General features: G+C 45.6%; 1 protein-coding gene across 6 annotated transcripts; it reads left to right on the top strand.

Moving 5' to 3' along the window:
- The first annotated feature begins 3858 nt into the window (after positions 1–3858).
- PFKP (phosphofructokinase, platelet) lies at positions 3859–76713 on the top strand. 6 transcript variants are annotated; one of them, XM_078609726.1, is made up of 24 exons: positions 3859–3974; positions 5283–5405; positions 16292–16365; positions 22948–23025; positions 30879–31068; positions 31628–31793; positions 33153–33197; positions 36396–36504; positions 38853–38948; positions 43554–43646; positions 44372–44497; positions 46000–46064; positions 46229–46298; positions 46565–46579; positions 52240–52386; positions 53510–53580; positions 53853–53940; positions 57346–57498; positions 60273–60437; positions 64065–64126; positions 67058–67169; positions 68722–68821; positions 73959–74064; positions 75775–76713. In XM_078609726.1, the coding sequence occupies exons 2-24, from the start codon at positions 5315–5317 to the stop codon at positions 75899–75901; spliced, it is 2349 nt and encodes a 782-aa protein (XP_078465852.1). In that variant the 5' UTR covers positions 3859–3974; positions 5283–5314; the 3' UTR covers positions 75902–76713. The 6 variants fall into 6 exon arrangements, with proteins under 6 accessions (XP_078465852.1, XP_078465861.1, XP_078465895.1 ...); XM_078609735.1 differs by lacking the exon at positions 38853–38948 and adding an exon at positions 39563–39658; XM_078609769.1 differs by lacking the exons at positions 38853–38948; positions 46565–46579 and adding exons at positions 39563–39658; positions 54579–54731 and having other exon boundaries at positions 75775–76705.
- The last annotated feature ends 67466 nt before the right edge of the window (positions 76714–144179 follow it).

Raw genomic sequence — 144179 nt, forward strand, 5'->3', positions numbered from 1 at the left:
GACTGCCTCATTACCGCTAATTCATTCGTACTGCACTGTCTCAATGCAGACCACACTATACATGCTGCTGCTGCTATCCACTGCAACGCCGTGGCTATCAATCAACCTCACTCTGGCCCTTTGTAAACGATCTCAGATTTCCTGGTTTTTGTTGCGCCTTGTATAACCCGAGTTGCCAGGACAGATCTGTCAAAAGACCAAGGATCGCGCCTCGAACTGCCGTCCCGTCACTGATCTACTCAGTTGGCAGTCACTGCGCTCCAAGCCCGGAGAGGGCAACTCGTTATACACAACCACTGCTAGATGCACATTGAAATAGCGCCATCCTAAACCGAACACTGAAACCGACTCCAAGCCACTGGCGGGAATTCCGCCACCAAATATCCACGGAGACGTGGGAACTGCCGGACACGTTTTATTGCCCATGGCAACCTAAGCCGTCAACCAAGATCTCAAGTCCTGGGTTACCCCTTCTGGCAGCGTGCTGTCACCATCCTAGAATCTTATTCTTATGTTTTTTCGGTAAAGTCACGTAGTTAAAAAAAATTAATTAATAAAAGTAAAATTAAAATAAAATAAAAAATCACGACGTTTCGGAGGCAACACAAGCTTCCGTCTTCGAAACGTCGTGATTTTTTTTATTTGATTTTTATTTTACTTTTATTAATTTTAATTTTTTACCTACGTGACTTTACCGAAAAAACCTAAGAATATGAATCCTTGCAGTCACGAAAGCTTCAAATCTAGAAATCCTAGAATCTCACCCACTGGAGCAACGTGGACGTCCAGAAATAAACAACCCATTCTAGACTCAAATATCTCAACCTCCTGTCTTTGACGTTCTTCGAAGACACTGAACCTACAAGCGCATCAGAATAATTTCAGCCTCATGCGTAACATCTTCTTTATTGGAAAATTAAAGACAGGCCAGACTGCGACTGTGGTCATGCAACTCCAACTATGAACCATACAGTGAACTACTGTAGTCTGCACTAAGGCTGAACGATTTGGGGAAAATATCTAATTGCGATTTTTCTGACAGATATTGCGATTGCAATTTTGTTTGCAATAAAATTATCTTAAGTTAAGCCTCAGTTCAATATTCACTGTGTAATGAATTTTAAACATGTGATGGAGCATTACCACATGATACCATCAAAATATGAACTGCTCTATATATTCTAATGCAAGGATGAGAACTTAAAATATATTAATTGCTTCCAAGATTTATTTATTTAAAAAAATAATTGAAATAGAACAATCAAGTAAAATAAATAAAGTAATAATAACTAATAATAAAACAATTCCAATAAGTAAGTAATAGGACTTTTCAAATCGCAAAAATCGTAGCCTTTACGATTTGCTAATCGCATTGTTTCAAATTGCGATTTCGATTTCAAATCGATTAATCGTTCAGTCCGAGTCTGCACTCCTTCAACGGGGGTGGAACAGCAAAACTACACAAACTCTCTCCTGAAGCGAAGAGACCTCGCGACATTTGAATTCAGCTTCCGAACATATTGCAATACGGAAAAAGTTGAAGAATATGCCCAAACTCCCATACGATCTAAAATGTGCATATCCAAGGGCCAGCGCTTGCAAAGGGGCCGTCCATAAATGACGTCACGCGATTTTGGACGATTTTTGACCCCCCCCCCTCCTCGTCACACGACGTCACAAAAAGTCAGATCCCCCCTCAAATATGACGTCACAAAGCTCTGCACCCCCCCCAAAAAAATATGTTTCCATTTTGAAAATAAAAAATGCTTCAAATCGCTTAAAACTATTGTCATTGTAGTGTGTATTTAATGTGGCGCTGCACTCTGATGTTATAGGAGTGTTGTTATAACAATTAGTGTTGTTATAACGATTATATATTTATATTCTTGGTTCTTTCGGTAAGGTCACGTAGAAGGGAAACAATAAAAACATAAACAATATTTTTTATAATAAAATAATACAAATATTGCTTTATATTTTTATTATTTTATTGTTTCCCTTCTACGTAACGTTCCCTTCTACGTGACTTTACCGAAAGAACCAAGAATATCCCTGCAGTCACGAAAGCTTGTAATGGGAATTATATATTTATTTAAAGTTGCGCATTTTTATGTGACGTCACATTTCTCAAACCCCCCCCCCCTCGTCACACATCGTCACAAATGTCTCTGACCCCCCCCCCCCCAGGTGCGTGACGTCATTTATAGGTGAGATCGTATTCCTCCAATACGTACAAATAATGATTTCTGAAGTCGAGTTTCGGCGTCGTAAAACGACACAACATCAAACCAAACCGTCGTAAACCGGAGCCCCCGCTCCATCACATAGGGACGACGTTGGCATCGGTTGTGGCGGCTGCCCCGTGGCTGCCGCTCCTCCCACCCACCCACGGCGAGGCAACCGCCCTCCTCGCGCTGCGCAGGGAGCAGGGGGAGGGGGGTGGGGAGGATGGGGGGAGGAGGGTGAGAGAGGGGGGGGAGAAGGATGGGGGGAGGAGGTGGGGGGAGGAGGAAGGGGGGAGGAGGGGGGAGGAGGAAGGGGGGAGGAGGAGGGGGCACGAGGGTGGGAGAGGTGGGGGGAGGAGGATGGGGAAGGAGGAGGGGGGAGGAGGAGGGGGGAGGAGGGGGGAGGAGGAGGGGGGAGGAGGTGGGGGGAGGAGGGGGGAGGAAGGGGGGTGGGGGGAGGAGGGGGGGTGGAGGGTGTAGGAGGAGGGAGGAGGAAGGGGGGAGGAGGAGGGGGAAGGAGGGGGGGAGGAGGGGAGAGGGAGAAGGGGGGAGGGAGGAGGGGGGGGAGGAGGGTGGGAGAGGTGGGGGGAGGAGGGGGAAGGAGGAGGGGGGGGGGGGAGGAGGGGGTAGGAGGAGGGAGGAGGAAGGGGGGAGGGAGGAGGGGGGGGAGGGAGGAGGGGGGGGAGGAGGGTGGGAGAGGTGGGGGGAGGAAGATGGGGGGAGGAGGGGGGGGGGAGGAGGTGGGGAGAGGAGGGGGTAGGAGGGGGGTGGGGGGAGGAGGGGGGTGGAGGGAGGAGGAAGGGGGGAGGAGGAAGGGGGGAGGAGGGAGAAGGGAGGAGGGGGGGGGGGAGGAGGGTGGGAGAGGTGGGGGGAGGAGGAGGGGGAAGGAGGAGGGGGTAGGAGGAGGGAGGAGGAAGGGGGGAGGGAGGAGGGGGGGGAGGAGGGTGGGAGAGGTGGGGGGAGGAGGATGGGGGGAGGAGGAGGGGGGAGGAGGGGGGAGGAGGGGGGGTGGGGGGAAGAGGGGGGTGGAGGGTGTAGGAGGAGGGAGGAGGAAGGGGGGAGGAGGAGGGGGAAGGAGGAGGGGGAAGGAGGAGGAGGGGGGAGGAGAGGACGGGGTAGGAGGAGGGAGGAGGAAGGGGGGAGGAGGAGGGGGGGAGGAGGAGGGGGGGGGAGGAGGGGGGGAGGAGGGGAGGAGGAGGGGGGGGAGGAGGGTGGGAGAGGTGGGGGGAGGAGGAGGGGGCAGGAGGAGGGGGAAGGAGGAGGGGGGGGAGGAGGGTTGGAGAGGTGGGAGAGGTGGGGGGAGGAGGAGGAGAAGGGAGAGGAGGGGGTAGGAGGAAGGTGGAGGAGGTGGGGGGAGGAGGGGGGAGGAGGAGGGGGAAGGAGGGTGGGGGGAGGAGGAGGGGGGAGGAAGGGGGGTGGAGGAGGTGGGGGGAGGAGGGTGGGAGAAGGAGGGGGAAGGTGGGGGAGGGATAGGGGGGTGGAGGAGGATGGGGGGAGGAGGGAGGAGGAAGGAGGGAGGGGCGTGGGAGTGGCACCGCAGAGCGGCAGGGAGGCGGGCAAGGCTGTGACGACGTCTCCCCGCGCGCGTCACGACCACCACGAGCAGGAGGAGGAGACGAGGAGGAGGAGGAAGGGAGGCGGCGTGACCGTTCGAGTGGGCGGGGAGACGTTGGAGAGCCCTGCTGCCGCTACTGCTGCTGCTGACACTGACGCTGCCTCCTCTTCCTGCTGCCTGCCTGCTACGTCTGTGTACGTATCGCCCCCCTCTCTCCATCACTCTCTTCATCACTCTCTACATCTTTACGTAACGCAGCACAACGCGACTTTGTTATCACCATCGCTGGCCGCCTTCCTTCGCTGAGATTATACGTTTCCGTGCGTGCACTGTACGATATATTTGTTGTAAATTAACCAAGTCGGTGTATGTAAGAATCTTATCTCACAGTCGCGCACAAAGACAACGATTGCCCGGATAGCCTTGGGCAGACTGTAGGGGCAAGTGCTGGGTGTGGGTGGCCAGCAACCACGCCCGACCGCCTTTGTCTCCCCTAGTGTCGACGTTTAGCACACGCCGGGACCAGGTTAACTCATTTCAGGCTGAGTCGACCTAGCGGGAGGTCTCAGGACCGGCCGTGAGCGGGAAATCGGAACTGGGGTCGCCAGGTTGGCGCGCTAACCGCTCCACCACCGCTCCCTATGATGGACAGAACACACACACACGTGTGTATATATGTATGTTACACACACTGACACACATGTGTATGTATGTTGCACACACACACACGTGTGTGTGTATGTTACACACACTGACACACATGTGTATGTATGTTGCACACACACACACGTGTGTGTATGTATGTTACACACACTGACACACATATGTGTATGTATGTTGCACACACACACACACACACGTGTGTGTATGTATGTTACACACACGTGTGTCAGTGTGTGTGTGAGTTACACACACACAGACTGCTGTGTGATGACACATGCATAGCGTGTGCACGACCCCCCACCACCACCGTCTTCCTGTCTGGTCGCTGCCTCCAACACGGTGCCTCTCTGAATAATAAATGTTCATGGACCACGACGACGTCTCCCCCCTCCTCCTCTCTCTGTACAACGTACAACGGCGGAGGAGCGGTGGCGCAATGGTTAGCGCGCTGCGTGCGTTCACGAACCCCCCCTCCCTCCCCCCTGTCAGGGTGGCGAATCCCCAAGTCCCATTCCCCACTCACGGCCACCATCAGTGGCGACCACCTCGACCTCTCTCTCTGACACCATTTCTGTGTCTCTCCCCCACCCCCCTTGAGTTGACTACACACCCGTAATCTCTGTGTGTGTGTATAAATATCAGCATTTGGGGAGACAAAGGCGGCCGGGAGTGGTGCTGGCAACCCCCTCTGGTCCGTGCCTGCCTTAATAGGCGCTCGCAAACAGCGCTTGAACCCGCCGGCAGTCGTCGTTTCCTCGTTCTCTGCACGGGGGCAATCGTTCACGATCGTCGCCGTCACATCGTGTTGTTTTTGTGTCATGACATGGAACGTCTAACAGGGAGTGTAAGCTTCTTGGCGCCAGCTGCGACAATGGCAGAGGCGGCGGACAAGCGGGTGTTCGACAGCCTGTCGGGCGCGGGCAAGGCGATCGGCGTGTTGACCAGCGGTGGTGATGCCCAAGGTGAGGGTCGGGCACAGGTGTCGCACCTGTGCACGCCTGTTTATGTGTGTGTGTCTCTGTGTGTGTGTGTCTCTGTGTGTGTGTGTCTCTGTGTAGAGTGATAGTGTAGCGGTTAGCGCGCTGCGCTATGAATCCGGTGACACGAGTTCGATTCCCGCTCACGGCCAACACCAGTGACGATTATCTGAACCGGTCCCGGGCCTCCCCTAGGTCGACTCAGCCTCAAATGAGTACCTGGTGCGGTGTGTAAACATTGCCACTAGGGAGACAAAGGCGGTCGGGCGTGGTGCTAGCCACCCACCCCCTCGTGTACCGTTCCGGCCTTCATAGGTGCTCGCTAACAGCACTTGCCCCTACAGTCTGTTAAGGCTATATGGGGGATCTTTGTGTCTCTGTGTGTGTGTCTGTGTGTGTCTCTGTGTGGGGAGTGGTGGTGCAGCAGTTAGCGCGCTGCTCTGCTAACCTGGTGACCCGAGTTCGATTCCCGCTCACGGTCAACGGTGGTGACGATTATCTGAACCGGTCCTGGGCCTCCCCTAGGTCGACTCTGCCTCAAATGAGTACCTGCTGTGATGTGTCAACATCGCCACTAGGGAGACAAAGGCGGCCGGGCGTGGTGCTGGCCACCCATCCAACTCGTGTGGCGTGTCGCCATTCTATTGGGGCTGCTACTCGCCAATAGCACTTGCCCCAACAGTATGTGAAGGCTGTATGGTGGGGTAGGGGGGGGGGTCGTTGTCTTTGTGTGGTGGGTGCTGTCTGCATCGGATCGGTGATGCTGCTTCTGCTGCTTCTGCTGCTGCTTCTGCTGCTTCTGCTGCTGCTTCTGCTGCTTCTGCTGCTGCTTCTGCTGCTGCTGCTGCTGCATTGGTGCAAAAGCACTAAAACACAAAACTCCCAACACGTTAGTCATTAACACCTTGGTCTTAAAAGAGGGGGGGTACATGTAATACTGATTAGGTGACGTTTCATGCAATGGCCCTTCTTCATTGCACATAGATGAATTTCAAACCATAGAAGGATGCACACGCCAATATGCAGTGCCATGGCAATTCTGTGCCGATATACTCATCACATCAGTTGTCACACACATGTACATCGATACACGCATGTGTGTATGGATACACACGTACGTAAAACAACAACCGCCATTCTCCACTAAGTGGTGGTGATGTCACCACGACCCTTGTGCCAGGCTATGTGCACGTTGAGGCCACATGAAGTGTGGAACGCCCGCTGGCACGAGGTCACGGGACAGACCCAGGTGCCACGGGTTGACCGAGATGACTGGCTGATGCACCAACTATGCCCCCTACTGTACCAACTTGCTGTGCTTTAGCCACCCGGCGCTCCGCTCGTCGTGAGCGTCGCTCCTCCGCCCTCCGTTGTTGTTGGAGGGCGACTGCCTCCAACTGCCCAGTAGCGTCCTTCACGAGCCTCCTCCATAGAGGCCAATCTTGACACTGCTGGTACCAGTCATCAGCAAGTCCACTCAGCTCCACATCCTCCTGTACCACATCACTCCATCTCTTCTCTAGCCCGTGCCGTGCCTGTTTAGCCCCCTCGATCCGTCCAAACAAAAGGTGTTTAGGCATGCGGTGGCTGGGCATGCGGGCTACATGACCCAGCCAATGCATCCTTGCCTGCCGGAGGAGCTCACCGATGGGACTTTGTCCAGATCTTTCAAGGATTTGTGAGCTCCTCACACAATCCAGCCTGGTTAAACCCAGAATGAATCATAGGCAGGCCAGCCTAAATGTTTCGAACCGGCGAAGATGTTCCATTAGGGGAGTCGTCGTTTCGCAAGCATAGAGAAGGGAGGGAATGACTGTGGCTGAGAAGACCTGAAGCTTCGCGCGGAGCGACACACCAAGTAGCTTCCACACAGCGTTATGCAACCGATGAAAAGATAATGCCGCTCGACTGATTTGGAGGGAGACCTCTGCTGTTAAACCGGAGCCGGTCATGAGCACACTGCCCAGGTTTGGGAAACTCCACTCTCTCCATAACTGCCCTATCACGAATTGGGAGTTGTGGGTGTGGAGTGTCTGATGGTACAAAATACCCAGGCAGGTGCTTAGTTTTGGTGGGGCTGATGGTAAGGCCCAACCTCTTAGTGGCAAGCACCAGGTTCAGCAGCAGCACCTCCAACTCCTCTGTGTGAGCAGCAATTACCAGATCATCGGCATACATAACATGATTGAGCAATAGGGAGCCATCCCTTGACCGCACCCAAGCATCGATCAGCCTCCCATTGTATCTGTACCAGATAGAAATTCTTCCAGCACAGCTATTGAAGGCTTCACGAACTACGTGGTCGAAATAGATGTTAAATAATGTGGGAGCCAGAGGACATCCCTGTCGCACCCCAAGGTGTACAGGGAATGGCTCCGACTCCCAGTCACATAGTTTTACCTGGGCCCGCTCACCATCATGAAGGTCCTTAATGATCGTTAGCAGCGGGTCAGGGACTCCGAAAGCATGAAGAACAACCCAGAGCCCAGGCCTACTGATGGTATCATAGGCCTTGACCAAGTCAATAAAGCAGAGATGTAGGTCTTGTTGGAATTTCCTACACCTCTGCTGTAGCAGACGGACAGAAAATATGGTATCTGTGCAGGACCGTCCTTTCCTGAAACCGCATTGGGGTTCCGCAAGCCTCTCCTCAGCGTGCCTGGCAAGGCGATGTTGAATAATCCTTTCCCGGCACACTGAGGAGTGAGATGCCCCTGTAGTTGTTACAGTCTGTGCGGTCCCCCTTCTTAAAGAGGGGGACCACCAGGGCATCCTTCCTATTATGTATTATATATCCATTTAAGGTCACAGTGTTATTGACCAATGTTGAGTTTATGGTTATTGGTGCACCACTGGCAACGCAGCAGCAGCTGCAGAAGCATTACCACATATTTTTCTGTAATCCGTAAGATAGCGAGACATCACTTTGGCAACATTCAAGCAACCATTAGAAAGAAAAGAGGGCCATTCGAAATCAGTATCTACAAATGGATCACCATGTGTACACACATCCCCACACAGTAGGGACGCACTCGTGCACACAGCCACAGACCACAGTTACACGTATATGCATGCCCACACAGTGTAGATACAACTGCTGTATTCATACTCACATATATACTTACATGTATATCGTTGCGTACGGGTCCATACTGGCATACTCTTCTTATTCACACACCTTTGCACGTACAACAACAACCGCCATTCGCCACTAAGTGGCGGTGACGTCACCACGACGCTTGTGACAGGCCATGTGCACCTTTGCACGTACACTACACCTGCCCACAAACACAGTCACTCGTAACACCTGTAGGGATACAGGTGTGGCTACACACCCCCACCTTCACACACACAAGGCCTAAGATCCCTCCTATAACCTAAACAGACAGTTGGGGCAAGTGCTGTTAGCGAGCACCTATGAAGGCTGGCACGGCACACGAGTTTCCAACACCACGCTCGATCGCCTTTGTCTCCCCAGTGGCGATGTTTACACATTACACACAGCCTACCTCCACACACACACACAGCCTACCTCCACAAAAACCACGCAGTCACACATACCCTACCTCTACACTCTCCATAGCCACACACACAACTTTACTTCCATGTACACACACAGACGCAACGTTCACACACTACTTGCAACACACACCTCACCTCCACACATGCCCGACCTCCACACACTCCGTACTTCCACACACCCCACATGCACACGCAAAGATACACACACCCACCTACACACGACCCACCGTCACACACATTTCACCTCCACCCATGCCCTACTTCCACACACTCCGTACTTCCACACACCCCACATGCACACGCAAAGATACACACACGCACATCCACACGACCCACCGTCACACACATTTCACCTCCACACATGCCCTACCTCCATACACCCCACCTCCACACAAACACACACACACATCCCAGCTTCGCATACGTACACTGTGCCACTCCCCGTGTTGTCAGGATCTGTTGCCTTGGGGCAAGTTTCAGATTGACTGCACTTCTACCCGTTAAGAGTAACGTTCTCCCGTGACTGCTGGAGGCGTGGTTAGACATATGGGTGGAGGCCCCCCCCCCCCCGTGTGTTGAATTGCAGTTTCATTTCTTAAAATATTTTACCTGGATTATCATTTCAGATTGAACGTCTCATTTGCAAGGATGTCCAGTGACACGCGCATTGCAAACACGTATTGTACTGGCACGTATATAAACAAATGTACTATCTACAACTCGTATCGGATACATGCATGTATGTTGAACTTATTTCGCTCCGTAGCCAATCATGCTGATCGGAGGTGCGATATACAGAATGAATGAATTAACTTATGCTATAGTGTACAATGTAACGTAACGAAACTTCTCAGAGCGCTGATTCCCAGAGGTGTGGACTCGAGTCATGTGACTTGGACTCGAGTCAGACTCGAGTCATGAATTTGATGACTTGCGACTCGACTTGGACTTGCATAACAATGACTTTGTCCCACCTATGAGATGTGGACTCGAGTCATGTGACTTGGACTCGAGTCAGACTCGAGTCATGAATTTGATGACTTGCGACTCGACTTGGACTTGCATAACAATGACTTTGTCCCACCTCTGCTGATTCCCCTATTGGCAGCTGTCCCTGTACGGTACGAGGTTAACTCAACACGTGGCTAAGCGGTGGGAATTGGTCTGCCAGTAGGGGGCGTTTGATTGCCATGTGAGTAATTTGTGGGTCATTTTTCAAAAGTTTGCAAAGTTGAGCCGAGATTGAAATTGTACGTTTTTTTTTTTACACGGCGGGAGATCGAGAGAACCTGGAAGAAATCCACGCAGTATTAATACAAACTCTACTCGGAAAAGTACCTTCCCCGAGCCAGCAAACGTACCCAAGCTATCCTTCAGTACAATGTCAAATACAATTTGTGTCAAGACCAGAAACGGGGCAGCCAAGGCACGACAGACAACGCTTCCACGTGGCACTCGTTTGCATCATTACACATTCCATCATATGTGGCCGCGTAGGCGCAAATTTTACGAAACTCATTCGCAGACGTGATGTCATTTTCTCGACTTCATGATGTCAGTGGTGGCTCAGACTTTATCACACAGCTGCAAGTGTTTTTTGAGTGCTAGAAAGTCATCCAGGGTTACTCAAAGGTTGTGCAATTGAAACACAATGCAGGTCTATGCACTGTAAGCATATTCCCGAGAGCACTTTCAGCTGTGGGTGTTACCTGATGGCATCCCTTGGATATTCGGAAATTTCCGCTTATTTAGTAAAATACGTGAATTGTGCCCAAGGTGCACGAGACCACAACCACACGATCAAATCGGCTGGAATATGCCCCGCTGTCCTCAGATCTCGGAAGCTCGGCAGGTTTGAGCCTGGATAGCGTTTGGATTTGGCCACAGCCACGCACACACACAGGCGTTACGGGTGGCTACGGCTATGTAGCAGGCAGCGGAGGCCAGTGCAGCAAAATCCATTTAACTTCTCCAAATTTACACTCTCTGCCTTCGCCAAACCGCACTGACTCAACGATCCCCCCATTACATTGGGAGGCCCTAACCCATTAGTGGATTGACATCAGGCTGTACTGTACAACATCATCACGATCTATGGGCAGATTGCCCGTAGGTGTCCGCTGTACATGTACAGTATATTCGTGTGTTTTTAATGTCATGCCTTTGAAGGTTATATACGTGCTGTTTTGTAAATCATCTGATTTATGCCGAGGGTGCATTTGGCCGATATAGTAGAGGTCATTGCCTCTGGGGTCACTGGCATTATCTAGTACCGTTTGTATCAGAGGGTCTAATTGTGGAGGATGAATCAGCATTGCGGTCCAATGAGACATTCATTAATAATGCGGTCTGTAGCGAAAAGTGGAGGGTTAGGTGAGCGTGGCTTTTACCTTCGTGCGTCTGTAAAGTCTGTGAAGGACACTCACTCGCTGCCGTGTTTGTTGAATGTGAAAGAGGCGTGCCGGTTTACAGTGAGATGGAGGTTATGGTAATGTGACCATGAGATGACCTCCATGCCAAAAAAGCAGGTAAAAAAGAAATACCCACTGTATTTGAAAGACTAATTACAATAGTAGTTGCTCTGCACTTGCACCGATGGACCGTACATAAATCATTACTTATTAACACATCTTTAGCTATTTATGGACACCATTAAATAATTACCAGTCTAACCAGTCAATGGTTGCGAGTTTACATTTGCAGTGTGTGAGATAACTGAATTTGGTGATCCAGCACAGTACACAATGTGCACAATAAAGCAGAGTGCATGCTGTATGGTTACCGTGTGTTATTCATGAAGGCAGTAGGGTGGATATTTTTTTCAATGGCACAGGCCTCAGCAGGAAAAAAACCAGTTGTAGGCAGCACACGTCTGTTAAACCATTGTACATTTACAACCACTGTGGAGGGTTGTGTATCTTTGGCTAAACCGATGCAACACACAGCCGTACCTGTCAACCCATACGGTTTACCCCGTATTCTTTTCCAGGGAAATTTAGTTTTCAGGTCCATACGACATACAGCCATTTCAATACGAGCAAAAAAAAATGTTGTCTATTTGTTTGTGTTTCTCCCTTGTGATGGGACTTTGTAGGATGAACGTTTAGATTTATAAAGGCATGGGGTGACCAATAAGGTCTGAATTGGTTCGTAATAAGGTAGGGCACTGATAAGGGGTTGACAGGTATGCACAGTCCATCATCAAAAACTCAACACATTCGACAATAAGAGGTTGGGTGGCAATTCAGCATTGGCGACGTTTTAGACAATGGTCCTTCTTCATAGCCTGCCAGGTGTACAGGTACAGTACATTACAAATGTCATGAGATTATTCACGTGGACCAAATAAATGTTTTGGTGTATTAGGACAGTGTGCACATATGTAATAATTAATTACAGCTCAGATCGCGCTTTTCAGAATGTCATCTCAAGGCGCTTTACAACGATGATAATGGGAGGGGATGGGTAAGAAGTGGCATAGGTTAAAACAATAAATGCTTCTTGAAAGAGGAATGATTTTAATTCGAGACTGGAAGATCCCAACCGTACCCGCTGTGACAGCCTTCGGCAGAGAGAGCTTCGCTGTCCTGGTGCCACGGAATCAAAAACTTGATTGCCGGTGTAGATCTTCTTGGTTCTTTCGGTAAAGTCACGTAGAAGGGAAGTAATAAAATAATAAAAATAAAACATAATAAAATTATTCTCACGACGTTTCGGCCACAACGCAAGCAGCCGTCCTCAGGTGAAAACCAGGTCCGTCGAGGCGACAGAGTCTGAATGAAACAGCACACGAGCTTGGAGCATATATATAAGCTGGGCGCCTTGACAAAGTAATTTGCATATCAAGAGGAATTTAGCATATTTATGGGAAATGCAGGAATGTGAGTGCAGAACTTGTAAATCCACTGCCGGATGAGGGCCTCGCCTCTGCACCTTGTGGGCCGTGGGGATTATTATGTGACCACACTTCCCCCACGCTGGTTGGTGCTGGTCGGTGCCGGTCGGTGAGGGCGGGGGAGCGTAGAAGCTAGGGCTGAACGATTTGGGGAAAATATCTAATTTCGATTTTTCTGACAGATATTGCGAATTGATTTTCGAGAATTTTTTTAAGTCAAGCTTCAGTTCAATATTCGCTGTGTAATAAATTTAAAACATGTGATGGAGCATTACCACATGATTACATCAATATGAACTGCTCTATATATTCTAATGCAAGGATGAGAACTTAAAAGATATTATTGCTTCCAACATGTATTTATTAAAAGTTTCAATTGAAATAGAACAATCAAACATAGAACAATTGTTAAGTTAAATAAATAACGTTATAATAATGAAAACATTCCAATAAGAAAGCACTGTTCAAATCGCAAAAAATCGCAGCCTTTGGGATTTGATAATCGCATTGTTTCAAATTGTGATTTCGATTTGAAATCGATTAATTGTTCAGAAGCGACCTGGCCACAAATGATAGCTCAACGAAGTGGCTTATCACGTGGAAATATATAGCCGCCAAATGCTCTAAAACGCACGTTTCTAAATGTGGAGGGAAAAACCGAAGGACCCGGATAAAATCCACGTGACCACGGGGAGAACATGCAAACTCCAAATGTACAGGCGTCAGGGCCGAACTCACGTCCTCCTGTATACCAGGCGAGGCGGTTAACATCTCGCCACCGTGGTGCCCCCTGGGTTGAGGGAGTTAGATTTGGCGCCGAACGGTGGGCAGTGCTGCTGCTCCAGGAGTTCCTGCTGCACCCGGTCGCGGTGGGGGTTTAGGGTTTACAATCTGACCCTTCGTCCTTGAGCGAGCTAAGGACGATTAGACCCTTGATGAGGCTTTCGCTTAACAGTACGGTCTCATTGGGCTTTGTAGCGGTGAGCTGTGCAGTGCATAAAAACAATTGTCCAGAAAGCTAAAACCACCTTCGCAGTGCATTACATCGTACTGTAAGGCCAGTATTCTATGATTGTGTATGGTGATACTGTTACGGTCAGAAACTAGATGCCAATGTCGAGGTCTGCTCGCCACGGGAGCGCTTCGGGGGTGTTCGTTTCGTGTCGTTTTGCTTTTCCTCCTCCCGTTGAAGGAGTGGTTTACTCGATGGTTCGTAGTTTGGGTTGCGTGGGCACAATCGCAAGGCTGTTGTGGCATTGGCTTTAATTTCCCATTCATGTGGGAGATGTGCGCATCGGCTCATTGATGTTCTGACGCGGTTGATGGTTTCCACCAGTGGCTTTTTGATGAATGTCAAAAGCCAGAAGGTGGGATGTTTGGGTCTCGATTGAGGTGTTTATTACTCTTTGGTTCTTTCGGTAAAGTCACGAAGATGAAAAAAAATCACTAAATTAAATCACGACGTTTCGGAGGCAACACAAGCTTCCATAGCGAGTAATTTTGCTGTGGCTGTTCCACCTGATGACGGAAGCTTGTGTTGCTTCTGAAACGTCGTGATTTTATTTAGTTATTTTCATTTTATTATTATTCTTTTTTTCATCTACGTGACTTTACCGAAAGAACCAAAGAGTATGGATCCTTGCAGTCACCAAAATTAAAATCTAAAGGTGCTTATTCTGAATGCCACATTACTCCAGGATTTCATTGTTAATTTCGCCAAGTTTGTGGGTTGCAGTACGAGCAAAAGGATCTGTTTCACCTGTAACCAGTGCAAAGATGTGGACTCGTGTTTCGGCTGGTTTGAAACTGGTTTAATTGCAGCATATTGCACAAATAGACTTTAAAACGTAATTATATTTTGACGGAACACAAATTCTAAAATGGCATCCACCGCGGAAATGCACAAGAACGAAACGCGAGCTGATACTTAAAGCACAAGGAATGTTTGGGGGGGGGGGGGTGTTTGTTCTCAAGAGGTAATCTAGAGCCTAACGATTATTATATTGTCTCTCCAGTATCACAGAGTTTTGCAATAATGCATTGTGAACTGTGTGACTGGGAAATGTTAAGTAATGCAATTTACCTTCTGGGAAAAATGCGAAGAGTCATTAAGATGCAATTAGAAACGTGGGTGGTGTCTTATGTGAATGAAAGGCGACGTGGAATGTTGGAAAGCTCGCCCTTCCAGATTGTGTAAGATTGATGAATCTGTGTTTTTGCAATGGGGAAACACTCTGCACTGTTTACTAGGCAGTAACGAAAATACTCGGGGAATTCAGAGTGGTGGTGAATCTATCTGTCTTTTACATCATTGTAGCGTCAAAGGGCTACATGGAATGTAGCGGCAGAGCGAAAACTGAGTGCATTCATCTCGCATCTGCTTTGCTGAAGAAAATATTGTGATTGTTCATACAGGGTGGTCCAGATTTTTTGTGAACCCCATTGAACTCTCTAAAACTCCATCTTTCCAACGTGAGGTTTATTTAAAACATAAATTAATATGCAAAGTAGAAAAAAAATGCCTGAGGGGGTCAATTAATTGGGGGGGGGGGGGGTTACAATTCATCTGGACCAGCCTGTAGTCAGAGCGGGCCCATCATGAATGACACAAGCAGGGGTGTAATTGCCGTTCATATTTACCGCTGCATGCACATCTCCACGTGCGTTTACCACACCATTGCATTTTTGGGTGACGTTCGTTTTGCGGTCTCTTCGCGTAACACCATTTTAATGACTTTTTTGTTGGCCAGGCTCAGCTCAATGAGGTGGTATTTACTTTACTGACCCATAAGGGAAAATGGTTCTGCTTTGATAAGTCTAGATACATATTTTGCTGAATTAGACAAAAACATCTGTACTTTTTTTTACTAAAGGGTTTTACAGTTAAATGTTTTTTTTTTAAACAGTTATCTTGACTATTCAGGCGGTTCAAAGGTACAGTGGTGAACGCACTTGCACTATGAACCTAGCTACCCGAGTTGGATTTCCTGTCAAGGCTACAATCAGTGGGCAAGGGATTTCTCAACCAGTCTTGCCCCCCACCAACCACCACCCCCCCCACCCAACGTTATCAAACCATACTCACCAGCACAGTGAAGCATGGTGGTCAAAGGACCCCAGTGATCGAGAGGAGTGGCGAGGCCTTCACATCCAGCAGTGAATTGACACGTGGTCGAAATTCACTATTCATAAAGTGTGCTTGTTCATCTCTGAAGTGTATGTGCAGGTGCTAGGGGGATTATTTACTTTGCATGGTCCTAAGAGTTGGTGGGGGCTTGATGGTGGGGCAAGGTGGGGGGAGCTTCATACAGCAGTGGATAGACCATGTCTGATGATGATGTTGACGATCAGTATTATGTACGGCACTTTTTGTAATTTTCTCATTCGTTTGTTTGTTGTTGTAAATCAAGGCAGTTTTTCTTGACAGACCTTGCTACTGTGCTTTGTTCTGCAGGCATGAATGCAGCCGTCCGTGCAGTGGTGCGCATGGGCATCTATGTTGGGGCCAAGGTCTATTTCGTCCATGAGGTAGGTGGTGCCTTATTGGACGCAGCCGTCAGTCGTATTTTACACTGGGCTAAACGCGTGGCTCAGCCGAGTGAAACTGTGTCAGGTGAGAACTGATGTTGTCAGGTCACTCATTCTTCTTCTTATCTGCTGCCCTCATAAGTCTGGAACATACTTGCTCCAGTCATCTGTGCTGTTGACTCCCTGCCCCTGTTCAGGACCAGCCTCAAGACTATCCTTTTTTCCCCTCTGCCTATGACCGAGCGTAATAGGCAGTCAGTTTCTCTGTAGCGCCTTGAGATGCTGCCTCATTTAGTTAACCTTTGAATCTGCATACTACTACTACTACTATTTTATTTTGCCAGGTAAGGCCCACTGAGCTATATAGCTCTTGAGAAGCGGCCTGGCAACAAATGAGAGCTCTACGAAGTGGCTTATCACGTGGAAATTCATAGCAGGCAAATACTCTTAAACGCATGTTTCTAAATGTGGAGGGAAAAACCGGAGGACCCGGAGAGAAATCCACACGACCACGGGAAGAACATGCAAACCCCCAATATATACAGGCGTAAGGGTTGGGATGGAACCCACAACCTCCTGTGTATACCAGGCCAGGTAGTTAACATCTTGCACCATTGTATGGCTAAGTGAGTCTGTGTCAGGCTCTCACCTGGAACAAAGCCAGATTTTCATCTCTGGCAAGTAGGTCACACTCAGCTCACTTAGCAATGAACATGTAATAATGCAAATAATATAAAAAATATATTTAATTTTTCACTTTTTCGAAAGGCCTAAAATGTAATCGTCCTTAATTGACATTGAAGTCTCAAATGCATTTATGGATGTCCTACCGAGCTTCCTGCATGGGATGTTTTATACATTTATTTTGTAATGTTTTGTTGTGGGTAAAAATGATTTGAGGAATTGAAAAAAGAAATTAATATAAAAATTAACCCAGATTGTGATGCATGCAAAGTTTGTGTTTATAATTTTCTATTTTAATAGTTCTCATGTACAGGTAATAATACATATCCATTTTTCCAAAATAATTAGCCAACATACTTAATATTATTGTAAACGCATATGAGTAGCAACTTACGTTATGCAGGGGTGAATGCAACGTTTACAAGAAATGAATGTAATTGCACATTGTAATAATGTTGCAATAAAAATACACTCCGAGGTCTTTGTATCTGTATATATTTTTTGTTAGCAAATTTATTGAACTAATTTGTAAACATAAAAATTGTTCGTTCTTGGTTAAATGTGACAGATCATAATGTCACAAAAACGTGCACAGTTAAACGTTATTCAACTGAGTTTCACTCAGCATCATCTTGTCATAAGCCTTTTTAATCGTTGCAACGTTTTCAATCTGTCACGGTAATACGCACGAGCTTTCTGAAATAGACCACACCATATAGCCATCGGGTATAATGCACCCATTTAATCGGTGCAGTAACATATTTTTTGAATTCGTTGTTCTTGTGATCTTTAAGTATTGTTGTTTAATAAGTGTATTGCCGGCAAGTGCATTTATTGTCGGCAAATAAATGTATTTAAGAACAAATTTCGATTTAAAGCTTTCGTGACTGCAGGGATTCATCTTCTTGGTTCTTTCAGTAAAGTCACGTAGAATGGAAATAATAAAATAATAAAAATAAAACATAATAAAATAATTCTCACGACGTTTCGGCCACAAAGCAAGCAGCCGTCCTGCTGCTTGCTTATTTTTATTATTTTATTTAAGAACAATTCACCATGATGAGCACAATATGGTGATATTGTGCATAACGGACAATAGGATTATTGTGGATCTCATATCGTTCGACACGTATCGTATTTATCGCCCGATTGCAGCAGCCGTAGAACTAATGTGGAGAGGTGATCTTTATATTTGCTAAAAAATAAATGAGTGGTCCAGGTGGTGAAACAGTTTTGGAAAAGGTGAGGACCAATGGGAGGGCCCAATGGGAGAAGCAAACAGAGGAGGAAGGCAGAGGGCTTATACTAAACTGCACAATTTTTATTTGTATTTTACCAGGTAAGGCCCACCAAGCTAGAGTATTCCCTCGTTATTCGTGAGGGGTACGTTGCGGAGATGCTCATGAATAGCAAATTTCACGGATTACGATATTTGCCAACGAAAACCTATATTTTTAATGAATTACTGTAAAAAAATACGTAAATAACATTAAATACATGAACATTATCATAATCGTATTCTTGGTTCTTTCATTAAAGTCACGTAGAAGGGAAATAATAAAATAATATAATATATATTATTATTTCCCTTCTTCGTGACAAGAATATGAATCCCTGCAGTCACGAAAGCTTTAAATCAAAATGATCATAATCTCTTTACATCTCTTTACGTCTCATCACTTTATCTCTGATAACTTTCTTTCTCTGACTCTCTCTCTCGATGCATTCGTGTTCCAGATGTGATTCGCGGGTAGCCAACATCGCGGATAGCAAGTTCGTGAATAACGACGGTCTAAATTTCGATTTAAAGCTTTCGTGACTGCAGGGATTCATCTTCTTGGTTCTTTCGGTAAAGTCACGTAGAAGGGAAATAATAAAATAATAAAAATAAAACATAATAAAATACTATTCTCACGACGTTTCGGCCACAACGCAAGCAGCCGTCCTCAGGTGAAGAACAGGTCTGTCGGAAAGACAGCGTCTGAATGGCTTCTTCACCTGAGGACGGCTGCTTGCGTTGTGGCCGAAACGTCGTGAGAATTGTATTTTATTATGTTTTATTTTTATTATTGTATTATTTCCCTTCTACGTGACTTTACCGAAAGAACCAAGAAAACGACGGTATGCTGTGTGTATATAGCTCTTTTTTCAGAAGCAACCTGGCCACAAATGATAGCTATGCATGGCCAATAGGATGAGACTGCTGTCTTTCACAGCGTCTCGTGGAGTAATCCTCATTATCCGGGATCCAGCGATGGCTCCTATTGACCAGAGAAATTCGGGGAACGATGACTTTTCAAGAGTGGTCATACACGACCCGCGCCTGACCTTTGTAAAGTCAGGGTTCGGAAACCTTGCGGGTCTTGAGCCGCATTCACGAGCATTACGGCTCTTGAAATGTTGAGTTTTATTTTACCGTAATGGGAAAACAATGGCTTCTCTTGTTCTTTTGGTTGCCGGACCCCCAGTAAATCGATCTTCGCATTGTAGTCACGGCGAGTGGAGCGCCGTCTCTTGGACGCAACGCGCTATTGCACGCACTGACACCCACCACACAGGACGAGAAACAGGCCTGCCAACCAGAGGTCGCAACCGGGTACCCGATACCCGTACCCAACCCGATACCCGGCTATCCGTACCCGGCCAGGTACGGGTACGGGTACCCGTTTGCGACCCTGGTTTAGCCGGGTACGGGTACGGGTAGGCCGTGAGTTACTGGTGAGTCACCGTTTGTCACTCATTTCGGGTAGGGTACGGGTACGGGTACCCGGCCGGGTACGGGTACCCATTTGCGACCCTGGTGCGGCCGGGTACGGGTAAGGAATCAAAACCCGTTTGCGACCTCTGGTGTCTGGTGAGTGTCACGTGATCTCGTGTGTCGGACAGGCTACCCTTCTAGTCTAATCCATAATTGGTGTTGTCTCTCGATAATTGTATAAATATTCCCATTCGCGATGTATGTATAATAATGGAACTTATATCGCACCGTACATAGCCAACCGTGCTTATTGGAGGTGCTTGGAAAGACAACAAACTAAACGTAAAAAGCAGTTCTGAAGAAATTAGTTTTCAGTCTATATTTAAAAGTGCATGGCTCCAGTTTCTTCCTAATATCGGAAGGAAGAGCGTTCCAGATGGCTGCAGAATTGCATCTGAAGATGCGCGATGCAGTGACCATCTTTGTGCGATGGTGAGCCAAAACGGAGTTAGCGTGACGGTTTATGCTGCTTGATGAGAGCGACATTCGTGGCAGGGGTTGTGGGTGGAGGCCCTTACGCCAGCAGTGGCATTGAGAAAATGCTTTTGGGGTGGCACTTTTACCTTTCCCAGTGCAGTCTCTGGGATGGGCATTGGAGCACGGTGGCGAGATGTTAACTAATTTTCCTGGTATACAGGAGGTCGTGAGTTCGATCCCAACCCTGACGCCTGCTGTATATTTGGAGTTTGCATGTTCTCCCCGTGGTCGTGTGGATTTTTCTTCGGGTTCTCTAGTTTTTCCCTCTACATTTATAATAAACATCACACGTTTGGAGTATTTGGCTGCTATAAAATGTCCACGTAATAAGCCGCTTCGTTGAGCTATGCTTTGTGGCCAGGTGGCTTCTGAAAAAGAGATATTTAGCTCAGTGGGCCTTACCTGGTAAAATAAATAAATAGTTTTTAGTTTTAGCAGAAGCACAATTTGAGTCCTGGCATGCAATTTAATTTCCGGAATTATACATTTCTCTTTTTAAACAAACCTCCCACTGCTGTGTGACTCAACATTAGTCACGCATACATGCAATGTGACAAACCACAACTGCTCACGATCTAATCTCCATAAGCCACGTGCTCCACGCAATGCAGGTTCGTTTTTCTGGCAGTCTGCTACCATAAAGCTATGGTGTCTTTAACATTTAAAGATGTTGTCATTCTAGTAGCGACCAAAAAGCCTGGCAGATAAACATAATTTGTCATCTCACAGTGCGTCTGCGTATATGTGCCTTTACTTGGATGCCTATCTGCATATTTTTCCTCCCCCCCCCTTCGTTCCGCATTGGTTTCCCCTGGGTTCTCCGATTTCCTCCCTTAACTGAAATAAAACCCGACCCACAGTGTAACCGAGGTTGGACAAACATCTCAATCTGCTGAAAAGTTGTCTGCAAATCACTCAGTTGGGATCACACACAGTAACATCTCCCCCCCCTACTGCGGAAATTTTGGCAGGACCCTTCCTGAAAAAAAAAAGTCAATCCACTCATCTGAGCAACAAAATAATAAGAAGAATATACGCTTGAAAGGAAAAATGCTGCTGAATATGTGGCGCACGTTGCTTATGGAAATTGGGACCTCCTGACCGTTGATTTGTCACACTGCTGGGATGTGTGACTAACGCTGAATCACGCTGGAGTGGGTGTTTCATAGCAAAAAAGACTGCGCTCCACAGATGATTGTGCATGCAAATTTGAGTACTACTACAACCGCAGATGGTGACAGGCCTTCATCCAGCAGTGGATAAATCATGGCAGATTATGATGATGGTTAAGATGATTATGAATGGCTTTTAGACTACATTGGGTCACTCAATTTGTCATTACCAGCAGTGGATAGGTTATGGCAGATTATGATGATTAAGATGATTATGAATGGCTTTTACACTACATTGGGTCACTCTCCTCCCTACCTGCCATTCACCCATTATGCCTCGTTTCCATTCATGCAGCAAATGTGTGAAATGTGTGTGAAATGTGTGTGGAATCTCCTCTTGGCAATCCAACTCAGAATCTTTCAGATCAGAATCTTTATTTGTCCTCTTGTAATCTGATGAGCTATGGAGCTCTTCTTCACAGATGTCCAGGAGGGGCAGGTCAGAAAGTTACAATAACTAAGAAGACAAAAAAACAACGATCGGAGTGCAAAGTATAGGGAAGCAAAGCAAATCGCAAAAAATAAATACGTGAAATAGATAAAATATATAAGTTCAAATTGCATAAGTAAACCAATTCCCAGGTTTGGGCAAGGCAGGAAGACAATAGCAGAAACAGTCCCAGACCACACCAAGACAATGCACAGTCACGCAATAAAATTGCACATTTCAATTGAACTGTCGATACACGGGCAAGGATGAAAGTTACAAATCGCATTTTTAAATGCAGTTGTATTTAGCATCATCGTTTGTTCGGGTGAGTGCGTGAATATTACAGTGAGGAATACAGGTGCAGTAAAAGCTCTTCGTGTCTGCCACAGAGTGAGAGATCTCGACACAGGTTACGAGCGAATCCGCAATGAAGAACGAGTTTTGACCCTGGTATGCAGAAATAACTCGTCTTCTGGAGTCCCCATGGACTGTTGCTGACCTTCCCAGTCTTCACAGACCCTGCAGAAGTCAGAGATTTTTTTTGTATCTCTGTCTGTGGCTCCCTCTGCCCACTTAGTTGAAAAGCACATCCGCTCCAATTCAGATGAATGATTTAGTGTTTTGCAAGCGCAAGCCAAGAGAGTGTAGTTTTTCTGAAGGACATTAGCTGCTAGCTGTTAGGACTGTACGATTGTGCAAACATCGGCGAGAGTATGGGACACCCACCTACACGGTTTAAAGGTGAGCAGTCTTTTGAAAGTACAGCAAGTATGTTACGGACCTATCCATACAAATATTTGAAGCATTATCACCTCGCATGCATTTATATATGTGTTTTCTCAAGGTACTTCAGGTAAAATAAGGAATGTTATACAAGTCTTCAAGCGAAATCAGAAGCGTCATCATTGTGCTAATGAGTGGTCGTGAGCACACGTGCCAATGAAATGCCGGGCCAAGTCACAGAGGATGAGTGATGTTTTTTGTATTGTTGTGCGTAGGTTTTTTTTTTCACGAGCGTCTTTGCATTGAACGTTTGTGGCTTTTTCCCCTGCATTGTTCAGGGTTACCAAGGGATGGTGGATGGAGGAGACCACATCGAAGAAGCAAACTGGGAGAGTGTCTCAAGCATCCTTCAACTGGTAATTTAATTGATATTTCTAAGTGCGCTTACCAAAGCCGTATTACTGCATCTCACCATTATCGTTTTGAACGCATTCACATTTTGTGGTTTGTCTTGTACCGGTATCTGTCACGTAGCATTGCTTCGTGACTTCATGGTGTATTGGTCAACCTGTAACCTTACCGATTGTAATCTTGTGAAGGGCATTGAGTTGATAGTTGTCACATTGAATATCAATTAAAGTTGAAGTGAATGAAATTATTGGAAGGTCTGTGGGGTTTGATTCAGCTCATCATTCTTGTACGGTCCTTAAAATAAGTACCACTTTGTGGGAAAGCAACTGTGAATCAGGATATATTTATTTATACTGGACGAATCCGATGATCTTTAAAGCTCTTTTCACACCTCCTTGCCTTGGTACCCTCAGAGGCGTAGCTAGGATATTTTGCGCCCGGGGACGAACTATAAACTTGGCGCCCCCCCCCCCCCGTTTAATCACATTTTCCTATTACATCGAATAAGGAATAACAATGTAAATTTTAATGAAACATTGTATTTAAAGAAGCAAATTTATAGAAATTATATTACATGGCTCACTCAGTCACTGTCGTAGACTGGTTGACATGGTCTACAAAAGATTAATTTTTCTTGATTTCACTGTCACAAACTGGTCAATCACGTAATCAAAATCTGTTTTTTCAAATGTTTCTCTTTCAACGCTAAGAAGAGCAAGATCGCTGAGACGATCTTGTCGCATTGAAGCACGCAAATACGACAAAATAAGTTTCAATTTGCTGAACGACCGCTCACAGCTTGCAATTGAAACTGCTATTGTTAATAAAATTTGCAGTGAAATTCGGAAATTTGTCGTCTCCATAAAACACAATAAAACCAAGAAGATCCAAAGAAGTTTCTGGTAGAACTTCATTCCGGTTACTGAGCAGCATTTTGCAATCTCCAATTTCTGTGAAAAGTTCGTGGCCATTGATGTCGGTGTCATAGAAATTTCCAAAATCTGTGCAATTTCGACGAATTGCATCGACATCTGTGTCGGATAGAAGAGTTTTGACGTCCAGCAGAAATCTAAATTTTGTGTTCAGGTCTTTTAGTCGTAAAAACCGTGTTGACATCTCCTGTTGAAGTCGATAAAATACGCTCTTCATAACGCGCACAATTTCTTCTTCTGCTGAAAGTCCTACATCTCTTGCCAGTTCTCCTGGCATCTTCCGACGTCGCCTAATTCTTCTGTCCACATCGATCCCCCAGGCTGTGCATCTTGTTTTGGCGTTTTCTAGAGCAACTTGGCTCAAATCATCACGAAGCTTGACAAATTCATGCTCCAAAAATTCAAGATCAGTTGCTGCTTCCTTGAAATTCATAGTAGGATCCTGTAAGCACTTCTGAACACGATAATTTTTTCCAAGAATGACATTCCAGAAATGTAATAAAACTATGAAGTTAAAATTTAATACGCATGCCTGTAACTGTTCTGCATCACTTCTGGTTTCAAGCGTCATAGTTACGTCCTCCGATAATTTGCCTAGCAGCCCTACTAGGTCATCCAGTCCTTCATAGATAGCTTGAACAGCTTCTGATCGTGCAACTCCAGCGTGTGTCAAGCCGTCGTGGTTTCCGCCGCCAAAAAACAGGCCAGTGACTAAGGCTGAAAGACTGCGCCTGTCTTGTTTGGGACGTTCTTCCATGTAAGTTCTTAATAGGCGCGCGTACCAAAATGTAATTACATGCCATGTAGGCTGTGTGTGGCAGGATATATAAACTTTTAGGTTGAGGTGTAGATTAGTGCAGTAGTTTCAGGCTGCCGCGCCCGCCGCAATAAGTTATAATGTAACGTTGTAAGCCTCATTTTGGCGCCCCTTTACCTTGGCGCCCGGGGACATATGTACCCCCCTGCCCCCCCCTAGTTACGCCTCTGGGTACCCTCCCAGCAGAGATGAGTCCCAGACGATGCTCATTCTCGTATCCGTATACCCACTCATTTAGTATTTGCTCGGGAATTATCTGAGATTGCAATATCCTACTTAAAGCTCTGCCCGCTGGCATTTCGCCTCATCTGAGCAAAACGGAGCCGATCTTTATCGAGGTACCTTATTCATCGCCATGGAGGCAATGTAGGCTGCGTTTTATTGTCATGAAAACAGCAATCGATGACGCTGTCTCTCAGGAACAGAACCGTAAGAGCTTCCATTGCCCTTCTTGCGTGTCGCTCAAGGACACTGTTCGAATAATGAACGTGGCTATTCAAATCGTTACGCCGGGTCTCTTTAAACGCTCGTGAACTCGGCGATAACTGATCACGTTTAATCGCGTACCTATTCTTGCCATATGCAAGAGAGCACATACTTAATGACAAAGAAAAAACAATTATCTATTCACTGAGAGGAGTTTGGTTTACAGTACTTTAATGTCATTCGGCTTAAGTCAAGATGAGGGGAGTTAATTTTGACGAGGGCAATAAAGAGTAGTTGGAATGCAATTCTTGTATGCGCAGTTCGGTGTATATTATAGCGAGTGAAGCGTTCTTGTAAAACATTATTTATGGGTTTAAATTGCATCTCGCACTTTGCATCACAATGTCAGAGAAGAAGTAATGTTCTCGTTTAAATCAATATTTATGCACGTATTGTAATTACCTTTGTATCAATAGTTTCGCACCCATCAACCATGACTGTTTTGAAAAAAATAATGCAAAACTCATGGGTATATCCGTGATGGGCTTATCTTTGCATTTCACAGGGTTTACAGTTCATGGTGGTTGTGTTGCATTTCCCAAAATGCATTACCTTTAGGGGTGTGAATCATTCTTTCCCACTCGGCACATGGGATCTGTTTGAATGCTTTTTTTTTATTACTTCCAAGAAACCGTGTTAGCATCATGGGTACAGGGTGACTGCACATTTATTCTCCAATCAAGTAGTGATCCTTCTAAGCCATGTTGTACATATGTAGCCAGGGAAGAGAAGGCAGTTGGGAACACATCCCCGTCTCACTCGTGTGCATTTGCTGCTGGAAATGTTGCCTATGGTGCTGTTTGTGATCATCGGTAATTGTCACGCGGCCTACGTGCTCATCACGCGAGGGAAAAACATGAATTATCGCATCAGGTTAAACAACTTCTGTATATTTATTTTTTATTGGATTGCCAATTGACAGAATTTGACAAGAACAAACAAAGTTAATACACCAGGTAATTTCCCTAAGATAGATGGCACCACCATAACATTAGGTTACTGGTAATTGTGAATTCTACCAAAATTATGCGATACTGATTTTTGCATAAGTTGACATATGGGACAAGAATTAGGCAGATGCTGTGAGCATATTGTATTTGTTTGGTACTCACAGCTAACAATGTGGTGTCCAAGCAGTGCCCGGTGCATTTAGCGTGCTAATTTACAAAGTAAGTCATAGTTGCTCTAACTGTTCAGAGGGCAGGAGAATATTATTGTTGTTATTATCGGCTGTAACAGTCATACTCTCCTCAGCCTTTCTTTTCCAGAAATTGAAAAGCGCTTTTGGCCGCCAAAAGATAAAATTTGTTCTTGGCGAGGTTTATGCAATTGCCCGTTGTCACACTGCTGCCAAGCGCAGAGTTGGATTGGTTGTGAATCAGCTTCCATTTCCTTCTGTGTTGGGTAAAGCGTGCCCATTGATTATTCTGTTAGCAAACTATGTGCCATTTCCGGGGCTGTGCATGCCACCTGCTGCGGTAATACTTCGTGCAGGGTGCCAGATGCATTGATTTTGCCCCACCTATGCACATGGCTAGATGGCTCATTGCTAATAGCTCTTCTGGCACAAGGTTTTGTTTTATTTCTGTCTGTCTAGACTTTCATTAGCATTGGTGACACAGAGGTTAGCTCAACGAGTTTTGAATCTGGAGACCTGAAATCAATTTCTGGCCTGGGCTAATATAAGTAGGGGAGTGATATCTAATCTTGCCTCTCCTCCACCGTTCCGCCCCACCACCCTTCATCAACCAGCATTGACCAATGTGGTGAACATCATGGGACCTCCTTTGCCAGTACCAAAATATGAGAATAGGTTTTCCCCATTTTTCTAGCAACAAAACAGCTGTGTTAAGTTGTTAAAACACCAAACTGAAACCTTTTACAAGCAATCATGTCTGCATTGCGTGCATTATAAATTGAACTATTATTATTATTAACCACAATGCTTGTTGTCAGAATGCAAACAAAAAACATACTCTGATAGTATATAATGCATTGTCCTTGAAACTGATTGGTCCACACCAGAGACAGCTTTCTTTCGAGCCTCTGGTCTAACACCGTTTGAGACGAGGCTCAAAATAAAGCTGTCTCTCAAAGACAATTCATATATTATCAGTGTTTTTTGTTTGCGTTCTGATCACAAGTACATGTGGTTAATGCAGACATGATTCCTTGTAAAAGGTTTCAGTTTGGTGTTTTAGCATCTTAACACCTGTTTTGTTGCCAGAAAAAAGGGGAAAACCTATTAGAAATGTGGTGAAGTATGGTCAAAACAACCCCCACGACTCACGCGGCACATGCAGGGTTCATAGAACAAGCAGTGAACGCGCGGTAGCACGTTCACTGCTTATTGCAGGGGTTCGCACCTCCGTTTAGCGCGGTTGGCTACGTACGGTGCGAAAGAGCTTCAACATTTACCGTACAACACCACGCACCGTCTGCCTTCATAGTGGATGTTTAAAGATCCCGTGGCTATTGTGTGGCAGCGTCAGGGTCCAAGTTTGGGGAATGACACCGCAAATTACTCGATTTGTATAATCTTGTGCATAGTTTTGTCGCTTCCTACTGCAAAAAAATGGCAGAACCCTCATGAAAAATAGTCATGAATCTCGGTGAGGCTCTCCTGGGTAGAAAAGCATAGGGCGCCACAGTGGCGAGATTTTAAATCCCTCGCTTGATATACAAGAGGTCATGGGTGCAATCCCGACCCCGATGCCTGTATATTTGGAGTTTGCATGTTCTCTCAGTGGGCGTGTGGATTTTTCTCCAGGTGTTCCGGTTTTTCCCGCCACATTTACAATCAACATGTAATGAGAGTATTTGGCTGCTGCTATACATTTCCATATGATCTTATGCCGCTTCGTTGAGCTATGATTTGTGGCCACGTCGCCTCAGAAAACGAGCTGTATCGCTCAGTGGACCTTACCTGGTAAGATATATATTTTTATAGTTGTTGACTTAGTCCCGTGTAGCTATAAACTCGTTTTATTGTTACCCAGTCCCTGGGCAATTTATTTTCAATTTTGCAGATTGTTTCCTGTAAAGTGGCAATATAGGAAAATAAATGTCCACATGACAAGCCACATCGTTGACCTATCATTTGCGGCTGGGTCGCCTCTGAAAAAATAGTTATACAGCTCGGTGGGCTTTACCTGGTAAAATTCTAATAATTTAGTTAATAATAAAATAATTATAAGTTATAATTATATTCTATTTCTTCTCTTGCCCATTTTTGGGATGCTGTTCCCTCCACATTTAGCTTCATTTCAGTGCCCTTTGTTTCAGTGCAGAGTGCAGTGTCTGTGATGCATGCCTGCCATCTGTGCCTCACAGTGGGTTTTTGGGAATAAGTAATATTTTAAAATCCTTTTTTTTAAACACGCTTTAATGAAATGTACCCTATTCTCAATAGCAAAACTCCACGACTCCAGGAAGTGGCTGCAAAGCTTGCCATAACGTAAGTGACCGTGGTGATTTACAGCCAACGTCAGTTGAGCGTGGACAATTAGACCCAAGCCAAAACATATAAAAATGAATGTTTAAAAATACTTTGTATTTTTTTAATAGAATATAGTATTGTCATCAGTATGACATAAGTATACCAAGTTTGCAGTCGATCCCACTTTGGGAAGTGGGTTAAAATTGAGTTACAAGATTTGAGGATATGACAACAACAACAGACAGAGTGAGTTAAATAAAAGCGTGTAAAAAGGAAAAGGCTTTACCCTTTCCGGCGGCAATACGGATGGTGTTAGGATGTTCAAAGCCTATTCTTATTTCGTAATTTTGATAACCGGCAAACAGGGTCTCATGGATACGACTGCTCCACCCTAGATATTGATGCTTTGATATTGGCATTCCCTTTGTGCTGTTCACCTTTTTGGCGTTTTCTGGTGTAACGCAGGTGAGACGAGGCCATACATGAGGCTGTCTCTGGTGTAGGCCAATCGGTTTCGAAGACGGTGCATGCGTTATTACCGAAGCATGCTTATTTGCATGTGTTACACAATCATGTGTGGTCAATGGAGACTTGATGCCTTGCGATAGGTGTCTCTTTGGTGTATAAACATCTTAACACTTGTATTATTACTGGGAAGGGTAAAACCGGTATAGTTTTGATACTGGCAAAAATAGTCCAGTAGAGACAGTGGGGTTAGTGCAGGGGTCGGCAATTGACCAATCATAACAAGAAGAGCCATTTTGTTCGAATTCGGTAACAAATTCAATATTTCAGGAGCCATGCTTATGCGAGACGGTGATCCCTTAATAGACGACATCACGAAGCAGCAGCCACAGGTTCCCGACCCCTGGGTTCGTGGGTTGCGCCGAGACTGTGCGCGTGACGTTCACTTGCACGCTAGAGGGGTGGGGGAGGGGCATGCTGCAGGTAGAGCAGCAGGTGAATTTTGACAATCTTTGGAGAGTCTGTGCAGTTTTTGAGTGGCGAGATGTTATCTCCCTTGCCTGGCATGCAGGAGGTCGTGGGCTCAATCCCGACCTGACGCCTGTATATTTGGAATTTTGCACGTTCTCTTCAAAGTCGCATGGATTTTTTTTCGGGTCAACATGCGTTTAGAGTGTTTGGTTGCGATAAATTTCCACATGATAAGCCCACGTTGTTCAGCTTTGTGGCCAGGTTGCTTCTGAAAAAGAGCTAAATAGCTCGGTAGGCCTTAACTGGCAAAATAAAAATCGTTTAGTAAAGTGTTGGTTTATTGTAATTATGCCTGGAGCTTTTTTCGTAACCATAATATCCTTCCACATACGAACGGTATACATTAGAACCCCTACTTAACAATGGTAATTGGTTGTTAAGCAAGTATAGGAAATACATGTTAAAGGCTTAATTCGTTCTAATAGCATCGAAAAAAAACCGTACGTTAGAATATTAAAACAATGGGTATTAATACAAAAAGATACTGACAATATAATACATGTATAATATTAATAGAAACATGGTGAACGCCACGTGTTAAGTGAGGACTTGCCGTACATGGGCACAGATGGCTGACTAGTCGGCATGCAACGTCACAATCCCATTGACCTGGGTTAAATTCCTGCACACTAGTGATGACTGGTATCTGGTTTGGAACTCTTGTAGCTCAACTCAACCTAAAGTGAGAACTATGCAAGTCCCGTGTGTGTGGACGCAGGGCGGCACCGTGCCGAGTGAATATTGAGCGAGGCTTCCGTGTGTATGTGTGTATGTGTGGACCCAAGGTGGCACCGTGCCAAGTGAATATTGAGCGAGGCTTCCATGTGTATGTGTGGACGCAGGGTGGCACCGTGCCGAGTGAATATTGAGCGAGGCTTCCGTGTATATGTGTGGACCCAAGGTGGCACCGTGCCGAGTGAATATTGAGCGAGGCTTCCGTGTGTGTGGACCCGGGGTGGCACCGTGCCAAGTGAATATTGAGCGAGGCTTCCGTGTGTATGTGTGGACCCGAGGTGGCACCGTGCCGAGTGAATATTGAGCGAGACTTCCGTGTGTGTGTGTGGACTCAAGGTGGCACCGTGCCGAGTGAATATTGAGCGAGGTTTCCGTATGTGTGTGGACGCAGGGCGGCACCGTGCCGAGTGAATATTGAGCGAGGCTTCCGTGTGTGTGTGTGTGTGGACGCAGGGCGGCACCGTGATTGGCAGCGCGCGCTGCAAGGAGTTCCGCACACGCGAGGGCCGGCTCGCGGCGGCGTTCCACCTCGTGCAGCGCGGAATCTCCAACCTGTGCGTGATTGGCGGCGACGGCAGCCTGACGGGCGCCAACATCTTCCGCGAGGAGTGGAGCGGCCTGTTGCAGGAGCTCGTCAAGCAGGGTGAGCCACCTCATCCTCTCACCGGTCCGTTCACTATCATCATCACCACCATCGGCCGTCGTCCACTGCTGGATGAAGGCCTCCAGACCCCGTCGCCAGAGTTCAGTCGTCTGTGCTGCTACCATCCATCTTGTTCCTCCACATGCATGAACTTATCTCGTTGCTCTCAGAATTATTTTTTTCTTATTGCGGAGGATCGTGGTTCGAGCCCGGTGGGCGCCCTGGTTAATGCTGTGGGTGTATTCACCAAAAAATATTCGCCGTCAGCTCCACGGTGGATATTAAAGATCCCGTGACATAAAAAAAAACTGTAGGCCTTGTGTGCCGGCATCACCCCCTACTGGCAGACTCTATACCCGTCCGTGAAACATAGCACCTTAGTGATGGTCTTTTGTGCTGTTAGAATGTATGTATGTTGAACTTATTTCAAACCGTACACAGCCAACCATGATAATTGGAGGTGCGGAATGGGGGAATGACAGCTAACTAAACACAAAAAAGCAGTTCCAAAGAAATATATTTTTTTCCAATCAAGAATAGCATGTTATCGTCGTTGCAGGCAAGATCTCGAACGATGTCGCGGAAAAGTATTCGCATCTCAACATCGTGGGCATGGTGGGCTCCATCGACAATGACTTCTGTGGCACCGACATGACCATCGGCACCGACTCCGCGCTGCACCGCATCATCGAGGTTGTGGACGCCATCATGACCACGGCTCAGAGGTATTGCGCAATGCCCTCTCCCCGTGCGTGCACGTGTCCGTTGGTTCGCGCTTCTCGCGTCTGTCTGGAACGCTCTTCCCTTTCCGATATTAGGAAGCCAACTCGATTGAAATTCATTTCTTTACGTTCAGTTTGTTGTCCTTCGCCCGCACCTCCGATTAGCACGATTGGCTACGTACGGTGCAGAAGAAGTTCAACATTACATACGTACAGGTAACATAGGCTAAAGCAAGTCGTTTTTTTTCTTCCAAAATCTGACATGAATACTCCAAAGGAGATGTTGCATTCTTGGATGTTCTGATTTTGTAGTTTTTGTTATTTTATGCAGTCTCAGTATAGCTCAGGCTCTCTGGGAATCGTATACGTGTTGGATTCAAGTGAACATCACCTGGATTTACCCAGCAAACAATAATGCTCTTGATCCACTCCAGTTAAAGATAAATTCAAATGTATGCTCCAGCATTAAGCCGTAAGGATATAAAACCAGTTATTTATAGCGCTGTTCATAATTATCATCTCATTATGTGGAGCTTTCACTTATCAGCCCAACAGTAATTACCATCGATAGATAGAATTCCACTGTGGAAATTAATATAGAGCGGTACTTGCTTGCGACCCTTTGATATTAGACAGATTGACCGCCAAGCTATCGTTCCACCTACCTTAACATGGCAATACAAATAATCTTTACGTAAAAGTAAATGGAGTAGACTTGTTTGCTTAATTTTTTTTTCTATAGTGCCACTTTACAGGATATAATCTGCAACATTGAATATAAATTGTCCATGGACTGAGTAAAAATAAAATTAGCTTATATCTACACGGGAACTAGTCGAAAACTAGAAACTATTTTTTTTATTTTACCAGGTAAGGCCCACTAGCTCTTTTTCACAAGCGACCTGACCACAAATTGTAGGTCAATGAAGTGGCTTGTCACGTGGAAATTCATAGCAGCCAAATACTCTAAACGCATGTTTGTAAATGTGGAGGGAAAAATCGGAGGACCCGGGGAAAAATCCACACGACCACGGGAAGAGAGACACGCAAACTTCATATATACAGCAGGTGTTAGGGTTGGGATCAAACCTATGACCTCCTGAATACCAGGCCAGGTAGTTTACATTTGTCCACTATGGTGCTCCCTCATCCCGTCGGTTTATGTTACTGGGCACACACATAGGAATGTTAACTGCAAGGGTAGACATTTAAGCAATATTGATGTCTTATATTAGTTATGTGGAAACAGTGGTTCTTTAATTGCACGTGTCAGTCGGTGTTAGCCTATGTGGCCGATTTACACTCTCTGAGTTATTGCTTTGGTGATATTAATGCTTGTGTTGTTTGTTTTTCTCAACCTAGCCATCAGAGGACATTTGTTTTGGAAGTTATGGGACGACATTGCGGGTAAGTAACGCATTGTTTGATCAACGTTACTTTATTTTAATATTGTGAATACCTTTACCTTGACGAAAATAAAATTCCGTATTTTTTTTAGTATACAATAATGTAGACAACGGTAAGTGAAATGATCAACGTATAAAACAATTAATCCGCACACGAGCTGATTGTATCACTCCATCTCCACGTTGCGCGTCAACTTTGGTGTAATCCCTCCTCTGGCTGCCACTGTCCGACGTTGATACATTTCTTATAACGCCCTTCATCCTGGAAAGTCTCACTGCATCCCAGGATTCCTTTACATTAGTTATCCTGTTTGGGATGATCTCCAATGTCTGATGGGTGGTTATCCATGGGGAAGGACATCTGAGCACCTACAGATAACCCATGCATTTAAGGGAATAACTTTCCCAAAATCCGTACGGATGGGTCAGAAACTTACATTGCTCTCAGCTGCCACCTCATGAGCTTGCAAGTTTCAAAATTGTGATGTATTAATGATCCACCAACCCTACCTATGAAGTGAATTCCAGGCAATTGCCACCACTGGCCGTGTTGAAGTCAAAAGGCTGTGAGTGGGGTTGAAGGCCTCGCAGCTTTACCCAACATCTCCCTTCGCCACTTTCAACAATAGCGTTATGCTACCTCTAATACGCCTCACCAAGACAAATTACTTTGTAAAGCTTTAGGTTCCTCAAAATAACACATTCCTGCGGAGGGAGCTGGTAGGAACGTTGGGTTGCTCGGTCAATGGCCAGGGTCAACGGCGGCGTGGTGTATTCTGAAAATATGCCCGACTGTGAGGGCGGGCACAAGCCGGCGTGAGTAGGTTAAACGTTGAGTTTGATAAGGGCACCACAGGGTGACCAGCCCTTCCCCTCCCCACCCAGCCCCACCCCTCCCATCCCCCACCCAGCTCCACCCTACCCACCCAGGCCCTCCCAACCCTCCCCTCCCCACCCAGCCCCACCCAGGCCCTCCCCACCCAGCCCCACCCAGGCCCTCCCCACCCAGCCCCTCCCTGCACGACGGACGCAATGATCCCCTGTGGGCTGGTGTAACCAGGAGGTTCCTACCAGTATAAGTAATAACTATTTTAATTATACAAGTCCGAGGCCAGCCCAGGACATGCTGGCGGGACTATGTCACTCAACTGGCCTGGCAACTCCTGGGAATTCCCCAGGAAAAGCTAGAGCCTGTCGCCAGGGAAAGGGAGGTCTGGACCGCCACTACTCAACACGCTGCCGCCGTTACCCTCGCCAGGACAAGCGGACTGAGAAATGAAAGAACGAAGTTCTATTTTTCACTATTGGGCACGGCAGCAAAAACAACAACAAACACACCAAGATAACACAGTATATTTAACTGCCTTTCAAAAATAATAATAAGCAAAACGTTTCAAGAATTAAATTGTTGCGAGAAAAAAAAATCTACGTGACATTTGTTCAATCAAAATAATAAGAGATCCGTACGTGACAGTTGGCTCTGCAACGCAGCCCCCTCTCCCGTGCTCTGCCTCCCCTCCACACCTGGTTTGTCTTTACAAACCTGCACCTCTCCTGCCCTCCTGGAATATTCTTAACAACAGCCTATGTACACGATGGCCCCTCGGTTAACGCGCTTAATCCGTTCCAAGAAAACTACCATGAACCGAAGTAACTGTTAATCGAATTCACTTTTAAGTTGAAAATGAAGTCCAAATCGCCGAGTCTGCATGAGAGCTTTTTTCCACCGCCAAAACAGAAAACGTAATGTAAACAAAACCAGTCGAGGTGTAAATGCTCATAAATGGGCATCGCTGATTAGCTGAGGACATGGCTCAGCCACACTTTCTTCAAGGGCTCAGATTGGCTGAAATTGGCGCACCGCGTGCATAACGTAAACACGCCGTTAATCAGAAGTTTAGCGTTAGTTGAAACCATGGGGTTCTATGGGAGGCGAAAACTTTAACCTGAAAAACACCGTGAACCAATGTCGCTGTTAACCGAGGGACTACTGCATATATCTGTAAACCGTCGTGGATGTCATTGTTAAGCACATTCACTGTGACGGATCGTTGGCTAAATCCTCCCTAATTCCTTCAGTTTCCGAGGTTAATCCTGCTGTGCAATGGAAAGAGTGATCTCCTTGCCCTACAAAACTCTTCACCTGGCGCAGTGTTTCGTAGCGGCGTTGATTTTAGTAATATTGTGCTCTTAAATTATAAACGGCTACGCGCACAAAATATGCGATACTGCGTCTGCCAAAACGGCACGTAAAGTTTTCATTGGCGTTCATCCCATGGGACAAATCTTACCGTTCTCATTAGTTTTAGCACAGTTATAAGCTGGATTGAAGCTCAGCTGCTTGTTCAGTTGGACTTGCTACGTGATGTAGAAAACCATGAATGTGAGCTTGTGTTTGCTTCAGATAACTTACGTAAAATGTTAACTTGAAAATATTTAAATTACAAACCAAGTGTGCTATGGGCACCAGATTTTGAGATGTAGACCTTTCAATTCACCATGCTCTGAGAGAGCATTGCATCATATCTTGTTGGAGAACACGACGTTACAGGACTGCTTCTGAAGTAATTTAACAGGGCTCTGATCCACCACTAGATGGGGATGGTGGCTACACTTTTTGCCGCTTTATTTTTTTGGCAAGACTTCACCGATTGAGGACACGTAAGAGATGAAATCTAGCACATCAGGGGAAAACAAACATTTTATTCTAAACAATTTTCATGCATGAAATAATGAAAAGCACACTACAGATATTTATTTTAAATCTCAGTTTATTTCCCCTTTGCATGGAACGCAAGATGTTTGTTTGCAAGCTCAGTTCTGAAGCTGTCACGAGATGGCAGTACAACAACAACAACGATCTGCTTTTCCGCTCTGAGCATCACCCCATCTGGAGTGTTATATGCAGAGATTCTAGATTTGAAGCTTTCGTGACTGCAAGGATTCATATTCTTAGGTTTTTTCGGTAAAGTCACAGCTGTCGTGGCTGTGACGGTTCCACCTGAAGACGGAGGCTTGTGTTGCTTCCGAAACGTCATGATTTTAATTTTTTTATTTTACTTTTATTAATTTACATTTTTTACCTACGTGACTTTACCGAAAAAACCTAAGAATATATGCAGAGACTGTGACAAAATAAAAACCAAAATCTGAGTAAATGAAACTGGCCTACCACTTGGTGCAACGCCTGTGTGACCAGCTACCTTGCGCTGGTGAGTGCCCTGGCGTGCGGCGCTGACTGGGTCTTCATCCCGGAGAGTCCCCCGGAGGAGGGCTGGGAAGAGAAGATGTGCACGAAGCTCACCGAGGTATCCCTGCCTGCTCGCTCCTGAGCCTGCGTTCTGTACGCCTCGTCCAACGTGTCCTGTGTTATCCTCTTAAACGTGACGACGCTGCCGTTTAAGCGTACGTGCCGGAGCAAATTCCAGCCGCCAATGAACCCTTTCGCATTCTGAGACGTCTGCAAGTTGCGGGGTGGGTGTCTTGTTCACCGCTCTCGGAATGCGCAAGCGGTTTGGCGTTAATTTTATTTGGAGAGGCGTAGCCCCGTTGTTTTTAAAGACATTGTATTCGCCGCAGAGAACTGTAGCGACATGACCGCACTCTATGATAGCTGATGCCAAACTGTGCCGCACGCCCTCCCGCATTGCCCTAAGCCCCAAGGGAACCTTGGTACTGATAAAATTATTTGAATTAAGTCTTTGTTCCGGTTCCGTTGCGATGATGTAGATTTTCGGATATAGGTGTACATCGGAATGGAATCAAAATAATAACTTATGACGTACACGTACGTACACGTACGTCATCGGAACGGAAAAAGGTTAAGATACACGTGCGCTAGCAGGTAAGGCCCACTGAGCTATAGAGAAGGGACATAGCTCAACTAATTGGCATATCATTTGGAATTCATAGTAGCCAAATACTCTAAACGCATGTTTCTAAATGTGGAGGGAAAAATTGAAGGACCTGGATAAAAATCCACGTGACCACGGGGAGATCATGAAAACTCCAAATATACAGGGATTAGGGATGGGATCGAACCAAATCACCTTATGTATATCAAGCGAGGTAGTTACCATCTTGCCACCGATTTTGTGTTATTCCCACGATATTGCATATTGTTCAAATTGGATTTAGAGACATATTTAGCGAGTTCTCGCTTTAACCTGATGGCATCTTCCAGTTCTGTCGTACCATCTTATTTTACCGCAATGCAGGTTTTAATCTCATGCCACTGGCCATTGCTAGAAAACTTCTGCGCAAATAGAGACATTGATATACCCGCGAGGCTTGTGCCTCGTCCACGTGCCCTCAATCCCAGGTGACAGTGTAGCTGCAACTCGTGTCTTCTTCGCATGAAGCAAGGTGCACGTTTGCCCCCAGAATTGTTTGTTTATAAGCCGATCCATATTTTTATATTTCTCATTTTAAACTGAAAAAAAAATTCCAACGTATGTCAGTATTTAATTGATGTCTTGAATAATTTTTTTTTAAACTGAAGTTTGAATATTTTTGTCAGTTTTTATTTGTACTTGTTGAAATAATGTTGCTGTTTATTTGGAGATGTTTCCTTTTGTAAGTCATCCTGGCTTCACACACTTGTGTCCTCAAATATTGCGGATAAGCTGCTGGTTATTGGCTGTAGTTGGGTAGCCATGAACTCGCCTCTGCTGTATCCCATAAGGCCATGCGCCCAGAACGCTCAGTCCACCGAGTGGGTGTATAATGTTTGTTGAACTTCTTTTGCACCGTACGTAGCCAACCACACTAATCGGAGGTGGGGGGGGGAAGGACAACAAACCAAACACAAAAAGCAGTTCTAAAGAAATCATTTTCAATCTACATTTACAAGTGCCATAGGTCCAGTGGCTTCCTAATATGGGAAGGAAGAGCGTTCCAGACGGCCACAGAAGCGCATCTTAAAACGTGCGGGTGGCTTGTGCACACACACAAACATATCCCTGCTTCAAGCAGAATGGAAAAAAAATCTAAATCGTGAAACTTCTTTTCAAGAGAAGATCTTAATAGCTAGTATAAATGTTGAATGTTTTATTTACACCAAATGACATTTTGGCACTTTTTTCCCCAAAGTGGCACCATTCTGTAGGAGAAAATGTGATTGGGACGGATTATCCAGCGACAGAGATCAGTCCGCCATTGCCGAGGGAATTTGACCAGATGCTTTCTGGTGTAAACAAGCATAATAAATAATAAAAAATGCAATATGTAGACTTGAGAAATGGACCAAGGCAGTGCTTGCTACATGCATATGTCTGGTATAGAACAAGATGATGGGCTGAGCGTTACAATTCTCGCACCTCCAATTAGCATGGTTGGCTACGTATGGTGTGAAAGAAGTTCAACATACATGCTGACTCCTCGTCTGCTATGGGTGTAAAAATCATATCAAGAGACAACCGATGACGTGTGTGTGTGTGTGAAGCCAGATGGACTTGCAAAAATTATTTAATTATCTGGTAAGGAAGAGATTGCCGTTAAAAACGTCAAGCCATGTCTGTCACATTTTTTAAGAACAAATGCCTGATTTATAATACCGTGTGTTTTTGTTCTTTGAAATCGAATTCATGTTGTTGATGACACTCGCGATGTTTGTGTTGATGTTTTTCGAAGTATTTGCCATGTGTATTACGTGTAGAACCGAGCCAGGGGTTCCAGATTGAACATAATCATAGTGTCAGAAGGTGCCATTGATACGACTGGGAAGCCCATAACCAGCGATGCTATCAAGGCGGTAAGTGTATTGAGAAAGGCGCGTGGGCATATCTTCTTCTCTCTAGAAGCTCACTGAATTCATTGCCAGCAACGCTAGCACGTGAGACAGCTGAAATGCTAAGTGCAGCTTTTTAATTGGCCGACTAGGCAGCCCGCACAATTACAATGCATTCTATCACATGCTTGTGCACCTGAAAGAAACGCACAATTTGGATTGATAAAGCTTCTAACTACGACCGTGCGTCAGTTTGCTAAAATGCGATGGCAAGAGTAAATCTTTGCAGTGTGTGCATCGCATCAATAATGCGTGTTTGGGGGGGGGGGGGCGCTTTAAGTGAAATAAAATGGGTGCACGGGAGGCCCAATTACGACACGAGATGTAATTTCAGACGCTTTCGCTTGTCATTTTGGTAAGTTCGCGCAATTCCTTTGTCGCCTCAAGTTAACGTTTTATTCGTGGAATATGAACTAGAGATGTGTGAATGCGTACAACGTGCAAGCACTGCTGGGAATGAAAACAGCGGCAGGCCTCACCAAGCCTCTGATTTTCCTCTTCTTGATGATCACCGTATTTGCGCCGTTTCCTTTCTCGTTTTTTTTTCCTCCTGTTTTTTGTTCTGTTCGAATTTTCAGAATCGTCTGCGCAAGAAAAGACTTAATGTAATGATTGTGTCGGAGGGTGCCATTGATTCTTTCAACAAACCAATAAGCTCGCAAAAAATTAAAGATGTGAGTACAGCGTGCGCTGCTGACCGTGCCTGCTTGCTGTGGCTTTCCGCTTCAAAGAGCACACGTAATTCGCTCCCCCATCGCTCCGCTCGCTATCCCACCGATTTATTTTACGCTGGCCGCAATACCGAATTTCTTCTAATGAACATGAGACAAAACATGTTTTAAACATGAGCTTTGTCAGCTTTAGTAGGAAAACATGCGCGCTCACTTGGACATCATCATGATTTTTCTTTTGACTGGTACTTTAAAAGACTGGTTTCTCTGTATTGTTGATTCAATAGAGGACCATTCGTGTTGTTGTAGCTTCTAAGTGAAAACGCGCGTCAAGGCACTGTGTCGTACAGTGAGCTTTCTTATTTTATCGGGGCAGTCGTTCATAGACAGAGGCAAAAGGGAAGGTCTTGAGACTGGACTTGAACAGTGGCAGGGAGTCGAGGGCACAGACGGCTGGGGCCAGGGAGTTCCAGACGATGGGGGTAGCAGAGAGGAAAGCGAGTGACATGCCACCGTGCGAAGTCGTCAAATTGCAACCATAAGGATGCAAACACTGGCCAATTAAATCAAAACCGATTAACTTTGTTAAGATTACATATTTTTATGTAGTACGTAGGTTATGGTAGGAATGCTCTATCAGCTTTTTACCATGATGTGAAAATGACAGACTTCATTGCGTGCCAGAAGGGGCATTGTGTAAGCCGCGAAACATTTCCATTACATATAGGCAACACCAATACTGCGTCTTCTATTTTTTAGTCTTCATCTAAAACTAAACCTTATTGCATGAATGCAATAACAGTGTAGATATATTTGAAATACAACTGAGAAGGCAAAGGGTCCGCACGGTGGGACAAGTGTTGAGCGGTGCTCGGTTCCACTGGCAGTCCGGAGCCAAGAATAGAACTTCCATATCCCATGGCAGATTCAAGTATTTCCACAGGACAATTTGACTTTACATTAGTTGTCCATTTAGAAAATGTGGCATCAATCTAGAATAGTGTACTGGAAAGGTGTTCCTGTTAAATTTGACACTGAGATAGAACCGTCCTTAATATGAGAAATTGAATACACTTACGATGCTGTATTACATTTTGTACCAATTAGGGTATTGTCCACAAATTAATGTAATTATACAATATGAACATTTTAATAGTAAGGCTTTGCAAAGTAATGCAGTTGAAAGACGTAGCTGGAATGGATGCACTCCTGATCGTCTCGTAATTTAGATGCGGCAAAATTAATAAATGTGAATACTTATTCATGTTGGGGTACGGCGAGTGGCTTGAGTTGTAGCTCTGGAGGCCGCAACGTGGCTTGCCAAACCCACGACCTCCTGTGTACCAGGCGAGGTAGTTAATATCTCACCATCATGGCACCCCTATTTCTAGCACATGCATGTATGTTGAACTTCTTTCGCACCGTATGAAGCCACCCTTGCTCATCGGAGGTGCCGGGGAAGCTCAACAAACTAAACACGAAAGGCAGATCTCAATAAATTAGTTATCGTATTTATTTATTGTTAGAAAGGCATCTCGCAATGTTCACACTGTCAAGAAATCTATTCCCTGCAGTTATGTTTTTTTTTACAAGTTAAATAGAATGTCACTAATAGTTACTTTAAAACACTTCTTGGTAAATCCTGGCAGCGCTGAGCAACACTATATGTACAATAATTATTTGTTTAAATGTAAATTTATTCCACCTGTTAACCCCGAGTACGTCATTACATTTACATGTGACCCTGACATTTTTCCTCTAATTGCTCTAGCAGTTTATGCTGTTAACGAATCTCTACCAGACGAATGCACGATAGTTGTTTGGACAGTTCAACGACTCTGTTGTTATTTTTCTAATTGCCGGTGCAGCATATAATTAATTACACTGGTCAACACACTTTTTCTGGCATAAGGTATTCTAACAGTTTTAAGGTAATTTTGGGGTGCTGATTCCAAAGCTGGCATCAGTTTTTGTCTATCACATCAGGTTTTTGAGAGATCAAATATTGAATTTTCAATAAAAACTGCAGAAGAAAAATATTAAATAAATGTGGATATCTACATACAATGATATTATAAACACACTATCCTAAAAATACAGCACCATATTTTAACACTAAAGCAGTTACTGACTCACAAAAACTTGCAATCATAAGTGACAGAGTTAATTTCGGGTAAAATCAATGAAAATGGAGTATGCCGATAGAATGAAAATGAGATGTGATAGAGCAAATCTGAGATCAGATTTGGAATAAGCACCCTGAAATTAGTCTAAAACAGCTGCAAAAGTCCAGGCCAGAATGTTTTTTTTTTACCAGTGTTATCAAACGTTTGTTTTGACAAAGTGGTGTGCAGTGAGACAAAGAAGAGGTCTTTACTTGCCAATGCTTTGCAGTGATTGAATGAGAGCAGAGTTTTCCTTTTTCAGTTTAAACTTCAGTTAATATTCAAGAAAATTCCCTGGAAGCTACTTGAAGATTTACACCATTGGAACCTCATTTGCCAGTAAAAAATATGATAATTGTTTTTTTACCCTTCTATCTGGCAACAAAACTGACACCTTTTTTACAAGGAGTCATGTTTGCATTGACCACAATACCTGCAGTCATAATGCAAACAAAAAACACAACTCTGATAATGATATGCACTGTCATTGAAGTTGATTGGTCCACACCCGAGACAGCTTTTCTTAGAGCCTAGTCTCACATGGTGTTGGACCAGATGACGCCAAATGGCGCACAACTCAAAGACAATGCACCATCAGAGTATGAGAGCTCGGGCTAAGCATTTACACCATTGGAACCTCAAGGACAGTGCATATATTATCAGAGTTATGTTTTTTGTTGAAATTATGACTGCAGGTATTGTGGTCTATGCAATCATGACTCCTTGTAAAAAAAGGTGTCAGTTTTGTTGCCAGATAAAAGGGTAAAAAAACAATTATCCTACTTGAAGATGTTGCTCTTTCTGAGCGTTGCCAGAATTTGAGAAATTATTATTTTAAAGCATTATTTCTCAAATCCTTTGCCAGTTTATTTGGGCTTCACATTTTTAAGAAAGGCCCATTTCAAGCCTGGAAATTAAATTGGGTCATGTGGAAGACATTACCATGACATCTAATAAAAAATAGTACATTTATAATTCCATCACAGTTATCTTGCTGTACGCACAAATCTGTGCTAAAACATTTGTGCAGTGGCACTTAAAAGTAAGTCTTGATTTTTTATTCTAACCTGCCCCTCTGTTTGATTTGTAGTACCCTTCATAATTGAAATTGTCCCCTCTATATTTACCCAATGAAAGAAATACCTTAATAGTTATGAATGTTCTTTAATTGAACACTGAAAAAGCAAAACTATATATGAAATGCTGTCATCATACACATTCAAAAATAGGCATATTTTGTATTTCCCATTTTCATTACCATGCTTCAATGTTGCAGTGATATTTATCTTGTACATTATTTAAGAAAATACATTCAAAGATGGCAATAATCGGTGCAGCAATGTTCATAAAAAGCGCTGTCCTATAGTCTTTAAACATTAATAATGCACCTCTGATTTCTATGCTGAAATGTTGAGCATACTTGTGTATGGGCTCATATATTTTATTGTTTGTGTTTTCACCCTGCTTTGCTTGACTTGTGGCTACTTTGGCTTCCTTGGCTTCCTTGACTTGTTTCTTTTGGCAATTTGAAATCGAATAACTCTTTGAATGTTCTTAACATGTCATTGAATCTGCGTAAATGATGACGCTGCTACCTGCTGCAATTTCTTGCAATACGCAAAATGATAAAAAAAAGAAAAAGTAAAATTACCGTGCAAAACTGTTGTTGTCTTAATCAGCTGTGTTAAATGCAATTGGAATAACACTGAGCGTGTGTGGCATCGCATCGCAAGCTGGTGACCAAGTCCTTGGGGCTGGACACACGAGTCACCATCTTGGGGCACGTGCAGAGGGGCGGGACCCCATCTGCCTTCGACCGCATCCTGGTAGGCACAGTCTCCTGTACTCTTTGTTTTTTTCGGTAAAGTCACGTAGGTAAAAAAATTAAATAAATTAAATCACGACGTTTCGGAGGCAACAAAAGCTTCCGTCTTCAGGTGGAACCGTCGCAGCGACATTTTGCTGTGATTATATTTTTTACCTACGTGACTTTACCGAAAATAACAAAGAGTATGAACCCTTGCAGTCACGAAAACTTCAAATCTAGAACAGTCTGTGTGTGCTTGTGTGTAAGTGTGTGCCGGTGTGTATGCGTGAGGAGCGGTAGTGCAACGGTTGGCACGCGCTGCACTACGAAACCCCGCGACCTAAGCTCGTCCCGCTCACGGCCAACACCAGTGACGATGATCTGAATCGGTTCTGGGCCTCCCCTAGGTCGACTCAGCCTCAAATGAGTACCTGGTGTGTTGTATAAACATCGCCACTGGGGAGACAAAAGGCGGCCGGGCGTGGTGCTGGTCACCCACCTGCTCGCGTGCCGTACCGGCCTTCATAGGTGCTCGCGAACAGCACTTGCCCCAACTGCCTCTTCAGGCAACATGGGTGATCTTTATCTTTGTGCCGAATAGCAACACAGCTTTACACCATAGTTTCATTCATATTGGATTATTTTTATGACATTTAGAGAGTTTTTTCTCCCCCCCCCCCCACTGCTCCCCCATGGTGGCTGAACGGACAGGCCTAAGGCATGAATGTGTGTGTGGGGGTGCAGGCAAGTCGCATGGGAGTAGAGGCGGTGCTGGCTCTGCTCGAGGCGACCCCGGAGACCCCTGCCTGCGTCGTGTCGCTGTCGGGCAACCAGTCCATCCGCCTGCCGCTCATGGAGTGTGTGCAATTGGTGAGGGGGGGGGGGTGATGGGCGGTGCCTCCACTGGAAGTAGATGAGAATGATATAATATGGATACAGAAGCCTTTGTGAAGTACCTTGTGTACGGCAAAAGGTCTGTTAATCCGGTGTAACAGGCCGTAGTATACCCACAGGCTGTAGTATACCCGGGGTTAAAACGGCCTAGGCTAGATTATACCCGGGTATATTATGGCCCAGGACAATTAATACTCTGGGGTATATTATGGCCTAGGCCAAATTATGCCCCTATAGGCCAAATTATACCCCCATGATAGTAATAGTGTTGAGCGATATACACATGAATTACTAAATTTTTCCAACATTTTATTCAAAACTGTAAACACATAGACTTTGATTGCTTCAACCATAAAAACTTCAATAAATACCCTAACCCTGAAAATGCTTGAATTGATCACATTGAGATTCTTACTTCCATTTATACGCTTTTTAGATATCGATTGAAGTTCGTTTGAACTTTCACATGGGGCATATTCTGGCCTGGAGCGGTATGGTCTGGCCCAGTCTAGTTTAAACCCCCGCGGGGTATAGTTTAGCCAAGGACACTTCATCCCCCCGGGTATACTCTGGCCTGGGCCGGGTTTAATCGGGGCAGGTGGTTATTTTAGCCTGTTACACCGGCACTTTGCCATCCGGAGTGCTCTGTTAAGCAGGCATCTGTCATGGACGGCAATAGAAATCTTCCTGGAAGTATCCGTAAAAAATCCCGACAGCCATCCGGCATCTTGGCCTTGCGCTTCAGGATGCTGTCGAGTCATGGCGCTAGCGGAGCCTCAATTGCAAACATTCGTCGTCGTGATTTAAACGGGCTCCCTTACTTCTCCATGATCAACTTAGAATACTCTACCAGTGACGGGTGAGTACCTCTGCAAAAGAGTGTGTTATTGCTAATATCATTGTTTTATGTACTTGGGAAAATTTGGCGCGCCATAAGTATAACTCTCAGATAACCGACAGATTTGATTAAACAGCACCTTCACTCCCTCCATTACTGAATTTCAAAATAAATGCATTCGTAATTTTTTATTTTATCTACCAGGTCAAGCCTACTGAGCTATTGGCTCTTTTTTCAGAGGTGACCTGGCCACAAATGACAGGTCAACGAAGTGGCTTATCACGTGGAAATTTATAGCAGTCAAATACTCTAAACGCATGCTTCTAAATGTGGAGTGAAAAACCAGAGAACCCGGAGAAGAATCCACCCGCCCATGGGGAGACCACGAAAACTCCAAATATACAAGCATCGTCAGGGTCGGGATCGAACCCATGTCCTCCTTACACTAGGCGTGGTAGTTATCTCAGTGGGCCTTATCCGATCAAATTTAAATAGTAAATAATCTAGTTTCTTGTTATGCGATTAACCGTGCAACGGAACCGATAGTCGGTTGAGTAAATCGATGACTCGGATAGGAGCCCAGCTTTGGGACAATTGTGCGGCGGAGAATAAAGCGCAGGGTTGTCTTTGTGCTCCTCAGACGCAGGAGGTTCAGAAGGCCATGGATGAGCGGCGGTTTGCGGACGCGGTAAAACTCCGCGGACGGTAAGCGACCAGCTTCTGCATCGGCCTGCCGTTTGCTTGTGCAACTTCCTCTCGCCTGTGTTGAGATGTTTTTACTGATGCTCGCTAATGACATGCACTGCCTGGAATCGTCTGTTGAATGCAATGATGTTTTCCATTTTTATTTTTTTGACAACTGCCTGCAGGAGTTTTGAAAATAACTTGAACACTTACAAACTTCTGGCCAATAAAAAGGTCGATTCTGCGTACCCAAAGGTCAGTCGATTAAACTGCGCTGGATTGTTTCTCAGTTGTAAATTCCAGTTCTGTTTTTACCCTCATGTTGCTTAATTATCTGAATCGCATCATATGCTTAACCCGAATCATATTATAATTTAGTATTTTTTTTATTACATACAAAATCAACTGTTTACAATGATGTGTTCATTTCCAAAACTTTGATCATTATTATTATGATTGTCGTGATTTTTGTCATTTTACTTTCTCCTACCCGTTGTGATTGTGGCCTGGGACTCCAACAGGATGGCAGTAATGGAGTATGTACCTTGGCTTGTGTGTCGTTTTTATGGCGTGCACTAGCGCTTAACGATGTGCGTGCTTTTGAAGTATTGCTGAATGGTCTTGCTCCAAACACTTCCCTTAAAACAAATAATGTTGGTCTTCATTTTAAGAGCAAAACTGAATCGAACAATCAAAAAGTTCATAATTTCCACAAATGCTCAATTTCAGCGTCAATTTCACACCGCTTCTTTGCGTGCGGCTTTTGTTCGAACCTGCAGCGCTGTGAGTTTATAAATACGGTGGAGACAGAGTTTGGATTGCTTGGAAAGTACCACATTATGAATGCAAATTTAATGCTCATTTAAATCTATCGGTTTTCCACATGAATGTTGAAATGCCCAATTTGACATAATGGTATGCTGTTGAAAGCAGCTTGTTTCTCTTAGCTGTAAATTGAAAATTTTCAGGATGGATGTTTTAAAAGACTGAGGCAAGCTTCAAGTGTACGCACTGAAATGGTGCTGCGCCGTGGGATATTGTGCTTTGGGAATTCTACAGCTGATGTGCCAAGGCCTCTTGCCCATGACTCTCATTAAGCTCTTGTTAAAGCGGGCAGACTGAGTTTTGCTATTTCCTCCGGTTTCTAACTGCCACTAACTGCTTTCGGCATGAATGTGCTTGCCGTGCTTTTATGACCCTTTAATTTACGTGTTAGAAAAAAATACACTGCAGTTAATTGCTTGATATAATAATATTGAACCTCTTAGTGATTAATTTGTACACATTACTGCTTTTTGTCTCGTTCTTATATCCTGTTTTTTTTTTAATGGAACAATTAATCATTGTTTAGCATTAACAATGCGAAGAGCATACCGTGGGGGTAATTAAACAGTTAAGAAGCCAAATGCAGTCCACCGGACTTCTCCTCTGCTTGCACCGCTGGCAGTGCTGCGTTCAGAGCAAGCGCTGTTCGGTGCAGATTTATGCCGAAAGCTTTTTCCCGAGGGGACACACAATAACGCCGCCAACCGACTTCAGCGCATGCTGGCGCCCGTGTGCCCGGGTAGACTGTGTGGCGGATAACGTTGGCACTTGGCAGGCTAGCATGCACGGCTCACTTAGCATTATCTCGGCTGCGTCTGTGCTTGGTGCCGCACTGCAGTTAACTTGTGTTGCTAATGATTTCTTCTAACGCGACTGGGAATTCTGCTGTAGTTCGGCTGCTAAGTCGGTGCACGTGTGAGGCAGGTGGTGGTGGAGTTGGGAGCGGTGGGGATATGGTGCTTTTGTCCTGTAGTTCCCGTGAGTGGATATAACTGCAGTGGATTTGTCCAGAAAAATCGGCTAAAGCAATGGCAGTATTTGATCTCTTTACTGAATGTAAGAGGCACTAACCTCTTTCCAGCAACGTGAACTTTTGGCATGTCATTTACAAGGTCGCGTGTCAATTCTGTTAAAGCGCCGATTTAAAGCTTTCGTGACTGCAGGGATTCATCTTCTTGGTTCTTTCGGTAAAGTCACGTAGAAGGGAAATATTAAAATAATAAAAATAAAACATAATAAAATACAATTCTCATGACGTTTTGGCCACAACGCAAGCAGCCGTCCTCAGGTGAAGAACAGGGCTGTCTTTCCGATAATTTGATTTTATTATGTTTTATTTTATTATTTCCCTTCTACGTGACTTTACCAAAAGAACCAAGAAGATCTGTTAAAGCTGTTAGCCGTCAGCCACGAGGCAAACAAATAATAACACGTGGTACAATAATAGAGGTTTTTGGGTTAGATCGCGTAAATATATAAATGTGTCATTAAAACCCGCCACCACCCGACATAGCCAACTAGTAAGGGTTGTCACGTAAACAGAACGTGCCAATTCGTCACTAGTACAGCACACCGGTGTGTTAGAGAGCCAAGCCACAACATTTACAAACTGAGTATGACGTTTCGCCAGTAATTACAACTAGCTTCATCAGGCGACGGCCAGATTTGTGGAGAAGTCTCTTACTGTTTCTTTCCTTATATAGAGGTGTAGATGTGTTGACCACCCTTCTGCGCTCTTGCACAATGTGTGGGGGGGGGGGGATTACTGAGGCAACGTACATTATGCATGTGCATTATGCGAGCCCTTTGAACTTGTCCTTCCTGTCTATTGTGTTTATTAAAATAGCCCTACCAAAGGTAATCCCTATTGAAGTACGCTGCCATTTGTAGGCATGCATTTAAATAATGTATTATTTTATGATTTGCTTCCACGCAGCACTAAGATGGTAGCTATCCGAACGGTTAGAGTTATTTTGATTTCTTTAAATTTCGACAGATTATCTAATCAATCTTGGCCAGTAGTAGCTAGTTTTGCACAAAACTTCAAACATTATCTAAATCAATTGAGTGTCCTTGTTGGCACGCGTGTTCTGCTACTGCTGACAGTTGCATTTGGGAGAATTTAATATTTCTCTGATGTTCTTTTCGTCTCGTGCTGATCATTCGTCCAGTTTTCCAAACAAAACATTTACCACACGTGCAGTTAATCCTGTACATACCTTCTTTTGATAGCTTCGGATATACATCTTTTGTACCAGATATTAAATTCTGTATTGTATGTACCGTGCCAAATCTGACTCGGGTTTTTCCAAACATCTGGCTAGTTTTTCAGTTACTTCCGCAATGTACGGTATTTTGATCGTTTTAATTACTTGGGCAGCTTCAATGCTCTTGTTATTTGATTTGGTTTTGGTATTCAATGTCCTGTTGATTTGTGCATCATTGGAACCGTTCATTTGCAGCACTTCTTTAACATGTTCAAATTTTAGTAATAAAAAATGAAGTGAATAAAAATACTAAAAATAAAATAAAAAATATAAAACAAAACAACGCTAATCTAGACTGTAGCCTGTAGCCTGGTTCTTAATCGGAGACTGCCAGTACACTCACCAATCTTAATAACCAGGCTACAGTCTATATTATAGATTGCCAGCACACTCACTCCGAATAAGAACCAGGCTACAGTCTACATTGTTTTTTTAAATATTATTTTATATTTTATTTTAATTCTTTTTATTCACTTCATTTTGTATTGTTATTTTTCTATCTACGTGACTTTACCGAAAGAACAAAAGAATATCCTGTAACATGTTGCAAAGCCTGGAGCACCATAATTTGCCAATATAGGCCGCTGTGCACTTGTCTTAGTCCATATCCATCCCCTAACCATCGTTTTATATTTCTAGGCACAGTCTTCCATGCATAGATATAATGGATCTCAATGGTCTATTACCTGGATAAATAAGAAATCAATCAATGCGGGCAATAGCACTGTTATAAATGATTACGTGCCGGTATCAATGAAGGTATCCATTGCTCCTTGTCTGCAAATTTCTCAGAGTTAGGCAAGATGAATGGTATCTTGAGGAGCAAATGGCCAAATCCTCATTACTCTGCCATTAGCTGGCACCCGTGACCCATCTTCTCACACACCTGAAGGAAAATATACCGAGCATTTACAGTTTCATACACTTTTCGACTCCCAGTTTGGCAAATGGATGATTGCACCGTGAGGAGATGCACTGCATTCCCAGAGTTGTTTATCCGTGAGCTTTTACACTATGAGACCTCCTTTACCAGTGGCAAAATATAGTAATAGGTGTTTACCCTTTCAACTGGTACAAAAACTGACACCTTTATACAAGGCATCATGTTTGCAATAACCACAACACAAGCAGTCAAAATGCAAACAAAAAGAAACAACTATGATGATGATAATGATATTCACTGTCCTTGAAGTTGATTGGTCCACACCCGACACAGCTTTTCTTAGAGCCTAGTCTCCATTGGTGTTGGACCAGATGACACCAAAAGGCATATCATTATCATCATCAGAGTTGTTTCTTTTTGTTTGCATTTTGACTGCTTGTGTTGTGGTTATTGCAAACATGATGCCTTGTATAAAGGTGTCAGTTTTTGTACCAGTTGAAAGGGTAAAAACCTATTACTATCCGTGAGCCGTTTAGCCCTGTGAAAGTGCTGCAGTGGGGGGTGGCTGCCCCTATACAACTCACACGGTGTCAATGTCATACTTGCTGGCTTTGAGACTCACAAGTGAAGGATCCCTGCATAGACGACGACATTGCCTTTTACCGATGGTGTTCGTTTGGGGCAGTGCCACATTCTAAATTGACTCCACTGCCAAAGTAGCCTGCCAATCAATCAGAAGAGCAAATGGAAGAGGGTATCGGCGAGTAAAGAATTAATTTCCGTGCAACTCCAGAACATAACGTAGAGACTAAAATACAATGGAAGGGAAAATAAGTGGTTGCCTTCTTTTGTTTAGGTATAGCATTCTTTTTGCTTGATATGGTTTTATGAAATGCTTGTTGGTGTCACTCACAGTTTACTCAATGTGTAGAAAGGTGTTTCCTCCTGTGGGATCTAAGGGATGGGTTTATTTCTTGTCTCTGGGTGGCCTCTCTTCTGTTTTGCTCCGTTTTTGCCGTTTTTAAAACCTCGGTGGCTCTTATATTAATGGACCAGACCAAAACTAAATACTTTAAAGTGGGTGTGCAAACTAAATCTCGACAGCGTCTTATTACCATGCGTATTACACGGTCTGTTATAAGCGATGGACTCTATATGTCAGTTTTGTGTTATCGTGAAAATCCCATATTAATTACTCACCATTCACAAAACTGGTCTTGACATGCAACCTGAAGTTGTAAATCGATTAAACCATATTGGTAAAGGGTGCAAGTTCAGGTGTCCAATCACGTTGGGTTAAATGAAACCCTAAATGTGGCTCGGAGCCAATTGGATGTGATCCCAGATTTATCAAAGGCTAAGCGCCAAAATCTGAGACCTGTAAGCCGATCAGGATCTTTTTTAAATTATTTTAGTAATTATCTTTTATGTGATATGACCTCAATAGTAATGCTCCAGTGAGAGTCAACACTGCTGGAGTGTTCGCGGGGATTATTTTCTTGGGTTATTTTTTTATGGGTTATATTTCTATGGGTTGTTTTTTTTTACATACTCTTTGGTTCTTTCGATAAAGTGACGTAGGTGAAAAAATGAAAATAAAATAAATAAATAAATAAGAAATAAATAACAATAAGCTCACGACGTTTCGGACCATTCAGTAAACGTCAATTTTTTTTCTTTTCACCTACGTGATTTTACCGCAAGAACCAAAGAGTATGGATTCTTGCAGTCACGAAAACTTCAAATCTAGAATTATTTTTTTACACTTCAAAAAGTAGTGTATATATATTTTTTCAAAAATACTTTTTTCTGCCATAAAAATTAATTGACCACTAATATTAAATGGCTATACAATCTGCCCAATCATCTTTGACGCGGAGTATTGATTAATATCCTTATATACATGAACGTGAATATTTGTCTTGTCACCCCAAAAAAGTTAAACCGTTCAGTAAACATCAACATTAATTTTTAATGTGTACAATCACGTGACAACAATCTGCTCAGACACTGCACACTAATATTTACAAGAACAGAAAATCCCTGCGTGCATTACATTGTGGTCTGCTGCTTCGGCTACCGGTAATTGGGATTGTATTTCTTTTGGTCTGGTCCAGAAGTCGGGAAACTGTAAAGCTCACATTGTGGACGTTGCTTGGGCAGTGCCCTCCTGCTCTTAACTGCTGAGTGTTGTTGCGTCTGTGGTGCTGGTGGGGAGTAGACCCAGTTCACGATCGCGGTGCTCAACGTGGGCGCCCCAGCGGCTGGGATGAACGCAGCCGTGCGCTCGGCCGTGCGTGTGGGCATCACGGAGGGGCACAACATTCTGGCCGTGAACGACGGCTTCGAGGGCTTTGCCAAGGGCCAGGTAACAACCCGCTCCTCCAAAAGTGACACGCCATATCATCATCGTCATCACGATCCATGGGCAGTAGATGTCCACTTCATATTTCCTAATTTGTTTCCACTTTCCTCTGTCTTGTGCCAATGTGCTCAAGTAGTGGCCACATCTTTCTGGCACCAATCTCTCGTGATGTCATCGTTAAGCCATTCTCTATAAGGTCTTCCTCTCTTTCTCGGTTCCTTACATTTTATCCGAACAACAACCCACTTTTAATTTTCCTGTTGTTCATCCTACATATTTGTCCGGTTTTTTTCTTCATGGCCCGAAGTATCAGCACCCTTTTGCCTGACCATCCTTTTTATCCAGGCTCAAATATACTCTTGATTGTAGACCCCCGAGACGTGCCGTCTATTTATATGTATGTTTTATTGCACTTCTTTACCCAGAAATCTTTGCGGCGTCCGATGACTGTTTTTTGTTTGTTCCGGAGGGTCCTGCCACGTTTTCGCAGTAGTGCAGTGATCAATGCTGTGTGTAATCCCAATTGAGTGATTTTCGCGGGGTAAATTTTCAGGCACACAATGGCCTACCCTTGTGAATAAACTCACACGATCTTTAATGTCCACTGTGAATCAGATGTCGCGCAATATTTTTGTGGTTAACACGGGCTGCGATTTAAACCACGGTGGCTGCTGAATTCGAACCGTGTGAACGTTTGCAATAGGCGGCGAGCGTGCTACGACTAGGCCAAGCCACCGCCCCTATGCACGTGATGAAACTACTCCCTGCTAATCCCTCTGCGTAGGTTTTTGCAGTTGCGCTCTGCAGCCCTGAGATTTGCTGTCGGGTCGTACTGCGTGTTGTTTGGCATGGTTGTCCGTCGTTTCGCTCCACGTATTGGCAGCAGGTTCTTCAGGAACTAGTGCAGTGTGCTAGCTACCATGCCACTGCACCAACCCTCGCCCTATATAGTTACATGTTAATTATATTATTTGAGTTCCGAATATCTTAACACAAGTAACTCGTATAGATTTGTTTGGGTGCAGTTTAAACATTTCCGGTCTGGAATGGAAATCTAATCATACAATCATTTCTACTTCCAAAAAAATGCTCGACAAAGTGTTTCTGCTATTTTGTTGTTCTTCAGATAAAAGAAATTAAGTGGAGAGATGTTGGAGGCTGGACGGGCCAGGGTGGATCCTTACTCGGAACAAAGCGGTACGTTGCCGTGTGTATTGTATACAGTGATGGATTTTTCTCCACTGCCTTCTGTTATAACAAAGTAGCTCCACAGAAGCAGGAGCCCTATAATACCTGTTATGCATGGTGGTCACCCATCCATGAACTTTCCAGGCTTCTGAGATTTGATGAGATCAGGTTTATTCCAGATAATTTAGCCCAAGGCATATGATAATGTATTAGATACAGGATTTGGCCAAATAATGATGCTCTTGTATTGATTTTAGTATATTTCTGGCTTCTGTGCGCAGGACTCTCCCAAGCAAGTATTTTGATCAAATCGCTGAAAAGATCCGTGAACACAATGTTAACGCATTGCTCATTATTGGTGGGTTTGAGGTGAGTTTTCCCAAAAATACTGCCATTTGCAAATATGCTTGGTTTTGATCATGTGAGTGGATTGTCATCATGCATAATTATCGTCGCAATTGTATATTATAGTATAATAAGTTAATCGCATTCCTCTCTGAATTTGTGCTTTGGTTTTATAGCAAGGCCAATCTCTTAACCCTTTTCTTAGATGTCTTGTTTATGCTTCTTTTGCACAATTCTTTCTCTTGAAACTTGAAAACTAACACTGTTGCTAACCCATTAAAATGGGATCGCACTGACGCAGGCTTTGCTCGATGACTCACTCCACCCGCTGGAGTCATCTGCTGCGTAGGAAAATTTGGATTTGATTATTTTTCAACAACATCTCTCAATTTGTCATGTAATGGTAAATTGTGAATGGTAAATTAATTGAAACTGCCAGGGGCTCCCGAGGGTTGCAGCACTGCACACAATCATCACCGTTACGAAACAGTCGACAAAAAAAAATCACCAAGTGTGCCCCTTTGCGTCTGCGTGTCAGTGCCAGGCCCTTCTGCTCCACTACCTCTTGTTCTGCATTCTCGCTCTGCCGCGCTTCCTCTCTCTGTCTCTCGGGCCGTGTGCGCCCTGCCCTTTTCCGCCGCCGCCTGCCGTCGCGGCATCAGGCTTTCCTCAGCGGCCTGGAGCTGGTGGAGGCGCGCGACTCACACCCGGCGTTCTGCATCCCCATGGTGGTGGTGCCCGCCACCGTGTCTAACAATGTGCCCGGCAGCGACTTTAGCGTGGGGGCCGACACGGCGCTCAATACCATCACGGACGTGAGTGCCACACCGCCGTTCGTTGGGAAGCATCGCGGTTGCTCTTTGGACCTCGCCCGTGGAGGCCTACCGCTCATTAAGGTCGCGCTCATTGCACACAAAGCTCTTGCTGCAAATAGACCACAAGGAGCATAAGCCATCACACGAACTCCGGTCATCCTCGCAGCGGCTATTGACTAACCATCGAACAAAGGCGGGAGCCCGCATCGCTACTTTGAGATGCGCTTTTGCGGCCGTCTGGAACACTCTTCAAATATTAGGAAGCCACTGGAGCTAAATACTTTTAAATCCAAATTAAAAACAAATTTCTTTAGAACTCATTTTTGTGTTTCGTTTGTTGTCCTTCCCTCGCCCCTGCATTTAATGCGGTTGGCTACACATACGGTGCGAAAGAAGTTCAACAAACGTACGTCTATTTGGCATGCATTGCAGGCGCATTAGTGCAAGCAGTAGCGTGGCCAATGAGCACGCACTTAAATGCGACTATGATGCCATTAAAGCATACGAGCCAGCGCAAATTCCAACCGCCAATTAACCTTTTCCCGTTCCGAGACGTCTGCAAGTTGCAGGCTGGGTGTCTTGTTCACCGTTGAATCTCGAAACGCGCAAGCGGTTTGGCGTTAATTTGATTTAGAGCGGCGTAGCGTTGTTGTTTTTAAAGACTTTGTACTCGCCACAGAGTACTGTAGCAACACTACCGCACACTCTATGATCGTTGATGCGAAACTGTGCCACACGCCCTCCCGCATGGCCCTAAGGGAGCCTTGGTACCGATTAAGTTATTTTATTTTTTCTTCCGATTCAGTTGCAGTGATGTACATCATCGGATATACGTGTGCATCACCGGGTTCATAGAGTGCTCTGCGCGCCAACCGCTACACTACCGCAAAGACACACACACATACGCACAACGCCGACGTTCACTCGTTTCATTGCATTCGGCTGAAGACGATCAACACTGGGTTCCGTTCAACAATAATCTCGGTAAGTGACCTGAGACCAAGGCTATCCGTTCCTCTGCGAAAGCAAATCCTGCGACCAGCCTCGCCTCGTGAGTATTGGCCTGTGAACCTTCTTCTCACCTCCTGCGCCTCCCCCCGTCTTGCTCTGGTCTTTTTTTCCTCCCGCCTTCATTGGCAAATGCAATCCACCACGCTGTGTTTGGTTTTTTTTTACTGTTATTTTATTATTGAATATTAACAAGAATATCTTTGCGGACTCTCATTATCCTCTCACTAATTGGGAAAGAAGCCAAAATGTTGAATATGATTTAATGTGTAATGAAAACTGCAGCGGTGCACAGCTGTAATCTGATGAGGGTGAAAGTTGTGTCACAGGTCCCATAGTGTAACGAGACACATTAGTAATATTATTAACCTGAATGATCACACAAATACAGTACAACGGTATCATGACCCCTTTAGCGCTGATTCGATTAGCGCTCGCTTCTCCAGGAACGCATCTTGAGCGCTAAGCCAGGTCTAAGTGCGTTTCATGAATAGAATGTGCAATACCAAGCTTTCAAGACTGCTACGCCAATAAACTAATGAAAGCGTGATTTGCTGAGTTTGAGTGTTAACGCCCATATCCTTCGCCATGGGCTTGTAAATTAATGCAAGATTTTATATTGCTTTACAAGAAAGCAGCTTAAGATTAAACAGCGCAGTTGCATCGTCGTGTGGATCACGCTCGGAATTTCATGGCAGTAAAGTGCAAGTAACTTGGAGGTTTAGAATAGAATGTGGCAACAGGGTTTTGTTTGTAGACATTGTGAAGAAGAGGAGGTTGGGATGGATGGGGCACTTGTACAGGATGGAGGAGCCATGTAGGTTATTGGCAACGTGTTGGACAATATCATTTGTTTGGGGAAATGCACCCATCGCTTGTCCATGACAAATACTTTCTCTGTGCGCAAACACACACTGTCATTAAAATCCGCAGATTCTACGTCCAAAGAGATTATATTACTAAACATCCATTTTTATCCTATCCAACCACTTGTCTTCCCTTCACTTCTGCAGTGGACTATCCTAGTTAAAGGTTTTTTATTCAGATGGATGGTGGATTGCATTTGTACTATTTCCCTGCTTCTCCATTACGCTTTTTCTAGTTGTGTGACGGTGACGCAGCCCATTGATTTTTTATTGCACAGTGACGGGTCTTAGCCAGACCAAAACCTTGCGTTTAAACGCGCGCGCGTGTGTGTGTGTCATGTTCCAATAACTGTACGAATAGAATTTTAGGGCAAGAAGTTATTGTCATGTCATTTTTAAGCACAAAATCAAGTTAGTAAATGACAAATCGATAACATAATCCAAGCCAGTGTCTCCTTGCTCAGACGAGTGTGGCTTGGTATACGCTACCCATCTTCCTGAGTGGCCGAAGTAAGCCAGTGGCGGAGATTCCCGTGCGCAGGTCAACCACTATTGTTGTCCCATGAAGTAGAATTAATTGTATTCATCCTGCACGTATACGTCACATTTTTATTAATGCTAATCACAGTTTTGCTTTGTAATAAAAAAAACACATGACCTCCAACGTGTTGATATCTGGCTAAGAGCTGTGATTACTTGGCACACTGAAGCCATTAGTGTGTGCATGTGCCACGCTGTAGGCATTTGAAGGGGCCATTCAGCTCCAAGAGGCGAGAGGTAAATATGAAGAGTTTTGCATTCCCATCTGCATGCTGCCCGCCACCATCAGCAACAACGTGCCAGGTTCCGACCTCAGCCTGGGTACAGACACAGGCCTCAACGCCATTGTGCAGGTACTCCCCGCGACCGCCGTGCGCTGCCTCCAAGCGCTCCCCCCCCCCCTCCCCCTTCGTTTCTTCAGGGGCCGGGTTTTCCCAGCGGGCCTCGAGAAAAAACCTCGAACAGGACCATTGTGCTCGTTGTCCCATTGCGAGCGCACCGTGCCTGTCCGCCATCATGCTGTTGCTGGAGACGAGTCGTGTGCATCTGCGGTATCGCGCGAGTTACTAAATAAAAATTGAAGATGTGATTCATCATGGAAATCCTCTCCGAATGCAATTCAAATGTGGCTGATGGGATATGAGAAAAAAAAATAAGCGAAGGGATGGATATATGGAGATGAATTGGCTGCTGTATTTATTTTGCTTTATATTCTCCACAATTACGCGGGTGAATATTTTTTGTTACGTTTTTAAGTAAAATTTCATGACTGCGTTTCAGGCAACTTGTTTTGCATACTGTAATTGTGAGGCCTACAAAACTGGGCGTGTCTTTCTGCACACTCTTATAGTTGAAGCACAAGTAAATTCTGATTGAACATTAGAGTATTGAAAAGATTTCTGTACTCAATTTGCTATAATATAAAAGTAATTTTAGTTTAATCCAAAGTAATTTTTTTCAGACGTCCATCGCAGGATGCGTTTTGGACCGTGAAACACATCTGAGTGCATGTAGCCATGCATTACATAATTGCTTATGTGTCACAAAGTTTCGTATTCGGTTGAACTCGCAATTTACCACTCTAGGACTAAATTGCATTCATAAACCTTTAAATGGAGTGGGCATAAAATAAATGATCACTCACTCTCATCTGGGGAAAAAGCATAAATGGAATAAGTATAATGAAATGCTAAGTGCCCATTTGTTTTGGTCATTTATAGCGGCACTGCATTAGTGCAATTTATCCTCTATGAGTTCAATTTCACCATGAAGTTGGATATTGAATGCCAAGGTAAGATTTATTCTTGTTGTTAAATGGGTTCATTTATAAATGTAGTTAATGCACACGGGTTTGGAACTGCAATCATGGCTAACAATGTCCCTTGATGTGGGATTCGTTTTTGTTTTATAATCCATGTTAAAGATTGTACACTTAAAGTGGTTTACATTGGTTTGTTACTTGAAATGCTTTTAAACATTATACACTGAAAAAAAAGTCGTTTTAGAAGTTGGTCTTTGTCGACGGGTGGTGTTGGCTGCGGTGGACGATTGCTCAATGTCAGGACAGCGAGCCCCCCCTCCTCCCGTCCCGCTGAGGGTCTGGCTTCAATCCTGGCAAGGGCCACCACGCGTCCGTGATTAAACCGGGCGATCGAGTGAATAGCGCTTCGATCGTCTCGGCCTGGTCACCCGCGAGTGTTTGCGCAATAACGTCGATCGCAGCGAGGTTGTTTTTATTTCCTTTCTCTTTTTTTTCAATTCGGCCAAACACAAAGATTGAGAATTAATAATTTCCGTTAGATTGCTATGCAATGAACACTGCCGTAGCTGTGCTGTAACAAGATGCATGACAAGAGTGGTTAAGGGGTGGTTAAAGGGAATTTAGAAGTAGTAGTTCTGTGATGTAATGTTCCACAGGATGGTCTCCAGATATTGGTGCTTCTCTGAGTGTTTAAAATTAAAACTTGCTTGTTTCATGACCCAATGTTAATGCCACAATTTTGATATAATTAGGATTTAAAATAAAAAAAAATTGCCATATTATTTGGGTCTTTCGGTAAAGTCACGTAGATAGGTTCAAAGAAAATAACAAAAAACTACGACGTTTCGATGGCAACACAAGCGGTCGTCATCAGGAAAAGGGGGTTAGCTTCTAAAGGCAAACTGTTTATAAAGGTTTAAAATGGGCATAGCCCAAATGTCAGCAGCATGGGCGGAGCAGCTAATGTAAGTGATGGGCAGTGACCGCGATGGTGGTGGGTTTCCACCAAATAAAGGGCTGCCAGGTAAAAATTTGCATGTTTATGTAAGATCGGTGAGCGGCCTCCACGGCGAGCGCACTGAGGTGGCTATGTTAATGTGAGAGATTAGCATGTTAATGTGAGAGATTAGCAGGTTAACGTGAGATGGCAGAGCCACCGCCACGCCGAGGTGGGCACGCAAAGGTGGCTGTGTCGGTGTGAGGAATTTAACCTGTTAATGTAAAATCGGAGAGCCGAAAATTAACAACTAACATCGGAAGGTGGCAGGATGGGAACATCACAGCCAGTTATTCCTCAAACTGGTTGATAACGACCTTCCAACGATTGCTAAGTTTGTACCCATCTTCTCAGTTGAAACTGTGTCTGTTTGGTTGATGTGTAATATCGGAAATGTAAAAATGTTTTATGTGATGCACTTTTAAAAGTGTGGTAACCTTTTGAGTGTATATGTCTATAATATAATTTTAACAGATCTGTACATTACCCATTGGTGGATTAACTTTTGAAATACTGACCCAAGCAATATAAAATGTATGCATAGGGACTGGTGGAAAAAAAATGTCAGGATATATTTTGCATTATGTACTGAACGAAGGCAAAACTGTACAGTCCTAAAATGTAACGAACAATGTTAATGTAGAATGTAAAAGGACGTTTGTGTACAAACATAAATAACAACATAATCTATGGTGCATTATAAGTAACATAGTAGGTGAACATTCTTGGCAATGGCCTTTCCAGAGAAAAGCTTTTGAAGGGAAGACTCTTGCTTCGTGAAATCAATGCACTCGGGGGGGGGGGGGGCTGAAGCTCCAACAATCGTCGCAAAGCCGCTGAGCGTTTCAACCCCCTCCCGTTCCCGCCAGACGTGCGATCGCATCAAACAGTCGGCCAGCGGCACCAAGCGTCGCGTGTTCATCATCGAGACGATGGGCGGCTACTGTGGATATCTGGCCAACATGGGAGGTCTGGCGGCCGGAGCTGACGCCGCTTACATCTATGAGGAGCCCTTCGACATCCGGGATCTGGAGGTAGCAGCGCTCCGTATCCCGAGGCAGGGAGAGGGGGGTGCCGCTCCAATGGCTCTTATCGGAGGGCAGCCAAACACGCTTCGGGTTCAGGCCCACCGAGGTCGCGTGCCACTCTGTGGACCAATCGCAGTCGTCTATTAATCGCACTTTTTTAACGAACGATAGTGGTCGCGCTTCCTCTGCACGAGTGGTAGGAGTGTGCCGCGTGAGAAGTGGCGGCGTGCAAAAGAAGAATGATTCATGGGAAATGCCGAGTGGCTTCTTGCATTTTGTAATCAATCCCGTTATTTATTTTTTCTTACTTTAAGCTACGATTTCGGGGTTGATTTGAAAAAATTATACGTGGAGTCTAGCCTTGGCGGGGAGGGTATGCAGACCAAGCAATTGTGCGTCGTGTTAAATTCTGACCAATAGCGTGAGACAAAAATGTATTCCACTGTATTTAACCGTTGATTTGTGGTTAGGATCAGGGTAAATGACATGCAGGGATTAAATGTAAAAATGCCGACATTGCCTTTTATTTAATCAAGTGGGTTGAAAGTTTTGGTGTAAAAAAAAACTCCAATCTTTCATGAAAAAACATGGGTTTATTCATGAAACCAATCACGGATTCCTGCCAAAAAAGGAAATGTGCCCAATCAGGCCTAGGTTTTTGCATTATGGAAATGATTGGAATCAACTGAGGGACTTGATCTTGGAATGTGGGAAAGCAATGATCATATCTTATTACTGCACTGCACATCACCGCACGTTCCCACTGAATCTAGCAGTGCCACTTTCATGTATGTGAAGGTAAGTTTTAGTGACAAGTCCTGTCACGCATATTGCATGTTAGCCAAGCTATTGTGCTAAACAAACACAAACATCCATTGTATGCCTGTTTAATGCTCAACAGAAACCAGCATCAATGGCAATCTGTCAATTAAAAAAAAACATTTAGCTACTTATAATTGCTGGGGCTATGTTTTGTTCAGAAAACTGGCCTTGGTTTTTATGTACCTTGAATAGGACATACTCCACCGTAGTTACGTTTCATATTTTCTTATATTCACGGTGGGTGAGGGTTATGTGCCCATACTTCACCACTCCGGTCAATGCGGATCGAGGGGTGGAGTGCAAAACAGAAATGGATTTGTCTGCACTGCCCTCTACTTCCCACAGCGCCCACTGCGATCATGCAATGGCATCTTCTTGGTTCTTTCGGTAAAGTCACGTAGAAGGAAAATAATAAAATAATAAAAATAAAACATAATAAAATAATTCTCACGACGTTTCGGCCACAACGCAAGCAGCCGTCTTCAGGTGGAGAACAGGTCTGTCAAGTAGACAGAGTCTGAATGTTCTCCACCTGAAGACGGCTGCTTGCGTTGTGGCCGAAACGTCGTGAGAATTATTTTATTATGTTTTATTTTTATTATTTTCCTTCTACGTGACTTTCCTGAAAGAACCAAGAAGATGAATCCCTGCATTCACAAAAGCTTTAAATCGTGCGATGGCAGTCGCTCATCCATCGTGCACCATCCACTCGCGTCCCCCGGGTGGTTACTCAAGCTGGGTCCACCGGGAATTTTGTAGCTTCTGTCACCTGTGGGCCAACAACAATTTGACTGCATTCACCTTGTGTGGACATTTTGTTTCAAAGAGAAGATGAAATTGTGTTCAATTTGACTCCTGGTCAAAGCCGGCCGCTTTTGTGTGCAGCAAAATGTAACGCAATGGCCTGCTTGCAGTCAGATATATTTAAGTGTATCAGATATATTTAAGTGTACGAGACTTTTTCAGACGTAGAAGTAAAACTCTTCCTCGAGGATTCTAGATTTGAAGCTTTCGTGACTGCAAGGATTCATATTCTTAGGTTTTTTCGGTAGAGTCATGTAGGTAAATTAATTTTAATTTTTTACCTATGTGACTTTACCGAAAAAACCTAAGAATATCTTCCTCGAGGATCATTGATGTAATGTTCACAGCTATAGCCAACATCATTGAAACCCATAAGGTTAAGAAAAGGTTTTTCAGCCTGTCTTGCTATGAAATGGCCAGCATCCTCCACTTTGCACCCATATTCACAGGCCATAAATATATTCTCGAGTTGTTTTGTTAAATTATTTTCTGCCCTATCGAGTGACAAATTAAGTCTGCCTCAAACTGCCATTTTGACGACATCACAAAGTGGTTCATGCATTTTATAAAAAAAAATCCATCTTGTAATGCAATATATTACATATGAACTTAGCGCCATCATTTACCATATAGATTCCATATATATATTATATATTGACCTCTTTATCACAACCCCCTGCATTATACATATTACTTACATTTAAAGAGACACATTCCTAACCACTTCTGTCAACGTTTTTTAAGCTCGTGTTGAGGCCTAAATGTAGAATCTAAATAATTAAAAGGTCCATAATCGGCTGCTGACCCGGTATCTACAAATGTAGTGTTTATAGAAAAATCAGGTAACATAACTCATTGCTACAACCCATCCCATCTCTAAAACCACAGTGGGGTTTCTTTAAGTGTTTGTATATCTGTGTGTTTATCCGATTCGGCAAAGCTCGAGGAAAAGCACCTCCCCTGCACCTTCCTGGAACGCTCAGTGAATGTATCCCGCGAGAATTAACACACTCTGTTACTTCCCCTCTCTTTACGTTTACGTAACGTTATGATTATGGCCTTTTATCAAACCCTGTGGGCTTCTGCTGTCTGCCTCCGCGCTGCCTTGATTGTATTAGGCAGCAGCTACCTCAGCATCTGTCAGCCACCTTCTATCAACATATCTGCAGGAATACCAAACACACTCCTGCTGACTCGCCAGTTTTCAGCTGTTTCACTGCTGCTTCGACGTGGAAGGTTATCACTTCTCTCTCCAGCTCTTTAGTCTTTGCCACGTTTTGCAAATCCACTGCTCGGGTTGGCCCGCTGTTGTTTGTTGCTTTCTTATTAGGGCCATCATTTGCCGTGTGGATTCATCTATTCTGCACCAGTTTGAGGACTATTGATTTTGGATACAGTTGCATGTAAAGAGGCCACTCGAGTCCAACAGTGGTTTTTCTAATGTCCCGTCGCAGCTGAACACAAAAACTGCAGCCAGCCATTAAAGTAATTAACTGAACGAGCCAAATACATCTCGCATCATTGACACAGTGAACAATGCGTTTACACAGGGAACATTTGTTACATGTCTTCGAGCGGAAGTTAAGACACAGTAGCATTCATTCTGCTCTGCCACTTTTGCTAAAACGTTATGAATTTTCTGGGCAATGGGCCTTCCAGAGAAAAAAAGCAGAATACGGGTCTGTTAAAATATTACAGCCGTGTCCGTACGAAGCACCGAAACATCAGCCAAATCTGTGCAATTACTTTGTTATCTTTCCTCCCATATCCAAAAGCCATCACATAACTCGTGTCATGTGAAGGTTGTCTTCAATAAAGGTACATGCCACTGTTTCTGTAATGTAAAGGATGCAAGTAACATAAAATCAATAGGTAAAGATGTAAATGCTGCAAACCAACGAATTTGTAAGCAATTTGTTTTGTGCCACATTATTTATTTGTTACCCACCGTAACCGACCGAGCAAAATCCTTCCCACGATATTCATGCCCTTGCTTGTCTGCGTCAGGCCAACGTTGAGCATTTGGCGGAGAAGATGAAGACGGGCATTCAGCGGGGGCTTGTTCTGAGGTGAGATGTCAGCTTCTCCTTTAAACGTGATTATGCTGGTGAGGTTTACTTTCGGTCGTATTATGTATGCATGTAATTATCTCTGTGTGTGCCGCGTCCTTTCTCAAAGACGTTCGTGATCACGACGCGATTATGGTTATTGTCATATCTGTTGATGGCAATTAGAGCTGGCTTATATGATTACGTGAGCAATCGATCACTGTACGGGTTATTGGTACGAGTGATCGACTTATCGCACGAGACGAAAATACTTTGGAGGAAATGTCTCAAGTCTGCCACATGTGCCGCTGGATGGGAAGTGATGGGCGGGGCTTGGTGACATCATCAGGCATGTTGCTTTGAGCTTGGCTTGTATGGGCTCTGTCGAATGTTAGGACAATCACCATTTTTAAAAGGGCCCAAGTAATCAACTCCAAAAATTTGAAAAGTTTAGAATCGATAGATGATTGATGTAATTTAATAATCGTCGCAGCTCTAAGTGGAATGCAATTACTGAAGTCCAAATAAAGCAAACCTGCATTTTGTGTTTGCTATAGGTACTGGTAATGATGTTTCTGACTAAAATGTTGCATGGCATAGGCAAATACTAGTGGGGCTCGTGTCTTATGTAATTATGGCTTGTTGTTTTCTGGGCATTATGAAAATTGGTCGGCAAAAACATAAATCTTAGTGGCGCTACTAAGATTAGCTCTGCAGTTGTATAATAACTTCCAGCAACACGGGACTGTGAGTGCTGCGTATACTTCAATAGCGGCCACAAGCTAGTTATTAATTGAATGCCGGTACTCCATCAAATGTTTTACATGTGGAGCCGCTGATTTTGGGTGATTGCTCCGTCAATGTGAATGATGTTGCAGTAGCAATGGCAGTCAATGTGGGAAGAGACAAATAATAGTTTACAGATTCTGAACTTGCATTCACGTGATGGCATTCTTTGTACAATATGCAGCGGTTGTCATCCGGGAATATTGAAAACATTTTGGGAAATTACCATACTCTGGGCGCAGTGGTGGCGAGATGTTAGCTCCCTCGCCTGGTATGCAGGAGCTCGTGTGTTTGATCCCAACCCTGACGCCTGCTGCAGTATATTTGGTGGTCTGCATGTTTTCTCTACCCTTGGTCATGTGGTTTTTCTATGGGTCCTCTGAGTTTTCCCTGCACATTTAGAAGTGTGCGTTTACAGTATTTGGCTGCTATACATTTCTATATGATCAGCCACTTGGTTGAGCTATCATTTGTGGCCAGGTTGCTTCTGAAATAGAGTTATACAGCTCAGTGGCCCTTACCTGGTCAAATAAAAATCGTTAACTCTTTGAGGAGGTTCCGTGTTTATATGCTACACCATTCTTCTTGGGTATTTGGTAACCCAGTGATGCGCAAGCGCAAATAAAAAAAAACCGAACACATACATCGATACCACTGTGTGTGGCCTTTAAGGAAGAGTTTTTTTGGAGGTCATGTTTTGGACAATTGCCCTCCTTTCTCAGAGGAAATGGATGGATGTGGTGAGTTGTTACAATTCTTGCTGGGCGTCTTTGCATTCGCTTTCTACAGGGAATCTAAAAGTAGCCTTGCAGGTGAACGGTCCTGTGTATCGCAGTGATATCGGTGTGTTCTGGTGTGTCCTGCCGTCCGTGCTGCGAACTTTCCCGCTTGCTATGCTTGAGTGGAACTGTGAAAAACAGCACGTGTCTTTCTTTTTTTACATATAATGCCTCACGAAATAATTTATCCAGGTTAACAAATTACTGGTCATGTAATGGTTCAGCTTGTTAATGCATTGGCTGATTTTTTTTTTTACTGGATTTTCCCTAGTCTTTATGTATTATGAATGGGTTTCTGTTGAGTAATCTATAATGTGTGATTGACTGTGCCACAGCAGAAGAGTCTAATTATGTGTTGTTTTTATCTCGGGGCAATTATTAACTTATTCACCTGCAGCAGCAGCAGCATGAAATTGATTCAATGCCTTGTAGACAAAACAACTTTAATTGTGTAAACATTCTTGGCACATATACACGCTAGTTTTTTTTCTTCAATCCTTTCGAAAATACTTTATTCAACTGGAACTAATTTATATCTGCCTCCGGGAAGGAGGGTTTTGCATTGGGAATCGCTCCAGAATTAGGAGTGCAGAGCTTGAATCATCGAATGACTCTGGGACCCTCCTAATGATGGTTTAAATGAAAGGAAAAAAATGCACACAACAATTTTTCAAACCAGTGGGGTTTTTAATTATATATATATTTTTTTAATCTAAGGAAATGTTTAATTGTTGTACTTCTAAACGGATTTCATTAAAACGTAACGTGGGTTTGTTTTTAGCTCCCCTTAAATGCAATTGTCGATATTGTTTGTGAAAATTGCCTCGACATTAATTTAATTTTAAGATTATTACATTTTGGGAAGCGTCATCGATGTGGTTTAATGTCTTTTGTTTGTCATGATATATCAAGTTTCTTCCTTCGATGACAAAAAAACCACCCCTACGATTCGTTTTCAGTTGTAATCCAGTGTACGCCAGTGTCATGGCCACAGTAGCCTGTTTTTTAATGAGTAACGGTATATTCCTTGAAAAAAAAGCTATCTACACGGAGCTTAAAGCTTCCATTTGGTGTAAATAAACACATTTACTCATAATTAGTTAGGTGCATGTTGTGTTCCGATACCCAGTATAATATCCCCTTTTATCGTGAACATTTCCCCACAGTGTTTACATTTTGGATATAAAGGCAGAGCCCCATTAAACACTTGCTTTATGGAGATGATTGAACAGCCATCATGAAACACCATCGTCCTTTGTATGTACGTATGTTGAAGTTCATACGAGCAGTTCTAAATAAATTCGTTTTTTTTCATCTACGCTTAAAAGTGCAGCGCTCCGTCGACACATTTCACCGATAACGAGGTGACGTCTTCCTCGCCTTGCAGAAACGAGCTGTCTAACCCCAACTACACGACGGACTTCATCTACAACCTCTACTCGGAGGAGGGAAAAGGGGTGTTCGACTGCCGCAAGAACGTCTTGGGTCACATGCAGCAGGTGAGAGCATTGGCGCGTCGCTGCGGCAAAACGGTGACGCGCTCGGGGCAGAGAATAAAGAAATAAATAAAAAAATGTAATAATCTTAAAATTAAATTAATGTCGAGGCAATTTTGTTTGGGTGAAAAGGTAAACGCAGTTTCATATTCTTGGGTTTTTTCGGTAAAGTCACGTAGGTAAAAAATTTAAATTAATAAAAGTAAAATAATAAAATAAAAATCACGACGTTTCGGAGGCAACACAAGCTTCCGTCTTCAGGTGGAACCGTCACAGCATGCTTGCTGTATCACGAAAGCTTCAAATCTAGAAGTAAACGCAGTTATTGTTTCGTTTTACAGCTTTCGTGACTGCAGGGATTCATATTAATAATATTATTTCCCTTCTACGTGACGTTACCGAAAGAACCAAGAATATGCAGTTATTGTTGTTATTTCGTAAATCAACCTTGAGTTAAAGTCTGCCGTGGCTGCGACATTTTACCCCGTGGGTGTTATCGTACAAGATGACCGGGTTTGCATTTCTGTGTGAAGTGGAGTTCTCTGGTTTGCAGTCCAATCATCTTGATTCGTACTTTTTGTTCGGTGGATGAGGTTCCCCCACCCCCCCCCCCTATTATAACCAGATGGTATGTTAATTAGTAAAAGCGGCACACTGAAAGATGCTTCCTCATTTTTTTGGAGAACTTAATTTATCTTAAACATTGGACACGTAACAAGCGGGGTGAGTATTCCTTGCATGGTTTTTCATGTACGTGGTAGATGTAGAGTCAAAAATTAAATCGCATTTAATCGAGTGATCACATGCTTGACAGTGAAGGCTCATGGTTTGCCTTGTTTACTTTTAATCTTGTATTTGGGAAACGGATTACGTGCCATTTTGCCGACCAAAGGTTTGTACACGAAGCCATACAAATATACAAACACAGACATAATTTCAACCGTGATGATGGTTACAAACTGAGTAATCATTGGAAAGATGTGATTAACCATGCAAAAAAGATTTAACTACACTTATTTGGACCATCTTATTTGACAGACAACTATTACAGGTTATTGATAGACAGCCAGGCTTGTTTTACCATGTTTAGTTGTTTCTTTTTTCACACTATTGTTATGTAGGCCAGGCTTAGTCACAAACCGTACCTCTCCATGACAAAGGGTCAGCCTCTTAATATGAATAAAAAGTGTGCCGTACTTGGCCCTTCCCCCCTCTCCAACCATCATATATACGGAGTGGTAGCTCTTGTAATCTCTCATTTACTTGATACAGCTGTCGTGGCTGTGACGGTTCCACCTGAAGACGGAAGCTTGTGTTGCCTCCGAAACGTCGTGATTTTTATTTTATTTTACTTGTATTAATTTTAATGTTTTACCTACGTGACTTTACCGAAAAAACCTAAGAATATGAATCCTTGCAGTCACGCAAGCTTCAAATCTAGAACCTTCGTCTATTGTGTTTTTTAATTTCCTTATTACCTTTAATTGTCTGGGGCAGGGCATTAATCCATACTGGTAATAATGTTTCTGGTTTTTTCTCCCCACGTGCATTTAAGGGTGGCGCTCCATCCCCGTTCGACAGGAACTTTGGGACAAAGATCGCTGCCAAGGCCATCCAGTGGCTCACGAAGAAGCTCACAGAATGCTACCGCCACGGTACGTTGCTAATGAGACTTTCAGACAAATTAGGAGGCCATTTCTAAACCATAACTATTTTTTTTACTTTACCAGGTAAGGCCCACTGAGCTATGTGGCTCTTTCAGAAGCGACCTGGCCACAAATAAAAGCTCAACGAAGTGGCTTATCACGAGGACATTTATAGCAGCCAAATACTCTAAACGCATGTTTCTAAATGTGGAGGGAATAACCGGAGGACCAGGAGAAAAATGCACACGATCACGGGGAGAGAGAACATGCAAACTCCAAATATATAGGCATCAGGGTTGGGATCAATGACCTCCTGTATACTAGATGAGGGAGTAAACGTATCGCCACCGCAGGGTACGAGAGAGACATTCTGATAAACAGGAAGCCACCAGGGTGAAAGAGTTTTCAGCACTATCGCTGCTTTCTTGCCGAAGATAGAATGCCAATGATATAACCATAAAAGTCATCCTAATTCTTAGGACTCTCTTTCAGAAGGGTCCTGGACTGGAATTTTTGGCCAATATTATTTTTAAATGTGCATGTGTCAGGCAAACAGAATGACTGGGGTCAAGCCACACACGAGTGAGTGGACAACACTTAAAGCCTTGCAAAGATGCAGTCAATTAAAAAGACAGATGGGATCCAGTGAGTGGACTAATCCCATCTACATCTGTTGCTGTTACTCCCTTCCCCTGGCACCTTGCAGCCCTCAGCATATGCAATGCTTTACAAAGCCGTGGGAATGGATTGCCTTTGGAAATAACCTTTCACGTGTCATCTTGATTGAATGTGCATGTAATCGTTTACATTTACGGGGGTGTGCTATTTGAAATGGACACACTTATAATATTTAAATTCGTAGGCAATGAGGAGGGCACTGTTGTTCCATTGGAACATTTTGTAGGAACTATTCTTTGATGAGCATTGCATTGTCTCCTTTGTTAAAACTTGTCAAGTGTTATTTACGTATTTATTTTTGATGTTTTACCGCTTAGCTTGAACATATTTTCCAGGGGTTCTAATTTTTTTTAACATAAAATGAAAACAACATGTAAGAATGACTTTGTCACACTAATATGGCATTGGTGATACTAGTTCCATAAGAGATATTTTGTGTTATTGTTTCTTTGCAAGGCGGTTTTGCAAAGCAGTCGTATTAACGAGGGGTTATTAACGTATGACAATGTTGACATGTTTAAATTATACTCTTGAAATTTGCATTCATACTAACACTCTTCTTCTCTCCCTTTCTAACCATTCACGGAGACAGATAAAGGTAAATTGAATTAATTTTGTTCAACCTACTTACATCTTAAATCTGTGTTGGGTAACACAGATTGATCGGTCATGACCTGCATAATTGCCGCAGCTCGGTTCGGGTACAGTGTCGCATAGAACAAGCCGCATTGTTGCCCCATTATACACACACACACACACAGGGTACACACACACATAGGTACACACACACACACCGGTACACACACACACAGGTACACACACACAGGGTACACACACACACAGGTACACACACACAGGTACACACACACAGGGTACACACACACAGGGTAGACACACACAGATACACACACACAGGGTACACACACACAGGGTACACACACACACAGGTACACACACACAGGGTACACACACACAGGTACACACACACAGGTACACACACACACGGGTACACACACACACAGGTACACACACACACAGGGTACACACACACACAGGGTACACACACACACACACACGGTACACACACACGGTACACACACACGGTACACACACACACGGTACACACACACACAGGGTACACACATAGGGTACACACACACACAGGGTACACACACACACAGGTACACACACACAGGGTACACACACACACAGGGTAGACACACACACAGGTACACACACACACGGGTACACACACACACGGGTACACACACAGGTACACACACACACAGGTACACACACACACAGGTACACACACACACACACAGGGTACACACACACACGGGTACACACACACACGGGTACACACACACACAGGGTACACACACACACGGGTACACACACACACAGGTACACACACACAGGTACACACACACAGGGTACACACACACGCGGGTACACACACACAGGTACACACACACACGGGTACACACACACACAGGTACACACACACACACAGGTACACACACAACAACAACAACAACAACCGCCATTCGCCACTAAGTGGCGGCGACGTCACCACGACGCCCGTGCCAGGCCATGTGCACCCCGAGGCCACGTGAAGCGTCGAACGCCCGCTGGCAGGAGGCCACGCATCCTACGGCATTCTGGAACACACACACACACAGGTACACACACACACGGGTACACACAGGTACACACACACACAGGTACACACACACACGGGTACACACACACACGGGTACACACACACACACAGGTACACACACACAGGGTACACACACACGCAGGTACACACACACAGGGTACACACACACATTGCACACGACCAAGCAATTCGTGAACCTGAACTTTACCAGTCGGGTCAAAGCGTCTCAGTTACGCAACATGGTCTTGTGGCTCCTCCCCCCCTGGCCGGGTCCTCACTCGCGCCGCTGCGAGATTCCAGCGAGCAAAAGAGGAACCGAGCTCAGGGGCCGTGTGCGCCGACTGCACCGCGTTCACTACGAACATCGCGTTGTTCGTCCTTCCAGCGGCCCACGGTGCCTCGGTGGTGCATTCTGTTCTCCTGTTACAACGCGTGGTTTTCGTAACGTTAATTGGGTATAACGCGATTAATGTATTGGGGAATTAATTTTTTCTAAAACGTGGATGCGGATTAAATATAGCGCGATCGAGTGAACGGAACCACGTCGCACGAGTGGCGATGAGCAGTCGTGTACGGCTGCCTCGGCGTAGCACAAAGGCGGGATGCTGCTGGATGCTCCTAGATGCTGCCCACGTCTTTGTTCAGTGTGCATACGCATCTCGCGTGTTAACAACGCGATTTTTCCATCACGTGGTGTCCTTCAGGAAGGCAACTACTACTGCGTTGTAGGAGAACAGACTGTATTGGCGACCGGCCATTGATCTGCCAGAGAATGCCCCCCCAGCCCCCAGCCCCCCAGCCTCTTTGAACTTTGCAACGGCATTCTGGAATAGCTGCTGCAGTTTGACTTTCAGCAATTTGCTTGGCACCTATTCCTGCACGCTGTGCACCACGAGTGTACAACCATTGTCAGTCCTGAGCCAACGGTGGAGATTCCACATTCCCGTGTGAGTGGACCAGTTTCTCTGGAGAACAACCACTCAAAGCGGTACTCGCTTTATTGTCAACCATTGGGGAATGATGATGAGCCGAGTTGACCCCTCACATCTTCCAAGTGGCCGTGGTGCTTTCGAAGGCTCGCATTTAAATCCTGCTACATGTTGGTGGAGAAAAAAAAAATCGTAAATGTGCCTTAGGACTTTATCAGACCAATATGCTGCACAGCAGCAAGCCTGCATGTAATAAGAATAAAAATCTTTATTTTTAGAGTGTCTTTCATACTGCAACGTTCAAGGCGCTCGACACAAGTTAAGATAAAACAAACGTGTACAAAGACGAATGTAAAAACACTCGTGAAGTAATGAATATACATAGCGAGAAAAAACAATGCATTAAGCGTTAATATAATCATAATGTGCCAGAATAAAATCAGAAGGCGAAATTATAAAAACACAGGTGTGTCCCGGCTTTCATATGCATCAGTAGATACATTCATCTGTTGGCTACTTTCATAAACGGCTGCACACACACACACACCAGGCAAGCATTTAGCCATTGTGTACTCAAGTTCAACGCTTGAGAATCGGCAAGGTTTTTGGTTTAATGCTCTGACAATGAAACAAGAACTCAGCCGTGGTGCTATCGCAAACTGATGCAGAATAAATTGATTGCTAGATTAAAGTAATGTTTTTTTTTTCTCCGAAGGCAACGTAGCCATCGCGTGTGTGGTTTTTATTTTATCTTAAACTCATTTCTCACATCAAACTGTAATTAGCCCGGTGGGGCTCGTGTCCACCATTCCATCCAGATGTTATGCTAATGAATATGCCTCCCACACCACCTCTCCTACGTTACCCACAGCATGTTGGGACCCTTTGGGATTTCCCGCGGCTTAACCTCTCAAATCTGGCGCGCCGTTACACGTAGTTTTATATTGTTTCCGCCCGTACGCTGCGTGGGGCGTGAGCAACTTTGCGCGAGGCAACTTTTGATATTTGCGTTGATCAAAAACACACCACGGTTTGACTTGCCGAAAATGTGCAATGTTAATATTTACAAAGTCCCGAGTATAAGTTTCGCGCTGAAAATTTACGACCATTCGGAATAAAAACGGGAGGAGGAGGAGGAGCATTGGGTGCAGTGGTTAGCACACTTGGGTTAATTCCTTGGACATAGCAAACATCGGTGGCGAGTGGTATCTGAACTAGCCCTTGCACTGACCAGTGTGGTGAAGTATGGTCAAACAACCATGACGTGACATTTTAATACAACAGTAGATTGATAAGGGACTTGCAGGCTTGTTTGGTTTTTTTGAATCGACGTTCAGGTGCCGCGTTGATGCGCCGTACGTGATTTCACTGAAGTTGCACTTTCGGAAATGTAAGCTGATGATAAATCACAAAGCTCTTCACATTTGCTTCGATGGAGCCTGTAAGATGGTGCTATGAATTCGTGCTGTGTATATTTATCTATAACAAGCATTATGTGGCTTACCGCCAGGTATGTTTCGGAAATGTAAGCTTTTACAGCTTTTACTTAATGGAATTCAAATCGGTCAATGAAAAATGGTAAGAAACGGCATTGTAATGGGAGGGCTGTACTTGTACCCTTGCCGCATGCTCGCAGTGGTTGTCTATCGTGCTGTGTATGCGGTGTGTGTGTGTATCCCACACGACTCAGCCTCAAACGAGTACCCTGTGCAGTGTATAAACATCGCCACTCAGGAGACAGCGTGGTGCTGGCCACCCACGCCTCTCGTGTGCCGTGCCGGCCTTCATAGGTGCTCGCTAACGTCACTTGTCCCAAGAGGCTGTTGCAGGATAGATATATACGGAGGATCTTTGTCTTTGTACTTTTTCCCAGGACATGTGTTCGCGAATTCCGATGAGTCGGCCTGCCTGCTCGGGATGCGCCGGCGTGCCCTTGAGTTCCAACCACTGGTGACGCTCAAGTCCGAGACCGACTTCGAGTGAGAGATTTTCACACATTCATTCAGTCATCATCACCTCCAACATTGGGGCTCATCGAGGTTCCGTGCCTGCACGTTTACATTTTTCCATGAGCAAAAATGTAATGCACGTTTTAGTGTTTCCCACGGCTATTTTTTGGAAACTCTGGATGGAATTCTCTTGGGGCGAATTGTATAGTTACATTCATGCACGTGCCAATGTCTTCACAGTCACTTGATTTCATGCGTCGGTGTCAGTAGACATTAGATTGAGATGGCCAAAGCTCTAAACCAAATACCAACAATGGAAATGCCTCAATGTCCAGAAGCATCTGTACATCTGCCTCATTGGATTTGACATGCCGTACGAAAGAAGAAGATTGAATGACAATTTGCCAAATTGATTTCCGTGCTCTTAATGAGCATTCAGTCGGTGCTTACATCCTGTTGACAGCCCTGAGCCTCTGGTGGAAATTCCACATTCCTACGATGGAAACAAGTCTCCGGTAGGACCACCACTGTTAACTTTCCCCGCAAAGTCAACAGAGGGATAATGAGCTAAATCAATCCCCAAAATTGGACTTGAACACGCAGCCTTCTGATTGCGAGCACCTCTTTCTAATGCTGAGCAATCTGGCTGGATTTGGACGTAAATTATAAATATCATTATCATAGACAATGAAAATGTCCCACTTATATCACGCGTTATTTTGTATTCGGCAATGTATTCATCAACGGTGTACATAACAAGGTAAGACTGTTTTAAGAACGTAAAACGTTTTGTCAGTTCTACGGCAAACCGAGATCCTTAATGTGTCAACGCGGAATCCGCATTGACACGTTCAGGGCTTCGTTTAATTTCTCGACGTCAGTTTGCTGGCCTAACCTTAAAATTGCAACCGTAGAATCGAAAGATTAATGCAAGGTATTGAAAAGGGTGTAAAAAATTGTCCGTTTTAAACTGCAGCAGATGAATGCTAAGATGCTAGATTCTGCTCGTGATTTATGTCCCTTTCAGTTACTTTACGTTCGGCATTTAATGTAATTATGCAGAATTATAAAGTTGCGTGGTTAGCATTTGCACTGCTCTTTCCGCACTTTTATATCACGCGGTGGAATCCAGGGCGGTAAATCTAGCACCACCGTGGGTCACCAAGTACAAGATTTAGCGGCATTGCGCTTGACTTATTGATCAAACCTTCTCATCTGCCGTTCGTTAAGGTGAGACTCTCATTAATCGAGAATCAAATCAATTGAAATCCAAGAGCTGAAATAACGGAAATGTTTTTTATTCGTGATGAATCAAATATTGGACTGCCAATGCCTTCTGAGATTGGTCACTCGAGTTCTGTACTTAGGTTAGATATGCTTGGGGGTGGGGGGGGCTATTGTTGTTGTTTTTTGGGAGCTCGGGGCATTTCCGTGCATTTGGAGCAGGCGAATGCAGACACGTGTGTATGGGAATATTAGTGGTGAGGAATTGTGCCAAGGCAAGGACTGTCCATCCGTGCACAAAAAAGGCAGTTAGCGCGCCGTAGCGATTCATGCAGAAAATTAAAGCAGAAACACTCCATCATGTAGCACAGCCCTGGGAACCTGCGTTCATTGTTGGTGCCTAATGGAAGTAACATGTTAAGTGCAATTGGGCCTCTCTTGCTGCTCTTGCTGCTGCTGCTTCTTAACCAGACGCTGAGTAATATTAATGGCGCGGCGCAATGTGCATTCTGTCAGGCACCGCATTCCAAAGGAGCAGTGGTGGCTGAAGATGCGTGCGGTGCTCAAGATCCTGGCCAAGTACAAGGCGAGCTACGACATCTCTGACGTGGGGCAGCTGGAGCACCTGGCCATCCGGCGCTAGGTGTCTCACCCGACGTTCACCTTGCCACCGCTCACCCCGACAGCACCCGAGGACACAAACCTCCAGCCACCACCACCATCACCACCACCATCACCACCATCACCACCACCACCACCATCACCACCATCACCACCACCATCACCACCATCACCACGTACAACTGGCCAGAGGCACAGCGCCCCGTTCCCTCCGTGTCCGTCTCGTGTGCGGTCGCTGCTTGATCGTGCGGTCCCTTATATCATTCCTCCACTCTTTGTGTTCACTCCAGAACGTGTTCCACCTCTCAACGGTCACGGTGTGTGCCGGTGATATATGCCTTGTCTGTGTTCTACTGCATTACTGTAATGTCTTGTGTGTGACGTGCGGGGGGTGTTGCTGCTGCTGCGGCGTTGAGGAAGTGCATGCACGAGAGATTGAGGTGACCCGTTAAGTCGAGGATGGCAGATTTGATCAATGATGAAAGAAGCTTTCAGTGTTTGTTTTAGGAGGTGATGTATTGCAGCTTTCCCTCCAGTGGTTACGTCACTAAGCAAGAAATGTGACTTGAAAAAAAAGGAAATAATAAAAGAATGTTTTAAAGTAATGTTGATCAGCTTTTTAAACCAAATTTGAGTGTTTATGATAGAATACAAAACAATATAGTGAGACTGACAAGTCCTGATGGCTAAATAAAAAAAACGAATATAAAGCCGTGATAATACGGGAGAAAAATTGTGAGCTTGTTGTATGTGTCTCTTAGTTTAAAGTCTAATTTCCTGTACCGTTTCTGAACGCTTGTCAATCAAAATAAATGTATGCATTTAATGAAAGTGTACACTGTTTGAAATTTATTTTTCTTCACGGCTAAGATCTGTTTGGGGGAGAGTGGTGGCTAAAACACGTAGATATTTTATTGAAATTGGTTGGTATTTTTTAAAAATTGTTTTCCTCCCCCTGAATGTACTGGACACACTCTTTTACGAAACATTCTATCAGCAGAAATGTCCCCTATTATAAATAACTTGACCATCCTGCCAGTTACATTTAAAATAAAAAAAACGAGAGTGTTTACCCACGCAAGAGTGTAGGGCAGGGATTAGTATGTTTTTCAGTACCATATATAACGTAAAGAGTGGTAAACTTCACATTTGTACATGTTTCCCATAATTGCTTTATTTTTCAAGTTAATTCACCCATTATGTTTAAGCTGCAGGTGTTGAAACAAAAAACACATTGTTTATGTGCACGACAAAATTAAAAGCCGCAGAAGCAAATAACGCTTAAGTGCATTGCAAAATCAAATGTTCCTTTACTGGCCACGAGAACCAACAACCGTCGGCCTAGCAACAGGCATCCCCAGCAATGGCTGCTCCACACAGCCATAGAAGGGCATCGGGGAGCATGGCGATTGAATGAGATAATCACGATAAACACGTTCCTTCGGAGTGGGCAGGTAGGAACTTGGTTGGACAGCGTATTCGTGCACGACAAACAAATATGCACGACAGAGACAAATAATCCCTGGTGGGCAGTGTGGAACCTGTTGTTCCTCTACCTGTATACAAGATAACTTGACTTGAGGGAGCCAGGCAGCCAGCCAGGTAGCCAGCCCCCTTCACTATCGGCTCCTCCCCCTCACTTAGGCACCTCCCTTTACCCCCCCCCCCTCCCTTAGGCCCCTCCCCTGACCCCCCCCCCTCCCTTAGGCCCCTCCCCTGACCCCCCTCCCTCAGGCCCCTCTGCTGACCCCCCCTCCCTTAGGCTCCTCCCCTGACCATCCCCCCCATATCCTTAGGTCCCTCCCCTGACCCCCCCTTCCCTTAGGCCCCTCCCCTCTCCGTACCCGGCAGTAGGTCTCCACCAATCAAAGAGCTGTTTATATTATATATATGTATGCACGACAGACAGACAAAAAATCCCTGGTGGGCAGTGTGGAACATTGTTCCTCCCTGTATAATTGATTGAATGAGAGATTAGGTGACTGAGTGTCAGCAGAGTATTGTCTGTCGAGTGGTGGAGTGGTGTCTGGATGAGGGTCCGATGTCGGGTGAGTGGTGGGTGACTGGCCGTGGTCTCTGTGAGTGTTTGACGACAGTGGTGCGTAGTGTTGTTGAGAGTGGCCGACAGGGAGGAGCAGTGTCAATGGTAAAGGGGAGAATAGTTGCTAAGAGACTGAGCCGATGGGTAATAATATAATAACATTATAATATAATAACCTCGTAGGATTGGGCTAGTTTTTAAGGGGCAATTTTCACAGTAATTTTTTCGATTAATATTTTTTTCTGATGAAAAATGTTTACAATTTCCGGGATTTATTTTTCAATAAAAGTGAATGACTTAATTGTGTTTAGTCTTAGAATGCTACATATCTAATGAATAGTGGGACATTTTCACCAAAACTTTCTGATGAACAGCAAATGAACATTCTACCCTATGTCGTTTTTAGTCAAAATTGCTTTTTATTTTTCAATATAAAGTGAATGACTACATTGTGTTAAGGCTCATTAGTACAATAATAAGTGGGGAAATTGCGCCCGAAACGTCGTGATTTAGTTTATTTTAATTTATTTTATATTTTATGGATCCTTGCAGTCACGAAAACTTCAAATCTAGAATGAGGTTATGTTCCTGGTAAATTTACTATCACACTTGAGAACATAATACACTTTCTAGACGTACATATTCAATAGGAAAAAAATATTAATAACACTGGCGATAAGTAGAGAAAAGGTTAGCTTTGGTTAACACTCACCAGTGTGTGCTATTAAGCAGGGCTATTGCCTGAAACGTGGCTCATTATATACTTTTATTTTCAGGCCACACAGATTGAGATCCCCCTGTAGCCTTTAACGGACTGTTGGGGCAAGTTCCGTTCGCGAGTAGCACCTATGAAGGCCGGCACAGCACACGCGGGCATGGGTAGCCAGCACCATGCACGTGGTGACGGTTAATACACACTGCACCAGGTATTTATTTGGGATTGAGTCGACCTAGGGGAGGCCAAGGACCCAGTTCAGATAATCGCTGCCACTGATGTTGGTAGTGGTGGCTGTGAGCAGGAATCTCTGCCACGTTTGTAGCGCAGTGCACTAACTACTGCGCCACCACTCCCCACTCTCACAATATCAAAAAGTAGTGAGTCTAACTGAGTCACAGACGTTGTCTTGGGAGTAGCACTATTTCATCAACTCAACACAACATAACGTAACCTACATTCGGGTGTTGAACGCCCATCTAACCACGCTACGGCAGAACTAGACACGGTCCCGCTATCACGAGCTGGGTCCCGGACCGCGTGGCTAGAGGCTTCTTCAACCCGACGTGGATCTTCTTCACCAACAACCCAAAGAACCCTGAGCCCCTCACGGGGCCCCCGTTATATCGGCCCAGGCTGGGGCTGGCTCCGCCCCTCGCCCCGCCCACCTTCTAGATCTCTCGAGCTCCTTCTCGAAGGCTCCCGAGAGCTTCTCTATACCACGTGACCACCCAGCGGCCCCCGTCCACCGGTGGCCCCCCTCCAATATCATCCGGTCACGTGTCGGCAGGTCAACCAGTGTATCATGCCCCAACGTAACCCTGGCTGACTGACACTCCCGCACACTACACGTGGTGCCTCCGTGCTGACCTGCGCTCACTCAGGCCCCGCTAGGGCTGGGACTACGCCCAGTAACCAGGCTGCACGTAATGTCAGCACATTATCCGCCGTCGCCTCGCAAGCCCGGCACCACACAGTGACATTCACAGTCACGACAAAAACATACACAGTCCCCGACTTACGAACGCACGACTTACGAACATCCGCACTTACGAACAAGCTTCCATAAGACGTAAAATGTTTAACCATCCGACTTGCGAACGCGAACTCGCACTTGCCAACTGAACCGCGGAACTATTTTGATCAGCAGAGTGATTCTCCGCGAGATGTAATGAGTCGCAGCATCCCGTCGGACAGGGGATAGGCGGTGTAGTGGTTAGCGCCCTTCGCTACGAAACCGGCGACCCAAGTTCGATTCCTGCTCAACACCAGTGACGATGATGTGAACCGGTACTGGGCCTCCCCTAGGTCGACGCAGACTCATATATGTGAGTACCTAGTGTGGTGCGTTAAAAACATCACCACCGGAGAAACAAAGGCGGTCAGGCGTGGTGCTTGCCACCCACCCCTTCGTCTGCCGTGCCGGCTTTCATAGGTGCTCGCTTACAGCACTTGCCCCAACAGTCTGTGAAGGCTACACGGGTGATCTTTGTCTTTGTTGTCGTGTGTCTGCTCGTGGCCCCACGTGTGTGAAATTGTGAGGACTCATTACGCCCCTTCCGACAAGCAAGCCAACATCAGGACTAAGTGAAAATAAAACTGAAACATTTTTGTTCGATTTACGTAACTTTAATTTTGTTTTATTTTTTACTATAGGGTTGATTACAGTATTACATGCAAATCAGCAATATTTATTATTTATGAATTTACCAGTATTTCCCTTTTTTGTTGAACCGTAACACGTTTTTATAAAACTGACCGCACATGCATTTAAATCCAGTCCTGTATGTGATTGCGTTCCGACTTACGAACCCGTTCGACTTACCAACGGGTCTCGGGAATGGAACCCTTTCGAAAGTCGAGGTCTGCCCATATTGAATTGTGGCAATCAGCTTCATAGCTGTTTTGTTCGCTACGTTGTTGGATGCGGTGTGTGGTGAAAAATACTTCTCGGTTTAATAAAATATTTTAAAATACTTTTTAAAAAAAACACGCTTTAATGAAATGTACTGTCCGAGCTGCCCCTCCCCCTTCCCCCATCGCCCCTCCCCTCCTTCCACATCCCCCGCCCCTCGGCGTGGCTCCCCGAGGCTTGCCGTAACGTAAGGGACCGTGGTGATTTACAGCCAACGCTAGTTGAGCGTCGACAATTTCTGATGAAAAATGTTTACAATTTCCGGGATTTATTTTTCAATAAAAAGTGAATGACTTCATTGTGTAAACGTGGGCAATTAGAGCCGTAAACATATTGTTTAAAATTTTCATCGATAGAATATAGTATTGTCATCAGCAGAGGTGTGGACTCGAGTCATGTGACTTGGACTCGAGTCAGACTCGAGTCATGAATTTGATGACTTGCGACTCGACTTGGACTTGCATAACAATGACTTTGTCCCACCTATGAGATGTGGACTCGAGTCATGTGACTTGGACTCGAGTCAGACTCGAGTCATGAATTTGATGACTTGCGACTCGACTTGGACTTGCATAACAATGACTTTGTCCCACCTCTGGTCATCAGTATGACACATATACCAAGTTTGCAGTCGATACGACATTGGGAATACGGTTGAAATTGAGTTACACGATTTTAGGATACGACACACAGTAAGTTAAATAAAAGCGTGTAAAATGTAAAAAAAAAAGTTTTGGATTTTTTATGATAGAATATCGTGTTGTCATCAGTATGACGTAGGTATTTCAAGTTAGCAGTCGATAGCACATTGGGAAGTGGGTAAAACTTGAGTTACAAGATTTCTCTTTTTTTTGAGGATACAACAGACGGAGTGAGTTAAATAAAAGCGTGTAATAATAATAAAAATACATTTCGTCCAAATAAATGACATTAAATGCTTGGGATAATTAATAATGGGACCTCCTTTGCCAGTACCAAAATATACTAATAGGGGTTTTCCCCTTTTTTCTGGCAACAAAACTGACACCTTTTGCAAGGAATCATGCATACATTAACCACAATACTTGCAGTCAAATGCAAACAAAAAACAACACTCTGATAATTTATGCATTGTCCTTGAAACTGATTGGTCCACACAAGAGACAGCTTTCTTTAGAGCCTAGTCTCATATGGTGTTCGACCAGATGACGCCAAAAGGCGCACACTTCAAAGACAATGAACTACCAGAGTAATGAGAGCTCGGGTTGAGCAGCTACATCATGGGACCTCCTTTGCCAGTACCAAAATATATTTTCCGGCAACAAAACTGACACCTTTTGCAAGGAATCATGTTTACATTAACCACAATACTTGCAGTCAAATGCAAACAAACAAAAACAATACTCTTGGGATAAGCCGATCGGGGCTTTGAGATGTATATCCAGTAGAGAGCACTCGAGGGTCACGCTTTTGGCCTTGAACATCGTTGTCCTCGCTTCACGTCCATCATGCAAAACTGACATTTTGACTTAAAACTTTCGCGACTGCGGGAAATAATATTCTTTGGTTCTTTCGGAAAGTCACGTAGATATAAAAATAAAGTGAATCAAAATTAAAATATTTTGAATAAAAATATTTTGTATTTACTTTATTTTTATTATAAAGTTTCGCCTTACGTGACTTTACCGAAATAACCTAAGAACATGTACTTGTGGTTTATTCTTTCAACCAGGGCTGGACATGGGAATAAATTATTGGGGGAACGAGAATACATGATTCCCCTCACCCCCTACTGTCTGTATCTGTCTGTGTCTGTGGGTCTCTGTGCGTCTCTGTGGGTCTCTGTGCGTGTCTGTGGGTCTCTGTGCGTCTCTGTGGGTCTCTGTGCGTGTCTGTGGGTCTCTGTGCGTGTCTATGGGTCTCTGTGCGTGTCTGGTGGTGCGCTACGAACCCGGCGACCCGAGTTCGATTCCCGCTCACGGCCAACAGCAGTGACGATTATCTGAACCGGTCCTGGGCCTCCCTTAGATCGACTCAACCTCAAATTAGTAGAGCTATCGGGGATCCTTGTCTTGTCTGTAGGTCTGTTAGGTAATCCTCTGGAAATGTTGTTCATGCAGTTGTATGCGCCTTATGTTGACATTGAACACCGTACCGTTGCCTAACTGTTCATTACTGTTCTGCAATTGTGAACATTCCCAGCTCTCATCGGCTTCTGCTGAGCGAACTCGATGCTTCTCCTCTTGTTCTATCTTGTGCTGCCCTTTGAATTGTTGCTGCTCACACGATGCAGGTGTCCCTGGACCAACATCATCAATGCAACGTCACTCTCAGGGCGTTGTACCCAAACTCCCTTCGAACATTCTAGATTTGAAGCTTTCGTGACTGCAAGGATTCATATTCTTAGCTTTTTTCGGTAAAGTCACGTAGGTAAAAAATAAAAAATAAAATTAATAAAAGTAAAATAAAAAATAGAATAAAAATCACGATGTTTCGGAGGCAACACAAGCTTCCGTCTTCAGGTGGAACCGTCACAGCACGCTCGCTGTATCAAGTGGGTGATACAGCAATCGTGCTGTGACGGTTCCACCTGAAGACGGAAGCTTGTGTTCCCTTAGACCATGTTGGTGGTAAGGCTCTTCGGGTGTCGGTCTTGGTGTGAACGCTTTATTACAACATCGCCACACCTGAAATTACATTGCCTATCCGAAGGGCAGAAAATGTCAAACACTACATGAACATTATGGTGGGACCCAGGGTCCCATAAGCCTCCGGCTCTCGCATAAACTGCGTTGCGACGTCGTTTTATGTCTGTTGAAGGTGAACGACACGGCAATCTATTCCTCTCGACGAGCTCTGCACGATGCGCTAATCAAAGTTTTGTTTCTTCTGCGCATTCGTCCTCGCCGCTGCGCTTGGACACGACATGACAACAGAATGATCCGCGCCAGGTGGGTCGTGGCATTCATGTGCGCGGTGGGACGGAGTCGCCAAAAATTAATTAATTCATTACGATTTTGACTGCCGTTTATCCTGGACCCCGGGGTCCCGCCATATGATACATACAGTATGGATATAATGCTATTGACATTGTCTAAAATCTTATTCTGCACATCACACCTGCTGCCCATTAAAACTTTTTATTTTTATATGGAGATGAACGAAGTGAACATAATCCCTGCTGGAATGAAGGCCTCCCACGTCATTGTGTGCCTATTCTTGACCACCTTGGCCAGTACTTGGTTAAGACACCACTCGGCACTTATATTAATCACAAGGCTGAGACTCAAACTCAGGTGACCAGGTTTATAGTTCAGTACCGTTGTGTTAAGCACTGCGCTGGTAAAGCGACAAAACTAGTTTGTGAGTGATACATGATGATACGATAGAGAGTTGTATCGTGGTCAAATAAGGATGCTGCTGGGTGTGTGCTTGGAGCAAGAATCGAGAGCTCGAGTGATTGCTTGCACAAAAGTGATTCCAATTGAAACCAAAGTACAATAGAACCGATACTCGGCTCTACCGAATAATGCAAGACCCCATCCTAAAACCCATAATGAACCCCATGCTAAACCCATAATGAACCCCATCCTAAAACCTATAATGAACCCCATGCTAAACCCATAATGAACCCCATGCTAAACCTATAATGAACTCCATGCTAAACCCACAATGCCTCATACCCATACTGTGCTCAAACCGACAACGTCGTGAACCCAAACTCAGTCACATGCCCAAGGTTGGGTGTCGCAGTCAAACCTGACGACGTGATTTGGGACGAGTTGGGGTTAAATTGTAAATACATAAATAAAAGATGGTGAAATCTTCATCACTTTGATAGCCTAAAGACGTTGTGATAAGAGAGATATTTTTTTTTATCAATGTCGCCATGGGGTTGGTTGGTCAGTGCAGTGCACTGTTAAATGTCTCATCAGCAATGTTGGATGGTGTTTTGAGATCCCTGAAATATTGCGACCATCTCCTAAGAATTTAGTGAAAAATAAAAACCATCGTAATAATACAGAAATAAATCTGACTCAGATATCACTCACCGCTGATGTAATCTGTGGCCAGGAACGCATTCAGGTCATTGGCTATACAGGACAGAGCGCTAAGCACTTTAGCACAGTTACACCCCAATCAATAATAACGATACAAATAAAAGCGAAATCTTTTGTTTTATATTTCAACACGCACACGTTCCTTAAAAAAAAAAAACTGTCAACCCATTTTGTGAGTAATAATACAGACTCGCCATTGCATTTTTGACACGCAAAAAAGAAAGCAAAGTCACTTGATGGCATGACTCACGTTATGCTTCTTTCGCGTTACATAAATTACCTTTGAGGGGCGAAAAATATGAAAAACAAGACAAACACCCCCGCTACGAGCAACGTTGAGACAATGCATAAATATGTAACAAGGACACCGCGGGCTGTCATCGCGCTTGCCGGGCGGTCTGGCCCTTCTAGGAGTCCAGTGGGAGCTGTTGTAGAGGCTCAGTGGAACTGAACAGCAGGGATCGCGGGCTGGTTACTGCCGACCTTGCCAGCAGAGACGCAATGGTAGCTTTGATACAACGGAGCTCAGAGGTGTTGTTGGTGGTGGTGGGGGGGGGAATGATCGCGTTTCCTCGAAATGACACGGCTGAACATTTTTTTTTTGTATCCGCGCGAATAAAAGGTGGTACATTAATACCCAGATCTGCGTCTCTCTCTCCCCCTTTTACGCCGTTCCGCTAATACGTCGTCACGTTATCAACACCGCCACCCACACTTAACGTCGCTGACAGCATCGTCCGCCACTTCCTCAGATCCGTCGCCTCTCAGCCGTTCGCCTACGACCCTGTAAATCGCTTTGATTGGACGTCGCTTCGATAATATTTGTCGTCGCACCTTTCAGGAACGCATCCCCCCCTCCCCGACGTAGACCGAGGCATTACCGTAAAATGTCAAAGTTGCAGCCACTGTTGGCGGAAGGTCCTCTCCGCTAGAGGGGGCTCAAGATCCCCCCTTTGGATCGACGTTCGGCCTACTCGTACACGTCCTCCAGAGGGGTCAACTCATTGCCGCGTGGGCAGGGGCTGAGGGAGTTAAGGATCGCACTCTGTTGTTTCCGCCTTAAGGTGAAATACGGCAATCCTCGACCACGAATACACAACTTGGCTCCTGTGTTATTAAACATTTCTTGAATTTTCCATTTTGTTAATTTCTTAGCCATAAACCAAGACATTATTTTCCCATTTTTTTTTGCCCAGCTTGGCCATCTCCATGGGAAACTAATGACTCGTTCTATACATATACGGTATATATATGTTACATTTTTTTTTATTTTCCTAAATTATCTATCATTAACACAGCTATGTTGAAACTAATTTGCCAAAGAAACCTGTGACACTTGTCACACAATAGGGTGCACCCGTGAACGATGCACCACATTGTTTGCTGTCCTCTCCATCTTCCATCTCATCGCAAACTTCGGGCTTTACTAAAAACTACGAACTCACCAGTATTGACAACTAAATCTTCCACCCATCCGTGCAAACCTGGCTCAGTCAGGGAGCATGCTGAGCACTGAAGCGTGCCAGGAGGTGGTGCATACCACACTGATGCTAACGTTTCACAACAGGTGGACGGCAAGCGGTGGATTTCACGTAAGACGATCGATTCAGGTGATTGAATTTGTTATACAATGCTGCCTGGTAAGTCCCCGCTTAATGCGTGGTGTCCACACTACACTTTTCGCGATAGTGCGGTTCTTCCATTCGGGAACACTTTTCGCACAACTCGTAACGGCGCCCGTTATAAATGCAGAACGTGCACCGTTATAACGCAGAACGTGCACCGTTATAACGCAGAACGGGAACCGTTATAACGCAGAACGTGCACCGTTATAACGCAGAACGTGCACCGTTATAACGCAGAACGGGAACCGTTATAATGCAGAACGTGCACCGTTATAACGCAGAACGTGCACCGTTATAACGCAGAACGGGAACCATTATAACGCAGAACGGGAACCGTTATAACGCGGAATTGCCACCGTTATAACGCGCAATGTGCAGTGTTATAACGCGGAATGGGTACTGTTATAAAGCGGTTCCTGAGCGGTCGACGACACGCTACTTTCTTGAGCCGTGCGGTTGATCGGAATGATGCAATAATTCGCGGAAAAATACGGTACGCGGCGGCGTAACCCTCGTCTCACTGTTTTGTCCCGCGACAGGATGACTGCAGGCTGATCTTTTTTATACTGCAAATGTGATTCAGTAAGCGGTAATTCCTCGCCGAACCGTGCTTTTCGCCTAACGCGGCACGCATCCACCTCGTTAAACGAGGAATTGCCGTCTATATTTAACCAGTCAAATTCCTGGTCGCAGAGTTTTCATCTTGAAAGTAAATGTTTGTAAAACAATGGTAATTTAAGGCCCCTTGTCAAACCAACTCATGGAAGGTCACTCCACACTGGCGGTTGTTTGACCATACTTCACCATGCTGCATCGATTCAGATATAATTCGCAACTCACGTGAGCCAGGCGTCAAACTCATGTGGCCACCTGCGCCGCTGCTCCACAACAAACACGTGTTCAGATGGTGCAGCGGCTCCACCTTTTTTGAATGCCAGCAGGCTGCGAAAAGCATTCCCTACGGCAGGGGTCCCCAACTCCCGGGCCGCGGACCGGTACCGATCCGTGGCCTGTTAGGAACCAGGCCGCACAGCAGCAGGGGGTGAGAGCGGTGAGTCCGCGCGTGGCCCGCCCCATTGTTTTATTATTTCCCACTTCCATCCGCGCCTCTTGTCTCAGTCACAGTTTTGGTAAGCCCACAAACTCTAACCCCTAGTAGCCACAATGAGTAAAAAAACTAACGTCGCCGGAGAGCTTCTTTGAAAAGGGGGAAAGACCCAATGATGAACTCCCCCCCCCCTCCGGTCCGTGAAAAAATTGTCTTCCACGAAACCTGTCCCTGGTGCCAAAAAGGTTGGGGACCGCTGCCCTGCGGGATACATCGCCGAAACACAGGGCACGGCAGTCTCCTGCAGACAGACATCCGTGCGTATGCAGCCAGCGATGCTGTTGTACGTTATGTAATTTCTAGATTTTTTTTTAAAATCCTAATTTGAAGACATTTAAGAGTGGAGCTGGGGGAGGGAGGCAAAACAATGTTGAGAACCACTGAAACGGTGACTTCTAAATCGGAGTGTAGTTGAACGTTTCTCGTCCGCCCCCAATGAGGGCGAGGAAAGTGGTCACAGTTGATTTTTAGGCATTTCGCTTCCCTTCATATCACAACCCGCCAATGTCAGAGGAGGAGAGGAATCGGCTGACCCATGAAAAACAATTGCAATGAGTGAGTGGGAGTTGAACGAGCAGTGAATTCAAGAGCAGTCACCCGGACCCGGGGCCAATAGCTGCACCCCCCCCCCCCACTTATCCAGTGAATGTGACAAATAGATAATGACTGATCAAGTATAGGCATGGACACGCTGCTGGCCGGACGATGTCGCTCGGCTGGCCTGGGAACGCCTGGGAATTCCCCCCAGGAAGAGCTACTCGAGTATGTGTATAGTAGTGTAGTGTATAGTGTATTATAGTATATAGAGTATATTAGTGTATCGTGTAGTGTATAGTGTAGTAGTGTACAGTAGTGCAGTCTATAACAGTGTATAGAGTATATTAGTGTATATTGGTGTATATTAATGTGTAGTGTAGTGTATAGTGTGTATAGTAGTGTAGTGTATAGTTGTGTAGTAGTGTATAGTGTAGTGTATAGTAGTGTATAGTGTCGTGTATAAAAGTGTATAGTGTAGTGTATAGTAGTGTAGTGTATAGTGTCTTGTATATTAGTGTATAGTGTAGTATAGTGTATAGTGTAGTAGTGTATAGTAATGTAGAGCTAGAGTCTGTCGCAAGGGAACGGGTGGTCTGGACCGCCACTTAACACGCTGCTACCGCCGTGACCCCCACCAGGACAAGCGGACTGAGAAACGAACGGACGAACAAAGTATGGGCGTGTGTCATAGTCCTCTACACATTCTCACAGGGTAACACTTTCAAAGTGTAAACCTACTGGTGTGACTACGTACGGTGCGAAAGAAGTTCAACACACACAGGTACATCTTTCATGCGGACTGTGGTTATTTGCAGTCACTAAATCACTTGCAAGTGAAATGCACTTGGAAAGTAATCTGGAGGCGGGCGATTTCCACTATGAGAGCTGCATCCTTGCAAGCCCATCGATGTTAAAAAAAGTGAATTTGTAAAACATGACATTTTAATATGAATGAGATAAAGGAAGTAGCACACACGGCGGTTTCACGCGCGTTGTGTGCGACGGCGTCACAATTCATCGCACCTGACAATTCTGAGATTGCACGCTCCCAGGTAAGTGCCCTGTAATGTTTCCCTGCTGCTGACGGGAAGGCGCCGAACTTATGGAAAGTTCGCCCTGATTCATCCAACTCGGCGGACTTCTGATACAGCCGCAACTTTTTAATGAAAAGTATTTTTTTAATTTCATTTTACAATGATGGATTTTTCTCGTGCAAGACCAACCGCTTGATTTGGTGACGTCCAAGTGGAATTGTGTGGTTTGTGTGAAGCCATCTGTCACTGCAGTGTAGTCCAATTACATTGTATTAATTGACACAGGAAACGTTATTCTGATTTGTAACTTATAGGCATGAGTTACATGAGTTACACATTGCTATTTGAGCTATGAAATCGGTACGCAATTGTCTACATTTGCGAACAGTGATAGGTGCTCGATAACAGCACTTTTCCCAACAGTCTGTTAAGGCTATATGGGGTATCTTTGTCTTTGCACAGCAGCAGGGACCCGGGGTTCGATTTCCAACTACCTGCACGCACGCACACGTGTGGCAAATGCTGCGTTCATTCCAAACGTTCTAAAGGAAACGGTTTCTGGATCCTGACCTTTGAAACCGGTAATCCATAACGCCGATTGTTGTTTAACACCGGCCACATTAGTGTTAGAACGCACGTGGGTTGGGTGGGTGCTGTGAGCCTGCACGTCCAATCGCGTGTATTCATTACATGCCAGCGCACGCACATTAACTTAGTGAAGTGGGGGTTCAAGGCGCAGTCCTGCAGCATCTCGCTCACGGCACTGCTGGCCAGGGAGTCCCTGGAGAGAGCGAAATTGGACCGTGTCTTCCCACGGCAGTGCCCACACTTTTACCCCACCACACGTGACCTGACTACACTGTGCTCATTTCTGATGCTGGGTGGAGAGAGATGTCTGTGGGGGGGGGGGTAAGAAACCTGTAGCGTTTATATTTTAAAACTATTTGATGTTTTACGAGGTATACACTGAGCTATACAGCTCTTTTTCAGAAGTGGCCTGGCCCCAAATGATAGCTCAACGAAGTCCACTTGCTTCCATGTGGAAATTCATAGCAGCAAAATACTCTAAGCGCATGTTTTTTAAATGTGGAGGGAAAAACTGGACGAAACATCGACGCAACTATGAGTGAGAACAAGCAAACTCCAAATATGCAGGCGTCCTGGTTAGGACCGAACCCACGACCTCCTGTATACCAGGCGAGGTAGTTAACATCTCCTAGCTACCACGGCGTTCTTTCAACCGCCACGCGGGTAGATTTAACGGGTGAGAAGTGTGCCAACTGTAAAACCACAGCAGCATGATCTCTTGTCGAGAAAAACCCACAAACGATATTGAGGCTTCCTTCATGGACTGCCTTGCCAACTTGTTTTGGCACTGAGTGGAGAACAACAAACTGCTTATTTGCATTTCTTATTTGACTCTACGTGCCCTCCCGTATGACCTTTTAGTAGGAGCACACACAAACAGAACGTTTCACCAGCCACGTATCTTCTTATTCACGAAAGTATAATTTCATGGGACACCCATTTCATGTTACGGTGCTCAAAGATGGTTACAGATCTCCATTCATACATCTGCCATGACAAGAGAGCCTGCATGCGGTGTGAGGGGACTAGTGGCCACGGGAGGTAATGATGGGGAAGTCAGCCCGCAGTGTGAATGCGCTAGTGGCCACGAGAGGTAATGACAGCAGGGGTATCAGCTGTGAGTGCGAAGCGACTGGTGGCTACGGGAATGATCGAGAAGGGAGACGGAAGAGGATGGTGGAGGACGGTGGAGTCTGCCGTGGAGCCTGCCGGTGGAGCGAGCGTCCAGAGTCAGCGAGAAGATTCTGGAAGGGGGGCGTGGCCTTGGCCGGTATATAAAAGGGGGAGATGCGCAAGAGACTCGGGGCTGTTGCAGTGGGGGTCTCCGCCTGATGTCAAGCGTCAACAACGTGTCTTCAATGAAGTGCCATCTCAACAGAAGTGTGCCAAGTCGTCGTTAGACATCCGTGCGTGAAACTTTGCATCAGGTGAGGGATAACTGAGTGCAGAAGAAAATGTGCACAGTGCAATAAGTCGTAAAACATACTCTTAGGTTTTTTCGGTAAATTCACGTATTATTTTATAAATCACTGATTTATTATTTTATTCTATTATAACTTTTAGTAATTTTATTTTTTACCTACGTGACTTTACCGAAAATACCTAAGAGTATGAATCCTTGCAGTCACGAAGGCTTCAAATCTAGAATTAAGTCGTAAAACAACAACAACAAGGGTATTGCAAGAGTAATAATTACAATTAAAAGCTCTTCGTATTTATTTTTCCACACGATGCAATTGCAACAGGTTCGTGGCTGATGTAGACCTTCTTTCTCCCTTAGCCACAGAGCCACCAACAATGACGTTGCTACCCAACCCAAACAAGGTCCTAACACGAGCAGCGTGATGCAAAATGCACGGCCACAGGGCGGGGAAGGAGGCCTGTGCATAAACAAACATATATAAAAAAAACTGTTAGAATTTTAACAGGTGCGTTAAACGGTTTACGTATTAAATTTCGATTGTAAAGCTTTCGTGACTGCAGGGATTCATCTTCTACGTGACTTTACCGAAAGAACAAAAAAAAGGGTTTACGTATTACCAACATTGACCTGTTACTGATCAAGTCACATTTATGGCGTCTTAAAATACTCTTGAAAAGTAACAAAAGAAAACGGTGCTGGTCCATGCAGTGGCCAAAGGGATAGGCATGTGATCCGAGAAAGAGATCTCTTCTTTTTGATTTAAAGCTTTCGTGACTGCAGGGATTCATATTATTGGTTCTTTCGGTAAAGTCACGTAGAAGGGAAATAATAAAGTAATATAAACAAAAAAATTATTATTTTATTATTTCCCTTCTACGTGACTTTACCGAAAAACCAAGAATATAATTCTCTTCTTCTTTCGTATGGCCGCTGATATAGTTGCAGATCAACGACTATATTTTTTTCTACATTCAGATGCTCAAGTCAGACAACCGCGTCAGGAGCAGTAGCGAAGTAGTGCATCGCTGTGATGAAGTCTCCTTCCTCGTTATTTGTGGATCGACCTTTGCATCGTTCAACGTTCTACGGTCCGTTCTGGGTGACCACGGTCGCGCGCTACTACTGGAGAGTTTTTAATTTTCCATTTTTCCATAAGGAATCTGCCATGGTTTGTGCAGATGCGATTCAGGGTGGCCCATGAGTTTCGTGGAAGCTCAAACCCAGGGGTCTTCTGTGTTCGGTCTTTCACAGGGGTAACAAATCCACGCCGTTCACGTGCCAAACGACGTGGAGCCTTGTCCGATTTTCTCGTGTATAGAGTGCTTCTGCATCGTTGATGCTAGGGATGAGTTTCGAATTTAAAGCTATTGGTTTTGCAAATATTCTGAGGCCCATTCATACTGAATCTTTTTCAGATTGGCAGGTTAAAACATTTAATTGTATTTGTTTTCACTATTAGGCCATTAACTTGTAATAACACTAAATTATATATTTTATTCAAACCACGTGTCATATTCCACTTTAAAAAAACATCGGTAATTCGTTCTATTCCATTCATTTGAATTATTGTTATTTATAACCGGTAAACTTTTATAGAAACAAAAAAAATAATTGGGAAATGCAAACAAAAATACAATGGATATGCACTGCAACACCATCCCCTGCAGGATCTGCTGCTGCTTAATCGTTCGCGGACTGCACTTGCGATCCTGATGCCGCCGTTTTGATCTCCCAGCGTGGCAGCTCAAACAATGAAAGCGAATCTTTAAAAACAAAATCCTACCTCCACCTCTGTCCACCCAGGTCGCGTGTGGTGGAGTAAATTATGGTTACTCCCACCAGGACGCCTGTTCTGTGTGAACCAATTACTCTCTAAAGGGGCTTTACGTAGCAGTACTCCCAAGCAAATCATTTGCATTGCTGTACATTAAATTCGTATATTATTAACACAATCCGTGTAGTTTTTATCCAAAAGCAAAATAATACCGTACTGTACTTACAGCTGTGATGCCAGAGCACGTGACACATTTTATTGCAAATGCAAAGCTGTGCATGCACTGCCATTCATTATTCAGTGCCACGCGGCACAAATCAATCCCACACAATGCCTGAAAAATGCGATCCTTGCAATTGTAATATATTGCATTAAAAATAATGCAACATTCGCGCTTATAATCCCCCCCTTACCCCCCCCCTCCCCAAGGATGAATACACTCATTCATAATCCCTTTTCCAGAAAAGCCTCGCTGAGCCACAACAATTTTTTTTCTTTATTTTTTTTTCTCCTCCGGAGTCTTGCAATGGGAAAGTTTGGCCGATCCCTTCAACGAGAAATTTGCATTTGGGAGCACTGATGGAAAACGTGTGGAGGGAGAGCGTGTGGAGGGAAATAAAAAAACGGACTTTAATATCGTCCCATGTGACCATGGATATGTCACATCAATCCTCACATTCTGAAGTGCAAAACCCTCACTTGCTGTTGCTTTCATGCTCCCATTTTCTTTGCGATGACATATTTAATCGTCTAGCATCGTGGGACCGTGAGGAATGGCGACGTTTCGAGCGAGGCCTTCATCGAGCAGTGGATTGCTCATGGCTGTTGATGATGATGATGAATGTGTAGAAACTATCATCGACTTTGTCCAGAGGGCAACCTACACATGACAAACTGCTCCAAGTTGGTCGTTGCCTTTTGTATACAAGAAACGCACGTGTGAAGCAAATTGAATAGATTAGGCGCGGGAGTGGGTTGTTGATGGGCCGCGGTAGGCCATTTCAACAGAGCAGAAGTGTCAACAATCGGTCTTCTGGCAATGTGTGTTTTGGGACGAGGAATGTCCGTGTTACTGGATGGATCGGCGAATTCTTCAAAAACAAAATACAGAACCTGTTGCAGCACACGTGTCGATGTAAGAGTGGATTTACCGCAGAGGCACGCCGAATTGAAAGCTGCTGTGGTCCAGGTGAACTCGCCACGAATGAGTTCGAGGTACTTATAACTTTGGTGATTTTTGTTACAATAATTCCATATCAGACAATTTCAATATCAGATGGCAGCGTGAGTGGTCCCTTTCGTGAGAAACCAGAAAAAAAACACAAAGCGGATTTGTCCACTGCTCAATGTGGATACGAAGCCTTTGGCCTTTGAATGCAGGAGTGTAGTGGAAGGATAGGATACACAACTTGGCAGTTCAGAATAGGACCATGGCAAAGTGACATCACTTGGGTGGGACGTGTGTACGATGGAGGAGGGAAGTGGACTCGCATTGCTGTGTATAATCGCCATTGAGTAGTATGCGGCAATAATACTTTGAACTTAATAGGGATGGGACCGTGAATGGAAAGGACAAAGATAAGAAAGAAAGAACCGGGTGGCAGAGAGGAATATAACACGAGTAAAAGATGTGCATTTACAGCAATCACTCAGAGTTGTAAACAACAGAGAAAGGAGCAATTACTCTTAGGTTTTTTCGGTAGTCACGTAGGTAAAATAATAATAATAAAATAAAATTATAATAAATGAAAATAACTCAATTAAATCACGACGTTTCGAAGGCAACACAAGTCTCCGTCTTCAGGTGGGACCGTAACAGCTAAATGTACTGTATCAGTAAATTACAGTTTATTATTATTTTATCATGATGTCATTTATTATTATTTTATTTTATTATTATTATTATTTATTTTTACCTACGTGACTTTACCGAAAAAAACCTAAGAGTATGAATCCTTGCAGTCACGAAAGCTTCAATTCTAGAAAGGAACAATTAATTCTCATTCGAGCTAAAAAAAACATCTTATAAAAAAAACCCCAGAAATGATTCTCTGAGTCTGAACACATTTTCAGGAGAGTTCAAATTGGGTTATGTGCGGTGGAGGATATTAAGATGCCCGTGTGTAAAAACACACACACACGGGTGCAATGGAAGGACATTAAACAGGTCTACACAGGCAGGCTAATCAACCAAGCTCACTCTATTTCCTCCTGCCCCTGCAGACAGGAGGCTCGGAAACATATTCACAGCGTGATCCACCAACCCCCCGCTGCTTCCCACGGATTACAGGCGCGCGCAACCATGCCTGGCATGGTAAGCAGCCCACATGTGCGGCAGGTGCTACACGGGAAGGGATGAGATGTCCCAGCAGAGCAGGATAAATGAGGTCACGCTGGTCTATGGGGAATGAGATTAGGTAGCACTGAAGAGCTGTGGCCGTGGAGATCGTGGTGGCATGAGTGATGACCATTAATGGTTACTGGGGAGTGCACTGTGGCTCTCAGTGCCTCATCACCAACGAGGCATTTGGATGTAGACAGAATCGGAACAAGCTTTGCAAGGGCACTCCACGGGGGTCAACGTCGACAAACCTCCCAGGGACACCTCCCGGATTCGGTATAAGCACTCCAGCATGGATGGGACGGGTTCACCCACCTGGCGATCTGATGAATTGTCACGATTTGGTGTCACCGTTCAAATTCAAACATCGATTGATTTTTGGCAAGTGGAATCGGCTCTGTTTTTATGGTGAGACTCAGATGATTTGTCTGTTTTAGCGTTTCACTTGTATTACATTATCCTAACTGTAAAGTAGCATATGATTTGCATGAATAACAAATGATATTTTTTTAAAATAACTAAACTATTTAACGTTTATTTTATTTTACCAGGTAAGGCCCACTGAGCTATATAGCTCTTTTTCAGAAGCGACTGGCCACAAATGATAGCTCAACGAAGTGGCTTATCATGTGGAAATGTATAGCAACCAAATACTTGAAAAGCCTGCAAGTGATACTTGATACAGTATACAGTTGATACAGTAAATCTAGCTGTGACGGTCCCACCTGATGACGGAGACTTGTGTTGCCTCCGAAACTGCGTGATTTATAATTTTATTTCTATTATTATGTCTATTATTTTTATTTTATTATTTCGTTTTTCCTACGTGACTTTACCGACAAAACCTAAGAGTATGGATCCTTGCAGTCACGAAAGCTTCAAATTTAAAACAAAAACTCGCGTTACTCGCAGGATCAATGGACAACAGGTCATCTATATTGTATGCCGAAGGTAATTATTAATGGTGGACTGGGATTTGGATCAAAACCATAAATACCATTTTTTTTTAATCAACGAATTCGTTTGTAAAACTGAATTTCAGCATTCAAAGCTCCATATCAGTGTGCCTGAAGAAGGGTCTGTTTTTTAATTGCAGTGCCCAATAACCACTATGACCTACGGATCAGAGACACGAACGCTGCCAAGGAAGATGTAACACACTCTTGGCAATCGCCTCATGATGCTGCTGGATAGAACCAGCAGCGAAACGTTGGACCGAATTGTTAAGCGACATCGATCGCTCCCCAACACACCGAGGCAATCGGCAATGCGCGTTCACGTTCGTTCACGTGACAAATCTATTCATTCGGCTGGGTCGGGTGGAGGAGGGGGGTGTACAACGCACAATGGCAGTGATCTGATCTCAAAACAATACAGTATGAATCACTGTTGTCCAAACCTTTAAAGTGCAAGTAAAACAAGGAAAATATTTTTCTTCCACGCGTTTGTCCCACTCACGTGCGTTCCGCTATCCTTGCCAACCTTCACCACCACGCTGCCCCGTCCAGCGCCACAAATTTCCCACCAAGAATTGTTTGGCAGTGCATGACAATTGAGAACTCAAGCCAATGTTGTGTGTTGCACTCGTTTTAAATAAGTAAAACAACCAGGCATGTTTTGACTTTTGTCTGAGGTGTAAAGTTTCACATTTGAAGACGTTCGGCAACTCTCGAGTATTTCTATTATTGTTTTTTTCGGTAAAGTCACGTAGAAGGGAAATAATAAGATAATATAAATATAAAACAATAAAAATTATCACGACGTTTCGACTGCAACACAAGCAATCATCATCAGGTGTGAAATCCACAGCAAAATTTTTAATATTATTTCATTATTTCCCTTCTACGTGACTTTACCGAAAGAACCAAGAATATGAATCCCTGCAGTCACGAAAGCTTTAAATCAAAAACATTTCTCGAGTATTTGTTCCTCCCTTGGCCCTCAGATCTTGGAGCGCTCTCTGCCTGAAGAAGCTGCGTTGACCGCTGGGATTCTCCCATTTAGAAAAGAAACGAAAGACCACCTACTTAAATTTTGATTTAAAGCTTTCGTGACTGCAGGGATTCATATTCTTGGTTCTTTCGGTAAAGTCACGTAGAAGGGAAATAATAAAATAATATAAATATAGAAAACAATAAAAATTCTCATGACGTTTCGACTGCAACACAAGCAATCATCATCAGGTGTGAAATCCACACCAAGAAAATTTGAAAAAAAGTTTTTGTTGTTTTATATTTATATTATTTTATTATTTCCCTTCTACGTGACTTTGCCGAAAGAACCAAGGATATGAACCCTCTACCTCCTGCGTTATATTCGATCAACTCAAGGTGCATTTTTTATTTTCTGCACGGCGCTCCGAATCCCTTTGTTGGGTCTTGCTGCGCCTTATAAAAACGTAAACTAACAACAACAACAATAAGCCACGTGTCTACGTACTCACGGCTAAGATGAAGTGTCCGTACCTGTTTCATCCGTCATTTTCCAGGGCTGTCAAGTCTCACGCATCGCACGTCTGGGTGACACCACTCGATCGGATCGCGGTCACGGTCTTCGGTTACGTTGAACAATTTACGCCCGCTGATATTTACCCCCTTCTCACGCACACTCTCTGCACAGAAGCCAGTAATTGGGTACATGCTGCTGCGGTGCTCTCTTATTAAGTGGGGGTAGTGACATCGTTAGAGGGAGGGTGTTGTAATATCAACGCGGCAGCAGGACGGGACTTATTCAATTCCAGCGCGGCTAATGTTACCCGCGCCCCGTTAGAAAGCGATGATCACCATCGATACGACGTGGGGTGTTTTCTTTCGCTACCATTTGGACGAAAAACATTTAGCGTGCGGCATGGTAATTGGAGCTCCCAGGGAATTTTTGTTATTGCTTCCGAACAAAAATACAATATTTGCTCTTATTGATTAGAAACAACGCGAAACTGCAACGTGTCGTCAAAGCGAACAATTTGGGACAATTTGGTGTGTTCGCGTGTGGGAGAGGGGAATGGTTATTGTATCCTGAACCTGTCTTAAGACACCCTCGGTTCACTTAGCCTCAAAGGAACATCTGGTGTGTTGCGTGTGCATTAGTACTGGTGAGCTAGCAGTGGTGCTCGCCACAGAGCATATGCGTGAGTGTGCGGGGAGCGGTGGTGTAGCGATTAGCGCTGCGCTACGAACTCGGCGACACGGGTTCGACTGCCGCTCACGGCCAACACCAGTGACGAATACTTGAATTGGTCCTGGGCCTCCCCGAGGTCGACCCAGCCTCAAATGAGTAGCTGGTGTGGTGTGTAAACATCGCCACTGGGGAAACAAAGGCGGTCAGGTGTGGCGCTGGCTACCCAACGCCTTGTGTATCGTTCTGGCTACTCGCTAACAGCACTTTCCCCAACAGTCTTTTAAGGCGATAGGGGGATCTTTGTATTCGTGTGATGTGTTCCGTGACTTGCCGGAAAGCATTCGACGCTTAATTTGGCCTCAAAGTGCACCTAGCAATGCACGAGCACCGTAGTGATGTCGCCACCACTTAGCGGTGACCGACGGTTGTTGGTGTTGTTGTTGTTGCTGTGCTAGCCCCAAAGTATGTCCACAAAGACCACAGGTCCCAAAGATCTTTACGGCTAAACAAGGGAATCTGTCCGTGGGTGGAAATGAAAGTTATTTTCAAATATGCACCGTAATTAAAATACAATAAAATCCTATTACCTGAGGCCTCATTATCCAATCCTCCTATTTACCCGTGCCCACTTTCAATCTGTGAAAAAGCCTACCTAGTGCATCTGAAAACTGCAGTTGTCCTATTATCCATGGCTACGGATACTGCCATGGTGTAATGGTTACACTATGTAACACACTTTTTGTTCCTGGGTAGTAAGTGTTATTTCGTAATTGCTTATGCCTAAAAAGTATAGTAAATGGCTATTATTTGATCATTATCACCCCCGGATGAGCAAATCCAGGGGTTGTCCGTTCAATCTCCCGGTGTGGCATTTGAAACAATGTGCAGATTTGTAAAGGGCCAGGTCCCTCCGTCTCTGCCGATCCAGCAGTATAAACGGGGGGTTCACCAAATCCAATCGGTGGAGCACATGCGGTGGGATATAGTGTGGGTACGCCTACCTTCTTTGCCATGTCTTCAAAGACGTCCAGTCAGCAAGGAAGAGGAGGCCAAATTCCCTCTGTGTCTATGTATGTATGTTGACATTCTTTCGCACCAACCGTGCTCATCGGAGATGCTGGGAAAGGGCAACAAACTAAACACAAAAGCAGTTAAAAAAAATTCGTTTTCAATTTACATCTAAAAGTGCAAAGCTCCAGTGGCTTCCTAATATCGGGCGGAAGAGCGTTCGAGACGGCCGCAAAAGCGGATCTGAAAGCGTCCGATGCGTTGGTCAGCTTTTGGCTAACCGTCTTCGTTTGAGGGTGAGCCAAAATCCGCTGGTCAGCAAAGAAGAGTTGGCCAAAATACCTTCTAAGGTTCTCCAGTGCTCTCTCTAGTCGAGGCCCTTCCGCCAGCAGAGTCAGACCTGCACCTTTACCCTTCATTGTCCACGCTTATCTTCCGAAAAGAGGTATCGCCCAGAAGTGGTGGCCAATTGATCCTTCCAAATCCACGCTGTAATGCAGACGATTCACCCAGATGTAGGTTTCCTGGAAGCAATGGATTCCTCCTATTGCTTTGGTTTCATGTATGTGGATAAGAGAGTGGGCCTAAAATATGCAGAGACTTCATCCTCTTCATAGATTAGATTCACCTGTAAGTGGTTTCTCGCAAGTGCTAAAATCATTATATTAAGCCGATCCTTTACATGGATCAGAGGAGTGACCCAGGCGTGGTGCCGAAAAATTATTCTATTATCCGCGTTTATCTGCGGACATCTGCGCAGATACTCGGAGCAATTTGTGGAAAACAAATAGGGGCAATGGGCTCCACCGATAACACACCAAAGCAGAGGCGTTTACACTGTAAGATACAGTAAAGCAAGGAGCAAGTCATTGTTGTAAGAAGTCACAGCAATAACTCACAAACGAACCCACTTGACAAACTGTATTGCCATCCAAAAAAAACCCCTCACATATTTTACACATTACAAGTTTTAATCCCAAGATCAATGCCCGTGTGACACTCTGCTGGCTGTATGCAGCATACCGTGACACACAAAAAAAACCCAATATCAGCTGGCTCTAAGTGACTCATCTGACAGATCTAGGATATCTTACTTTTGCCGTTCACCTTAGCCAAATCCATAAAATCCCGGCAGAAGGGTATGAACGAAACATAATAATGGCCCACATTTATATGCAAATGATAATGTTTGAATGACTGTGGTGTCTGTGCGTGAGATCACCGATTAATCAAGAAAACCTGCAGAGCCGCTATTAAAACAAAGTCACGTCCTACTGAAGCAGTTACAAATAAATGGGGAATTAAATATCCTGCGCAAGGTAGCGTGACTCGAATGAAGCATTTAAAAAATTGATTTCTTTTTCACGTGCAGTCAGCACAAAGTAGTGAAAACGCAATTATCTGTCTCGCTGCGACGCATTAAATTCTGCAAGTTGGTGTCTGGAATATTTTGCTGTGTGGTCACCACAGCCAGCGCTCTCCTTTCAGAATATCCCACGGATTCGGGTTTGGAACTTGTCAAACGTTTTCAAAACGGGTAATCGTTTATATCCATGGCATTCGCCTTCATCAAGTAAAGCCGTTTTGCCCCAAAAAAACGTCTATTTTACGCGCCTTTGTCTCGGGGGTGACACAAACACCTATGCTTGCCAAACGACGTCTATTCCAACCAGCCCTGCTGCATTATACATGCTGAAAGGAATTGCATCCCCACACAGTATTTCCTCAATGACGAACTGTATCTCATTTAACAGTATTTGTCCCAAGGGTTGGAATAGATACGTGTCATTCCGGTGGTATTTGGTGAAAGATAGAAATTGAATTCTGTCCACAAAAATTACCGCCGTGCTGGCAGAACGCAATATCTGTCATTTACAAAATACCGCTCACCGGCTATTACGTCCGGCGCGCCTTCCTGCTGTAAATCTGTCCCTTCATCTGGTGCCACCGCCGGGTGCAGACCATCAGGACCATGATGAATATTTCATGTGCCGGCCACCTTATGATGAATAATAATCAATCTCCCAGTTACTTTGCCCGCCTAATCACGGGGACCATTTTTAATCGTGGCCGCCGCGCAACACGTTTCCGTCAATTTATCCGGGGCGGTTGTGCGCGACATTTGGGCGGGGTGGGGGGCAGGGACAGCCGGGAGGGCAGAGCCCGAGGTAACGGGAGCGACAGTTTGAATGTCTCAGTTTCCAATGTCTCGATCGCAGCTGTCGGCCGCTGGATGGAGCAGCTGACGAGTGGCGCTTGCGCCGCATGGAATTCGCTGCTGGACGGAAAAGCCTCTCTGTGAAATTGGAATATTTTTTCTCCCTTCTTTCTTTCTCTCTCTCTCTCTTGCCAGAGCTCATGACGTGGAGGCGGTGAATGTAAAAGGCTACACTTCATTACAATGCTATTACACTGCCAGCATACATCAAGAGTCCCACTTTATTTTAATGGGCAAGTTTTGACATTGCAGTATTGCTGCGCAATAAACGAGATTTGTATTATCATTATTATTATTATTGTTTAAAACATTAACATACTTCATATCCTTTATGGATCCCACTTTACATGACTGGCCACATTTTACTCGTGATTTGCTCCGCGAGATGAGCATTTAATCCTGTACTAACAACCGCCTCCTTTCCAGCACCAGAATGCTATACAGCTCCGCGTTCACTCTGCAGCAACTTTGGCAAATAGTAATGGACCCATAAATAAATTCAGAGCATATTAAATGTGCATCCACATTCATGCATCCACATCACAGACATGCGCTCTGGGAGCCTATAGTGTGTTGTACGGGAGGAACAATAATAACCCAAGCGAATGTGTGAAATATTTTGACAATTCCTTACACTAAAAGTAACCTCCAGCGATTTGGATAAAAGCCGTGACTCTCGCGCGAGTGGCTGTACCCAATCAGACCGCGTGCGGTTTTTGCTGGAACGCAGTTGCCTGCCTCTGCACGGTGAATCTTCCAGAAGAGTGCTAAAAGGGTCATGGCCTCATGGGCAGCCCTTGTCCTAACCGTTTCCCCTTGCATAGCTCAACGTGAGCGTTACGGACCGTCCACACACATCTTCAGAGCGTCTGATGGCGAACAGCCACGACTTCTTCATGATAATCAGTCACGCTCTTTCCACCGCTGGAAGGAGCCGTCCCATATTGTTGTCATCCCTCATGGGCTCGAGGCGACACCAAGCCAATCACGCTCGTGCACGTGAGCAAATCTCATCGCTACATCTGCACGGTGGGCCCCCTCTACCTCCTTCGGCTGCCACTCTGCCGTCATCATCCCTGTCCACTGGCCATCCAACCTTCCAGTTATGTGTCCTGCCTAAGCCCATTTACTCTTCTTAGCGGTCAACGTCTCTATTTTGTGTTTGTTCCTTATCCATATAGTCTGTTTGCTGTCGCTGTGTAATTCCAAGAATGCCGCTCTTCACGCTTCTTGTATGCACCTATTTAGCTTTAGTTATATATACGTTCCCTTCACCAGTGTCCACGTGTGCAATCCGTGCAAGCGCAGCAGATCCCGTGCGCCGACTGGCACTTCCTCTTTTGGCACATTGGTGTGTTGCTTCTCCACGATGAAGTTAAGTTGTTCACGAAGGCCACTGCGAACAGAACGAAGAACAAATCAGAGGCCAACCGACGGCGAGAGCCAACTGTTGGGAAAGGTCCCTCTGACTATCGACCGCGTAAAATATATCATTTGATTCTTGAAACGAACAATGAATATCAGTTCACGCGATGCCTCGTCTTGCAGGCTTTGAAAAGAGCATTCGACTCGACGGTAGAATCAGAATATGGATTTATACCGGAGTAATCCGATGAGCTGTGAAGTTCTTTTTCACAGATGTCCAGAAATTGATGCACAGTCATCCAAGCTTTCATACACACAAACCAGGGCCTAAAAGAAAGTACTGTATTTAGAAATGTCAAAATCGATTTATAAAAAAAAAATGGAACAGCCGCACTCGGATCACAGAGATCACCGAAAAATGGAAGTCAGATTATGTGTCGCGATTTCGCCAAAATGCACTCACAGCGACGGAATATCTTTCCAAAAGTTGTTTTGGAGAAACAGAGATACTGTACAAACATAAACGGTTCAAATAATAGCCCGACCGTAACGTATATCACATTCGGGAGTTACACTAATTGTATGCTGTCCATTTGTAGCGAGTCATTCAGAGACAATATTTAGGAGGCAACAACGTTGAATCTACCATTTATGCAACACCGTTACAGACGGGACTAAATACACCTATTCTCACTCTTGTTATGCATAGGACCACAATACACCTATTTCTCTCGCATACGGGTCAGAGCAGCCACGTGCTGCCTGACCCACGATGTCGGAGGGGCTCCACTTCACCTGCAGACAGCCCCGATCTGTGTGGCTCCACCCTCGGCCGCGCCCGACGTGCAGAATATTCCCGACGGTTCCAGGCGACACCGCACCTGTTCCCTCTCTGGCTCCGCCCTTAACCACGCCTCTTTTGGGAACTCTCCAGACGTTCTCAGCCACTCTCCCCCGTGCCCCCTCGTTCACCTTTGCCCCACATTACTCACCCCGGCCCATCACGTGCTTAACCCGGTGCCGGGGTGACTCGTCCTCACATGGCAGAGGTCACAACCGGGTACCCGATACCCGTGCCCTACCCGATACCCGGCTACCCGTACCCGGCCGGGTACGGGTACCCGTTTGCGACCCTGGTGCGGCCGGGTACGGGTAGGCCGTGAGTCACTGGTGAGTAACCGTTTGTCACTCATTTCGGGTAGGGTGCGGGTACGGGTAGGGAACGGGTACCACCCCATTTGCGACCCTGGTGCGGCCGGGTACGGGTAAGGAATCAAAACCCGTTTGCGACCTCTGTCACATGGCCCCTACCACCAGCCGCCCCCCACCGCACTCTCCCAGTGGCGCCCTCTTTGGTGATTCCCTGCGGCGCTGGTGGAGGGTGCAATCCCCGACTCTGTCGCTAGGACTCGTCTGGCTTCCTCCTGCTCGCACCCAGTGCCACGCCCCTAGTGGCCCACTGAGTGGTACTGCACGGTGTGTTCGCCTCTGCGCCTGTTTCAACGGCACTTGGCGCTACGCTCCGTAGTGATCCATTTAACATCGCTACACATGTTTAAAAACATTGTTTAAAGCACGAACAAATATATATTAAAACAAAAATGATCTCTTCTTTTAAACTCCTTTGGCTTGGCCCACAGATTTCACATTTTTGGCACCACCATTGGATCTCTTTCAGTGAACATGCCGCATTCATAGATGACACTGAATCAGCTTAATTCACATATGTATTTCTCAGGATTGCATATCTGTGGATAAAAGGTATTCGCTGGGAAGCCAAGACGGTGGGTGTCTTTAAGAGAGGCAAAATGCTTTAAACACGCAAGGAAATTAAGCAGCATCCAGTTTTGGTCTAACTCCCGTAGACTTGCAATTGAGATGAAAATAATCACAAAAGTGGGATTTCAACTTGTAACCGCACGCTGCATTTGCTCACTCTCGATGATGGCTTCTTGATTTTGCGTGAGGATGGATGGATCTGACTGTACCATAGCTGTGGCAGAACTCAGGATGTGCCCCACTGTGGGTAGTGTAGTGCACAAAGCATAACTGGCTGTGATGTTTCCATCCTACCTGACGATGCTAGTGGTTATTTCTGTCTCTCTGAGTTACATACACGCTAAAGGTCTCGCTAACACAGCCACCGTTGCTCCTTTTCCTCGATGTGATGTTGTCCCTCGTTTCTTTTAACGAGCTAAATGTCTCACTAGTACAGCCACCGTTGCGTTGGTTCGTTCATTGACATGCTAATCTCTCACAATACAATGACCACCTCCACAGCTGCGACGTCGTCATGGAGGTGCATCACCGATCTTACATTTTACATTTACATGCTAATGTCTCGCAATACAATGGCCACCTCCACAGCTGCGTGGTCGTCGTGAAAGGTACATCACCGATCTTACATTTTACATTGACATGCTAAATATCTCACATTAAAATGGCCACCTCCATAGCTGCGTCGTCGTCGTGGAGGTACATCACCGATCTTACATTGACATGCAAATTCCACCTCTAGCCCCGCCCACTTACCCTTGGACTGAGCCCATCTCCAGCCTATATAACTTCGTGTTTCAGCAGCTCTCCCGCTGTATTTTCTCCTGCCTCGGCAGCTCTCTCGCTATTTTCACCTGATGACGATTGCTTGTGTTGCGATCGAAACGTCATGATAATTGTATTATTTTTTTTTTATCTACGTGGCTTTACCGAAAGACCCAAAGAATATGAATACAAAGATCCCCTGTATAGCCTTAACAAAAAGTTTGGGCCAAGTGCTGTTCGCGAGCACCTATGAAGGCTGGCACGACACACGAGTGGGCGGGTGGCCAACATCACGACCGGCCAGATTTGTCCCCCTCGTGACGATGTTTTCACACCGCACCAGGCACTCATTTGAGGCTGAGTCGACCTAGGGGAGGCCCAGGAACCTTTAAGATAATCGTCACTGGTGTTGATTATGAGCGGGATCAAACTCGGGTCGCCGAATTCGTTGTGCAGCACGCTCTAACCATTACGCCACCGCTCCCCACACACCCCACACACACTCACACACGAATGCACACGACATGTGCTCTTTAAATGCCAGTTATTCCTAACTGCCTAATAATTAAAAAAATAAACTCTTGAGATTTTTTTTATAGTAAGGCTTGTGCACTTACAAAACACAGCAATCTGACGTTGAAAGCCAGTGTCCCTGGGGCAATATTAATATGAATGTGACCAATACACTTCCCACCAATTACCCCCTGCCCACATTCTGCTTTTCACAGGCTGTAACCCTCTCCATGGGCCTGAAGTGTGTATAACATTTTAACCATGCAGGGTGTAAAAGTGGCCCTGCGACATTTAATATCACCACATGTGGTTCGCGCGCACCGCCCCCCCCCCAAAACGACATGCTGGGAAATGCAATACATGCTGGATGGGAATAGGGTATGGGGCACCAGTGCCCACATAACTATGAGCACGGCAGCATTGACCTCACTATTGTGTTCTATCCACCGCTGGTCTCACGCGATTGTCATTCCTGATGGTCTTGCGATGAACCAATCCATTGCGCAAACCTGGGCAAGTTTATCTTATTGAGCTGATCTGAATGAATGAGCTGATCTGAGTGAAACCTGGGCACGAGCTGATATGAACAAAATATCCATCTCTACGATGGCCATCCCCTTGGGCGCGTTATCTTCTTGGGCTGCCGTTATGCCACCAGTCTCATCGGCCTTCATCCCTGTTAGCGATGAGCACTGCCCAAAAAAGCTGATGAATTTTCCTAGCAGTCAAAATTATGTTTTGAATGTGTTTCTGTCTGACCCATGTGTTCTTTTTTTACCAGTGCAATCTCAGGCATGCATCTCGCCAAGCTTCCTCCTAGTCTTAATCATCATAATTGCCATCACCATCAGCAGTATCCGAGGGTGGTGCTGTGGAAAGATTAGCCCCCACCATAGCACTCTACCTTGCTCTCGTTCTCTGGACAAATGATTAAAACGTTGAGAGACTCCTTTCCTGTGGTTATCGAGGTTGCAATACCCTGACTCGCCAGCAGAATTCAGTGTAGCCAAGCGTGGACTGATATCATCTGTCCCTTCTGTATGGGGTAGAGAGTTGCGCCCTCGCATTCGTGGGTTTACTTCGGGTGTTCCGGTTTCTTCCCACGTGTGTAGTGTCAGCAGAGCGGGAGACAAGGTTTTTCAGAAGCACCTTCATTATTCAACACCTTCAGGTTCACAGGTCCGTCCTCGCGATCTCCTTAGTCGTCTAGCCTAGCCTTAACCCAACCCTAACCATGTAGCACCGACGGTGCTGACCGAGACAGCCAACAATTACCCGGCCGCGCAATATCTAGTGAAGACAACAGCGACGACGAGACGAGTCCACTTCCCAGAACCGCCAGCCACGAGCTCTTGCTCTCCGCTGCTTTTATGACCCTTGCCCCAGTTTCTCTGTCCTGCCAACACACCCGCGTATATACTCACCGGCGTGTGTACTGCTCGTCCACCGCAAGTTGCTGGACAACAGATGGCACTATACTACACATGTATAAACGCTCACTAATTGGCTGAAAACATCTTAACATGTATAGGATGGCAGATCTCATTGTTGCCAGTGGTTCACGTCGAATATATGTAATAAACATATTCCAACTCCGGTGACTTTGTCCTTAAACATATTGCGGTTTCATTTCATAACTCCAAGAAACCAATGCTAGTCTTGTAAACTCATGACTGCTATTCGTGGCTTATCGCTAACCTCCCATTACTCAGTAAGGCCTTCAGGAGGAACTCTTCCACAAACTGCTCACGCCATTGCCTTCATGATCTTGTGCCACCTGGTTTCTGGACCTAACATTTCATATTTAAAAAAAAATTCCAACCTCTATTATCACTGCATCGGCTTTGTCCGTGACTTGCACGTATGCGTAACGACGCCCTGACACACGCTCTTCGCTTTACTAAGAGCCTTTACTGTGGACACCAACACTCCTCGTTAGGCCCGACCTTCGTCTTCTCTCCAACCGCCCCTTCCCCTTGTGGGATCCTCCTGTTATATCCCTCGAGCCCCCCTTTCTCGAAGGTTCGCTCACCCCCTATTTCCTCAGCCAATCCCCGTCCTCCTTCTCCAACGGTTGTCAACCATTCCCCCGTCAGTCAAACCCTCGTTTCCCGCCTTCTGCGGTTTGTATTTCTCCTCCAATCCCTTCAATTATTTGCCTCCAGCCAATCCTCTTTCAGGCTTTGCCGCACCAATCAGAGGCCTTGATTCGCTTCTGGACTGAACCCTGTTTGCACCCACACCATGTCAGGTAAGTGGTCTGTTTTTTCGGTCTTTTGTAAGTCATCCTGGCTTCACACACTTGTCTCCTCAAATATTGCTGACAAGCTGCTGGTTATTGGCTGGAGTTGGGTAGCCATGAACTCGCCTCTGCTGTATCCCATAAGGCCATGCACCCAGAACTCTCAGTCCACCGAGTGGGCGTATAATGTATGTTGAACTTCTTTCTCACCGTACGGAGTCAACCGTGATAATCGTAGGTGCAAGGGAAGGACAACAAACTAAACGCAAAAAGGCGTTCTCAAGAAAAGAGTTTTCAATCTAGATTTAAAAGTGCATAGCTTCAGTGGCTTCCTAATATCGGAAGAAAGAGCATTCCAGATGACCGCAGAAGCGCAACTGAAAGCGCGCAATGCAGTGACCACCGTCTTTGTTCAATGGCAAGCCAAAAGCTGCTGCAAAAATTAATTCGTGTGATGGTTTATGCTCCTTGACGAGATTAGCAAGGTAATGATGTAGGCATTGGCAGACCATATTACTGGTCTCCCAGTTATTTCAGATAGTCAGGTCCTCCACCAAATCGTTCCGTTCATGGTGATCTTCCTTCGTGCTAAAACGATACAGATGTCAGACTTTTTAACAATTTAATGAATCAATATAACGTACAACAATATGGTCAGTGGTGCGTTACTTGATATAGGAAGGGCACATGTGCTAAGGCGAGAGGGAGCACACTCGTCTGCAGAGAAAAGATGTCGCAAGTCAGGTGACGATGGTGTGATTGAGTTTCAGTGTTGAGTTTATTGATACACTCACTGTTGAACTATTGGGCTCAACGAAGTAGCTTATCATGTGGACGTTTATAGCAGCCAAACACTCTAAATGTGGAGGGAAAAACCGGAGAAAAATCCACGTGACCACGGGGAGAACGTGCAAAGTCCAAATATACAGGCGTCAGGGTCGATATCTAACCCACAACCTCCTGCATACCAGCAAGGAAGATAACATCTTGCCACCGCGGTGCCCCTGATATGTTACACGGATGGTGGTTGCATTTAGCCAATAACCCAGCTACTTTACATGGGAGATCCGTAGTCTGGGAGCACAGCAGTAACAACTAAAAACAAAAGACAAACATATCAATATTGCAGAGAGCGGGTACAAGGCCCTTCATGAATATTGTACAACTAACAAACGAGGTGTTGGACGGTGGTAAACGAAACACACGCGCAATAAAAACAAAACATTGCAAATATAATGAGAACAAGAGGCGCAAGAAAAAGTTAGGCGCAAGTATAAGCTCTGTGTTTTTCTCTAATCGGGGAATAACGAGTGAAGGGGGGAGGGAACTTAGCGATAAATGGGGAGAGGTTTATGGGGGAATTTAAATTGTGTAGAGTAGAGGTTACGATTGTGTATATAGGAGCGAGGAATATGTGCTTGTGGGAGTCAATTTTGTCAGGTCGGGAGAGGAAAAGGGATCCGATTTGGTGGAAAGTGTGAAATTCATTACGTATGAGCGGGCCTAGATGTTCAAGAGAGAGTACGATGGGTTGTTTCCCCATTGTACTCGACGTAAAGCTACCATATGTTCTGATTTGGCTGGGACAATCGTGTTTTCAGAAAGTCTGTCCCGGTATCTCAAAGCATCTCTACAAAATCGGAACTTTTGTCCCGGTTAAAAGAGTAAATGTCTGGTCTCGTGGTCTCGACTCATGGACACTGGCCATGGGGCCGGGCTACCTGAGTCACCGGGTGGGGTATACAGATGAGTTGGCAGGGCCAACATCACGATGAAGTAGCTCGCTGGTTAGGCGGGGCTTGTCACTACATTGGAGGGGCTAGTCACCGAGTGCGCGTGGCTATGTGAGAGTGGGCGTGGTAGTGTAAGAGTGGCGTGCCTGATAGAGGGTCCGCCTGCTCACTGCGTGTCACGGTTGAACCTTCGTGACATTTGGCAGCTTTAAATTGGAGCAAGATATGTTAGAGTTTCGTAAGTTCAACGCATATGTGCATGTCTGTTGAACGTATTTTGCATCGTACGTAGCCAACCTGCGGGGGAAGGACAACAAACTAAACAAAAAAACACCTAGGACTTGAAATGCAGGTTTCAGAAGAGGTATCACAGTGTTGGAGGATGGTGGCATAGAGTTCTTGTACACTCGGGCATGTGCAAAATGCATGCTTGTATGCATGTGAAGTGGGGACACCTATGGGAAAGGGATGGGTGCTGGAGGTCTATTTGACCAGGTGAAAATAAGCGTGGTAGACGATGAGCCTTTTAGTGAGTGTCTCATTGTAGATAAGTGGCATTATACTATTTTCTACTTTAATGATTTTTCCCTCCACAGAGACTCTTTAAGGAACGATGTTTATTACTATTGAGAGTGAATGTTACAGCAATGCCATTGCCACAAAAATTACAATTATTAAATATTCATTTACCCAGCAAAGCCTCACTGAGCATCAATGCCTTTTCATGAGAATCCTGATTAGAATGTTCAGCTCCTCCATGAGTAATGTAATAGGTAGAAGGAAACTCAAGACGCCAAACAATAACCAAAGAGGAAATAGCAATAACACTCTTAAAAAACACACACACACACAGGCCGTGCAATTGTCAGCATCATCCAGCAGCATTTAAGAACATGTCTCGTAGGATTGCCGCTGGATGGCTCACGAACAATACTGCAAGATCCGACCGTGTCCGTCCAGTGCTCGCTGAGCCGCATTGGTTTCCGGTTGTTGAACGAATACGTTATGAGGTCGCACTCATGACGCACAAAGTGCTTGCCACAAATGAATCACGATACCTTGCTGATCTCGTCAAGGAGCATACATGATCATGTAAAATCCGGTCATCGTTGCAGTGGCTTTTGGCTAACCATCGAACAAAGATGGCCACTGCATCACGCGCTTCTGCAGCCATCTGAAACACCTCTTCCTTCCGATGTTAGGAAGCCATTGAAGCGATACAATTTCAAATCATCTAGATTGAAAACTCATTTCTTTAGAACTGCTTTTTCACGTTTAGTTTGTTGTCCTCCCACACGGTTGGCTACGTGCGGTGTGAAAGAAGTTCAACATACATACGTACGTAGTGAGCGACTTCCGAGACACAACGTGTAGAGGGCTTCTTATTTATTTCTCACACTTCAGGCACAATCACTGGGCGCCAATATATACACGGCTACGCATAGCTGACCCATCTACACAACCCCATCGTCGGCGTCTAACTATATAGCTGGCTGACTAATATAGCGACGACGATGGGAGCCGTGCAGAGGATCGGCCATGCGGCTGGATGAAGAAGAAGAAGAAGAGATTACTGCGAAGACAGCGATGGCAGCCAGGACCTGGACCCCACGACAGCCCCGAACTTTCGGTCACGTCCCCCTTATATACTTCCCGGCGTGGCCAGGCCCCGCCTCCGGCCACGCCCCCTTCTAGATCCGTCGAGCAGGTTCCCGGAGCTTCCCGACTGACCCCGCCTTTAACCTTTAATCCAGTTACGCCCATCTTCTAGTTGGTTATTATATAACGCACCCATACTCGTGATTACCCCTCTTGGTCAACAGATGGCACCCTGTCATTACACATATGTACATACGTACATTGCTGGTGGATGTCTCACGCATGTCTCCATGATCTAGCAATTCCGCCTCCAAAGCGCAGAATTACAGGCGTAAATCTTTCAACATGTTACATGAATATAGATCACATCTTCAACTTCAGCTGTATCCTCAGCTCACTGGTCCGTGGGCTCTCTATAGCAATTCTCTGACCACCTGTTACTTCCTCCTACTTCGAGTGATGAGCTGGAACCCAGTGAAATTTCCAGCATCTACCAGTCACTAACTTGACGAGCGTAAGTGCGCTCTGCTTTGCGATCTTGTGAGTCAAGGTTGCAGACAACCGATGAGTCCTTGCTTAGTTTGCGTCGATGACAAATTTAATGTACTTTATCGGACGCGTAATGGTAGTCGTCCCCCCCCCCCCCCCCCCCGGCTGTCCATCGAAAACGATAATGACGTTCCTCCTCTTGTGGATGGGGGTAGGGACGGATCAGCGCTTTTGCCACTCGTGCCACTTCACGTGGCTGTGGATGCCGATGCGAGATCCGCATCCTCTGCTGCCGCTGGGACACGCGGTGTGTCTTGGGTTGTCGGATGGCGTTATTCCAGCTCTGCGTTTGGTGTCTCTGGGCGCGTTTCTCACATGGCCCCATCCACACGACAACTCTCATTTTTGGTTTCTTCCTTACCATTCCTGCTCTTTATCACACCTACTCCATCTCAGAATCAGAATCTTGATTTATCCTGGAGAAATCCGAAGCTCTTTTTTTAATAGGGGCAGCTCAGAAAGTTACAACAACAAACAAATACAAACAACGATAGCAGTGGAAAGTATTGGGAAGGCAGCTTTATTTATTCATTGAAAATAAATGTAATAAGCTGCCTTCCCTATGTAATTTATTTATTGAAATAAATGAATACAACCAAATACAGTATATAAGTTAAAATTGCGTAGGGTACATCAATTCCCAAGCCAGGGCAAGGCAGCAGAACAACAGCAAAAACACAGTCCCTCAATTAAATCGCACATCAAAATGTAACGATCGACACACGGGTAAGGATCAGCGTTACAAATCACATTGGCAAATGTGGTTGTATCTGGCACTAATCTTCTGCTTCGGGATATATGTTTAAGGAAGATTTAAGATGTTAAGGGAGGAAACAAGGTTGTTCCATTACGCACAGATTCCTCGATCCCATGTCCCTTTCTCTATCAACGCCGTCCACCTACCGAACAGTTTCATCCAGCCCAGTTTCACATTCTGGAGCAGCCGCACTGCAGGTGGACATGTTAAGTTTAGCCTTGTGGGGGACATCAAAGTGATGAGGATCGGCTGCAAGGAGAGGCCAAAGAGAGATTGAAGGTTGAGCAACAACGGTGGAAGGGTTAGGCTACTTGATTCGAGACGAAGGGATGGTCAGGCATGGCTGCATCAATGCTTTTGGTTATGTACAAGAACAGCTGTTCAGATTAATGCCGTTCTTTTTCAACGATTTTATTCAACGGTTTTACTTAACTTCACCTGTGTTTGTCGTGGTCAAATCTTGTAATCAAAAGTTTGTCTACTTTCTGTTGTACAATCAATTCCACATTTTGCACACGTACTCAGATCCGTGACAATGCATGCCTGTGTGAAAATCGGCACAAATTCATCAATGAATTGCCTCATTTCAAGCAATTGCAATTTTTGTATGGACGGTTGATTAATTATATATTGTTGTGTAGGTCAAAAACGCCGCAGTCCCTAAACTGTGGAATCGGCTCGCACAAACCGCAGGTGCCACGTGTCTCAGGCGCCATTGACGTTCTTCTCAAAGACCGCGAGTTAAACCAAGTTGTTAATAAAACCGTTAAATTTCGATTTAAAGCTTTCGTGACTGCAGGGATTCATCTTATTGGTTCTTTCGGTAAAGTCACGTAGAAGGGAAATAATAAAATAATAAAAATAAAACATAATAAAATAAAAATTCTCACGACGTTTCGGCCACAACGCAAGGCTGCTTGCAAGGCTGCTTGCGTTGTGGCCGAAACGTCGTGATAATTTTTATTGAATGTTTTATTTTTATTATTTTATTATTTCCCTTCTACGTGACTTTACCGAAAGAACCAAGAAGAATAAAACCGTTGTTTATTTTTTTGTTAAGGAGTTTATTTTTAGCGTAATACATCGCAGCCAAAGTTGCCATTGTAGCTGCCAGATTGCGCGTTGCGCTCGGCGTTGCTGTAGCGCATTGCGACGGCCCATTTGGTGCGCTTAATGTCATACACCCAGAAGATAAGTAATTGAGTGGTAATGATAATTTACCGGCCCGTAAAAATTTTTTAACAAGATAAAAATACATTAAAAAAAATTCGTATAGAAATATACAATGGACCCTCATACATATGTACATTTTAGCCAAAGGTGTAAGCTTTTCAGACAATTTCGTCAAACTTTCACAATTTGTTTTTTTACTAAACCCAATGTTTCCATGCAAACGGAGCTCTTACGTAAGCCACATCTACCCACTGCGATATAATTGTTTGAGATAGTTTTTAACGTGCATTTGAATGTTACATTGCTGCGCTGACTCTCTGTGTGTTGTGTTCAACATTCTGCGCGTTGGATTACAAGTCTGGTCGTCTCCGGCTTGTATTTTATTTTCTCCAGTGATTTGCACATTGGGTACATTTTTAATTTCATCATAAAAAGAGCGGCGGAAAAACGCGTTGCCTTTTCGGTCCATTCCAACAGGAATTAATGCACGCGGCGCAGTGTTTGGAAAGCGGCGCGTGATTTTGTTCAATTAAACCCTCTCGAGATGTCGGCGGCAGGCTCGGGGAAAATGTTTCAAGGCAATAATAAAAAAAACCCCGACACAACAAAAGCGATTAAGCCGCAGACATTTTTCCCGCACTCACACATCCAAAGTAACTCTCCGCCATGCAAAGTGTTCGGTGCCCTGATCTCTCGACTCGTTCGTCTGATCGTCTGGCCGTGGGCCCTGCATCGTCAAACTTCCATCGGAATCTTTGATCAGAATCTTGATTTGGACTGGAGGAATCCGATGAGCGAGCTCTGAGGCTCTGTGGATGGGTACCTGAAGGGGACCCCACCCAAGCTCACTGTCACGATAGCCACCCACACGACAGCGAACTGCTCCCCCCACCCCCCCCCATCGAGAGGACCTGACACCAAACCTGATTGAACATCCAGTCTTTTTTAAAAAATTTAATCTGGCATCTTAGTGACTAAAGCATCACGCCACAGTACTGCCCTGTGTTGTATAATGTTATTGCCTTTTAGAAGCCACGATTATTGCATTATGCAACATCCACATTATATAGCAGCCAGCCAGTAAACCATGCACTCTCTCCAAATTGTGCAGTGCGTAGAGATAAACGCTCACTGCTCTTTGGCTGCCCTGGACTCACGGTGTGCCCCCCCCACCCACTCCATCTCCGGATGAATAATTCATAGTTCCCATAAGCACACGGCCATTGCTTCACAAAAGAGACCCGAATGAACTGTAAAGTCAGCTAAGATAGCCAAGCTTGCTGACAGAATGCTATATTAGCAGTGACTAATAGCAGAAACAAATGATTTTCCGGGGGGCCTGAGTACCGGGCATAATAGATATGCACCTAATGCACATTCGGTTCAGTATTGCTCAAGGAAAGCGCGTCGTAATGGATGCGTTTTCCACTAGGGGGTGTAGAGTCCTAGCCAGCAATCGTACGGAGCTCGGCTGCTGGGAATCAAACACGTCTCCACATCGCAAATGTGCTCCGAGTTCACAATCGCGCAAAACTACAGGAAATCAAACATCTTAATACAGTTGGCATTCGCTCCGTTGTAAAGAGCGCAAGGCCAAACACGAAAGTGATGTGTTTCACAGACGTACGCTGGCTTTTTTTTTCTTTCTTTAACTCAATTCAGCAATGAACTGATGATGTGTTTCAAGTGTGCACCACGAAGCCACCATCCACTGTGAAGCCGGAATTCATCCCGCCGCGGGTGACAAGATGTTGACTACCTCGCCTGGTTATACGCAAAGGTCGTGGGTTCGATCCCGACCCTGACGCCTGCTGCACATGTGGAGTTTGTGTGTCTCTATCTCTCCCCGTGGTTGTGTGCATTCTTCTCCGGGTCCTCCGGTTTTCCCCTTCCACATTTAGAATCAACATCACGCGTTCAGAGCATTTCGCTGCTATACATTTCCACGCGATAAGCCACTTCGTTGAGCTATCATTTGTGGCCAGGTCGCTTCTGAAAAAAGAGCTCTGCAGCTCAGTGGGCCCTTACCTGGTAAACAAAAAATAATAGGAATACACCCGTGGTAGAAACCAGCGGCCGTGGCACCGATCTTCGATGCTCCACAACAAACGTGAATCGTGCGCTGCCACGTGGCCACGTCAGCCCGCCAGTGCGAGCTTCGGGGCTGCTCCGAGTTGAGTGCACGTGGGGTCACCACCGGCTGCACGAGCCGCGCAACAGCCTCGAGTGTGACAGCCAGAGCCAGGCCCGCAGAGACAAACATCTCCCCCCCAACCACCACCACCATCCCGTAGCCTTAACAAACCGTTGGGGGAAAGTTATTTTAGCATGTACCTATGAATGCCTTGCATGGTACACGAGGGAGTTGGGTGGCCAGCACTACGCCCGACCGCCTTTGTCTCCCCACACCGCAACCAGGTACTCATTTGAGGCTGAGTCGACCTTGGGGAGAGAGGCCCAGGATCGGTTCAGATAATTGCCACTGGTGTTGCCCGCGAGCGGGAGAGTAACTCGGGTCACCGGGCTTTGTAGCGCAGCGCGCTAACCGCTGCCCCACCGCTCCCCCACACAAAACACACACGCACAGGCGTGCAATGTGACCAGGCTGACTGCAGAAGGCTGCGTTGCGGGAATAGAGAGAGATAGGCGGGGGTGGGGGATACCGAGGACAAGAAAGAGCCGAGCGACCAGACAGACAGACAGAGCGAGAGAGTGGCAAGGACGGATGGCCTTTGTTCCCTGGCAGCCGTGACGGAGCAACAACATGAATGTCGTGAAGAAAAAAAACCCAACCACTCTCTTTCTCTCTCTCTCGTGCCACGCTCGTCGCTGTGATCTCCTCTTGCTCGGCGGCTCAACTGCCTGAACGGGGTGTGAGCGCTTGAGCAGGAGGACTTCTTTACCTGGTGTGTAGCGCAAGCCTCGTGCCCGCCTTCTGCAACGTGACCGTGCCGGATAACACATTCCTCCTGCGGAGGAGGGAGCTGGTAGGAACGTTGTTGGGTTGCTCGGTCAATGGCCAGGGTCAACGGCGGCGTGGTGTATTCCGCAAATATGCCCGACTGTGAGGGCGGGCACAAGCCTGCGTGAGTAGGTTAAACGTTGAGTTTTATAAGGGCACCACGGGGTGACCAGCCCCTCCCCACCCAGCCCCACCCCTCCCACCCCCCACCCAGCCCCACCCTCCCCACCCAGCCCCTCCCCACCCAGTCCCTCCCCAACCTTCCCTCCCCAACCTCCCCTCCCATTTTTGGATGCACGACGGACGGACGGACACAATAATCCCCTGTGGGCTGGTGTTACCAGGAGGTTCCTACCAGTATAAACTCTTTGGTTCGTTCGGTAAAGTCACGTAGGTAGAGAAATCAAATAAAACGAAAAATTAATAGATCACGACGTTTCGATCGCAACTCAAAGCGTCCTCTGCTGGATTATTTTTTTCCGCCTGAGGACGGCCGCTTGTGTTGCGACCGAAACGTCGTGATGTATTAATTTTCGTTTTATTTTATTTTGTCTACCTAAGTGACTTTACCAAAAGAACCAAAGAGTATGGATTCCTGCAGTCACGAAAGCTTCAAATCAAGATCGTACCGGATATATTGTAATTTATAAGAATAATATATTGATTGGTATGCTTTCAACTCTTGTTGAGGACATGACACGCAAAAAAAATGTGCACGTAATATTTACTATTATGTAAGCTCTGCGATTTTAACAATCTTACGCATTTCAACTAAGAATTGCATCATGTGCAGAACTCCTTAAATCACTGGAAGAATGCTATGAGGTAACTGGTAATCAAATCTGCAGCTGTGGATGATTAAACCTACACCGGTCACATAATTCCACGGTGATTAATATTTATACACGTACAGGGCTCATGCAGGAGGAGCTCACTGAACACTTGCAGCCTTTACGTTAATAGGTGCGGCTTGCGTATTTTAAAAAGGGCCTTCGCCATTAACACGCGGGGGGGGGGGGGAGCCCCTCTTTATAAAGCGCAAAAAAACACTCGTTGGTGCTGGTGCGGGAGTGAGCACCGCCTTGCCTAGGCCAGCTGTCCACCTCATCGATCAGGCATGAATGTTTGCCATTCTACTCAAGCCACCTGTACGCCCTAAATCACGATGTATTGTGTCAACTGTCACTAGTTTTACTTTTTTTACCTACCAGGTAAGGTCCACTGAGCTGCTGCATATGTATATATGGGTGTGGACCAATCAACTTCAAGGACAGTGCATATCATTATCATCATCATAGTTGTTTCTTTTTGTTTGCATTTTGACTGCTTGTGTTGTGGTTATTGCAAACATGATGCCTCGTATAAAGGTGTCAGTTTTTGTACCAGTTGAAAGGGTAAAAACCTATTACTGCATATGTATATTTTAAAGAAGCTACCTGGTCGGGGTTCATTCGTAAACCTTGGACCAGTCTTCAATGCCTGAGCCCAGAACGGCAATGACCTGGCCAAACCTCACCGCCTCTCCCACAGAAAATCCCTTCCGCCCCCTGACTGCTCTGATGAGTCTCGTGTGCCTGGTACCGTCGATGCCGTCCAGAACGTCAGGATGTTGTAATGTATGATGTGAGGGAGGATGTGGAATAAAATATTCTACGTATAAAAAAGAAGCAACCTGGCCATGAATGAGAGCTCAACGAAGTCGCTTCTCACGTGGCAATTTATCGCAGCCAAATGCTATAAACGGGTGTCGTTACATCATGATGTTTGTCCCGCCCGCAGACGGAATCAATCAGAAACTGGTCTGTCTGACGAACACACATCGGCAAATGCACGCCAGGGGCCCCTCTCCAATTTAATATCAAACTGAACTATTAAACTATTTTAGTTGTATTTTACGAGGTAAAGCCCACTGAGCTAGTATCTATTCTTCAGAGGCGACGTGGCCACAAATGACAGCTCATGGAAGAGGCTTATGACGTGGAAATGTACATCGCAGCCAAATACTCTGAACGAAATTATTCTCAATGTGGAGGGGAAGAACCGGAGGACCCAAAGAAAAATCCACGCAAACTCCAAACATACAAGCGTCAGGGTCGGGATCGAACTCAGGACTTCGTGTATACCGGGCGAGCCAGCTAACATCTCGCCACCGCGGTGCCCTATTCCGTCGACGTAACCCAAGAGATGGGTGCAGCAAGCACAACTTTCCGTTTTTTGGATGAGAGAATGACCCAAAAGAAACCGCATGGAAATCGTATGAGGAACAGGGGGAGTGGTGTTATCAATGTGAGCCTGACACTCTGGGTGCGATTCCTGGCCATGGCCAACAATATTGGTGAGATGCATTGGGGATGCTTGGCAGGTTCGATCTATCTGAGTGTTTGGAGTATGGGAGCACCAAGATCCACGACCCAATTGCAATCTACCCGGCCACTGGGAAGGCCAGCGGGTTTTGTAAGTTTCACACAGATCTGTGTGATCCACCAACCTTTGCGTTAAGAGACGCTGGATCACAGGTGTGCCCACCTAGGCTGGCTAAGTAGGAGGGTGGGCAGGGGGGGGGTCTCAAGGGGCTATAGACCCACACCACCCGCGTGTTGGTACAATATGTAACACCAATGATAAATAAGGGGCATTGCAGCAGCCTTTCATCAGGGGGTAACAGCTAGAGAAGACTGCCCGATAGACAAATGCAGATCTTATATTACTCATTCTGTTTAGCGCAGGCCATTTTCTTAAAGTTTGTTGAACACAGACTGTCGTGCCCCCCCTCCCCCTCTGTGTTTTTCTACCCCCCCCCCCACCTCTGTATAGAAGGCTGCGCTACAGGGTTGGCTTATACTTAATGCTTCTGAAGCCAAACCTGTGCAAGAACACAGCTGGCAGAACTTCACACCTCACGTCACCCACAGCGCTCAAGCGATAGGGCGCTGTTTCTCCCCGAGGCTGTTTCAATTCCCACGGTCGGACTTAATAACAGAGTTCGGTCAAATTGATTCGCCGCTCGAAGAGTCTGGGACAGTTGGTCATCTGCACCGGTGCCCGTGAATTTGTTATGGAAACTCCACATTCACGCGTACTTCTTTCGCACCTTAAGTAGCCAGCCCGTGCTAATCGGAGGTGCGGGGGAAGGACAACAAACGAAACATAACAAGATGACAACAGGCCTCTGTATAGTACAAGCCACTGTTTACATTCAACAATGTGGTGGCGTTTTATCGACCCCAAAATAATGATGAACTCGTGACCTTCCGTTTGCGAGCCTAATACCGTGACCGCAACTGCCGTTGGCTTCGCAGGTGATGCTAGCACTGCAGGAGTAATGACGTTGGACATGACCAAAGCATGCCTCTTTAAAGTGGACGTCAAAGATCTTGTGACGTCAATCATAAAAAAGTCCATTGTTGTACACTAATATTGTGCACCAAATGTCCCTTTATCCTCCTCATCATCACCATCAGCCATTGTGAATCCACTGCTGGATGAACGCCTCTCCAAGCTGGCATAGTTTTAAAGCAGCAGACTCTATCCTGTAGTTAGAAACTCTCCCCAGCCATCCATGCCATTTATTCCTTGCTCCTATTCAAGCCCAGGCTACACTAAATACTTTTTACTCCTCTGCCTACGTCTGATGGTCAGTTTTTCGTTATGTAATAAATAAGTAAATAAAGTAGCATCCTTTCCCCAGGATGCCCATGTCCCACTGTTTTACACAGCATCTTGAGATGGGGTTGCATTCAGATGCTGCACGAATCCAATTCGTGATTGTAATATTCCGTACCTCCGATTAGCATGGTGGGCCACGTACATATATGGACTGGTCCTGGGGCCGCCTGCCCCACCATCAACACACACTGACCAGCGTGGTGAAGTATGGTCAAAACAACTCCCGTAATTGACGCAGCGTTGGGGAGGCCTTCATTTACAAAGGGTTATATAAAACAATTGTAAATGAGGATAATAAAAACATGATTTATTTTTAACAGAAAAATAAACTTTTCTGCAAACTGTTTGCTGAACGGGGTAATTGTAAACGTATACATCACCCACAGAGCGTGTTTACTAAATTGTTTCCGTGGCTCCATAACCATTCCAGCGAGTCTGCCATGGATTCAGTGGGTGAATTGTCAGAAAAACATTCTCTTAGCCCACGTGTCGGAGCAATGTTGGGTTACATCTTGGGGGGAATCATCCTCAAGGTTCCAGCGATAGCAGCTCAGGAAGTCGACCGTTATATTCAGAGACACCCAGCCACACTGGGGCACCGGCAGTCATAAAGTAAGTGGCATGTCTGTGCTGCAATGAGACAAAAAATGCGAGCTGGCGTCTCAATTTGCCCCACTCACCATGTGTCATGCATTGCGCTTCAAGACCACACGCAACACATTTGCAATCCAATTCGTATTCTGCATAATACCGTACTTGTGTGAAGCTGCATTCACCGTGACAAATAGGCCAAGACGTTGGCAATGTTGGGACCGGGATGTTTTCTTTGTAACGTGGTGTCTTTAACCAGAAAACAGATTTGCTATTGATCAGCTACATTAAAAAAAATCAATAACCATTAACCGTGGGCAGAAAAAACAAATAGTTTCAATACTTAAATGTGGCTAAATTTATCTCAATCATGTCACTGGCATGTCTGCGGAGTCTGCAGGAATGGCCAAACTGTAGCTGCATCCTTAGCTCAACAATCCGCGGCGCAAGCGTCATAAAAAGATGTCTTTGCTATGCAATGGTACAATTGTCATGCATTGGTAAAACAATGCATTTGTATGACAAAAGATACCATTGTTACGCACTGGTATAACAAAATACGCCGTTGTTATGCATTGCATGGACGTGTGAGCTTAGATGTGGAACGCAGTGTACAGTATTGAAATTCCGCACCATCTCAATTAGCTGACCCCACAGGGTTACTTCATTTGGGCTCAGATAATGAGGGCCGTGTTAGGAAAAATGAGAAGAAACCATTATATGAATGTTCCTGTGAGGCTCCTTTGGGAAAAGCTGAAACATTTGCATATCAGCTCAGTGTATGTGCCAAAATTGATTAGCATGCACTATTTGGTCTACGGCGAACATATGCATAAAGAGGCAGGGTATGCCGTCTTAGAATTACGCAGTTAACCAAAGCCAATGACCTTTAGATTTTGTTCCATATTTGATGTGCATTCGATCAATTTTTTTTGCCAAACAAAGTAAAAGCGTTACTATGCAGTAGTTTTGGCATTTAGTCAAGTCCCGTGCGTGTGGAAATGCGACGCGTGTGCGGAGGTGGTGTTGGTTTCATCGGCTACACTTCTGTAATCGGGAAATTCTTTGACAAGCTACAATTTTATGCCGATTGTGTTATTGGCATCGCGTGATGAGATAGAGTCTGCTCCGATCTCTTGCACGGCAGTGCAACCCTTTGCGTGAAAGGTCAAGGAGCAATTTTAAAATATGTTATATCAATATTATGAATGCAAAAAAAACCCCAACAAAAATACAGTTATGAGGATAGTAGAATGGACGAATATATTATATGTTTATATTTTATAAAATATTTGATAAAATATACATACCTAAATATAAATCCATATATGGTGGCGAGATGTTAAATACCTCACAGGAGGTCGTGCGTTCGATCCCGATCCTGACGACGCCTGCTGTATATTTGGAGTTTGCGTGCCTCTCTCCCTGCGGGCGCATGGATTTTTCTCCGGGTCCCTCCGGTTTTTCCCCTCCACATTGAGAATCAACGCGCTATCATTTGTGGCCAGGTCACCTCTGAAAACTAGCTATGTAGCTCAGTGGGCTTTACTTGGTAAAATGAAACAAAAAATAGTTTAATAGTTTAGTTTAATACGAAGAGGGAGGAAATTGGACATGGGCCGCTGACGTGCATTTGCCGTTGTATGCTAGTCAGGCAGGTCAGAGTCCGATTGGCTCCATCTGCGGGCCGGGCCAACATCGTGAAGTAATGATACCCATGGCTGAGCCCCCTTACACATCCCCTCGAGTATGTTCTATAGTTTATTATTGGCTGCCAAGTTTGGTGGAGCCTTATGTGACGCCCATTACTTCCAGCAAATTGGCGGCCAGACTGCTTCAGGAATTGGGCGAAATAGTTTTCTTATCTGAAAAATTATTGCCCCAGGAATTTCTTGAAAAATCCAAATCATATAATGTTCATGAATTGTGCCCATGATCTCCATACCTGTCTATGCATCAGCACCATTGTGGAACCAAGACTAGCAATCCACCTTGGTCAATTTATCCATCAACACCACGTAAACGATGTTCAAACGGCATCCTGTACAGCGGTGTCATTTTGAAAATGTTGCCTGAGACCATCCTTCACAGGGCCAAATATACGGAAATATGACGATTGCCAGATCCGCACTGAACAGCCCAGTCTATACTCTTTGGTTATTTCGGTAAAGTCACGTAGATAGAAATACAATAAAAGTCTAACCCAACAATGAAATGTTCTCTGGAGTTCTTCGGCTCATCTGCCATGTGGCATCGTGTTGGACGGAGATGAACTTCTGCCATTCCACTGTCTGGACGCATTGGCCAAATAAGACTTCCATTGCCTCCACTGTTTCACAGACGTACTTCGGATTTAATTACATTATCAAATGTATTCGTCAATTTTTTTGCTTACAGATTTCTAAATTATTTCCACGTGACCAGGAAAATTTTTCGATGTCGACTTAAAACTACAATGGAAATCCTCGATCAGCCTATCACCAGCCTCTATCACCAGCGGGTATCACCAGCAAACAGTGGTGTAGTAGCTACATTATCAGCTCAGGAGGTGCCGCAGTCGTTCAAGTGGGACCCTAATATTTGATGTCTCGCACGGTCGCACCTCGGCTACGTATCGCTGCTCCTCTTGCCTAGTCACAGCGTTACGCTCACGGTGTCGAACATTTAACGCTGCAGGGGCGCTCCGTCGTCGCAAAGTGTAGCCACTACAGCTCCGTCGTAGCTATTTGCAATATAATTACATTTCTTTCGGGTAAAAAAAAGGGCATTGCTTCCGATACTAAATATCTAAATAGCTACGTAAGAGTTACACTAACATATACAGTGGCACGTTCGTGAATAACAGTAATAGCCTTTTCACAATTTTTTTTCTCAAAATAAACAAGATGCCTATCCTTTACGAAGACATAATTTTTTGTAATGATCACAGCATGGCTCCGGCAATCGCTTTCAACAGAAACGCTCGTCTCGAAAATTTAACTTTAACACGGCTACGCCTGTTTGGAATTATCAACGGAAGTATATCTGAAAAATATAATGACACTACATTGTTAACTCATCACAAAGACGACTCATCTCTAATTACGTCACGGCTCCGTTATTCTCGCTTTAGCGTTGGCAAACTTGGAGGTGACTTTTCTCCAAAGCGACGGCTTCAATTGTTCCGCTCTCCGCATACAACAACGGCGCTGGAGAGCCGATCCTCTCGCTAGGCTAACCGCAGAGGGTTCTTTGTCAATCGAAGGCAACTCGAAGCTTCTCTCGGCCTTCGCGCTGCTAATTGGGATGGTCAGATGTATCCGTGAGTCGATGCTCAGGTTTGGGAATGCACGGTCCAAACGTTGCGCTATTTGCTGACGCCAGATGTCAACGCCGAAATTAAATTAAAAGGTGACCACTGGCCACCCACCCCCTCGTGTACCGTTCCGGCCTTCATAAGCGCTACTCGCTAACAGCACTTGCCCCAACAGTCTGTGAAGGCTATACGGGGGATCTTTGTCTTTGTGACTGAATGAAAGCGTTTTCATGAAAATTTATTTAAACCGCGTTTAAAATATTTTTTTAGGTTTTTTCGGTAAAGTCACGTAGGTAAATGTTTAATAATAATAAAATAATAATAAATTACAAATAACTAAATTAAATCACGACGTTTTGGAGGCAACACAAGCCTCGGTCTTCAGGTGGGACCGTCACAGCTAAATTTACTGTATCAAGTGAAGAGAAATCCAAGAGACAAGCTCTTAAATACTGGTTAAGGGGAGGGGGGAGGAGCTTATGTAAATGTGTCAGTCAGGGACTGACGCCCCCCCTCCCAGTCCCTCACTGACACATTTAGAGAAGCTCCTCCCCCCTCCCCTTAACCAGTATTAAAGATCTTGTCTCTTGGATTTCTCTTCACTTGATACAGTAAATCTAGCTGTGACGGTCCCACCTGAAGACGGAGACATGTGTTGCCTCCGAAACGTCGTGATTTAATGTAGTTATTTTTCATTGATCATTATTTTATTATTATTATTTTTTTTACCGACGTGACTTTACCGAAAAAACCCAAGAGTATGAATCCTTGCAGTCACGAAAGCTTCAAATCTAGAATTTTACATATCTCGTGGTGGCTGTCAAGGGGGCCCAAACTCATTGCTAATTTGGATGGTCAGATGTATCCGGGAGTCGATGCAAGTCACCCCTCTACCCGCCCCACGCTCGTTACGCGACTGCCAGCAATTATCACTGGCCTCCATCACCAGCAATCCTCTCTCACCAGCAAATCTCCACCGCACCTAATATTCGCACGGCTGGCGACGTGCGGTGCGAAAGAAGCTCACAACGTACACGCATCGCCAGCCTAAGCGACCACAAGCAACAAACACACACCGCAGCCAAGCAAGAATAAGGCGAGAGGGGGACACTTTTCACGTGCACACACGCAGCAGCCTACGTGACGCAGCCTACTTATAGGACACGGGGCTAAGGAGTTGTCACAGCGGAGCGGTATGGCGCTCAGTGAATTCCATTTAGCGCCGGGGGCAGTTGGGCCCACGCTGTGCGGCGAGTGCCGGGGACGAGTGGCTTGTTTGGCGCCAGGGCAAAACAGTGCCACGACACGATGCGCTCTGCCAAGGTGGCGTGGCCCAGAAGAGTGCCAGAGAGAGAGAGAGAGGGGCCCACTCTGGCGTGTCAGCCACCGTGGCGTAATGAAAAATGGCCACTATCGCGTTCCGCATGGGAGCCTGGAATTAGCAGACTAATTATGTTATCCATCCCACTAATGAAATTTGTTCTGCTCGTTTTACTGTCAAAATGCACAGGATTTAATTTCCCGGGCCGTCGGGCCAGAGCTGGGCCCTCCCGATGATTCATCACTTTCTGGCTGGCTTAACCCCTGCTCATCATTCCACTGCTACACGCGCACGTACGCGCGCGTGTGTGTGTGTGTGACTGGGGAGCGGTAGCGTAGTGGATGGCGCACTGCGCTACGAACCCGGCGCGTCCCGAGGTTGATTCCAGCCCACGGGCAACACCATTGACGATTGTCTGAACCGGTCCCGGGCTTTCCCTAGGTCGACTCAGCCTGAAATGAGCACCCAGTGCGGTGTGTGAACATCGCAACTGGGGAGACAAAGGCGGTCGGGAGTGGTGCTGGCCACCCACCCCCTCTTGTACCTTTCCGGCCTTCATAAGTGCTTGTCGCTAACAGCACTTGCCCCAACAGTCTGTGAAGGCTATACAGGGGATCTTTGTCTTTGTGACTGCATGAGTTGGACGTGTGTGCGCACGATGTGCTTTTCAATGTGGGTGTCTTTCCAAAACGTAGGCATATGGCTTATTGAACACTTAAGGCATAATTAAATTTAATATATAAAAAAAACGTAATGTAAACAATATTACGATTGTTTCATTCCTGTAACAGTGCATGTGTCCCCACGGTGTTTGTACATGTGTGTGCGTGTGTGTGCATGAGCGCAGATCATCACCAGCACGTGTCCTTGCATGGCACTTACATTCGTGTGCAGATGGTGGCATGCGGATAGGCCCTTTCATGCACGTATAGATGCGTGTTTGTCTTTGTCTATCTTGTGGGGAGCGGCAGTGCAGTGGATCGGGCACTGCGCTACGATCCCGGCGACCCGGGTTCGATTCTCGCTCAAGATCAACACCGGTGACAATTATCTGAACAGGTCCTGGGCCTCCCCTAGGTCCACTCAGCCTCAAATTAGTACCTGGTGCAGGTCACCCACCGCTCTCGTGTGCTACTCGCTAACAATGCCTGTTAAAGGGGCTACACGGGCGACCTTTGTCTGTTGTGTGCCTGTGCATTTGCGTGCATCCAAGTCACCATCCTCATTCACCCCCCCCCGCCTCATCCCCACTCCTACCCAATACCTCTGCCATGGGCTGCATGCATTAGCACTATCGACCGGGGGATTAGCTGCCTTTAACCTCCCCATTCCCTCCCCCCCACAACATCCCTCGCTGTCAGCTGCCCCGTGGCGCGAGCGACTTAACCCATTCCCCCGCCCGCCTGCAGCCTTGCCCTCAGCTCACCCCCCGATGGCCCACGTGGATTCACGTGGCGTGCCCCCCCCCCGGCGGAACGGTCTGGCGAACCAACAAACACAACAAAAGTCACCCCCGCAGAGGAGCGCGTGGGTAGCGCTTCTTCCACGAAACCTGCCCGCGTCTCTCGCCTGGCACCACAGCGGCGCGCGACGCTAACGAAGTCGTAATTAATTGGTGCGCGATAATAGGACTCGATATTAGTTTATAGCGGCACGTCCGTTTCATTGCCGTCCGCCCTTTGGTATTGTAAGCACACTAAATGCGCGCGCGCGCGTGTGCTTATTTTGCATGGGAGATGAGACGGCGACGATTAGCGCACAATCAAGAGGGATATTAGCGCAGCGATGCGGCTAAGTGTTAAGAACAGCGCGATCAATAGACAGTGAGGCGTGCCGACAGGGATCATTCTTCACAGCCTGGTCAAATGCCACAGACAGGGCAGGCGCCCAATTTCCCAAACTAGTTTCTCCGGGGCGAAAGAATAATCATTCGTGGATGATGAGAATTGGGAATTTGCAATGCTGCCCAGTTAAAGGAAATAACGCAGCACTCTAATTATAATCGGCCTGCACGTGCTCGCCATAGCAATGTTTTTGGCATTTGTCTACAGATGTCCACAAAATGAAGACGTCAAATTGATGTATAGCCCGAATAGGGCATTGCAATCGGGATTAGGCTGTCAAAATGAAGGCGGCAAATGTGTTTGTCCACGCAGTGGTGCCAGGGCATATCCAAGCCCCACATTCCCCTCAACTGCTAAACGCACACACAGTGCGACGTCCCGAGATAAACCTCATTCACAGAGGCTGCGCCCACCGCAAATCACGCACTTCACGGGGATGGCATGCCCAGTCACGTTCGCGTTTGAGCTTTGAGGGTCTTTTGCCAAAGCTCCATGCAATTATATACATTATAGAATTGCGGAAACCACCTCGCGTGCACGTGTCAAAATCAACCCAAGGCTATTTAATATCCCCAATGATCTGAAATAATGAATATCTGAAACTGAAAGATTTTCATTGGAGAATAAAACAAAATTGGAGGTTTTATGTGTTTTACTCTGCGCTATAAGTGTACTGTAATGTGGAATGGAAAGCTTTGTGATTTGAATGTGTGTACTGATAATCATACTGCAGGCATGATGATTAAAAATACTGAGGCAGACAGTGAAGATGCGAGATACATGAAGAAAATAGACAGTCTTAGCATATCATTTGTTTAGTTATGACTCAGAATTGCACTCCAATGGCTCATTGTAACGACTCATAAATGTATTATTTCACGTTTTGATGGAGTGGAATTTTCTACCTTTCTTTAAACGTGTTTCGTATAACAAAAAACATGTTCGTGGCAATTGCATGAACTGCCAAATTCAGCTTTGCTGGTTAAGAATAGTTTTTTAACGATAGTTTTATTAATAAGGACTGTAGACAGTCGAAAAAAATTAGTAAAGCATGTTTTGAAAACAAAAACATTAAATGTCGTCAATTTCAATAACGCAATTCAGCGTTTCTTTACGATGCATCTCCGGTTACGCTTAATCGCCAAGTATTTATCGTGCATGGGAAAGCTGTTACCACGCATACTGATGCCGGCTCATATACCCTCAACTTATAAAATTATCTTCCATTACAACAACAGCATTTTGTCAGAGCTTGATGGGCGAGCTACATTCGAAGTTTATTGCATTTTTTTCCCGCCACCTCAACTATTCAGCTTACGCTCAACATTCAGCCAAACGATGCCGGCCCCGCTTATTTTATTCATGAAATTTCTCGAACTCCGCCCACCACCCCAGACATCGGCCACCTTTCCAGCATTTACTGTATGTTTGTCCAGAGATTGCACTTGATAGCCCTTTAAGGGATCCGTCTAGTATATAAAGAACACATGGGATGCATAAAACACACGGTAAAAATGTAGAGTTGCAGGTAAATTTGATTTTGAAATTATTTACGGCAGCTCGGATGTTTGAGCGCCGATGGAGCGCCTGGGAAGGTCGCTGGTTTGCGTGGCAGTGGCCCATCACTCACGGCACGGACATGCTGATCCGGGCTGCCATAGCTCGCTCGCCAGCTGCGCCCAAGGCTCTTTACCCCCAACACAATAAATCTAACGTCCATTAAATGCTGCGCGGAAGCAAATGACTGAAAGAGATGTCCCAACGCCGCAGCGATCTCTCCATTGTGACCTCTCGTCCCGTCCGCCCACCTCCCTTCTCTGGGGCTCTCTGTCAACCAAACCCCTGCGTCCCATTTACCCCACCTCCTCACACCCGCCACAACAAACTCCACCACCACCACCACCCCCTCCCCCATCTCGTCTGCAGCTCAACCCTCTCCCTCCCTCTCTTTCTCAGTGTAGCCGGGAGCCACAAATCAATATGCATCGGCTGGGATTTGGCCAATAGAGGAATGCTATTGGGTTAGCGGGGCTAATGAAAGCGTGCGGAGGGAGGCGAGTGCTGGCGTGGTACACTGGGGGCTTTTTAAATGTCCCAAACAAATCCACAATTTCAAAAGCGGTGGCACGTTCGTTGGAAATTATGTTGTGCCACCATGCCATCCTCTATATGCCCCTGAAATCCACTCGTGATATATCCCTTGTGGCTTGTGGCGAACGGTTGTTGTCCTTCCCCCGCACCTCCGATTAGCGCGGTTGGCTACGTCCGGTGCGAAAGAAGTTCAACATGCGTTCGTGCCTACACCGTGACGTGCTGGGTGACTCAAGTCCCGTGCAAAGCGCCACATCAGAATCCGTGGCACAGGAGCTACGTTTAAACAGGGGAACCAAATCACGCCTGGATTAGCATCTCAAACCAAGTGTGGCTGTATTCTTTGGGTATTTCGGTAAAGTCACGTAGATCGGTTCAAAGAAAATAACAGAATATGAATTCCAGCTTTAAGTCAAGATTTAAGTGTGTCTATGTGAGCATCCAGCTGGTAGTCAAGCAGACGAGCGGGGAGTGCATCTTCGCAAGACGTATCACTCACCTTTGCAAGAGTGCACTTTCGAAGTTTTCATTTCGTTAAATTACAGGAAAGTTCGACGCTGCGTGCGTCGCAACAGGACGACCGAGAAAGTAGCGCTCGTGCAGTCTAAGCACGTTCTACACAGCCACGAAATAAAAATAAAAAGTCTGCTTAACTCCATACCTGAATATCAATGGGATGAGGGTGCCTTCACTTTTCCATTTGAATCTGGCGGCTACCTCTGGCAAGGGGAATAAGTTAAGCGCGCAAGGTGAATCATTTTTTGTGCATTGAATAGAGCCTACCGGAGGGTCCCAAGTTTGAGCACAATTGGATGCACTTACACAAGATTACATTTTGTATGCACTCCAGTTTGAAAAGTCGGAGTCAAAATTAAAACTACTTGGTGTCTTTGTCCTCGTGCATGGCAATGCAGTTGTTAAACAGACATGTATTCCAATTGTGCACGAGACATTTGAGGAGTCCGAAAGATCCACCCAGAAACCTCAGAGTGGTGACATCTTCCCGCGTTGTGGAGAGCGGTTGTGGAAGATATTTTCACAAGGTTCCTCCAGGAAAAAAAATCAAAGTTGCTTCTTTGTCCTTTACACAGCAAGGAATGGTAACTTGCCACACACACACTCTGCTACGATATTATTTGTCGCATGGCAGTCAAACCAAAATGGCATTCAGAAACACGTGTTTTTGTGCAATCATTGGTCACCAGGCTGTCATTAGCGACTGGGCAGAAACCATGAAGTCACTCCATAGTCATGGGTGGATATTTCATTCCATTATAAAATTGGTCACGTGAAACCTTTCATGAATCATCGCAAACTCCTCTACACAAAAATAGGCTTTCTATATATACGTATGCTGAACAGTCTTTCGCACCGTACGTAACTAACCATAAAAAGGAGATAAATGCTTGGTTCTTTCGGTAAAGTCACGTAGAAGGGAAATAATACAATAATATTGAAATAAAACAATAAAAATTCTCACGATGTTTCGACTGCAACACAAGCAATCATCATCAGGTGTAAAATCCATAGCAAGAAAATTTGAAAAAAGTGGCGTTTTTATATTATTTTATTATTTCCCTTCTACGTGACTTTACCGAAAGAACCAAGAATATGAATCCCTGCAGTCACGAAAGCTTTAAATCAAAAAATAAAAAGGAGATGTTTATGAAACAATTGGAAGCAGCTCAACTCCGTCAGTGGACTCGAGAACCAAGAAATCAAGAACGATTTGAGACTTCTTGGAACAACGTGGCATGAAGCAGCTCAGCTGACAGAAGACGGGGAGCTGTATAGCAGCTGGGTTTGCCCAGTGTGTCGCTGTTTAGCACGGGAAGGAATGCGTAACTACGTAACTATCGATGGATGTTGCACGAACCCACATAGTGTCCAATTCAGAGCTACATGCCCTTCGGAGACAGTTTGTCTAATATTTTTCCCAACCCGCTTCAGCAAACACAACAATGGCTGTCAAGAAGTTTGTCTGCTGGGCCATCCACCTTCAGTTCCTCTTACGAAACACCAGAGACTACTTCTTTAGATTTGCCGTGCCATGGTCAGGCAAAGGAACAGAATAGACCAGAGTTTAGTGCTTGGCAGCAGAAAAAATTAAGCTGGCAATCCTCTCGGGAAACAAACTACTTCAAGCATCTATACAAATGATTAGGTGATGCTGCTTTGGCAGTGATGCGCACGCACAAATAACAGGCAAAACAAACGCAACACATTCGTCATTAATACCGTGTGGCTTTAAAGGTAAATCGTGGAAAATGGCAATGGTGCTTCTGTATAGCTATGAAGAGCCAACCATTGTGCTGTGAAAACGTTGCCTATTAATTTTGTATGTTTTTTTTTTCCTTTTAAGGCCACAGGGTTATTGAAACGTGTTGAGTTTTTATTTACATCGATATTTTTTGTAATTTATTGGAATACATTACCCCCCCCCCATCTCCACTGGTCTTCGCACCTAATTGGCTCACAAGTGACGACATCACATGCATCGCTTTATTTAAGACCGTAACAGGAGGAGGTTGTCTCCAAAACTCTGTCTGTCGCCTGATGAGGCCGGTTGTAATTACCGGCGAAACGTCACGGCACTCAAACTGTGAATGTTGTTTGTGGGTTGACTATCCAGCAGACCCGTGTGCTGTACTCGTAACGAATCGGCATGTTTCGTTTACGTGGCAAACCTCACTAATTTACTGTGTCGGGTGGTGGCGGGTTAAACGACGCATTTGTATTAACGTAATCTCACCCCCAAAAAAGCCCTCTATAATGAAATTAAAGCAAACAATAATTATATTATTATTAAATTTTCTTTCCTGTGACTTTACCGAAAAAAACAAATAGTATACTTTGATAATATATGCATTGCTTTTGAAACTGATTGGTAGTGAATGATGTAACTGTTCTAATTTTTATGACTTATTCTATCTACGTGGCTTTATCGAAAGACCCAAAGAATATGAAAAGTTAATAATACTGCGACTGAGGCACATCCACACATACAAACGCAAATGTGCATCCTTGTCGCTAATAGCCTTGCATGTGTGAACTAGATCTTACAATATACAGCTGCTGGGAGGTTTTTTTTTATCCTCTTAACTGATAAAAACACAGGAAGCGGATCCACGTGGTTACTATATTGCATTCTGGTACTTAAAAATAATAACTGAGCCTAGATGTGTTGCTAAATGCGTCGTTGTGAGTTGGTCGGCTGTGGACAACATTAGTCCATGAGCCCAGGCCGGATATTTCACTTCTCCGTTACCACTTCAGGCGGCGTAACTTCCACACGGCTGTAGCTGAATTTCGTGATAACCGTTTTAAATTATTGGCCGAATAAATACATCGGTACGACCACAGTTTTGCTACCTTCGTTGGTACCAATTACTGTTCTGGCGGCGTAAACTGCACGGAAGCAGTCTTAGTCATGAGATTTTTTCAACAGATAAGGTAGGCCTCACATAATTTATAACTCCCTCATTCTTTTCGCAGTGATATATTTTCGCGCAATTGAAATCATTAAAACCGTTGAAGGGCATTTGAAAAATTGATAGCAGGCAGAAAAATGCGTACGGTATTGACAATTCTTGAAATGAATCAACTTTAACTCGATGCGTACATCGAAACGTAGTATATTTCTTCTTCTCAAACTCGATAAAGTAGAAAATCATCGTGCCCGTGTAAACATCTGCATGTTAATGTATTTTACACTCCGAATAATAATATCACGCTGATGTAGGAGCAATTTTTTTTATTCACGAATTTTGGTTTGGTTAACATCCACACTCACTGCAGTTGTTTGCCAGAACACGGTCGCAGAAATATCGTAAATCATCCTTTATCGACAATATATATTCAACTTGTAACGAGCATTTGCTCGCTTTCGTAGAGAAAGAATGACTCAAAGGCGCAAGGAGGAACCACAGACAGGCAGAAAGGCAGCCGCGTAATAAGCCAGCGCTAACAATTACCCAAACTCTGCGGTCCTTTAAATATATTAAAGGCATTATCAGTCAATGAATAATGTTGATTTATGGAATTTCAACATATTCATTTTTCCAAAAGGCTATCCTAGTTCTGAAAGTCAGCTTTCCTAAATCGGTACCTGAAGAGAAGATGCATGCTGTGAGTTCCTAACAGAATAAGCTATCATAAACGCATGTTTAAACCTTTCTTTGAATCCAGTCGTTAGCAAATATATATCTGCAAGAAACTCATCACGAACATTGGGTGTAAAAGGAGCAAATTCCATTTTATTCTCTGTTTTTACAACTTCCCTTTGGATTAAACATCAGTTACGGAAGTGAATTAGCTATCTATTAAAGCAACAACATAGCTTTTAGGGATCAGATCCAAATTTCAAAATAAATCTTTATGGAGTTGATTCACCAAGGCAGGGCGGTCCACAAGTTTGTGGATGCCCAGGGCTGGAGGCCCGAGTAATATGCCATGTGGGGGAGCCCCTTATTCATTGGTAACAAAAATAAAACAAGAACCAGGCCTGTTATGGAACCTTCTTTTGCGTGAGGCCAAGGGGGAATTGCCCCTTTTGCCCCCCTCCCCCCCTTCTCGGCAATGGATCATTTGAGATGAGTGAATGACAAAAGTGCATTACAGGACAGGTTTTTTCTTTCAATTTATATGACTTTCAGCCCATGCAAAAGATCGTTTAAAAAAATGCTGTTGTTGGAGTCAAACTCCACCTTAGGCATGGACATTTATTTGATATAAGTAATGCTGTATATCTACTCCTTTCTAGAAACTGTAGCCTAAATAAACTTAAGTGGCTTGTAATCCATTTACAAGGCACATCTCGACATACGATTCATCACGTAACATGAGCTTAATGCACATCTGCTTTAAAAAACGATGTAATGGCAAACACGGCAATTTGTAGTTGCTACTCAAACACAGCAGTGGAAGTCTACGGCTCATTTTGCGGTGGCACCCACCACTTCAGACCAAGAAACCCATAATATACGAGTTTGTTATAAATGGCCAGCCTTTGCTATCGTACATGGCTTCAATGGGAATTCACCCTAACACGCATGTAAGGCAAGCATACGCATGCTAATGACATGAGACCGTTCAGAAAGTGAGAGGAAGCCGCGCCGGCGAGATGTTATCTCCCTCGCCTGGTACACAGGAGGTCGTGGGTTCGAGCCCGTCCACGACGCCTGCTGTACATTTGGAGTTTGCGTGTCTCTCTCCCCGTGGTCGCGTGGATTTTTCTCCAGATCTCTCTGGGTTTCCCTCCACATCTACAATCAACATCACGCGCTTAGAGGCAGGGGTGTACAAATATATGTGTATGTGTGTGTGCGTATATATAGACAGTTTTCGGCACAGCGCGGAAGACATTCAACGCATTCCTTCGGAGGGAGCTAGTAGGAACGTTGGGTTGCTCGGTCAATGGCCAGGGTCAACGGCGGCGTGGTTTATTCCGCAAATATGCCCGACTGTGAGGGCGGGCACAAGCCGGCGTGAGTAGGTTAAACATTGAGATTTATAAGGGCACCACGGGGTGACCAGCCCCACCCCTCCCACCCCCCACCCAGCCCCACCCTCCCCACCCAGCCCCTCTCCACCCTCCCCACCCCACCCAGCCCCACACTCCCCACCCACCCCACCCCACCCAGCCCCACCCTCCCCACCAAGCCCCTCCCTGCACGACGGACGAACACAATAATCCCCTGTGGGCTGGTGTAACCAGAGGTTCCTACCCGTATTATTCTTTATTGCTGTGATAGTGTGTTCTCCGTTATGCCCCTTCGATAGAGCCGCGTGTGGGAGATTCAAGGGCCGCATGCGGCTTGAGAGACACCAGTTGGCCACGGCTCGTTGAGAATATTTGGCTGGTGCTATACATTTCCACGTGATGATACGCTATCATTTGTGGCCAGGTCGCTTCTAAAAAACAGGCTCGATAGCTCAGTAGGCCTTACCTGGTAAAATAACAATAGTTTAGAGAGTTGTTTTTAGTTTAGGATGATGGGCGATGGTCAAAAACAACAATAATGGAGCGGTAGCCAAGTTGATAGGCTCAACACGTCCGAGGGAGGAGGGAGGATGACCACTCCTGACTTCCCACAATCAGAATCAGAAGTTGATATTTCCGCCGAGGTGCTAGGTTGGCCACCGATTTCGATTTGAACTTTCAACCTCCTGATTGTGAGTTGAGCGCTCTAACCATGGCAACTCTCCAAGTAATTCAATTACGAGAGCTAGTTAATATTCATCTTGATTTGAAGCTTTCGTGACTGCACGAATCCATACTCTTTGGTTATTTCGGTAAATTCACGTAGGTAGACAAAATAATAGATCATGACGTTTCGATCGCGACGCAAGCGAAAGTCTTCAGGTGAGAGAGAAATCCGTCTGCGAGACGCGGCAAGAGGGCGGGGCCATAGTACGGCTCACCTGAAGACGGTCATTTGCGTTGCGATCGAAACGTCGTGATCTATTATTTTGTCTACCTACGTGACTTTACCGAAAGAACCAAAGAGCGAGTTAATATTCACGTCAATGCATTAAGAATTTGCCTTGCCGGCGCCACGTTTTAAAGTCTGTGTCTCAATCTCCACGCGACGGTCCCAAGTCAGGATTGCAAATTCAACATTGCCATGGCAGAGAAGCAAAGTCTGTCTCTAGGGAAAACCTCACTTGGCTCTTCGCAAAGTGTTGCTCATTTCATCTGATGGGATACTCGTTGACAATTCGACCGCATTTGAACCTCGCGTCCTCCGTATCGTCACGCGCTCTTTCTGCTGTGCATCGTTACATTTCAAATCATTGACTGTAAACAACATTTACATAACACCTCTGTGTGGACTCTTTATCAGAGCAATGTACACACACACATTCTGATCTGACAGCTGCTCAAAAAGTGGCAGAAACAATAACGGAAGCAGCACAACTTTTTTCTTGGTTTTATAAAAGTGCTGTTTTTCAGGTTGTCAACTGCGTTTGAGTGATTACGTTGTGAACCTATGGGCTGGCAAGCGGGTCTTGGTAGTCGCAGGACAGCTGTGTGTGGTGGGAAGGGAGGAGGGGGGTACACTCGCATTTGTCATGATAATAACTTTAACCACTGGGGTACAGCCTATGCAGAGTACGGGAATAAGTTCAACGTACATACCATATAATTTCGTTTGTTGTGATAGGTTTTTACCCTTTCAACTGGTACAAAAACTGACACCTTTATACAAGGCATCATGTTTGCAATAACCACAACACAAGCAGTCAAAATGCAAACAAAAAGAAACAACTCTGATAATGATATGCACTGTCCTTGAAGTTGATTGGTCCACACCCGACACAGCTTTTCTTAGAGCCTAGTCTCCATTGGTGTTGGACCAGATGACGCCAAAAGGCGCACTTGTTGTGTTTAGTTTTGGTGTCCTTACCTCGCACCTCCGATAAGCACGGTTGGCTACGTACGATGCGAAATGAAGTTCAACATGTATACATATACATCCTGGTGCAGTGAAATGAGGCCTTCTTGGCTGACACGAACCCAATGACCTACGGTCTAGCTTATGGTCGAAGTTGATTGCGTGAATGTCGGCACGTTCGTAAACAAATCATTATTTCACAACAACGGGCGTCACTTTCGCTCCAGAATAACATGCTAGCAGTGGTGTGCACCATCCGGTCATCGTCTTATTAGTGTAATAAAGGACTCGATCCTGGGTCTGTCTCCGTTGTCCTTTATTCGGGTTCTTACACTTGTCCCACACGGCCCTCGCTCAGTCTCCCCCGCTTGGCAGCTCGACCTCTGCCTTCGCTCCCGTAGCCTTTCGCGCTCCTGCAGCTCCGCTGCAGGTCCCCCCTTGTGCAGTCCTCCGGCTGCTCTCACAGCAGCTCTACCGCTACTCCCCGTTCCTCTGTGCTCGGTCACCGCTGGCTGGCGGTGCCGAGTCTTACCGTGTGTGGCGATCTCGCCACTCCCCAACCTCAGCCCTGCGTGGCCTCTGTGGCGATATCGCCACTCTCCAACCTCTATCCCCAACTCTCTCTTCCACCCCGCTGGCTGGCGCCGTCATGAGCCCTTCAGCCACCAGGCTGAGGCACGGCGACCACCCAACGTGGTCTCCACTCTTCACTCCCCCGACTGACCCAGATGTCTTCCTGTCTCCCCGCTATCACATCTCCCCCCCACGTGACCCTGACTCCTCCCTCTCGGATCGTCACATCCGACCCGCCCATTTACGCCCGCATTACACCACCCTCCCCCGTAAAGAAAATTCCAGCCGTCCTCGGCTGAAACAGAACAAAATAATGCGGGCGAAGGCATCACAATCAGGAGTCCCCCCCAGACACAACGGAGATTATAACAACAACACAAGTAACGAAAGGGGAGGGATCAGGAACCGGAACAGAACAAGAATAATAATAGCACAAAGCACAACAACGGCAACCGACACGCAAGAATGGCACACGCACACAACCCAGGAATGTGGTGTCTTAGAGCGTGTCCATGTTGTTGTTCCATCCGCTCGGCTCAAGTCCAACATCAAAGAGCAAGTGGTAGAGCAGAATGACGAACGGGCGCTCAATTGCGCCTTTAAGTCCTCATCCAGTTAGCACACCAGGTAACACCCAGTGTGGCAGGCGCCGAAGATCTGTGACGAGAAGGAGAATCCTATCCCCTGAGGCACAGCACAACAACGCACATCCGCATGTCGTACACGACAGCCACCCGGCCCCAGGGTAGTGGAGATGATGTAATTCCGGCCCGCTTAAGAAAACCCCAATAATTACCCAAAATAAACGCGATGGATGCCCCAGTATTTACATTTTAACAACAATATTATTTACACGTGACAACAACAAGAAAAATTTTTTTCCTGCTCTTGCCCACCAGCAGTCCTCCCTTGAGGACCAGCACAGACATCTCACGTACACAGCATGTACCCACGGTCACTCTCAACAAACCCCTAGTCGCACACCCTCGCGTGGAGAGAGCCACGCTCCCCAGCGGTAATGTTTAACTCGCCCTAACCCTCACCGTGGTCGTCAAACCACAGCAACATCCACTGATCATACTCTCGGCTAGTGCAATTTCGGGGATGAGCAGCACTCGGCCTTGCTCCTCCCTTACTATCCCATCAGCGATGGACACACACCAGCATCTTATAGTCTGACGCTGTATAGCCAAGGGAAGATCAATCCCTCGGCAAGGCCAGACACCAACGACCACCCCCACGGGGTAATGTTCTCTTATAGAGACAATAACACCCTAACCCAGATCCCGTGAGCCCCCGGCACACCAGGTTCAGTCTGCCACCGCACAACTGAACCATGACTCCCTGAGCCATATGAGCACACGGCCCATTAGTTTAAGACATACCACGGAGGTTTTGCCTCCGGGCTGTCAGGTCAGCCATCAGCCATAGGCCGATGTGACCACAACTCGTGCATCACCCAATCAACAATGGCAGGCATAACAGATGGAATATTTGCCCCACCGAGGTTTTTCCCGCGCACTCAAAATGGCGGCCCCATTCGCCAAGCGCGTTCTCGCAATATCTCGCGCGCACTGAAAATGGCGGCCATTTGCGCAATGCGCATCGTCGCCATATCCCGCGTGCGCGCAAAATGGCGGCCCAACGTGCGAACACGTGGCCAGTTTTCTCCGTGCGAGCACTCCACCAACGATAGACGCACAGCCCCAGCTTGCTGCGCACAGCAGTCATATCGGGGAAATTTTAACGAATATTTTACTAAAATACATTGGTTACACACACCAACCCGCAAAGCAACTCCTGGCTGCATGCAATCAACCGAATGAGCGACGCCACTTGGCGCCAATTTACGGTCCCATCACCCTTAACATCTGAGCCACCCACAACGGCGTCATTGCGCACCCTCATTTTCACAAAGCTCAATTACCTATAATATACACGCAATCTCTTGTGCACAACACCCATACAACCAAATTTTTGGGTCCCCCTCGAATTTGTTACCAATTTCCAACAGGTACGCACAAATAATAACAATCCCAACCCCAATAGTCAACCAATGCATCGCACCCCATAACCGTACAGAACGGTGTAACAGCACATGCAGTCAGCATATTGCGATCACACGCGTACATTTAAGCACAATAGCAAGCAGATCTGCAGGCAACCAACAAACCATTAATCCTGTCGTAACTTTGCAGTAACAACACAAATATTCTCTCTCTTGCAACAACCACATCGCACACAGCACCTCGCAGCACAATACACCAAAAAAAATGTTTTTGCAATTAAGCCCGTCGCACACGGTAACCCACGAGATGGTACAGCGCAGGATACCCGACGCTCCCGAGTTAATAATTAACTTCGCCATCAAGATAACAACTCCACGCCGCAGCGCACACACACTATTTGACACTCAGCAAGCACAGCAGACTCTCCTTCCATCCTCAACACACACACATACACACTAATTGACACCGAGCAACAAGCAAATAGCGCGTTCATCCAGAACACACACACACACAGCCCGAACCGCGCTCCGCACGCTCGAGACATGACAAAAATCGCCCCCCGGCACACGAAAGATGGGTGAGGTGTGTGTTAAGGCTGGGTGCGTATCGTTACGACTCGCCCGGGGCTGCAGCAAGCAGAGGACAGCAGGGTGGTAACTTGAGACGCCTCGCAGAACTCGTTCGGCGACTTGACTGCTCCGTTGTCTCGCACCCAAGCCAGGACGGGAGAGCTCCCGCCCCAGCAGATGCAGCGTCGGCGTCCTCTCCTCGCAAAACAGCAGCTCACAGCAGGCTGCTCACCCCGCGGCACCTCCAGATGGCAGCGCAAGGCCGCCTCTCCGCCGCGATGTTGAAGATGGCGGCGTGTTCCCGCCGCGGTGAAGACAAGATGGCGGCTTCCCGCCGTTTCTCCCCTGCCACGCCCAAGATGGCGTCTGCGTGCGGCGTGGCAGATGGCGCTGGCAGCGCAGGCAAGGCGGCGGCCTGCAGACCACCATCGGCTCTCCCCACCGCCGTCCTCGGCGTGACGAGCTCCCACAGTTGCGCCAGCACGATTTTCAAGGTCTCCAGCTGCGCCGCTATCTGTCTCCGTCGTAAGTCGGATGATGTAGCAGATGATGGCGCAGGAATATTCTTTCTTCTGAGCTGTTTTGACATGCGTTTCACTTCTGACACCAGTGTAATAAAGGACTCGATCCTGGGTCTGTCTCCGTTCTCCTTTATTCGGGTTCTTACACTTGTCCCACACGGCCCTCGCTCACGGCGACCACCCAACGTGGTCTCCACTCTTCACTCCCCCGACTGACCCAGATGTCTTCCTGTCTCTCCGCTATCACATCTCCCCCCCACGTGACCCTGACTCCTCCCTCTCGGATCGTCACATCCGACCCGCCCATTTACGCCCGCATTACACCACCCTCCCCCGTAAAGAAAATTCCAGCCGTCCTCGGCTGAAACAGAACAAAATAATGCGGGCGAAGGCATCACAATCAGGAGTCCCCCCCAGACACAACGGAGATTATAACAACAACACAAGTAACGAAAGGGGAGGGATCAGGAACCGGAACAGAACAACAACAATAATAATAGCACAAAGCACAACAACGGCAACCGACACGCAAGAATGGCACACGCACACAACCCAGGAATGTGGTGTCTTAGAACGTGTCCATGTTGTTGTTCCATCCGCTCGGCTCAAGTCCAACATCAAAGAGCAAGTGGTAGAGCAGAATGACGAACGGGCGCTCAATTGCTCCTTTAAGTCCTCATCCAGTTAGCACACCAGGTAACACCCAGTGTGGCAGGCGCCGAAGATCTGTGACGAGAAGGAGAATCTAATCCCCTGAGGCACAGCACAACAACGCACATCCGCATGTCGTACACGACAGCCACCTGGCCCCAGGGTAGTGGAGATGATGTAATTCCGGCCCGCTTAAGAAAACCCCAATAATTACCCAAAATAAACGCGATGGATGCCCCAGTATTTACATTTTAACAACAATATTATTTACACGTGACAACAACAACAAAAAAAATTTTCCTGCTCTTGCCCACCAGCAGTCCTCCCTTGAGGACCAGCACAGACATCTCACGTACACAGCATGTACCCACGGTCACTCTCAACAAACCCCTAGTCGCACACCCTCGCGTGGAGAGAGCCACGCTCCCCAGCGGTAACGTTTAACTCGCCCTAACCCTCACCGTGGTCGTCAAACCACAGCAACATCCACTGATCATACTCTCGGCTAGTGCAATTTCGGGGATGAGCAGCACTCGGCCTTGCTCCTCCCTTACTATCCCATCAGCGATGGACACACACCAGCATCTTATAGTCTGACGCTGTATAGCCAAGGGAAGATCAATCCCTCGGCAAGGCCAGACACCAACGACCACCCCCACGGGGTAATGTTCTCTTATAGAGACAATAACACCCTAACCCAGATCCCGTGAGCCCCCGGCACACCAGGTTCAGTCTGCCACCACACAACTGAACCATGACTCCCCGAGCCATATGAGCACACGGCCCATTAGTTTAAGACATACCACGGAGGTTTTGCCTCCGGGCTGTCAGGTCAGCCATCAGCCATAGGCCGATGTGACCACAACTCGTGCATCACCCAATCAACAATGGCAGGCATAACAGATGGAATATTTGCCCCACCGAGGTTTTTCCCGCGCGCTCAAAATGGCGGTCCCCTTCGCCAAGCGCGTTCTCGCAATATCTCGCGCGCACTGAAAATGGCGGCCATTTGCGCAATGCGCATCGTCGCCATATCCCGCGTGCGCGCAAAATGGCGGCCCAACGTGCGAACACGTGGCCAGTTTTCTCCGTGCGTGCACCCCACCAACGATAGACGCACAGCCCCAGCTTGCTGCGCACAGCAGTCATATCGGGGAAATTTTAACGAATATTTTACCAAAATACATTGGTTACACACACCAACCCGCAAAGCAACTCCTGGCTGCATGCAATCAACCGAATGAGCGACGCCACTTGGCGCCAATTTACGGTCCCATCACCCTTAACATCTGAGCCACCCACAACGACGTCATTGCGCACCCTCATTTTCACAAAGCTCAATTACCTATAATATACACGCAATCTCGTGTGCACAACACCCATACAACCAAATTTTTGGGTCCCCCTCGAATTTGTTACCAATTTCCAACAGGTATGCACAAATAATAACAATCCCAACCCCAATAGTCAACCAATGCATCGCACCCCATAACCGTACAGAACGGTGTAACAGCACATGCAGTCAGCATATTGCGATCACACGCGTACATTTAAGCACAATAGCAAGCAGATCTGCAGGCAACCAACACACCATTAATCCTGTCGTAACTTTGCAGCAACAACACAAATATTCTCTCTCTTGCAACAACCACATCGCACACAGCACCTCGCAGCACAATACACCAAAAAAAAATGTTTTTGCAATTAAGCCCGTCGCACACGGTAACCCACGAGATGGTACAGCGCAGGATACCCGACGCTCCCGAGTTAATAATTAACTTCGCCATCAAGATAACAACTCCACGCCGCAGCGCACACACACTATTTGACACTCAGCAAGCACAGCAGACTCTCCTTCCATCCTCAACACACACACATACACACTAATTGACACCGAGCAACAAGCAAATAGCGCGTTCATCCAGAACACACACACACACAGCCCGAACCGCGCTCCGCACGCTCGAGACATGACAAAAATCGCCCCCCGGCACACGAAAGATGGGTGAGGTGTGTGTTAAGGCTGGGTGCGTATCGTTACGACTCGCCCGGGGCTGCAGCAAGCAGAGGACGGCAGGGTGGTAACTTGAGACGCCTCGCAGAACTCGTTCGGCGACTTGACTGCTCCGTTGTCTCGCACCCAAGCCAGGACGGGAGAGCTCCCGCCCCAGCAGATGCAGCGTCGGCGTCCTCTCCTCGCAAAACAGCAGCTCACAGCAGGCTGCTCACCCCGCGGCACCTCCAGATGGCAGCGCAAGGCCGCCTCTCCGCCGCGATGTTGAAGATGGCGGCGTGTTCCCGCCGCGGTGAAGACAAGATGGCGGCTTCCCGCCGTTTCTCCCCTGCCACGCCCAAGATGGCGTCTTCGTGCGGCGTGGCAGATGGCGCTGGCAGCGCAGGCAAGGCGGCGGCCTGCAGACCACCATCGGCTCTCCCCACCGCCGTCCTCGGCGTGACGAGCTCCCACAGTTGCGCCAGCACGATTTTCAAGGTCTCCAGCTGCGCCGCTATCTGTCTCCGTCGTAAGTCGGATGATGTAGCAGATGATGGCGCAGGAATATTCTTTCTTCTGAGCTGTTTTGACATGCGTTTCACTTCTGACACCAGTGTAATAAAGGACTCGATCCTGGGTCTGTCTCCGTTCTCCTTTATTCGGGTTCTTACACTTGTCCCACACGGCCCTCGCTCAGAGTCTCCCCCGCTTGGCAGCTCGACCTCTGCCTTCGTTCCCGTAGCCTTTCGCGCTCCTGCAGCTCCGCTGCAGGTCCCCCCTTGTGCAGTCCTCCGGCTGCTCTCACAGCAGCTACCGCTGCTCCCCGTTCCTCCGTGCTCGGTCACCGCTGGCTGGCGGTGC

Source organism: Lampetra planeri, chromosome 2 (genome assembly GCF_965212315.1).
Source record: "Lampetra planeri chromosome 2, kcLamPlan1.2.h2, whole genome shotgun sequence".
NCBI lineage: Eukaryota > Metazoa > Chordata > Hyperoartia > Petromyzontiformes > Petromyzontidae > Lampetra > Lampetra planeri.

Excerpts from the sequence above, each read along its gene's own strand:
- PFKP (XM_078609769.1), top strand. The coding sequence starts at position 5,315 with ATGGCAGAGGCGGCGGACAAGCGGGTGTTCGACAGCCTGTCGGGCGCG. Across the intron at positions 5,406-16,291 it reads CAGCGGTGGTGATGCCCAAG|GCATGAATGCAGCCGTCCGT; the intron begins GTGAGGGTCGGG and ends TTTGTTCTGCAG. Across the intron at positions 67,170-68,721 it reads TCTTGGGTCACATGCAGCAG|GGTGGCGCTCCATCCCCGTT; the intron begins GTGAGAGCATTG and ends CGTGCATTTAAG.